The sequence below is a fragment of the Salvelinus fontinalis genome, chromosome 2 (assembly GCF_029448725.1).
Source record: "Salvelinus fontinalis isolate EN_2023a chromosome 2, ASM2944872v1, whole genome shotgun sequence".
Taxonomy (NCBI): Eukaryota; Metazoa; Chordata; class Actinopteri; order Salmoniformes; family Salmonidae; genus Salvelinus; species Salvelinus fontinalis.
Window position 1 is genome coordinate 5,008,271 of NC_074666.1, and position 144,179 is coordinate 5,152,449.

Below are 144,179 nucleotides of genomic sequence, written 5' to 3' on the forward strand. Positions count from 1 at the left end.
TAAGTTGTAGAAACATCTCAAGGTTGATCAAAATGAAACAGGATGCACCTGAGCTCAATTTCGAGTCTAATATAAAAGGATCTGAAAACGTATGAATATAAGGCATTATTTTACAGTGGCTGGCGAAACTATTCACCCCCCTTGGCATTTTTCCTATTTTGTTGCTTTACAAGCTGGAATTAAAATAGATTTTGTTGGGGGTTTGTGTCATTTGATTTACACAACATGCCTACCACTTTGAAGATGCAAAATATTTTTTTTCGTGAAACAAGCAAGAAATTAGACAAAAAACGGAAAACTTGAGCATACATAACTATTCACCCCCCCAAAGTCAATACTTTGTAGCAATTACAACTGCAAGTCTCTTGGGGTATGTCTCTATAAGCTTGGCACTGGGATTTTTGTCCATTCTTCAAGGCAAAACTGCTCCAGCTCCTTCAAGTTGGATGGGTTCCGCTGGTGTACAGCAATCTTTAAGTCATTCCACAGATTCTCAACTGGATTGAGGTCTGTGCTTTGACTAGGCCATTCCACGACATTTAAATGTTTCCCCATAAACATATCGAGTGATGCTTGAGCGGGATGCTTAGGATCATTTTCCTGCTGGAAGGTGAACCTCCATCCCAGTCTCAAATCTCTGGAAGACTGAAACAGGTTTCCCTCAATAATTTCCCTGTATTTAGCACCATCCATCATTCCTTCAATTCTGACCAGTTTCCCAGTCCCTGCCGATGAAAAACATCCCCACAGCATGATGCTGCCACCACCATGCTTCACTGTGGGGATGGTGCCCTCGGGGTGATGAGGTGTTGGGTTTGCGCCAGACATAGCGTTTTTCATAATGGCCAAAAAGCAACATTTTTGTCTCATCTGACCAGAGTACCTTCTTCCATATGTTTGGAGAGTTTCCCACGTGCCTTTTGGCGAACACTTTAAGCAATGGCTTTGTTCTGGCGACTCTTCTGTTAAGCCCAGCTCTGTGGAGTGTGGGCTTAAAGTGGTCCTATGGACAGATACTCCAATCTATGTACAGATACTCTAAGCTTTGCAACTCCTTCAGGGTTATCTTTGGTATTTTTGTTGCCTCTCTGATTAATGCCCTCCTTGCCTGGTCTGTGAGTTTTGGTGGGCGGCCCTCGCTTGGCAGGTTTGTTGTGGTGCCATATTCTTTCAATTTTTTAATAATGGATTTAATGGTGCTCCGTGGGATGTTCAAAGTTTCTGATATTTTTCTATAACCCAACCCTGATCTGTACTTCTCCACAACTTTGTCTCTGACCTGTTTGGAGAGCTCCTTGGTCTTCATGGTGCCGCTTGCTTGGTGGTGACCCTTGCTTAGTGGTGTTACAGACTCTGGGGCATTTCAGAACAGGTGTATATACAGTGGGGAGAACAAGTATTTGATACACTGCCCGATTTTGCAGATTTTCCTACTTACAAAGCATGTAGAGGTCTGTAATTTTTTTTTTTTATCATAGGTGCACTTCAACTGTGAGAGACGGAATCTACAACAAAAATCCAGAAAATCACATTGTATGATTTTTAAGTAATTCATTTGCATTTTATTGCATGACATAAGTATTTGATACATCAGAAAAGCAGAACTTAATATTTGGTACAGAAACCTTTGTTTGCAATTACAGATGTCATACGTTTCCTGTAGTTCTTGACCAGGTTTGCACACACTGCAGCAGGGATTTTGGCCCACAAACTGTTTGTGGACAACTTCTACACAATTCGTACCAACAGGGTGGGATTTCCAAAGACAAAGGTGAATGACATGCCTAAGCGTGCTGAGGGGGTCCCATGCGATGGATCCGTGAAGATGGCTGTTTGTGAAGTGGATGGATACCAGAGAGGTGGTCATGTGCTCCACTATCCACAAGTCCTTCAGTGGAGATCACGTCGTCAGGCGTTTGAAGGACGGTGCCGGGGACCACAAAAAAATGTCCCCATTCCAGCTGCTGTGAAGGTCTACAACAAGAGCATGGGAGGTGTGCACCTGTCAGATGCGCTGATAGGATACTACAATGGTCTCCACAAGACCATGAAATGGTATCAAAACATTTTTCTATCATTTCATTGACATTGCTGTGGTGAATTCCTTCATCCTCCAGAAGGAAATGGCCAAGAGCTGTGGACAGCCCCCCATCTCACAGCTAGCCTTCAGGGAGCTGCTCATCCAGGAGCTTGCTAGCTACAGCAAGTCCACTGCAGCACCTTCTGTCCCTTCAGCTCCAACCAGTGGTGTTCACCTGCCCAGATTCATCTCTGCAAGCATGAATGTGCCTCAGGGCAAAAAGGGCACAGTAGGGAGACGTCGTTGTGCCCTTTGTCACAGGAAATGCCCCATCACCTGCAACACCTGTTCAATAAGCCTCTGCTTTACAGCAGAAAGAGACTGCTATGGGCCATGGCACCAGCAGCACAATATTGTGTAGAGGACTGAGGGTCTTCACAATATTGTAAATAGAAAATGTGTAAATAGTTACCCTTGTTATTTGTTTGTTTATTATTCTTTTTTATATATATATTTCTTTCAAATATATATATATATTTATTTTTTGGGGGGGTGTTTAGAATAGCATTTATGTATTTTGTATATAATTATTTCATTCAAAATGTATCACTGTACCAATTCGGCCACTTGGGTACATTTGGGTACATTTGTGTGGGACACCTGGGTGACTTCATGCTCAATGTCATGTAGCTCGCTCATTTTTGAAGTTATCTGTCTAAAACTTTGCTCAGCTATTGTTGCCATCTTATGTCCTTTATTCCAATCATCCACAGCATCATATCTGTATGTTTGGCTGTTCCTGGTCATTTGAAAGATGATGCAGCAACAATAAAAAACAGAAAATGTATGTTTATTTCCTTCTATTTTCTTCTACCAGATCTATTGTGTTATATTCTCCTACATTCAATTCACATTTCCACAAACTTCAAAGTGTTTCCTTTCAAATGATACCAAGGAAATGCATATCCTTGCTTCTGGGCCTGAGCTACAGGCAGTTAGATTAGGGTATGTCTTTAGGCGGACATTGAGAAGAATGGGGCAAAGAAGTCAACTCGATAACGGCAGAATAAGAACAAGTCTTTGATTAGTAGTCTGCAGCTAGGAATTCGGTATCATTGAAAGCGAAGACCGACAACTGCAGAAACATCTATTCTATAACGACATGAATGAATGTCACTCTGAACTATACATTCTAACCACGACAGAGAGAGAGAGAGGGCGGACAGACTCTCCATCTGAAACAAACTTTTCAACAGAGCCCGACGACACACTGAGCGTAAATGTATATATTGATTGCAATTGTTCCCGAATGAGTGAGCGTTCATGTGCAAAGGATTAGCATTTCAATTGTTATAATTATCAACTCTGTAGTGACTTCTCAGCTGACCCCAACTCCCCTTTTGTCTAACAAGCCGCCATGCCGCTTTAGCCCACTAGGGCAAATCCGCTATCATTTCTTTGTAACCACATCTACTGTTTGTTAAGTACTGTTTGTCAGGACTTAGTTAGTAAATAAATATTTTAAGACAATTGATGTATGAATGACTCATAGTGAAGACTGGGTTCATGCAGATAACCAACAATTTACGATGTTTGGAATGAGACTGACGTGAGGTAAATAATAACTCATTAATTCGAAGACTAATTGATCAGATATTAAATATCTGAAAGTTATATTTGGAAAATTATAACTTTGTAATCTGAATATTTTCCTTGGTGCCCTGACTTCCTAGTTAATTACAGTTACATGATAAATCAGTTTAATCGCGTAATAATAATTACAGAGAGTTATTTGATAAAGATTCATCTTCAGTTTAATGATGCCAAAGACACGACATCACAGTGGAAACCACAAGCCCCAGAAGCAATAAAAACAGATTTTAAAAAATTCAGATAAAAGAACCTTGCTGCACATAGGGGACTGTGAATAGACAAAGCCATTTTAAATATCTTGTATTGTAGTTTGCAGGGCATTACACCTAGATATTATAGTGTATGTACTGATAAGTAGACTGTGTGTGACTTTGTAAATGTCATGTGGACCCCAGGCAGTGTAGCTGATGTTTTGGCTAATGGGGATCCTGATAAATACCAACTGAGCACTGAATTTACTATTTATTTTTGACTGCACACCCGGTACAACTGAAACTTGACTTCCACTTTTAACCCCTCTGAATCAGAGAAGTGCAGTGGGCTGCCACATTGGGGTCTGTTGTTGGGGGGTTAACTGCCTTGCTCAAGTGGCAGAATTACAGATTTTTTACCTTGTCGCCTCCGGGATTTGAACTGGAAACCTTTCGGTTATTGGAGCAATGCTCTATCAACTAGGCCACCTGAAACACTCTGTAATAATAGAAACCTCTAGAGACCAGTGCAGTGCCAATCATCCAGCCAGCTAATCAATAGACACTAGCCTACAGCAGCGTTCTGTTACTGTTATCACTATACAGCCAGTAGTCATTTAGCTGTGTGTTAAACTGTTCATCACTCAGGAGTCTTTACATGCACTGCTTGGTTCAACAATATTATATTGTTGCAATACATTGATATTTAATAGATTGTTGCAGTAAACAACAATCATAATTTATTTACATAGATTTTATAGATCATTTTTCTGCCCCCATCTCTCCACCCTGCCTTAAACTGCCAAAGGGCAATTTTGCGGAATCACTTATGATTGGATCAAGGTATTGGCAGTCTTCACATTAAAGCCATTGAAATGCATTGGTGTTGGACCATGGTGCATTCTTCTACTCTCAGCTCCAATCACATTGGCCTTCTAGAGTCAGGGACAGGCTCTGTCTCTCTATGTCACCAAGCCCATTCACACCCTGACCCCTGACCTGGCCTGTCGTCGGGTCAGAGGACACCGTGCAGTTAGACAGGATCAATACTCTCAATGGAGTCGCATCCCCTGTAGTGACAATTACCCTCTACCCCCTGTAAAATACACATGATATATTTATACATCCACACACTGTGATCCAGCTGCCACTACACATGAACTACCAGCGTGAAGAAACTGTCAATCTGAGGAAGAAGGAGGAACATTCTGAAGTTCCAAGTAAACGGCTGTAAAATAGAGGAGAAGTCCCCTGTCTGTCAGTCAATCATTTGGCCTGAGGCTCTGAGCTGAGGCCCCGAGCTGAGGCCCCGAGCTGAGGCCCCGAGCTGAGGCCCCGAGCTGAGGCTCCGAGCTGAGGCTCCGAGCTGAGGCCCCGAGCTGAGGCCCCGAGCTGAGGCCCCGAGCTGAGGCCCCGAGCTGAGGCTCCGAGCTGAGGCCCCGAGCTGAGGCCCCGAGCTGAGGCCCCGAGCTGAGGCCCCGAGCTGAGGCTCCGAGCTGAGGCCCCGAGCTGCTAACCACTTCAGGTAGTTAGCATAAATGCCCCTCCCTCTATTGTAATTAGCACATAGGCTCCTCCCTCCGAGTATATGTCAATCAGAAACACACACGAGGAGGTCTAACCAATCAAATGAAAATCCACGGAAATAAATTATCTGTATTCAAATAAGTATTTATATTATCTGAAAAACTGCCAAAACAAAATATCACAATACTGAAAAAAGATATATGAATTATTTTCCAACTGAGGCAAATGTAGAGCAGAACTACATGATGAAAGCAGATGGTATTATGCATTATGATGTCATCAGCATGATCAGTGGATGCAGCATCATTAAGACACAGTCATGAAACTGTCCTGTTACATATTCATACCACACTCAGACAGAGATGTACAGAGCCATACAAATATATTCTCTCTCCATCTTCCCTTCTTTCATTTTGTGTATTCCCAGAGGACTGTTGGGTTGCATCCCTCTACCTTCCATTCCACTCCCTCCTTCCCTCCCTCCCGCTCGTCTTCCCTCCCTCCCGCTCTCCTTCCCTCCCTCCCGCTCGTCTTCCCTCCCTTCCGCTCTCCTTCCCTCCCTCCCGCTCGTCTTCCCTCCCTCCCGCTCTCCTTCCCTCCCTCCCGCTCGTCTTCCCTCCCTCCCGCTCTCCTTCCCTCCCTCCCGCTCGTCTTCCCTCCCTCCCGCTCGTCTTCCCTCCCTCCCGCTCGTCTTCCCTCCCTCCCGCTCGTCTTCCCTCCCTCCCGCTCTCCTTCCCTCCCTCCCGCTCGTCTTCCCTCCCTCCCGCTCTCCTTCCCTCCCTCCCGCTCTCCTTCCCTCCCTCCCGCTCGTCTTCCCTCCCTCCCGCTCGTCTTCCCTCCCTCCCGCTCTCCTTCCCTCCCTCCCGCTCGTCTTCCCTCCCTCCCGCTCTCCTTCCCTCCCTCCCGCTCTCCTTCCCTCCCTCCCGCTCGTCTTCCCTCCCTCCCGCTCTCCTTCCCTCCCTCCCGCTCGTCTTCCCTCCCTCCCGCTCTCCTTCCCTCCCTCCCGCTCGTCTTCCCTCCCTCCCGCTCTCCTTCCCTCCCTCCCGCTCGTCTTCCCTCCCTCCCGCTCTCCTTCCCTCCCTCCCGCTCGTCTTCCCTCCCTCACGCTCGTCTTCCCTCCCTTCCGCTCTCCTTCCCTTCCTTCCCTTCCTTCCCCTCTCCCTACCTCCCTACTGCCTCCCTACCTCCCGCCTTCTCCCCTGTCCCTCCCCCCCTCCCTACCTCCCTACTGCCTCCCTACCTCCCGCCTTCTCCCCCTGTCCCCCCCCCCTACCTCCCTACTGCCTCCCTACCTCCCGCCTTCTCCCCCTCTCCCTCCCCCTCTCCTTCCCTCCCTACTGCCTCCCTACCTCCCGCCTTCTCCCCCTCTCCCTCCCCCTCTCCTTCCCTCCCTACTGCCTCCCTACCTCCCGCCTTCTACCCCTGTCCCCCCCCCCCTACCTCCCTACTGCCTCCCTACCTCCCGCCTTCTCCCCCTCTCCCTCCCTCCCCCTCTCCCTACCTACCTACTGCCTCCCTACCTCCCGCCTTCTCCCCCTGTCCCTCGCCCTCTCCTTCCCTCCCTACTGCCTCCCTACCTCCCGCCTTCTCCCCCTGTCCCTCGCCCTCTCCTTCCCTCCCTACTGCCTCCCTACCTCCCGCCTTCTCCCCCTCTCCCTCCCCCTCTCCTTCCCTCCCTACTGCCTCCCTACCTCCCGCCTTCTCCCCCTCTCCCTCCCCCTCTCCTTCCCTCCCTACTGCCTCCCTACCTCCCGCCTTCTCCCCCTGTCCCCCCCCCCCCCCCCTACCTCCCTACTGCCTCCCTACCTCCCCCTCCCCCTCTCCCTCCCCCCAGGTGGCAGCAGCAGTAAGTTGTTTGTGCTGTCAGGGCCTGTTGTCTTGGTAAATGGGGAGTTAAACAGATGTATCCAAGCGTAAAATCTAAAAGTGTCCCCAGTGAGGCCCTGAGGGGTGTTGTTTCAAATCAACTACTTATCAATTGAGCAGCGGAGAGCGGATCCTAGAAAAATTCCTAGAAATTACATATATTCTGTTCCTCTGCCCCCCGCCCGCCTCCTCCATCCATTGCACTTTATTCTTTATTCTGTTTCCTTTCTTCTCTTTAAACTCTACCTTTAATGTCATCCCCTTCGAGTCCTCTATGAACAGCAGACAGCCTGTAGGAGAAACAATGCCAGATTGTAGAATTGTAGAATTCTGTATGTGGGCAACACACTCTACCCCTCTCTCCAGTCCAGCACAGCCAGCCTCAACAGTGTAATTCTGGAGTTGATTAGAGCTGGTCAAAGTCTGGCAGAGCTGGTGCAAGTCTGCTGGGTGTGTCATGGCCAGTTCCTACTGTCAAGGCACAAGGCTGGCCCAAGTCTGCTGGGTCTGTCATGGCCAGTTCCTACTGTCAAGGCACAAGGCTGGTGCAAGTCTGCTGGGTCTGTCATGGCCAGTTCCTACTGTCAAGGCACAAGGCTGGCCCAAGTCTGCTGGGTCTGTCATGGCCAGTTCCTACTGTCAAGGCACAAGGCTGGCCCAAGTCTGCTGGGTCTGTCATGGCCAGTTCCTACTGTCAAGGCACAAGGCTGGCCCAAGTCTGCTGGGTCTGTCATGGCCAGTTCCTACTGTCAAGGCACAAGGCCTCCCGGGTGGCGCAGTGGTCTAGTAATGTATGCACTCTACTGTAAGTCGCTCTGGATAAGAGCGTCTGCTAAATGACTAAAATGTAAATGTAAATGTAAGGCTGGTCCAAGTCTGCTGGGTCTGTCATGGCCAGTTCCTACTGTCAAAGCACAAGGCGAGATCCAAATGCAGACAGAGGAGGCAGATGGTTGGAGTCTTACAATGTTTATTAATCCAAAGGGGTAGGCAAAAAGGTCAAAACCAGAATAAAGTCCAGGAGGTACAGAGTGGCAGTCTCTAGTTTTATCTTATCTTGATTATTGTCCAGTCATATGGTCAAATGCTGCAAAGAAAGACCTAGTTAAAAGCTGTAGCCCAGAACAGAGTGACACGTCTCTCTTGGTTAAATTGTATCGTTTATTTGCATATTAGGGTACCTAAGGTAGTTAATTTAAACCGTTTTATAGCAATTTATATCCGTTTAGTGCGATTTTGAGGCATTTCTTTGTGATGCACTTTGAAGCGCTGGGCACGTTTCCAGTACCGGTCGAACGTTAGTGGCCATTTCGAAAGGACAAGAGGACATCTTTCGACCAAAAGACGATTAGACCGGAGAAAGGATACATTGCCCAAGATTCTGATTGAAGATCAGCTCATAGTAAGAACTATTTTTGATGATAAATCGTTATTCTGTTGAAAAATGTCAAACGCATAAGCCGCCATTTTGTTTTGTGTAGCTTCGCTTGGCGAACCCTGTATTGCACAGTAAGGATAATTTTAGAAATGTAATTCAGCGATTGCATTAAGAACTAATTTGTCTTTCGATTGCTGTCCACCCTATATGTTTTAGTAAAGTTTATGATTAGTTATTCATTACGCTATCCAAAATGTCCAAAATGGCGCCCGACATTTTCAGCCCAGGTTGGCTACTATTCTCATTGTATAACCACGTTTTTTTGTGGCTAAATATGCAAATTTTCGAACAAACTCTTTATGTATGTTGTAATATGATGTTACAGGAGTGTCATCGGAAGAATTCTGAGAAGGTTAGTGAAAAAATTAATATATTTTGGCGATGATAACTGTCATGACGTTGGGTTGGGGGTAGGTTTATGACAGTCATAAATACCTCTTTCCCCCTTTTTCTCTCTCCCCCACTATAACTGATGTGACATAAGGAAACCCCTGGGTTAACATAGAGATTCTGGGTAACATCAGAAGTTGGGGGAAATGAACTATATTCTGGTAATCCAACCAACTGTACATATGCGGTGGTACTTAAGGTATATTATGTCAGTTCGGTTGCCCTCTGACACATTCTCATCAATGATAGATGACATAAACGCTACTGTGAAAAGTCTAAACGTCAGAGGTATCGGATTCACATGGAATTGTTGTTTAATTCAAATGTTTGAATATGACATTATTTGTGAAGAGATTAAATGTAATTTTAGCTTCGAAATGAGAGATCTGTGCTTTCATAAGTTTCTCTGCTCACAGTGGTCCGCCCCTGTGAAGAGGCATGGGTTATAAACCTTTCAGACACACCCCTGCCCCTCCACTATAAAAGCCATTTTCCCAGAAAATAACTTGCTGTTCCGGGTACTCTAGGATGACGATCCAGGGTCAGAATGGTTCAGATAATCACTATAGATGAAGCCAACATCAGCATGGACTTTGATTGTGAATGGTATGAACTTTGAACTCGTATTCACTACAGAAGTGATATCTCCTAGCCTTGGAGTTAGCAACAGCTAAACGCAGGTTCGGAAGGACAGTCCAAGTACCCCGTCTAATACCCACAACGTGTTCCCGTGACTACCAGAGACTTCTTCAAAGGACAGAGGACTCGGGTTGGCGACACAGGCCATCTACCACCAACCTACTGAAGCGCAGCTCAGAGTAAATATTCATTGCATTTTCCTCTTCAAATGGCGGTAATTTAGAATGCATAAGATAAGATTTACGATAGCACAGCTCGCCTATGCTCAAGTCTCCCGCGCTTTCACTAGGACTCCCCCCCTTTCCTTTGTGTAACAAGCTGTCATATCGATTCTGCCCGCTAGGGACGTTTTTCTGTATGACGTAATTTGTGATCAAGTTATGATTTAATTGTGTATATGTGTTTCTGTGTGATTAGTTAGGTATTTAGTAAATAAATAATTAAACCCAATTTTGTATTGCTGATTCAACTTGTTAGCCAGGATTCTTGCAGATAATCAAGGACGTACAACTTTCAGATGAGACTGAATAAAATGACGATTAATGTGACTGTTATTTAGTAAAATATTACAAAATCTTTAAGAGTTTATTCGAAAGATAACAGCTCTATAAATATTCTTTCGTGGTGTCCCTCTCTAGTTAATTAATATTTACATGGTTAGTTCAATCAGGTGATATTGATACCGGAGAAATTATTTTATAGAATAGCATGTCATAGCAATCAATCTGGCATAGTCAAAGACACGACATAACGATATCGCTCTCTTTGGCTTGAATCAATGCTGGGGTAACGTTTGCATATGTGGTATGCTAATATAACGATTTATTGTGTTTTCGCTGTAAAACACTTAGAACATCTGAAATATTGTCTGAATTAACAAGATCTGTGTCTTTCCATTGCTGTGAGCTGTGTATTTTTAAGAAATGTTTTATGATTAGTAATTAGGTAATACACGTTGCTCTCTGTATTTATTCTAGTCGAGTTGTGATGGTGGGTGCAATTGTAAACTATGATTTCTACCTGAAATATGCACATTTTTCTAACAAAACCTATCCTATACCATAAATATGTTATCAGACTGTCATCTGATGAGTTTTTTCTTGGTTAGTGGCTATCAATATCTTTATTTGACCGAATTGGTGATAGCTACTGGTGGAGAGAAAAAATGGTGGACAAAGAAAAATGGTGTCTTTTGCTAACGTGGATAGCTAATAGATTTACATATTTTGTCTTCCCTGTAAAACATTTTAAAAATCTGAAATGGTGGCTTTATTACCAAGATCTGTATCTTTCATTTGGTGTCTTGGACTTGTGATTTAATGATATTTAGATTTTCCTTTTCATTGTGACGCGATGCTAATCAGTGAAGGGGGGGTTGGGGGTGCTTGTCAGTTGGGACGCTAGCGTCCCAACTATCCCAGAGAAGTTAAACACAGTTTATTAAACACAGTTTATTAGTAATGTTTGGGATTCATTTTGTATGTATTTTGATGGAGGGAAACTGAGTGGATTATTGACTGAAGCGCGCCAGCTAAACTGAGTTTTTATGGATATAAAGAAGGACATTACCGAACAAAAGGAAAACATTTTATGTAACTGGGACCTTTTGGAGTGTCAACAGAAGAGGATCATCAAAGATAAGGCATTTATTATATCGCTATTTCTGACTTTCGTGTCGCACCTGCCTGGTTGAAATGTGTTTTTCATGTGTTTGTATGCGGGGCGCTGTCCTCAGATAATCTCATGGTTTGCTTTCGTCGTAAAGCCTTTTTAAAATCTGACACCGTGGCTGGATTAACGAGAAGTTAAGCTTTATTTTGATGTATTACACTTGTGATTTTATGAAAGATAAATATTTATAATACTGTAGTTTGAATTTTGCGCTCTGCAATTTCACCGGCTGTTTGCCAGGTGGGACGCTACCGTCCAACCTGCCCATAAGAAGTTAACTTAACTAGGGTAGGGGGCAGCATTGAGAATTTTGGATGAAAAACGTGCCCAAATTAAACTACCTGCTACTCAGCCATAAAAGCTAGAATATGCATATAATTAGTCGATTTGATTAGAAAACACTCTGAAGTTTCTAAAACAGTTTGAATGATGTCTGTGAGTATAACAGAACTCATATGGCAGGCAAAAACCTGAGAAAAAATCCAACCAGGAAGTGAGAATTCTGAGGCTGGTCGATGTTCAACTCATCGCCTATTCAAATCCCTGTAAGATATGGATCTGTTTGCACTTCCTACGCCTTCCACTAGATGTCAACAGTCTGTAGAACGCTGAATAAAGCCTCTACTGTGTTGTGGGGCCGGATGGGAGGTGTTTCAGTCAGTGGTCTGGCAGAGTGCCAGTTCTTGGTCACGCGCATTCCACATATCGTCTTGCGTCCCATTACTTCTAGAGACACAAACGAATTCTCCGGTTGGAACGTTATTGGATAGTTATGATAACAACATCCTGAAGATTGATTCTCTACTTAGTTTGACCAGTTTATTCGACCTGTAATATAACTTTTTTAAGTTTTCGTCCGAGTTCGCCTGCATCTGCGCGAGCGTTTGGACATGTGCACTAAACGTGCTAGCAAAAGTATCTACTTGGACATAAGTAATGGACATTATCGAACAAAACAACGATTTATTGTGGAACTAGGATTCCTGGGAGTGCATTCTGATGAAGATCATCAAAGGTAAGGGAATATTAATGATGTAATTTCGTATTTCTGTTGACTCCAACATGGCGGAGAAATGTTGTTTATATCTGAGCTCCGTCTCAGATTATTGCATGGTGTGCTTTTTCCGTAAAGTTTTTTTTTAAACTGACACAGCGGTTGCATTAAGAACAAGTGTACCTTTAATTCTATGTAAAACATGTATCTTTAATCAAAGTTTATGATGAGTATTCCTGTAATTAGATGTGGCTCTCTGCAATTTCTCCGGATATTTTGGAGGCATTTCTGAACATGGCACCAATGTAAACTACACCAATGTGGCTTATTTTCCAAGAAACTGGCAAGAAAATGCTGAGAGGAACTATGATGTCGGGAACCGAGAGCTCCTCGCCATTAAGCTGGCTATCGAAGAGTGGCGCCACTGGATAGAGGATAGCTGGATAGAGGATAGCTGGATAGCTGGATAGCTGGATAGCTGGATAGAGGATAGCTGGATAGCTTGATAGCTGGATAGCTGGATAGAGGATAGCTGGATAGCTGGATAGCTAGATAGAGGACAGCTGGATAGCTGGATAGCTGGATAGAGGACAGCTGGATAGCTGGATAGCTGGATAGAGGATAGCTGGATAGCTGGATAGCTGGATAGAGGATAGCTGGATAGCTGGATAGCTGGATAGAGGATAGCTGGATAGCTGGATAGAGGATAGCTGGATAGCTGGATAGAGGATAGCTGGATAGCTGGATAGAGGATAGCTGGATAGCTGGATAGAGGATAGCTGGATAGCTGGATAGAGGATAGCTGGATAGAGGATAGCTGGATAGAGGATAGCTGGATAGAGGATAGCTGGATAGAGGATAGCTGGATAGCTCATCACCCATTCCTTGTTCTTACCAACCACCGGAGTACTTAAGAAGTGCTGAGAGGCTCAACGCCAGACAATCTGACCGGCAAGAAAACTGTGAAGGCTGATTCCTTATCCCGTCTATTTGAAGCCCCTTCCTCTAACCTAGCTCCCGAGCCCACCCTGATTGCAGCTAGCTTGTCTCTCTGAGCTGGACTGGTGTCTCGGTTATCAAAGCGGATAATCCAGGAAATTTACTTAAGAAGTGCTGGTTGCTTCCTTATCACATTGGCAGCCATGCGGGGAGGCTCATTCTTTAGGCAAGAAGAGCATTACATTTCACAATTTCTTGACATCCATATTTCTCCTCCTGCAGGCTGCTGAAGAGCGGGCTGGTCCTGGGGCTGGCTGCTGACGGGCTGGTCCTGGGGCTGCTTGCTGGCGGCTGGTCCTGGGGCTGGCTGCTGGCGGGCTGGTCCTGGGGCTGGCTGCTGGCGGGCTGGTCCTGGGGCTGCTTGCTGGCGGGCTGGTCCTGGGGCGGGCTGCTGGCGGGCTGGTCCTGGGGCTTCTTGCTGGCGGGCTGGTCCTGGGGCTGCTTGCTGGCGGGCTGGTCCTGGGGCGGGCTGCTGACGGGCTGGTCCTGGGGCTGCTTGCTGGTGGGCTGGTCCTGGGGCTGGTTGCTGATGGGCTGGTCCTGGGGCTGGCTGCTGGCGGGCTGGTCCTGGGGCTGGCTGAAGGTCAATCTCATCCTCTTCTTCCAACTCACTCTCAGACTCCGAATTGGCATGATCCTCATATTATTATATTCTTCATCTTCATCTTGGTGTTGAAACATTTACATTACATTTACATTTAAGTCATTTAGCAGACGCTCTTATCCAGAGCGACTTACAAATTGGTGCATTCACCTTATGAAACAGCAGGCCCAGGGAGGACGAAGACAGAGTGAAGGCACACAGAAAACCATTTTGTTTCATTTTTACTTGTTTTCACCTACACACACACTTTTCCACACTTTTATTATCCTCAGGTCCAGGTGACCCGAACACCACATATGTAAAACAAATGTGTAGGGGGGTGCACCGTGTGCACTCAATGAAAAGGTCTCAGGTTGAAAAAATTATGAATTGGATAATTTTTCTTTTAGTAAACATTGAAAATGGGTCCCACAACTTTGGCGTGGGTTTAAAGCCTTCCGAGTGGCGCGGTGGTCAGTGCTAGCTGTGCCAATAAGGCCCTGCATTGCAGCTGTGCCACTAAGGTCCTGCATCGCAGCTGTGCCACTAGAGATCCTGGTTCCAGTACAGGCTCTGTTGCAGCCGGCCGTGACCGGGAGACCCATGGGGCAGCGTACAAATGGCCCAGCGTCGTCCGGGTAAGGGGAGGGTTTGGCCGGCCGGGATATTCTTGTCCCATCGTGCTCTAACGACTCCTGTGGCGGGCCAGGCACACGCACGCTGACCAGGTCGCCAGGTGTACAGTGTTTCCTCCGACACATTGGTGCGGCTGGCTTCTGGGTTAAGCGGGCATCGTGTCAAGAAGCAGTGCGGCTCGGTTGGATTGTGTTTCAGAATACGCACGGCTCTCGACCTTCGCTTCTCCCGAGTCCGTACGGGAGTTGCAGCGATGAGACAAGACTGTAACTCCCAATTGGATACCATGAAAAAGGGGTCAAAAATATATTTATAAAAAGTACGTTTGATGTGCGTTTTTCTTTTGTTTGCCTCTCACGGTGGGTGTCGTTTAGGTCCCAGTTGTTTCTAGTCAACTTTCATTGGACACCCCAATGTGTGTCTTTCAGAACCCCTCCTAAAACCTCCGCTGTTGCATTTTGGTTGTTGGTCAGTGACTCTTTGCTTGTTCCTCCTTCTGTTTCTCGCTGCGGAACAAAACACTGTTTTCATTTTTGTCTTTAATGAATATTGCTCCATTTAAAGTCTCTAATACTCATCTATTGTTACTCCTGGTTCCTTCCACTCCTTATGTGTGTGAATCCAAAGCCGGCTTAAATATAATACTCAAACTAAAATTGCTCTGGAGAAACAAAGCATTTTAAAGTTCAGAGCCACTTTCTCCTTTATCTGGGATAACTGGTGGAAGACTGTATCCCAGGCTGCATCGCTGTCCTAGCAGCCACTTCTCTGCTCTGTCCATTCCATTACAGTTATTGCCTGCTGGACAAACACCCTACATGTTAAATCACTTCATCAAAAGCAATAGCTTCAAAATCTTGTTTGGTTTCTTTATATTTGGTTCATTCCTCCAGATAAAGAGGTAGAGAACAGGACATTAGAGGATCCCAATAGCACATGCATTATCTACAAAGCAGCTGAACAGGCTATCAGTGGCTTTATCCCTCTGGGTACATGGTGACTGTTTTCACCGCTCATCCATTCACTCTCCTCTATTCCTCTCCGTCCCTCCTCTTCTCTTCTCCTATCCTGCCCCAGGTTCTCCTATACTGTCACTTTCGGGGCGTAAATAATTAGACCCTTTTAACTCTAACAGGGCGTGTTGTAACTCTAACCTGTCAACAATGAAGAATACCCCCTGACTTAATAATACCCCCTGCAGAGAGAGATCTCTCTTGGTTCAGTTTTTCTCCCAGCATCTCTTCTACTCCTGCGGTTCAGTTTGCAGCACTATTACTGAATTAAGATTCTTCAAATACCCCTGCCTCTGATTGGATATTCCACTAAGCTGCAGACTCTCCCATAGGTCAGATAGATTCATAAATGGTTTTAGGACCTTGGGGCTAAGACTGAAAGACTTTATCGTGGCAGTTCATTTACACTCTAATATTTCTATTTCTATGTTCCTTTCATTGCACAATGCTGCAAATGTATAATTCTGTGATTTTAAAATGTTTCATTATTTGACTGAATGAAGTAGTGATGACATATGAATGCAGAATACTACTACATATAGATAGTACCATGAAAAGATATCAGAGACAACATAACTCTGTTAGTATCTAGACTCTAGTCACTGCTAGATTATATCCTGTTACAGGGCCATACACACTACCCTCTATAGCGCAGTTGCCATACCTGCCGGTGATGCAACCGTACAGGATGCTCTCGATGGTGCAGCTGTAGAACCTTTTGAGGATCTGAGAACTGCTAAATCGTTTCAGTCTCCTGGGGGGGATAAGGTGTTGTGGTGCCCTCTTCACGACTATCTTGGAGTGTTTGGACCATGATAGTCCGTTGGTGATGTGGACACCAAGGAACTTAAAACTCTCGACCCACTCCATCACAGCCCTATCGATTTTAAAACTTCTTATGGCTGCATCCCGCTACCAGGATCGATATGACAACAGCCAGATAAAGTGCAGGGCGCCAAATTCAAACAACAGAAATCTCATAATTAAAATTCCTCAAACATACATGTGTTTTATATCATTTTAAAGGTAATCTTATTGTTAATCCCACCAAAGTGTCCGATTTCAAATAGGTTTTTCAGCGAAAGCACCACAAACGATTATGTTAGGTCACCACAAAACCACAATAAGCACAGCCATTTTTCCAGCGAAAGATAGCAGTCAGAAAAAGCAGAAATAGAGATAAAATGAATCACTAACCTTTGATTATCTTCATCAGATGACACTCATAGGACTTCATGTTACACAATACATGTATGTTTTGTTTGATAAAGTTCATATTTATATAAAAAAAATCGGAGTTTACATTGGCGCGTTACATTCAGTAGTTCCAAAAACATCAAGTGATTTTGCATAGCCACATCGTTTCAACAGAAATACTCATCATAAATGTAGATGATAATACAAGTTATACACATGGAATTATAGATATACCTCTCCTTAATGCAACCACTGTGTCAGATTTTAAAAAAACTTTACGGAAAAAGCAAATCATGCAATAATCTGAGACGGAGCTCAGAACAATAGCCAAATTAGCCTCCATGTTGGGGTCAACAGAAACCAGAAAATACATGATAAATGTTTTCTCACCTTTGATGAACTTCATCAGAATGCAGTCCTAGGAATCCCAGGTCCACAATAAATGCTTGATTTGTTCGATAATGTCCGTTATTTATGTCCAATTAGCTACTTTGGTTAGCGCCTCTGGTAAACAATTCCGAAGTCACAAAGCGCGTCCCCTATAACGTGACGAAATGTCCAAAAGTTCCGTAACAGTCAGTAGAAACATGTAAAACGATGTACTGAATCAATCTTTAGAATGTTGTTAACATACATCTTGAATAACGTTCCAACCGGAGAATTAGATTGACTTCAGAAGAGCGGTGGAACGGAGATCCTCCTCATGTGAATGCACAAGTGAAAGCATGGTCAGCTCGTGGCAGACCTGACTAATTCCTGTCTCCTTCGGCCCCCCTTCACATTAGAGTCATCAGACAAAGTTCTATTGACTGTTGACATCTAGTGGAAGCCGTAGCAAGTGAAAACTCATCAATATCTCGCTGTAATTTCAATGAGAGCTTGGTTGAAAATCTGCCACCTCAGAAATAATTTAAACAGGAAGTGGAACTTCTCAGGTTTTTGCCTGCCATATGATTTCTGTTATACTCACAGACATAATTCAAACAGTTTAAGAAACTTCAGAGTGTTTTCTATCCAATATGAATAATAATATGCATATATTAACAACTGGGACTGAGGAGCAGGCAGTTTACTATGGGCACCTCTGTGCACCTTTCATCCAAGCTACTCAATACTGCCCCTGCAGCCATAAGAAGTTATATTGGGATATTGTTTCATAAAAAATGTGTTGCAATGTATATATTTTAGTATGTTTAGTTGAATGGAAAATATAGGTTTGAATAGGTAATTGCTTAATTAATTAGTGTTAATTGTTCTGATGTGAGGGGCTTCCCCTACAAAAGGAGACTCTCTTTCAGTTCATTGAGGAAGGCATTTTGGATTGAGCTGTGGATGGGGCAGCATTGTTTTAAGCTGATTCTTCCAGAATCACTATGTAAATAAACACCATGGACAGAAGAACTTTTGCCATCTTTTTATTTTGATAGAGGATAACACCTAATAAAAACGTAGTGGATAAATTATATTTAATATCACCAGCAAAGATTCATTAACTATACAGACTCTGCATTGAAAGCCTTAGGAGAACAGATACAGGCTACTAGCAAAATGACTTGGCACAATAGAATACTTTCCGTTCCATCCTAATGTCACGTAGAATAGGCCAGAAGGCTAAACTGGAAAACCTAACCACAGAAATATTGATTCAAATCCTGATATAATCTCATCTCTTGCTTAGTATTCGTTAGGAACTCCTCTAGGCTGTCCAATTGGATCTGATTCAAAGGCTCTTTTTACTGTAGGTTTTACAGACTGATCCTGCTGTGATTTTATAATGGTCACCTGCTGTATTGCTCTAACCAAGGCACATAGTCCAGTCCAGCTTTCTGGTAAAACATTTAAGAGTTTGTTCTGCCCACACGCTCTGCATTTTCTCTGGCTTTTGGCCAAGTGAGACATTAGCTTTCTGCTTAAAACTCTGGTTTTTGGATATAAATATGAACTTTACCGAACAAAACATACATGTATTGTGTAACATGAAGTCCTATGAGTGTCATCTGATGAAGATCATCAAAGGTTAGTGATTCATTTTATCTCTAGTTCTGCTTTTTTGTTACTCCTCTTTTTGGCCGGAAAAATGACTGTGGTTTTTCTGTGGCTATGTACTGACCTAACATAATCATTTGGTGTGCTTTCGCCATAAATCCTTTTTGAAATCAGACATGTTGGCTGGATTCACAACAAGTGTAGCTTTAATTTGGTGTCTTTCATGTGTGTTTCATGAAAGTTAGATTTTTATAGTAATTTATGTGAATTTGGAGCTCTGCATTTTTACTGGCTTTTGGCCAAGTGGGACGTTAGCGTCCCACATATACCAGAGAAGTTAAACAGCCATCACTAACATTGAGTGGCTGCTGCCAACATACTCACTCATCTCTAGCCACTTTAATAATGAAAGAATTGATGTAATAAATGTATCACTAGCCATTTTAAACAATGCCACTTTATATAATGTTTACATACTCTACATTACTCATCTCATAAGTATAAACTGTACTCTATACCATCTACTGCATCTTGCCTATGCCGTTCGGCCATCGCTCATTCATATATTTTTATGTACATATTCTTATTCATTCCTTTACACTTGTGTGTATAATGTAGTTGTTGTGCAATTGTTAGATTAGATTACTTGTTAGATATTACTGCACGGTCGGAACTAGAAGCACAAGCATTTCGCTACACTCGCATTAACATCTGCTACCATGTGTATGTGACAAATAAAGTTTGATTTGATTTTGATTTGTAGTTTAGTGTTTTGTTCTTTGTTGTAGTTTACAGTGTTTTAGTGTATTGTAGTATAGCGTAATTTATTGTGTTGTAGTATATTGTATTGTTGTGTATTGTAGCATATTGTCTTGTATAGTGTATTGTAGTACATTATATTGTATTCTGTTGTTTTGTATTGTAGTACATTGTTTTATATTGTAGTATAGTGTATTGTAGTACATTATATTGTATTCTATTGTTTTGAATTGTAGTACCTTGTTTTATATTGTATTGTACTATATTGTATTGTATGTTATTGTAGTATAATGTATTTTGTTATAGTGTAGTATTTTGTTATAGTGTAGTATATTGTAATGGGATTGAGGTATGGAAACACTAGCTGTTGACTCTTGACAATACAACAGTGAATATGATCATTACTGTTTGATATCTCTTTGTGTGACTGTTACAGTAGTGAAATAACTAGTCAAATAAACGGTGTTCTTGCTTTTAAACAAAATATCCAAATAAGGTTCTCGTATTACACTGACATTGGGACAGTCATGGAAAGATTGCTATCAAAATAAAACTGTAAACGTAAGAAGAAGGAAATAATGTGCATTAAATCTGTCTGTTCTACTGACCTATGTAGGTTTCTTCTTTTAAATGTAGCTTTACCAATCTGACTGCAGTGAATCACCGGGCAGAGAGGTTTCAGAGCTGGTTACAGAGCTGGTTACAGAGCTGGTTACAGAGCTGGTTTCAGAGCTGGTTTCAGAGCTGGTTTCAGAGCTGGTTTCAGAGCTGGTTTCAGAGCTGGTTACAGAGCTGGTTACAGAGCTGGTTTGAGAGAGGTTACAGAGCTGGTTTCAGAGCTGGTTACAGAGCTGGTTACAGAGCTGGTTACAGAGCTGGTTACAGAGCTGGTTACAGAGCTGGTTTCAGAGAGGTTACAGAGCTGGTTTCAGAGCTGGTTACAGAGCTGGTTACAGAGCTGGTTACAGAGCTGGTTTCAGAGAGGTTTCAGAGCTGGTTTCAGAGCTGGTTTCAGAGCTGGTTTCAGAGCTGGTTTCAGAGCTGGTTTCAGAGCTGGTTTCAGAGCTGGTTTCAGAGCTGGTTTCAGAGCTGGTTTCAGAGAGGTTACAGAGCTGGTTACAGAGCTGGTTACAGAGCTGGTTACAGAGAGGTTTCAGAGCTGGTTACAGAGCTGGTTTCAGAGCTGGTTACAGAGCTGGTTTCAGAGCTGGTTTCAGAGCTGGTTTCAGAGCTGGTTTCAGAGCTGGTTTCAGAGCTGGTTACAGAGCTGGTTACAGAGCTGGTTTCAGAGCTGGTTTCAGAGCTGGTTTCAGAGCTGGTTACAGAGCTGGTTACAGAGCTGGTTACAGAGAGGTGACAGAACTGGTTTCAGAGCTGGTTACAGAGAGGTTTCAGAGCTGGTTTCAGAGCTGGTTTCAGAGCTGGTTACAGAGCTGGTTACAGAGCTGGTTACAGAGCTGGTTTCAGAGCTGGTTACAGAGAGGTTTCAGAGCTGGTTACAGAGCTGGTTTCAGAGCTGGTTACAGAGCTGGTTTCAGAGCTGGTTTCAGAGCTGGTTTCAGAGAGGTTACAGAGAGGTTTCAGAGCTGGTTTCAGAGCTGGTTTCAGAGCTGGTTTCAGAGCTGGTTTCAGAGCTGGTTTCAGAGCTGGTTTCAGAGCTGGTTTCAGAGAGGTTTCAGAGCTGGTTTCAGAGCTGGTTACAGAGCTGGTTACAGAGAGGTTTCAGAGCTGGTTATAGAGCTGGTTTCAGAGCTGGTTTCAGAGCTGGTTACAGAGCTGGTTTCAGAGCTGGTTTCAGAGAGGTTTCAGAGACGTTTCAGAGACGTTTCAGAGCTGGTTTCAGAGCTGGTGTCAGAGCTGGTTTCAGAGAGGTTTCAGAGCTGGTTTCAGAGCTGGTTACAGAGCTGGTTACAGAGCTGGTTACAGAGCTGGTTTCAGAGAGGTTTCAGAGCTGGTTTCAGAGCTGGTTTCAGAGCTGGTTACAGAACTGGTTACAGAGCTGGTTTCAGAGCTGGTTTCAGAGCTGGTTACAGAGCTGGTTACAGAGCTGGTTTCAGAGCTGGTTACAGAGCTGGTTTCAGAGCTGGTTTCAGAGCTGGTTTCAGAGCTGGTTTCAGAGAGGTTTCAGAGCTGGTTTCAGAGCTGGTTTCAGAGCTGGTTACAGAGCTGGTTTCAGAGCTGGTTTCAGAGAGGTTTCAGAGCTGGTTTCAGAGCTGGTTTCAGAGCTGGTTACAGAGCTGGTTTCAGAGCTGGTTTCAGAGCTGGTTACAGAGAGGTTTTAGAGCTGGTTTCAGAGCTGGTTACAGAGAGGTTTCAGAGCTGGTTACAGAGCTGGTTTCAGAGCTGGTTTCAGAGCTGGTTTCAGAGCTGATTACAGAGCTGGTTACAGAGCTGGTTTCAGAGCTGGTTTCAGAGAGGTTTCAGAGCTGATTACAGAGCTGGTTTCAGAGAGGTTACAGAGCTGGTTACAGAGCTGGTTTCAGAGCTGGTTACAGAGCTGGTTACAGAGCTGGTTTCAGAGCTGGTTACAGAGCTGGTTACAGAGCTGGTTACAGAGCTCTTTTCAGAGCTGGTTTCAGAGAGGTTACAGAGCTGGTTTCAGAGCTGGTTACAGAGCTGGTTACACAGCTGGTTACAGAGAGGTTTCAGAGCTGGTTTCAGAGCTGGTTACAGAGCTGGTTTCAGAGCTGGTTACAGAGAGGTTTCAGAGCTGGTTACAGAGCTGGTTACAGAGCTGGTTTCAGAGCTGGTTTCAGAGAGGTTTCAGAGCTGGTTTCAGAGCTGGTTACAGAGAGGTTTCAGAGCTGGTTACAGAGCTGGTTACAGAGCTGGTTTCAGAGCTGGTTTCAGAGCTGGTTTCAGAGCTGGTTACAGAGCTGGTTTCAGAGCTGGTTTCAGAGCTGGTTTCAGAGCTGGTTACAGAGCTGGTTTCAGAGCTGGTTACAGAGCTGGTTACAGAGCTGGTTTCAGAGCTGGTTACAGAGAGGTTTCAGAGCTGGTTTCAGAGCTGGTTTCAGAGAGGTTTCAGAGCTGGTTTCAGAGCTGGTTACAGAGAGGTTTCAGAGCTGGTTACAGAGCTGGTTACAGAGCTGGTTTCAGAGCTGGTTTCAGAGCTGGTTTCAGAGCTGGTTTCAGAGAGGTTTCAGAGCTGGTTTCAGAGCTGGTTACAGAGAGGTTTCAGAGCTGGTTACAGAGCTGGTTACAGAGCTGGTTTCAGAGCTGGTTTCAGAGCTGGTTTCAGAGCTGGTTACAGAGCTGGTTTCAGAGCTGGTTACAGAGCTGGTTTCAGAGCTGGTTTCAGAGCTGGTTTCAGAGCTGGTTTCAGAGCTGGTTACAGAGCTGGTTTCAGAGCTGGTTACAGAGCTGGTTACAGAGCTGGTTTCAGAGCTGGTTTCAGAGCTGGTTTCAGAGCTGGTTACAGAGCTGGTTTCAGAGCTGGTTTCAGAGCTGGTTTCAGAGCTGGTTACAGAGCTGGTTACAGAGCTGGTTACAGAGCTGGTTACAGAGAGGTTTCAGAGCTGGTTACAGAGCTGGTTACAGAGAGGTTTCAGAGCTGGTTACAGAGCTGGTTACAGAGCTGGTTTCAGAGAGGTTTCAGAGCTAGTTACAGAGCTGGTTTCAGAGCTGGTTACAGAGCTGGTTTCAGAGAGGTTTCAGAGCTGGTTTCAGAGCTAGTTACAGAGCTGGTTACAGAGCTGGTTACAGAGCTGGTTACAGAGCTGGTTACAGAGCTGGTTACAGAGCTGGTTACAGAGAGGTTACAGAGCTGGTTTCAGAGCTGGTTTCAGAGTCGAGCTTGATTAATAGAAGGTCCATTGATGAATGGAACAGTCACCTAATGTTCCATGAAACAGAGCAGGAACAAACAGCCAATAAAGGAACCAATCAATCAATCAATCAAATGTATTTATAAAGCCCTTTTTACATCATCCGATGTCACAAAGTGCTGTAGAGAAACCCAGCCTAAAACTCCATACAGCAAACAATGCAGATGTTGAAGCACGGTGGCTAGGAGAAACTGCAGATGTTAGCAGCTTTGTCTGGAGTTACTCGATTAAAGGCTGTTTCACACTGCATATATTCCTACTTAAATTCTCAGGACCCATAATGATTTATTGATGTCTGTTTCAATCTACATCTGCTATTAGGAGGTCCACTGTGCCTAAAAGAGCCTTTTCTCCATGTGCCCCCTTTCACCCTGCCTGATTAATAGACTCAGTGGGGAGGAGGTGAACAGCCCGGTTAATAGACTCAGTGGGGAGGAGGTGAACAGCCCGGTTAATAGACTCAGTGGGGAGGAGGTGAACAGCCCGGTTAATAGACTCAGTGGGGAGGAGGTGAACAGGAGAGAGGAATAGGCTGCAGAGACTGGAGGCTAGCTGAGAGGATGTGGGTAGGAGAGGCTGCATACTGGAAGATGTGAGAAGGAGAGAGGAATAGGCTGAACAGGAGAGAGGAATAGGCTGAACAGGAGAGAGGAATAGGCTGAACAGGAGAGAGGAATAGGCTGAACAGGAGAGAGGAATAGGCTGAACAGGAGAGAGGAATAGGCTGAACAGGAGAGAGGAATAGGCTGAACAGGAGAGAGGAATAGGCTGAACAGGAGAGAGGAATAGGCTGAACAGGAGAGAGGATTAGAATGAGCTCAACAATCCCCAACCCGTTCTATCTATCGCCAACACCCAATCAACACCCAATCTACTCACACGCGCAAACACTCACATTCAGACTCAGACATACACGCTGTCCCTCTCTCCCCTTACCTTCGTTGGCCTCTTATTTTTTGGTCAGAGAAAATGACAATTTACGTGGTATTGCTTTGTGCACTGACTTTACTGAACTCTGGAGAAAACGAACATTATCGCTGTGTGAGTACATCTGACAATGTGCTCTCCCGTCCATTAGACATTTTGTCTGCAGGAACTCGCTCTTTTTTACTCGGTCCACTCGTCCAAGTGCCAATGCATTTGTGGCATGATGGGAACAGTACGAACTTGTGTCACTACCAAAGTCTAATGGTTTTAAATGACTGTTTTGTATTGTCTGGAAACTCACTTGTAGAATTCGCTTGCAGTAGGTCTCTTAAAAAAGAGAAGCCGTGCAAGGTTATTAACCTGTCTAGGATGAGGGTGCCGCTAGCGGCACTCCCCCCCCCCCCCCCACTGAAAAACCAGTGCCGCGAAATTCAAAAAAAATATTTTTTTTAAATATTTAACTTTCACACATTAAAGTCCAATACAGCTAATGAAAGACACAGATCTTGTGAATCCAGCCAACATGTCCGATTTTCAAATGTTTTACAGGGAAGACACAATATGTAAAGATGTACATCTATTACCTAAAAACACATTAGCATAATCCACCATCTTTTATTTGTCCACCAACACCAGTAGCTATCACCAATTCGGCTAAACTAAGATATTTATAGCCCCTAACCAAGAAAAAAACTCATCAGATGACAGTCTGATAACATATTTATGGTATGGGATAGGTTTTGTTAGAAAAAAGTGCATATTTCAGGTAGATGGCATAGGTTACAATTGCACCCACCGTCACAAATGGACTAGAAAAACTACATTGAGCAACGTGTTTACCTACTTACTAATCATCAAACATTTCGTAAAAATACACAGCATACACTAATCGAAAGACACAGATCCTGTGAATACAGACAATATTTCAGATTTTCTAAGTGTCTTACAGCGAAAACACAATAAATCGTTATATTAGCATAGCACATAGCAGCCCAGCATTGATTCTAGCCAAAGTGAGAGCGATAACGTCAACATCGCCAAAATAAATTAATTTTTTCACTAACCTTCTCAGAATTCTTCAGATGACACTCCTGTAACATCATATTACACAATCCATATAGAGTTTGATCGAAAATGTTTATATTTAGCCACCAAAATCATGGTTAGACAATGTGAAATGTAGCCCAGCTGGTGAGAAAATGTCCGTGCGCCATATTAGACAGTGATCTACTCTTATACATAAATACTCATAAACGTGACAAAAAAATATAGGGTGGACAGGGATTGATAGACAATTTAATTCTTAATACAATCGCGGAATTACATTTTTTAAATTATCCTTACTTTTCAATACAGTTTGCGCCAAGCGAAGCTACGTCAAAAAACATGGCGTCCTAAGCACTAACATTTTTCGACAGAAACACGATTTATCATAATAAAAATGTCCTACTTTGAGCTGTTCTTCCATCAGTATCTTGGGCAAAGGATCCTTTCTTGGGTCTAATCGTCTTTTGGTGGAAAGCTGTCCTCTTGCCATGTGGAAATGCCAACTGCGTTCGGGATGAACTGGAAGCGTGCCCAGCAATTCACAGCGTTTCAGAAATAAATGTCCCAAAATCGCACTAAACGGATATAAATTGCTATAAAACGCTTTAAATTAACTATCTTATGATGTTTTTAACTCCCATAACGAGTAGAAACATGACCAGAGTAATATTACTCCCTCCACTAATGCTTGGAACAAGTGCGGGTCGATGTCCTCCAGGCGCATTACGCAGCAAGAAAAGAGTTCCTAGCTACAGGTTTTTTTAATTTGTAGTGCCTGTGAACGCGCAATCGACCCCATTCAAATCGTCATCACGTAAAGGCATCCAGGGGAAGACGTAAGCAGTGTCCGTATACTCATAGCAATAACTGTGACCTTTTAACTGACTCCAGATCAGGGGCCAAAATTTCTGAAATCTGACTCCATGTCAGGGAAATTGCTGTAGAATGGGTTCTGTTCAACTTAGAGACAAAATTTCAACTCCTATAGAAACTATAGACTGTTTTCTATCCAATAATAATAATAATATGCATATTGTACGATCAAGAATTTTGTGGGAAGCCGTTTCAAAAATTACACTATTAGCATAAATAGTGACAACAGCGCCCCCATCCTCAACAGGTTAAACAGAGGTGCCTAGTTATTCTTCTGTTGTTGATATCAGGTAACGTGCAACCTAACCCTGGCCCTGATATGCAATGTCTCCAAACCCCCTCTGATTTTAAACCAAGATCTGGTTTTGGTATTTTTCATTTAAATGTACGCAGCCTGTTGTCAAAAATGGATGGGGTTAGGATTTGGGCTAAATCAACTGATGCGGATGTAATTGTGTTTTCTGAAACCTGGCTCAGCAAGTCTGTTTTTGATAAGGATATTTGTATAAGTGGTTATAATGTTTATCGCACTGATCGGGTTAAGAAAGGTGGGGGTGTGGCTATATATGTAAAATCTAAATTCCATGTAAGTGTGGAAAAGTCTGAAACTATTTGTAAACAGTTGGAATTTCTTGATTTGAATATTGAGGTTTCAAAGGGCCTCTCTATAACTGTGATTGGCTGTTATAGACCCCCCTCTGCTCTCTATAGCTGTGATTGGCTGTTATAGACACACCCCTCTGCTCTCTATAACTGTGATTGGCTGTTTTAGACCCCCCTCTGTTCTCTATAACTGTGATTGGCTGTTATAGACACACCCCTCTGATCTCTATAGCTGTGATTGGCTGTTATAGACCCCCCTCTGCTCTCTATAGCTGTGATTGGCTGTTATAGACACACCCCTCTGCTCTCTATAACTGTGATTGGCTGTTATAGATCCCCCTCTACTCTCTATAACTGTGATTGGCTGTTATAGACACACCCCTCTGCTCTCTATAGCTGTGATTGGCTGTTATAGACACACCCCTGCTCTCTATAACTGTGATTGGCTGTTATAGACCCCCCTCTGCTCTCTATAACTGTGATTGGCTGTTATAGACCCGCCTCTGCTCTCTATAACTGTGATTGGCTGTTATAGACCCCCCTCTGCTCTCTATAACTGTGATTGGCTGTTATAGACCCCCCTCTGCTCTCTATAACTGTGATTGGCTGTTATAGACACACCCCTCTGCTCTCTATAACTGTGATTGGCTGTTATAGACCCCCCTCTGCTCTCTATAACTGTGATTGGCTGTTATAGACACACCCCTCTGCTCTCTATAACTGTGATTGGCTGTTATAGACCCCCCTCTGCTCTCTATAACTGTGATTGGCTGTTATAGACACACCCCTCTGCTCTCTATAACTGTGATTGGCTGTTATAGACACACCCCTCTGCTCTCTATAGCTGTGATTGGCTGTTATAGACCCCCCTCTGCTCTCTATAGCTGTGATTGGCTGATATAGACCCCCCCCTGCTCTCGGTGATGCATTTACTTCTTTGACTTATGTGTAAACTTCTTTACAGTGAAATGATCTTGATTGGTGATCTCAACTGGTGTTGGTTAAAGCAGGTGTCTGATGATTTAAAAATGTTTTGTAATTCTATGAATATTACCCAGTTGATTAACTCACCCACTCACCCAAATCTTAAATGCCCAGATAAATCTACTCTGATATTGACAAATGTTCCACATAAATATTCTGCGGTTGGTGTTTTTTGTAATGATTTAAGTGACCATTGTGCTGTTGTTGCTGTTAGAAATACTAAGGTTCCAAAGACAAATCCACGTTTTATTCGTAAGAGAAATTTGAAGTGTTTTAATGAGCAGGCTTTCTTTCATGATTTGTTTTATTTTGACTGGAGCAAGATTGAGCTTATCCCTGATCTGGAAACTGCCTGGATATTCTTTCATGATGGTCTTTTCCAAATAGTAAACAAACATGCCCCATTCCGCAGGTTCAGGGTTAAAGGGCGGGATAATCCATGGTTTTCTTCTGAGCTGTCTTGTATTATTCACGACCGTAATCTAGCCTGGGCTAAAGCAAGGAAATCATGTTCTGATGCTGATTGGCTTATTTTTAGGCAGTTAAGAAACAAGTGTTCTTTTCTTCTCAGGAAGTCTGAATATTTTATGTCTGTTACCACCGATAACCTGAATGATTCTAGAAAGTTTAGGAAGGCTATTAAGTCTATGTCTGGTAACAGTAATGTTAATGAATTACCATCATGTGTTTTGAAGGACTCTGTTGCTGTATATGACAAAACTGAAATGTTGAATTTTTTCAATGAGCACTTTGTATCATCTGGTAGGCTGTTTGATTCAGTGTCCTCTGTCTCTGTACAACCCTGTGTGGATGAACCAGTGAGAGCTGGTCAAACTTTTAGCTTTCTGCCATTCTCAGTGCAGGTGGTACATAAAGCCCTGAAATCCTTAGATCAGAGAAAGCCTGCAGGTCCTGATCTTTTGGATCCCTGGTTTTTAAATCTGGCAGCTGATTTCATAGCTAAACCACTTACATATCTGTTCAATCTAACTCTGGAATGGAATGAAATTCCAAAGATCTGGAAATCAGAATTTGTCCTACCACTTTTAAAAGGGGGAGATCCAACTCTTTTAAATAATTATAGGCCAATCTCAAAGCTGTCACCCCTGGTGAAAATACTTGAAACCCTTGTAAGTGAACAGCTAAAATAGTTTTTATTTACTAACTCTATTTTATCAATGTACCAATCGTGCTTCAGGAAGAAGCATAGCACAATTACAGCAGCCATGAAGGTTTTAAATGATATCACTGAAGCCCTTGACAAAAAACAGCACTGTGTCTCACTTTTTATTGATCTCTCTAAGGCTTTTGATACAGTTGATCATGCTATACTAAGGCAGAGATTGTCGAGTGTAGGTCTTTCAGAGCATGCAGTTGCATGGTTTGCTAACTATCTATCTGATAGAACTCAGTGCACTCAATTTGATGGGCTTATGTCTGTTAAATTGTCTGTCCTGAATGGTGTGCCCCAAGGCTCTGTACTTGGTCCTATCTTATTCACTATTTATATAAATCATTTAGACAAAATCGTCCAAAATGCACAACTTCATTTTTATGCTGATGATACTGTTATTTACTGTTGTGCCTCGTCTCTTACAAAAGCTTTCCAGAACTTGCAAACTGCTTTTCATACTGTTCAACATACCTTGTGTCAATTGAAGCTTATCCTCAATGCCGACAAAACTAAACTAATGGTGTTTTCTAAAGCAAGAAATAGACCTCTGAACCTTTCACCTGTTACTACCTGTCAGGGCAAGGAGATTGAGGTTGTAACCTCATATAAATATCTTGGAATTCTAATTAATGACGGCCTCTCTTTTAAATTGCATATTCAGCAACTTACAAAAAAATTGAAGCTGAAATTGGGATTCTATTTTAGGAATAAGGCGTGTTTTTCTTTTGAAGCCAGAAGGAGGCTAGTATCAGCTGCATTTATGCCTTTACTAGACAATGGGGATATTTTATATATGAACGCTTCTGCTCAGTGTTTCAGATCAATTGACACTCTTTACCATGGTACTTTGAGATTTATTTTAAACTGCAAAACCCTTACGCACCACTGCACTTTGTATACTAGCGTTGGCTGGCCTTCTCTAGTCACTCGTAGGCTCAGTCACTGGTATACTTTTATTTACAAAGCCATTTTGGCTTTACTACCTTTTTATTTGGGCATTTTTATTGTTCAGAAATGTGATGGGTACTCGCTTCGTTCGCTGGACTTTATCCTGCTAACTGTTCCAAATGTCCGAACTGAATTTGGTAAAAGGGCTTTTAAGTACTCTGCCCCATCGTCTTGGAACGCCTTACAAAATACTTTTAAACTGGAAGAACTTGTTCCGATTGGTATTTTTAAATCACTGATGAAGGATTTTGAGGCTGATTCCCTGACCTGTCAATGTTTTTAATTTGCTGTTTTTGATTTTGTTATACTCTTGTGAATTCTATGGTTTTTACTAGATTACTTGTAGTTTTTCATGTTGTCTGTCTGTAATGTGTGTAATGACTTGGTGCTGCCTATCTTGCCCAGGACGCTCTTGAAAAAGAGATTTTAAATCTCAATGAGCCCTTCCTGGTTAAATAAAGGTTAAATAAAAATATAAATAAATGAACAGGAGAAAGAAATAGGCTGAAATGGAGAGAGGAATAGGCTGAACAGGAGAGAGGAATAGCCTGAACAGGAGAGAGGAATAGCCTGAACAGGAGAGAGGAACAGGCTGAACAGGAGAGAGGAATAGCCTGAACAGGAGAGAGGAATAGGCTGAACAGGAGAGAGGAATAGCCTGAACAGGAATAGGCTGAACAGGAGAGAGGCACAGGCTGAACAGGAGAGAGGAATAGCCTGAACAGGAATAGGCTGAACAGGAGAGAGGAATAGCCTGAACAGGAATAGGCTGAACAGGAGAGAGGAACAGGCTGAACAGGAGAGAGGCGAGAGGCAGGAAAAAGAAACACTCTGAAACTGCATCAAGTCACAGACTGCTGTTGCAGAAAATCCCACAGCTCTCCAAGACAGACAAACAAGAAAACAATACACTATCAAATGAAACCTAGAGAACAAATTTAAGAGCATAGGATAATATCCAGGGCAAATAACACAGGGGAATGTCTATGATGTTAGAAACAAAACCAAAGCAGCTTACTGTGGATAGGTTGACCCCAGAGTCCATGTTGGAAGGTAGTGAAATGAAGTTTTGTCATTTAAAACAAAGCTATAACCCTATTCCCATATTAACCAAATGCAAGAATGGAAGATCCTACATCCATATTAACGCAATTCATTAATGGAAGAGAGGGAGGCTGTGAGTAATGGCCAAAGTATAATAAGAAATAAAATACAAATAATAATCATCATAATCATATTTGCCATTTAGCAGATGCCTTTTTCCAAAGCAACTTACAGTCAGTCATGTGTGCATACATCTGCTAAACATGTGACAAAAACTATTTGATTTGTGTAGTCTGACTCTGAAATTGAGATTGAAACATTCGATCAAATTGAGATTGAAACATTAGATCAAATTGAGATTAAAATATTGGATCAAGCACTGGTTAAACTTAATCTCTATACTCCTCTCTTCTCTGCTCTCCACTCCTCCTCTCTCCTCTCCACTTCTCCTCCTCCTCTCACCTCCTCTCCTCCTCTCTCTTCTCTGCTCCCCACTCCTCCTCTCTCCTCTCCACTTCTCCTCCTCCTCCACTCTCCTTCTCGTCCCCCTCCTCTCTTCCCCCCCTCCCATCTCCTACCCTCTCCCCCTCTCCTTCTCTCTCCTCTCCACTTCTCCTCCTCCTCTCACCTCCTCTCCTCCTCTCTCTTCTTCTCCCCACTCCTCCTCTCTCCTCTCCACTTCTCCTCCTCCTCCACTCTCCTTCTCGTCCCCCTCCTCTCTTCCTCCCCTCCCATCTCCTACCCTCTCCCCCTCTCCTCCTCTCCTGTTACGATGCATGAGCAGAGAGGTCCTGTCAGAACTCTGCCACTCTATTTCGTTTCCAGGACAAGAAATGCTAGTCAGTCCATCAGACATGTTGTGCAGGTGGGTTGATTGTTCCCTGGTAGCTACATGGTGGTATAACTTCCAGGCCTTTTGTCATGTTAACTGCAGCCGATCAATGGCTGGAGGTCAGAGCACTGATGTAGCACAGAGCTTAGAGACATCGAGACCAGGGGATTTTTTCTCATCTCATAACCTAGCAGTCACTTCTGTTTCTTCTCTTAGCCCTCACTGCTCTAAGTGGATATTGATCAGCTGCCTTAATGCAAACCTGTCAAATTAATTTTGTGTTGAGAAGGCTGGAAGGCTGTGACTGCAGTAGGATTGCCTCCTCTACTCGGCTTCCGATCTGCTAGAACACAATTTTTAATCATCATGGGCCCGATTAGGAAATGTACGTCTTTCCTACGCTATTCTCAGTATTTGGTATTCAGGGGCTCAGCCCTGAAGACCTGTGTCTGGGGGGGGGGATTTGATCCCTGAACGAAATGAAGCGTGCCGCACTCTTGGCCTCGCACACTAGCAGTGAACATTTCTTCCGTGCACTGTGCTCTCCTGATGTCACTTCTTAATATTAATTCAATGGATTTTGGTCACTAAACCCATGAAATATGGTGTTGATGGCGCCGGAGGAGATGGCCGCCGTTTTACGGGCTCCTCAACAGTTGTGCTGTTTTGTGTGTTTTTTCACATTGTTTGAGTTTTGAGTTTGCTATTCACAAGAAGCATTGCCTGATGTGAACCATGCCTTGAACAAAAGTGATCTCAGATGACCTGAGATTAAGAATAGTTGACTTGCATAAAGCTGGAAAGGGTTACAAAAGTATCTCTAAAAGCCTTGATGTTCATCAGTCCACAGAAAGACAAAATGTCTATAAATGTAGAAAGTTCAGCACTTTTGCTACTCTCCCTAGGAGTCTGTGTCTATTTGTCGATAACAGCTGGTCCGCAAAATCAAATATTAAGGAAGTCTCCAGGTTTTTCTCTCCTGAGGTAGAGTAGCTCATGATAAGCTGTAGATCACACCATCTACCAAGAGAGTTTTCATCCATTTTCTTTTGTAGCTGTCATTTACCACCACACACCGATGCTGGCACTAACACCGCACTCAAAGCTGTATAAAATCATATCAAACAAGAACATGCTCATCCAGAGGCGGTGCTCCTAGTGGCGGGGACTTTAATGCAGGGAAACTGAAATCCGTTTTACCAAATTCTACAAGTATATTACATGTGCAACAATATAAAAAAACTCTAGACCACCGTTAATCCACACAAAGAGACACATACAAAGTTCTCCCTCGCCCTCCATTTGGCAAATCTGACCATAACTCTATCCTCCTGATTCCTGCTTACAAGCAAAAACTAAAGCAGGAAGTACCAGTAAATCGCTCAAATAGGAAGTGGTCAGATGACGCAGGTGACTGTTTTGCTAGCACAGACTGGAATATGTTCCTGGACTCATCCAATGGCATAGAGACACCACATCAGTCACTGGCTTCATCAATAAGTAAATCGATGACGTTGTTCCCACAATGACCGTACGTACGGCAACATCCGAACAAAGCTAAAGGGTAGAGCTGCTGCTTTCACGGAGCGGGAATCTAACCGGGACGCTTATAAGTAATTACGCCATTCACAAGAACCTTCAAACAGGTGGTAGGCAACAACACATCTGTTACGCTGATCCTCGACACTGGGGTCCCTCAGGGGTGCATGTTATGTCCCTTCCTGTACTCCCTGTTTACCCATGACTGCGTGGCCAAGCACGACTCCATCGCCATCATTAATTTGCCAACGACACAACTGTGGTAGGCCTGATCACCGACAACGAGACAGCCTATAGGGAGGAGGTCAGAGACCTGGAAGTGTGGAGCCAGGACAACAACCTCTCCCTCAACGTGATCAAGACAAAGGAGATGATTGTGGACTACAGGAAAAGGAGGAACGAGCACGCCCCCATTCTCATCGACGGGGCTGTAGTGGAGCAGGTTGAGAGCTTCAAGTTCCTTGGTGTCCACATCACCAACAAGCTATCATGGTCCAAATGCACCAAGACAGTTGAGAAGAGGGCACGACAAAGCCTATTCCCCCTCAGGAGACTAAATAGATTTGGCGTGGGTCTTCAGATCCTCAAAAGGTTCAACAGCTGCACCATCGAGAGCATCCTGACTGGTTGCTCTGGTATGCAACTGCTCAGCCTCCGACCGCAAAGCACTACAGAGGGTACTGTGTACGGCCCAGTACATCATTCGGGCCTCGCTTCCTGCCATCCAGGACCTCTATACCAGGTGGTGTCAGAGAAAGGCCCCAAAAATTGCCAAGAACTTCCCGCCTCCCAAGTCATAGACTGTTCTCTCTGCTACCGCATGGCAAGCAGTACCGGAACGCCAAGTCTAGGTCAAAAAGACTTCTTAACAGTTTCTATCCCCAAGCCATAAGACTCTTGAACAGTTAATCAAATGGCTACCCAGACTATTTGCATTGTCACCACTCCAGCCCCCATTTTTACGCTGCTGCTACTCTCTGTTTATTATCTATGCATAGTCACTTTACCTCTACCTACATGTACATATTACCTCAATTACATCAACTAACCAGTGCCCCCGCACATTGACTCTGTACCGGTACCCCCTGTATATAGCCTCCACATTGACTCTGTACCGGTACCCCCTGTATATAGCCTCCACATTGACTCTGTAACGGTACCCCCTGTATATAGCCTCCACATTGACTCTGTACCGGTACCCCCTGTATATAGCCTCCACATTGACTCTGCACCGGTACCCCCTGTATATAGCCTCCACATTGACTCTGTACCGGTACCCCCTGTATATAGCCTCCACATTGACTCTGTACCGGTACCCCCTGTATATAGCCTCCACATTGACTCTGCACCGGTACCCCCTGTATATAGCCTCCACATTGACTCTGTACTGGTACCCCCTGTATATAGTCTCCACATTGACTCTGTACCGGTACCCCCTGTATATAGTCTCCACATTGACTCTGTACCATAACACCCTGTATATAGCCTCCACATGGACTCTTTACCGTAACACCCTGTATATAGCCTCCACATGGACTCTTTACCGTAACACCCTGTATATAGCCTCCACATGGACTCTTTACCGTAACACCCGGTATATAGCCTCCACATTGACTCTGTACCGTAACACCCTGTATATAGCCTCCACATGGACTCTTTACCGTAACACACTGTATATAGCCTCCACATGGACTCTTTACCGTAACACCCTGTATATAGCCTCCACACTGACTCTTTACCGTAACAGCCTGTATATAGCCTCCACATGGACTCTTTACCGTAACACCCTGTATATAGCCTCCACACTGACTCTTTACCGTAACAGCCTGTATATAGCCTCCACATGGACTCTTTACCGTAACACCCTGTATATAGCCTAGCTACTGTAAATGTATTGTTGCGCATTAATTATTTGTTTTATTTCTAATCTTTTTTTCTTTTTTTCTTATTATTCTTAAAACAGCATTGCTAGTTAAGGGCTTGTATTCAGCATTTCACTGTGAGGTCTACTACACCTGTTGTATTCAGCATTTCTCTGTAAGGTCTACTACACCTGTTGTATTCTGCATTTCACTGTAAGGTCTACTACACCTGTTGTATTCAGCATTTCACTGTGGGGTCTACTACAACTGTTGTATTCAGCATTTCACTGTGAGGTCTACTACACCTGTTGTATTCAGCATTTCACTGTGAGGTCTACTACACCTGTTGTATTCAGCATTTCACTGTGAGGTCTACTACACCTGTTGTATTCAGCATTTCACTGTGAGGTCTACTACACCTGTTGTATTCAGCATTTCACTGTGAGGTCTACTACACCTGTTGTATTCAGCATTTCACTGTAAGGTCTACTACACCTGTTGCATTCAGCATTTCACTGTGAGGTCTACTACACCTGTTGTATTCAGCATTTCACTGTAAGGTCTACTACACCTGTTGTATTCAGCATTTCACTGTGAGGTCTACTACACCTGTTGTATTCAGCATTTCACTGTAAGGTCTACTACACCTGTTGTATTCAGCATTTCACTGTAAGGTCTACTACACCTGTTGTATTCAGCATTTCACTGTAAGGTCTACTACACCTGTTGTATTCAGCATTTCACTGTAAGGTCTACTACACCTGTTGTATTCAGCATTTCACTGTGAGGTCTACTACACCTGTTGCATTCAGCATTTCACTGTAAGGTCTACTACACCTGTTGTATTCAGCATTTCACTGTGAGGTCTACTACACCTGTTGTATTCAGCATTTCACTGTAAGGTCTACTACACCTGTTGTATTCAGCATTTCACTGTAAGGTCTACTACACCTGTTGTATTCAGCATTTCACTGTAAGGTCTACTACACCTGTTGTATTCAGCATTTCACTGTGAGGTCTACTCTACCGGTTGTATTCAGCATTTCACTGTGAGGTCTACACCTGTTGTATTCAGCATTTCACTGTAAGGTCTACTACACCTGTTGTATTCAGCATTTCACTGTAAGGTCTACTACACCTGTTGTATTCAGCATTTCACTGTAAGGTCTACTACACCTGTTGTATTCAGCATTTCACTGTGAGGTCTACTCTACCGGTTGTATTCAGCATTTCACTGTGAGGTCTACTACACCTGTTGTATTCAGCATTTCACTGTAAGGTCTACTACACCTGTTGTATTCAGCATTTCACTGTGAGGTCTACTACACCTGTTGTATTCAGCATTTCACTGTGAGGTCTACTACACCTGTTGTATTCAGCATTTCACTGTGAGGTCTACTACACCTGTTGTATTCAGCATTTCACTGTAAGGTATACTACACCTGTTGTATTCAGCATTTCACGGTAAGGTCTACTACACCTGTTGTATTCAGCATTTCACTGTGAGGTCTACTACACCTGTTGTATTCAGCATTTCACTGTAAGGTCTACTACACCTGTTGTATTCGGCATTTCACTGTGAGGTCTACTACACCTGTTGTATTCAGTATTTCACTGTAAGGTCTACTACACCTGTTGTATTCAGCATTTCACTGTAAGGTCTACTACACCTGTTGTATTCAGCATTTCACTGTAAGGTCTACTACACCTGTTGTATTCAGCATTTCACTGTAAGGTCTACTACACCTGTTGTATTCAGCATTTAACTGTAAGGTCTACTACACCTGTTGTATTCAGCATTTCACTGTAAGGTCTACACCAGTTGTATTCAGCATTTCACTGTGAGGTCTACACCTGTTGTATTCAGCATTTCACTGTGAGGTCTACACCTGTTGTATTCAGCATTTCACTGTGAGGTCTACTACACCTGTTGTATTCAGCATTTCACTGTGATGTCTACTACACCTGTTGTATTCAGCATTTCACTGTGAGGTCTACTACACCTGTTGTATTCAGCATTTCACTGTAAGGTCTACAACACCTGTTGTATTCAGCATTTCACTGCAAGGTCTACTACACCTGTTGTATTCAGCATATCACTGCAAGGTCTACTACACCTGTTGTATTCAGCATTTCACTGTAAGGTCTACTACACCTGTTGTATTCAGCATTTCACTGTAAGGTCTACACCAGTTGTATTCAGCATTTCACTGTGAGGTCTACTACACCTGTTGTATTCAGCATTTCACTGTAAGGTCTACTACACCTGTTGTATTCAGCATTTCACTGTGAGGTCTAATACACCTGTTGTATTCAGCATTTCACTGTAAGGTCTACTACACCTGTTGGATCCAGCATTTCACTGTAAGGTCTACTACACCTGTTGTATTCAGCATTTCACTGTAAGGTCTACTACACCTGTTGTATTCAGCATTTCACTGCAAGGTCTACTACACCTGTTGTATTCAGCATTTCACTGTGAGGTCTACTACACCTGTTGTATTCAGCATTTCACTGCAAGGTCTACTACACCTGTTGTATTCAGCATTTCACTGTAAGGTCTACTACACCTGTTGTATTCAGCATTTCACTGTAAGGTCTACTACACCTGTTGTATTCAGCATTTCACTGTGAGGTCTACTACACCTGTTGTATTCAGCATTTCACTGTGATGTCTACTACACCTGTTGTATTCAGCATTTCACTGTGAGGTCTACTACACCTGTTGTATTCAGCATTTCACTGTAAGGTCTACAACACCTGTTGTTTTCAGCATTTCACTGCAAGGTCTACTACACCTGTTGTATTCAGCATTTCACTGCAAGGTCTACTACACCTGTTGTATTCAGCATTTCACTGTAAGGTCTACTACACCTGTTGTATTCAGCATTTCACTGTAAGGTCTACACCAGTTGTATTCAGCATTTCACTGTGAGGTCTACTACACCTGTTGTATTCAGCATTTCACTGTAAGGTCTACTACACCTGTTGTATTCAGCATTTCACTGTGAGGTCTACTACACCTGTTGTATTCAGCATTTCACTGTAAGGTCTACTACACCTGTTGTATTCAGCATTTCACTGCGAGGTCTACTACACCTGTTGTATTCAGCATTTCACTGTGAGGTCTACTACACCTGTTGTATTCAGCATTTCACTGTGAGGTCTACTACACCTGTTGGATTCAGCATTTCACTGTGAGGTCTACTACACCTGTTGTATTCAGCATTTCACTGTGAGGTCTACTACACCTGTTGTATTCAGCATTTCACTGCAAGGTCTACTACACCTGTTGTATTCAGCATTTCACTGTGAGGTCTACTACACCTGTTGGATTCAGCATTTCACTGTGAGGTCTACTACACCTGTTGTATTCAGCATTTCACTGTAAGGTCTACACCTGTTGTATTCAGCATTTCACTGTGAGGTCTACTACACCTGTAGTATTCAGCATTTCACTGTGAGGTCTACTACACCTGTTGTATTCAGCATTTCACTGTAAGGTCTACTACACCTGTTGTATTCAGCATTTCACTGTAAGGTCTACACCAGTTGTATTCAGCATTTCACTGTGAGGTCTACTACACCTGTTGTATTCAGCATTTCACTGTAAGGTCTACTACACCTGTTGTATTCGGCATTTCACTGTAAGGTCTACACCTGTTGTATTCAGCATTTCATTGTAAGGTCTACTACACCTGTTGTATTCAGCATTTCACTGTAAGGTCTACTACACCTGTTGTATTCTGCATTTCACTGTAAGGTCTACTACACCTGTTGTATTCAGCATTTCACTGTAAGGTCTACACCTGTTGTATTCAGCATTTCACTGTAAGGTCTACTACACCTGTTGTATTCAGCATTTCACTGTAAGGTCTACTACACCTGTTGTATTCAGCATTTCACTGTGAGATCTACTACACCTGTTGTATTCAGCATTTCACTGTGAGGTCTAGTACACCTGTTGTATTCGGCATTTCACTGTAAGGTCTACACCTGTTGTATTCAGCATTTCATTGTAAGGTCTACTACACCTGTTGTATTCTGCATTTCACTGTAAGGTCTACTACACCTGTTGTATTCAGCATTTCACTGTAAGGTCTACACCTGTTGTATTCAGCATTTCACTGTAAGGTCTACTACACCTGTTGTATTCAGCATTCACTGTAAGGTCTACTACACCTGTTGTATTCAGCATTTCACTGTGAGGTCTACTACACCTGTTGTATTCAGCATTTCACTGTGAGGTCTAGTACACCTGTTGTATTCGGCATTTCACTGTAAGGTCTACACCTGTTGTATTCAGCATTTCATTGTAAGGTCTACTACACCTGTTGTATTCAGCATTTCACTGTAAGGTCTACTACACCTGTTGTATTCTGCATTTCACTGTAAGGTCTACTACACCTGTTGTATTCAGCATTTCACTGTAAGGTCTACACCTGTTGTATTCAGCATTTCACTGTAAGGTCTACTACACCTGTTGTATTCAGCATTTCACTGTAAGGTCCACTACACCTGTTGTATTCAGCATTTCACTGTAAGGTCTACTACACCTGTTGTATTCAGCATTTCACTGTAAGGTCTACACCTGTTGTATTCAGCATTTCACTGTAAGGTCTACTACACCTGTTGTATTCAGCATTTCACTGTAAGGTCTACACCTGTTGTATTCAGCATTTCACTGTAAGGTCTACTACACCTGTTGTATTCAGCATTTCACTGTAAGGTCTACACCTGTTGTATTCAGCATTTCACTGTAAGGTCTACTACACCTGTTGTATTCAGCATTTCACTGTAAGGTCTACCTACACCTGTTGTATTCAGCATTTCACTGTGAGGTCTACTACACCTGTTGTATTCAGCATTTCACTGTAAGGTCTACTACACCTGTTGTATTCAGCATTTCACTGTGAGGTCTACTACACCTGTTGTATTCAGCATTTCACTGTGAGGTCTAGTACACCTGTTGTATTCAGCATTTCACTGTGAGGTCTACACATGTTGTATTCAGCATTTCACTGTGAGGTCTACTACACCTGTTGTATTCAGCATTTCACTGTAAGGTCTACTACACCTGTTGTATTCAGCATTTCACTGTGAGGTCTACTACACCTGTTGTATTCAGCATTTCACTGTAAGGTCTACACCTGTTGTATTCAGCATTTCACTGTGAGGTCTACTACACCTGTTGTATTCAGCATTTCACTGTAAGGTCCACTACACATGTTGTATTCAGCATTTCACTGTAAGGTCTACTACACCTGTTGTTTTCGGCGCACGTGACAAATACAATTTGATTATGATTTGAAATGAGATGTTTGTAATGAGTTGGACCGCAGAGTGAAGGAAAAGCAGCCAACAAGTGCTCAGCATATGTGGGAGCTCCTTCAAGACTGTTGGAAAAGTATTCCAGGGTAAGCTGGTTGAGAGAATGCCAAGAGTGTTCAAAGCTGACATCAAGACAAAGGGTGACTACTTTGAAGAATCGAAAATTTGTTTAACACTTTTTTGGTTACTACATGATTCCATATGTGTTATATCACAGTTTTGATGTCTTCACTATTATTCTACAATATAGAAAATAGTCAATAAAGAAAACCCTTGAATGAGTAGGTGTGTCCAAACTTTTGACTGGTAATGTATACTGTTCATCAGCTGTAGTCTCCATCCAGACTGATATATAATGTTCATCAGCTGTAGTCTACCATCGAGACTGATGTATAATGCCTTTGGGAAGTATTCAGACCGCTTGACTTTTTCCCCATTTTGTCAAGTTACAGCCTTATTCTATAATGTATTAAAAAAAAATCCTCATCAATCTACACACAATACCCCACAACGACATCATAATACCCAACAACGACATCACAATACCCCACAACGACATCACAATACCCCACAACGACATCACAATACCCAACAACGACATCACAATACCCCACAACGACATCATAATACCCAACAACGACATCACAATACCCCACAACGACATCACAATACCCCACAACGACATCATAATACCCAACAACGACATCACAATACCCCACAACGACGTCATAATACCCCACAACGACGTCATAATACCCCACAACGACGTCATAATACCCCACAACGACATCATAATACCCCACAACGACATCACAATACCCCACAACGACATCATAATACCCCACAACGACATCATAATACCCCACAACGACATCACAATACCCCACAACGACGTCATAATACCCCACAACGACATCATAATACCCCACAACGACATCACAATACCCCACAACGACGTCATAATACCCCACAACGACATCATAATACCCCACAACGACATCACAATACCCCACAACGACATCACAATACCCCACAACGACATCACAATACCCCACAACGACATCACAATACCCCACAACGACATCACAATACCCCACAACGACATCACAATACCCCACAACGACATCACAATACCCCACAACGACATCACAATACCCCACAACGACATCACAATACCCCACAACGACATCATAATACCCCACAACGACATCACAATACCCCACAACGACATCATAATACCCCACAACGACATCACAATACCCCACAACGACATCATAATACCCCACAACGACATCACAATACCCCACAACGACATCACAATACCCCACAACGACATCACAATACCCCACAACGACATCATAATACCCAACAACGACATCATAATACCCAACAACGACATCACAATACCCAACAACGACATCACAATACCCCACAACGACATCATAATACCCAACAACGACATCACAATACCCCACAACGACATCACAATACCCCACAACGACATCACAATACCCCACAACGACATCACAACACCCCACAACGACATCACAATACCCCACAACGACATCACAATACCCCACAACGACATCACAATACCCCACAACGACATCACAACACCCCACAACGACATCACAATACCCCACAACGACATCATAATACCCAACAACGACATCACAATACCCCACAACGACATCATAATACCCAACAACGACATCACAATACCCCACAACGACATCATAATACCCAACAACGACATCACAATACCCCACAACGACATCACAATACCCCACAACGACAAAGCAAAAACAGTTTTTTTGAAATTGTTGCAAATGTATAAAAAATGTAGTACTGAAATATCACATTTACATAATAATTCAGAACCATTACTCAGTACTTTGTTGAAGCACCTTTGGAAGCAATTACAGCCTCGAGTGTTCTTGGGTATGACGCCACAAGCTTGGCACACCTGTATTTGGGGAGTTTCTCCCATTCTTTTCTGCAGATCCTCTCAAGCTCTGTCAGGTTGGATGGGGAGCGTCGCTGCACAGCTATTGTCAGGTCTCTCCAGAGATGTTTGATCGGATTCAAGTCTGAGCTCTGGCTAGGCCACTCAAGGACATTCAGAGACCATCCCGATAACTCCTGCGTTATCTTGGGTGTGTACTTAGGGTCATTGTCCTGTTGGAAGGTGAACCTTCACCCCAGTCGGAGGTCCTGAGCGCTCTGGAAAAGGACCTCAAGGATCTCTCTGTACTTTGCTCTGTTAATCTTTGCCTCGATCCTGACTAGTCTCCCAGTACCTGCCGCTGAAAAACTTACCCACAGGATGATGCTGACACCACCATGCTTCAACGTATGGATGGGGCAAGGTTTCCACCAGACGTGACGCTTGGCATTAAAGCCAAAGAGCACAATCTTTGTGTCATCAGACCAGAGAATCTGGCTTTCATGGTCTTACATGGTCTTAGAGTCACCAAGCAGGCTGTCATGCCTTTTACTGAGGCGTGGCTTCCGTCTGGCCACTCTACCATAAGGGCCTGATTGGTGGATTGTTGTAGAGATGGTTATCCTTATAGATGGTTCTCCTATCTCCAAGGATGAACTCTGGAGCTTTTCAAAGTATCCATTGGGTTCTTGGTCACCTTCCTGACCAAGGCCCTTCACCTCCCATTTCTCAGTTTGGCCTGACGGCCAGCTCTAAGAAGAGTCTTGGTTGTTCCAAACTTCTTCCATGTAAGAATGATGGAGGCTACTGTGTTCTTGGGGACCTTCAATGCTGCAGAATTTTTTGGTTCCCTTCCCCAGATCTGTGCCTCGACACAATCCTGTCTCGGAGCTCTACGGACAATTCCTTCGACCTCATGACTTGGTTTTTGCTCTGACATGTACTGTCAACTGTGGGACCTTATATAGACAGGTGTGTGCCTTTCCAAATCATGTCCAATCAAATGAATTTACCACAGGTGGACTCCAATCAAGTTGTAGAAACATCTCAAGGATGATCAATGGAAACAGGATGCACCTGAGCTCAATTTCGAGTCTCACTGCAAAGGATCTGAATACTTATGCAAATAAGATATGTCATTATGGGGTATTGTGTGTATATTGATGAGGAAAAAATGAATTTAATACATTTTAGAATAAGGCTGTAACGAAATAAAATGTGAAAAAAGTGAAGTGGTTTGAGAACTTTCTGAACGAGCTGTAGGTGACACAGTACAATTTCAATGGAGCCTCCTAAAGAAGGGTATTTCTATACGCACTGGAATGAAGGGCAGAGCCAAATTAGTGTCACAAACTATATTACAACACACTAATGCTTTCTACAGCCCAACCACGTTGGATCTTGTTTTGAAAAGATGGAGTTACTATCTAGCCAGCCATTAGTATCAGAGGGGTCATTGCATACTACAGGAGTCACTATCTAGCCAGTCATTAGTTTGAGGGGTTGTTGGATTCTACAGGAGTCACTATCTAGCCAGTCATTAGTATCAGAGGGGTCATTGGATACTACAGGAGTCACTATCTAGCCAGTCATTAGTTTGAGGGGTTGTTGGATACTACAGGAGTTACTATCTAGCCAGCCATTAGTATCAGAGGGGTCGTTGGATACTACAGGAGTTACTATCTAGCCAGCCATTAGTTTCAGAGGGGTTGTTGCATACTACAGGAGTTATTATCTAGCCAGTCATTAGTTTCAGAGGGGTCATTGGATACTACAGGAGTTACTATCTAGCCAGTCATTAGTTTCAGAGGGGTCGTTGGATACTACAGGAGTTACTATCTAGCCAGTCATTCGTTTCAGAGGGGTCGTAGGATACTAAAGGCGCTCCACGCAACATGACAGAGAATCAGGGCTGGGAGGGGTCTGAGGGACAGAGAGGGACTAGAATGAGTTGCTGGTGGTGGTGAAGCGTAGACCCATATGGTCTGGTTGAAGTTGCTGGGTGTATAGTCGAACAGCTCATTAAGTTTTGCTTTTCCAAAGTGATTCTTGATTTAAGCTCTCCAAATGGAGCGTTCATTCCAGGATAGATTTCCCATGCAGCAGTCCGTATTTGCATCCGCAGATACGCAGTCCCTGTCTGTCTGTCTCTGCATGGCCGGGGGGGGGGGGGGGGGGGGACTGAGGGGGCCAGGCCGCTGAGGCCTCCTGTTTAAATGGTAACTCTGGATTGCTCAGCAAATTGAAATGTATTTTGGTGAGCTGAAGATTGCCTCCTCCTCAGATGAACATTTTACATTACATTTCTCCTTTTCATGTCTGCAACTTTGTCACCGTGGGGGGATAGCGGCACTCTGTAACTTGGCTGTACTAGTTAATACAAAGAACGAACAGATCGGAGGATCTGAGGGCGGAGATGGATTACAATTAATTTGGCAACAAGCACAATGCTGCTGTGAGCACCTCGGGACAGCTTGGAAAAACATGCTAGACCCTGTGTGTGTGTGTGTGTGTGTGTGTGTGTGTGTGTGTGTGTGTGTGTGTGTGTGTGTGTGTGTGTGTGTGTGTGTGTGTGTGTGTGTGTGACTACCTCGCCTCTCCTGTAGTATTGTGTCTCATACGAGACAGATGGTCTTTAGGGACAAGGCAGATGTATGTCAGAAGCAGGAAACACACCAGAGACAAATGGTTGTGTTTAGCTACTCTACAAAATCACATGGCGTTTTCTGCCATCGAAGCACTGGGACTCAATTGCCACGTATTGGTTTTAAAAATCCATTCTTTCAATTTATTGATGGAAACATAGTCAGGATATTTAATGAAAACCATCTGTAGTTCCCCTTCTATTCTTGCATGATTATTGAGCATCAATCTCAAAGTAGGAAACGTATCAATGTGAAACTTTTCTCTGGTTGAGGTTTCAACACCTCGCAAACTATTTCACTGTTTTGGTCTCGTTTCAGTTGTTTTGTCTCAGTGACATTTCAGTGGTTGTCTGTGTACTGGAAGGACGGGTGAATGTTCAGCTGTTTGACGGTTACAGTTTGACAGAGACTGGGGAAGTTGTGGGAGGGGACAGGGGAGGATATGGGTCCGTCAGGGTCCATTCAGGAGGATATGTCAGAGATGTAAAGCAATCTGGCTGACGACCCACCAAATTAACCTGAAGAAGCTGTCCAATGAACCAAATGCAAATGAACAGGAACACGCTGTTTTACCTGCTTATTGTGAGTTGTCCTCGGGTCGCCAGGGATTTGTTTCTTCCCTTTTTTAGGAATTCAATACTTGGGATGAGCTTTGCCACCCCAACTTAACATATGCAAAAATTACTTAATTTATTCATGGACACAGACACAATACAGAATGCCAATTACCTTGTTAGTAGCCTGCCAATAGTCCCTCTGATGGCAACAGACAGGGTAACAGTTTGATGTCAACTGAAGAGAGATCATGTTAAATGAAATGCTCCTGTGTGGCTCAGTTGGTAGAACATGGCACTTGCAATGCCAAGGATTGTGGCTGTAAATCCCATTGGGGCCAAGTATGTGCAGCAGAGCCCAGAGCTATTGTTGCTATTATGATGCTAATATCTTCAGAGAGCCTTCATCTGTCTCATAGACTCAGTTCACAGCCAGCCCCCCCCCCTCTCATCCCGTCTGCACTGTTCACTACCTCACTCTCCTCCTGACTGTAGTCCTCACAACCCCATCCCCTGTACCTGACTGTAAAGTTCACGTCTCAGACGCCTCTGAGCCTGGTTGAGAAGTAGAGGGTCTTTATGCATCTCTCCACCACTCTGCATTGAAAGGGAGCGCCCGCACTCAGAGAACAATAGCAGCATAGCTCCAATCAGATTGAAAGGAGAACCAGATGTGGCCCTGATGTTGGTGGGAACACAGGTCTATTCAAAGGCCCCCAGGCCAGTGTGGAGAGAAAGCCTTTTAGGCTGTCTGGCTATATACTTCGCAGACACTTCTGATGCCTTTCAATATTCATTATCATTTTCTATCCCGGTATCTTTATTTGGCGAAACATGACTCTACGGATGATATATCTGGATCCCACAGACACACAGACAGTATCAGACAGACATACAATATCAGACTGTATCAGTCAGACAGAGAGTGTTAGATAGTATGAGACAGACAGACAGTATCAGACGGACATACAATATCAGACAGACAGACAGTATCAGACAGACAGTATCAGAAATACTAACCAGAAACACAGGGTCAGAAACACAGGGTCAGAAACACTAACCAGATACACAGGGTCAGAAACACAGGGTCAGAAACACAGGGTCAGAAACACAGGGTCAGAAACACTAACCAGATACACAGGGTCAGAAACACAGGGTCAGAAACACTAACCAGATACACAGGGTCAGAAACACAGGGTCAGAAACACAGGGTCAGAAACACAGGGTCAGAAACACTAACCAGATACACAGGGTCAGAAACACAGGGTCAGAAACACTAACCTGAAACACAGGGTCAGAAACAAAGGGTCAGAAACACTAACCAGAAACACAGGGTCAGAAACACAGGGTCAGAAACACAGGGTCAGAAACACTAACCAGGAACACAGGGTCAGATACACAGGGTCAGAAACACTAACCAGATACACAGGGTCAGAAACACTAACCAGAAACACAGGGTCAGATACACAGGGTCAGAAACACAGGGTCAGAAACACAGGGTCAGAAACACAGGGTCAGAAACACAGGGTAAGATACACAGGGTCAGAAACACAGGGTCAGAAACACAGGGTCAGAGACACAGGGTCAGAAACACTAACCAGAAACACAGGGTCAGAAACACAGGGACAGAAACACAGGGACAGAAACACTAACCGGAAACACAGGGTCAGAAACACAGGGTCAGAAACACAGGGTCAGAAACACAGGGTCAGAAACACAGGGTCAGAACCACAGGACAGAAACACTAACCAGATACACAGGGTCAGAAACACAGGGTCAGAAACACAGGGTCAGAAACACAGGGTCAGAAACCGAGGTCAGAAACACAGGGTCAGATACACAGGGTCAGAAACACAGGGTCAGAAACACAGGGTCAGAAACACAGGGTCAGAAACACTAACCAGATACACAGGGTCAGAAACACTAACCAGAAACACAGGGTCAGAAACACAGGGTCAGAAACACAGGGTCAGAGACACAGGGTCAGACACACAGGGTCAGACACACAGGGTCAGAAACACAGGGTCAGAAACACTAACCAGATACAAAGGGTCAGAAACACAGGGTCAGAAACACAGGGTCAGAAACACAGGGACAGAAACACAGGGTCAGAAACACAGGGTCAGAGACACAGGGTCAGAGACACAGGGTCAGACACACAGGGTCAGACACACAGGGTCAGACACACAGGGTCAGAAACACAGGGTCAGACACACAGGGTCAGAAACACAGAGTCAGAAACACAGGGTCAGAAACACAGGGTCAGACACAGAGGGTCAGATACACAGGGTCAGAAACACAGGGTCAGACACACTAACCAGAAACACAGGGTCAGAATCACTAACCAGAAACACAGGGTCAGAAACACAGGGTCAGAAACACAGGGTCAGAAACACAGGGTCAGAAACACAGGGTCAGAAACACAGGGTCAGAAACACTAACCAGATACACAGGGTCAGAAACACAGGGTCAGAAACACAGGGTCAGAAACACAGGGTCAGAAACACTAACCAGATACACAGGGTCAGAAACACTAACCAGAAACACAGGGTCAGAAACACAGGGTCAGAAACACAGGGTCAGAAACACAGGGTCAGAAACACAGGGTCAGAAACACTAACCAGATACACAGGGTCAGAAACACAGGGTCAGATACACAGGGTCAGAAACACAGGGTCAGAAACACAGGGTCAGAAACACAGGGTCAGAAACACAGGGTCAGAACCACAGGGTTAGAAACACTAACCAGAAACACTAACCAGAAACACAGGGTCAGAAACACAGGGTCAGAAACACAGGGTCAGAAACACAGGGTCAGAAACACTAACCAGAAACACAGGGTCAGAAACACAGGGTCAGAAACACTAACCAGAAACACAGGGTCAGAAACACTAACCAGATACACAGGGTCAGAAACACAGGGTCAGAAACACAGGGTCAGAAACACTAAACCAGACACACAGGGTCAGAAACACAGGGTCAGAAACACTAACCAGATACACAGGGTCAGAAACACAGGGTCAGAAACACAGGGTCAGAAACACTAACCAGATACACAGGGTCAGAAACACAGGGTCAGAAACACTAGCCAGATACACAGGGTCAGAAACACAGGGTCAGAAACACTAACCAGATACACAGGGTCAGAAACACAGGGTCAGAAACACAGGGTCAGAAACACAGGGTTAGAAACACTAACCAGATACACAGGGTCAGAAACACAGGGTCAGAAACACCGGGTCAGAAACACAGGGTCAGAAACACTAACCAGATACACAGGGTCAGAAACACAGGGTCAGAAACACTAACCTGAAACACAGGGTCAGAAACACAGGGTCAGAAACACTAACCAGAAACACAGGGTCAGAAACACTAACCAGAAACACAGGGTCAGAAACACAGGGTCAGAAACACAGGGTCAAAAACACAGGGTCAGAAACACTAGCCAGATACACAGGGTCAGAAACACTAACCAGAAACACAGGGTCAGAAACACAGGGTCAGAAACACAGGGTCAGAAACACAGGGCCAGAAACACAGGGTCAGATACACAGTATCAGAAACACAGGGTCAGATACACAGGGTCAGAAACACAGGGTCAAAAACACTAACCAGATACACAGGGTCAGAAACACAGGGTCAGAAACACTAACCAGATACACAGGGTCAGAAACACTAACCAGATACACAGGGTCAGAAACACAGGGTCAGAAACACTAACCAGATACACAGGGTCAGAAACACTAACCAGAAACACATGGTCAGAAACACAGGGTCAGAAACACAGGGTCAGACACACAGGGTCAGAAACACAGGGTCAGAAACACTAACCAGATACACAGGGTCAGAAACACTAACCAGAAACACAGGGTCAGAAACACAGGGTCAGAAACACTAACCAGATACACAGGGTCAGAAACACTAACCAGAAACACAGGGTCAGACACACAGGGTCAGAAATACTAACCATAAACACAGGGTCAGAAACACAGGGTCAGAAACACTAACCAGAAACACAGGGCCAGAAACAAACACTAACCAGAAACACAGGGTCAGAAACACAGGGTCAGAAACACAGGGTCAGAAACACAGGGTCAGAAACACTAACCAGAAACACAGGGTCAGAAACACAGGGTCAGAAACACAGGGTCAGAAACACTAACCAGAAACACAGGGTCAGAAACACAGGGTCAGAAACACTAAACAGATACACAGGGTCAGAAACACTAACCAGATACACAGGGTCAGATACACAGGGTCAGAAACACAGGGTCAGAAACACAGGGTCAGAAACACTAACCAGATACACAGGGTCAGAAACACAGGGACAGAAACACAGGGTCAGAAACACAGGGTCAGAAACACAGGGTCAGAAACACTAACCTGATACACAGGGTCAGAAACACTAACCAGAAACACAGGGTCAGAAACACAGGGACAGAAACACTAACCAGATACACAGGGTCAGAAACACAGGGTCAGAAACACAGGGTCAGAAACACTAACCAGATACACAGGGTCAGAAACACAGGGTCAGAAACACAGGGTCAGAAACACTAACCAGATACACAGGATCAGAAACACAGGGTCAGAAACACAGGGTCAGAAACACAGGGTCAGAAACACTAACCAGAAACACAGGGTCAGAAACACTAACCAGATACACAGGGTCAGAAACACAGGGTCAGAAACACAGGGTCAGATACACAGGGTCAGAAACACTAACCAGAAACACAGGGTCAGATACACAGGGTCAGAAACACAGGGTCAGAAACACAGGGTCAGAAACACTAACCAGATACACAGGGTCAGAAACACTAACCAGAAACACAGGGTCAGAAACACAGGGCCAGAAACACAGGGTCAGAAAAACAGGGCCAGAAACACTAACCAGATACACAGGGTCAGAAACACTAACCAGATACACAGGGTCAGAAACACAGGGACAGAAACACAGGGTCAGAAACACAGCGTCAGATACACAGGGTCAGAAACACTAACTAGAAACACAGGGACAGAAACACAGGGTCAGACACACAGGGCCAGAAACACTAACCAGATACACAGGGTCAGAAACACTAACCAGAAACACAGGGTCAGATACACAGGGTCAGAAACACTAACCAGAAACACAGGGTCAGAAACACAGGGTCAGAAACACAGGGTCAGAAACACTAACCAGAAACACAGGGTCAGAAACACAGGGTCAGAAACACAGGGTCAGAAACACAGGGTCAGAAACACTAACCAGAAACACAGGGTCAGAAACACAGGGTCAGAAACACAGGGTCAGAAACACTAACCAGAAACACAGGGTCAGAAACACAGGGACAGAAACACAGGGTCAGAAACACTAACCAGATACACAGGGACAGAAACACAGGGTCTGAAACACTAACCAGATACACAGGGTCAGAAACACAGGGTCAGAAACACAGGGTCAGATACACAGGGTCAGAAAAACTAACCAGAAACACAGGGACAGAAACACAGCGTCAGATACACAGGGTCAGAAACACTAACCAGAAACACAGGGACAGAAACACAGGGTCAGACACACAGGGCCAGAAACACTAACCAGATACACAGGGTCAGAAACACTAACCAGAAACACAGGGTCAGATACACAGGGTCAGAAACACTAACCAGAAACACAGGGTCAGAAACACAGGGTCAGAAACACAGGGTCAGAAACACTAACCAGAAACACAGGGTCAGAAACACAGGGTCAGAAACACAGGGTCAGAAACACAGGGTCAGAAACACTAACCAGAAACACAGGGTCAGAAACACAGGGTCAGAAACACAGGGTCAGAAACACTAACCAGAAACACAGGGTCAGAAACACAGGGTCAGAAACACAGGGTCAGAAACACTAAACAGATACACAGGGTCAGAAACACTAACCAGATACACAGGGTCAGATACACAGGGTCAGAAACACAGGGTCAGAAACACAGGGTCAGAAACACTAACCAGATACACAGGGTCAGAAACACAGGGACAGAAACACAGGGTCAGAAACACAGGGTCAGAAACACAGGGTCAGAAACACTAACCTGATACACAGGGTCAGAAACACTAACCAGAAACACAGGGTCAGAAACACAGGGACAGAAACACTAACCAGATACACAGGGTCAGAAACACAGGGTCAGAAACACAGGGTCAGAAACACTAACCAGATACACAGGGTCAGAAACACAGGGTCAGAAACACTAACCAGATACACAGGATCAGAAACACAGGGTCAGAAACACAGGGTCAGAAACACAGGGTCAGAAACACTAACCAGAAACACAGGGTCAGAAACACTAACCAGATACACAGGGTCAGAAACACAGGGTCAGAAACACAGGGTCAGATACACAGGGTCAGAAACACTAACCAGAAACACAGGGTCAGATACACAGGGTCAGAAACACAGGGTCAGAAACACAGGGTCAGAAACACTAACCAGATACACAGGGTCAGAAACACTAACCAGAAACACAGGGTCAGAAACACAGGGCCAGAAACACAGGGTCAGAAACACAGGGCCAGAAACACTAACCAGATACACAGGGTCAGAAACACTAACCAGATACACAGGGTCAGAAACACAGGGACAGAAACACAGGGTCAGAAACACAGCGTCAGATACACAGGGTCAGAAACACTAACCAGAAACACAGGGACAGAAACACAGGGTCAGACACACAGGGCCAGAAACACTAACCAGATACACAGGGTCAGAAACACTAACCAGAAACACAGGGTCAGATACACAGGGTCAGAAACACTAACCAGAAACACAGGGTCAGAAACACAGGGTCAGAAACACAGGGTCAGAAACACTAACCAGAAACACAGGGTCAGAAACACAGGGTCAGAAACACAGGGTCAGAAACACAGGGTCAGAAACACTAACCAGAAACACAGGGTCAGAAACACAGGGTCAGAAACACAGGGTCAGAAACACTAACCAGAAACACAGGGTCAGAAACACAGGGTCAGAAACACAGGGTCAGAAACACTAAACAGATACACAGGGTCAGAAACACTAACCAGATACACAGGGTCAGATACACAGGGTCAGAAACACAGGGTCAGAAACACAGGGTCAGAAACACTAACCAGATACACAGGGTCAGAAACACAGGGACAGAAACACAGGGTCAGAAACACAGGGTCAGAAACACTAACCTGATACACAGGGTCAGAAACACTAACCAGAAACACAGGGTCAGAAACACAGGGACAGAAACACTAACCAGATACACAGGGTCAGAAACACAGGGTCAGAAACACAGGGTCAGAAACACTAACCAGATACACAGGGTCAGAAACACAGGGTCAGAAACACAGGGTCAGAAACAATAACCAGATACACAGGATCAGAAACACAGGGTCAGAAACACAGGGTCAGAAACACAGGGTCAGAAACACTAACCAGAAACACAGGGTCAGAAACACTAACCAGATACACAGGGTCAGAAACACAGGGTCAGAAACACAGGGTCAGATACACAGGGTCAGAAACACTAACCAGAAACACAGGGTCAGATACACAGGGTCAGAAACACAGGGTCAGAAACACAGGGTCAGAAACACTAACCAGATACACAGGGTCAGAAACACTAACCAGAAACACAGGGTCAGAAACACAGGGCCAGAAACACAGGGTCAGAAACACAGGGCCAGAAACACTAACCAGATACACAGGGTCAGAAACACTAACCAGATACACAGGGTCAGAAACACAGGGACAGAAACACAGGGTCGGAAACACAGGGTCAGAAACACTAACCAGATACACAGGGTCAGAAACACAGGGTCAGAAACACAGGGTCAGAAACACAGGGTCAGAAACAATAACCAGATACACAGGGTCAGAAACACTAACCAGAAACACAGGGTCAGAAACACAGGGCCAGAAACACAGAGTCAGAAACACTAACCTGAAACACAGGGTCAGAAACACAGGGTCAGAAACACTAACCAGAAACACAGGGTCAGAAACACTAACCAGAAACACAGGGTCAGAAACACAGGGTCAGACACACAGGATCAGAAACACTAACCAGATACACAGGGTCAGAAACACAGGGTCAGAAACACTAACCAGATACACAGGGTCAGAAACACAGGGTCAGAAACACAGGGTCAGAAACACAGGGTCAGAAACACAGGGTCAGATACACAGGGTCAGAAACACAGGGTCAGAAACACAGGGTCAGAGACACAGGGTCAGAAACACTAACCAGAAACACAGGGTCAGAAACACAGGGTCAGAAACACTAACCAGAAACACAGGGTCAGAAACACAGGGTCAGATACACAGGGTCAGAAACACAGGGTCAGAAACACAGGGTCAGAAACACTAACCAGATACACAGGGTCAGAAACACAGGGTCAGAGACACAGGGTCAGACACAAAGGGTCAGACACACAGGGTCAAAAACACAGGGTCAGAAACACTAACCAGATACACAGGGTCAGAAACACAGGGTCAGAAACACAGGGTCAGAAACACTAACCAGAAACACAGGGTCAGAAACACTAACCAGAAACACAGGGTCAGAAACACAGGGTCAGAAACACAGGGTCAGAAACACAGGGTCAGAAACACAGGGTCAGAGACACAGGGTCAGACACACAGGGTCAGACACACAGGGTCAGAAACACAGGGTCAGAAACACAGGGTCAGACACACAGGGTCAGAAACACAGGGTCAGAAACACAGGGTCAGAAACACAGGGTCAGAAACACAGGGTCAGACACACAGGGTCAGATACACAGGGTCAGAAACACAGGGTCAGACACACTAACCAGAAACACAGGGTCAGAAACACTAACCAGAAACACAGGGTCAGAAACACTAACCAGATACACAGGGTCAGAAACACAGGGTCAGAAACACAGGGTCAAAAACACTAAACATGAACAACAAGGTCAGAAACACAGGGTCAGAAACACTAACCAGATACACAGGGTCAGAAACACAGGTTCAGAAACACTAACCAGATACACAGGGTCAGAAACACAGGGTCAGAAACACAGGGTCAGAAACACTAACCAGAAACACAGGGTCAGAAACACTAACCAGATAAACAGGGTCAGAAACACAGGGACAGAAACACAGGGTCAGAAACACTAACCAGATACACAGGGTCAGAAACACAGGGTCAGAAACACTAACCAGATACACAGGGTCAGGAACACAGGGTCAGAAACACTAACCAGAAACACAGGGTCAGAAACACTAACCAGATACACAGGGTCAGAAACACAGGGTCAGAAACACAGGGTCAGAGACACAGGGTCAGAAACACTAACCAGAAACACAGGGTCAGAAACACAGGGTCAGAAACACAGGGTCAGAGACACAGGGTCAGACACACAGGGTCAGACACACAGGGTCAGAAACATAGGGTCAGAAACACTAACCAGATACAGAGGGTCAGAAAAACAGGGTCAGAAACACAGGGTCAGAAACACTAACCAGAAACACAGGGTCAGTAACACAGGGTCAGAAACACAGGGTCAGAAACACAGGGTCAGAAACACAGGGTCAGAAACACAGGGTCAGAAACACTAACCAGATACACAGGGTCAGAAACACAGGGTCAGACACACAGGGTCAGACACACAGGTTCAGAGACACAGGGTCAGACACACAGGGTCAGACACACAGGGTCAGAAACACAGGGTCAGAAACACAGGGTCAGACACACAGGGTCAGAAACACAGGGTCAGAAACACAGGGTCAGAAACACAGGGTCAGACACACAGGGTCAGATACATAGGGTCAGAAACACAGGGTCAGACACACTAACCAGAAACACAGGGTCAGAAACACTAACCAGATACACAGGGTCAGAAACACAGGGTCAGAAACACAGGGTCAGAAACACAGGGTCAAAAACACTAAACATGAACAACAAGGTCAGAAACACAGGGTCAGAAACACAAACCAGAAACACAGGGTCAGAAACACTAACCAGAAACACAGGGTCAGAAACACAGGGACAGAAACACAGGGAAAGAAACACAGGGTCAGAAACACAGGGTCAGACACACAGGGTCAGACACACAGGGTCAGATACACAGGGTCAGAAACACTAACCAGAAACACAGTGTCAGAAACACAGGGACAGAAACACAGGGTCAGAAACACAGGGTCAGAAACACAGGGTCAGAAACACAGGGTCAGAAACACAGGGTCAGAAACACAGGGTCAGAAACACTAACCAGACACACAGGGTCAGAAACACAGGGTCAGAAACACAGGGTCAGAAACACTAACCAGAAACACAGGGTCAGAAACACAGGGTCAGAAACACTAACCAGAAACACAGGGTCAGAAACACAGGGTCAGAAACACAGGGACAGAAACACAGGGTCAGAAACACAGGGTCAGAAACACAGGGTCAGAAACACTAACCAGAAACACAGGGTCAGAAACACAGGGTCAGACACACAGGGTCAGACACACAGGGCCAGAAACACTAACCAGAAACACAGGGTCAGAAACACTAACCAGATACACAGGGTCAGATACACAGGGTCAGAAACACAGGGTCAGAAACACAGGATCAGAAACACAGGGTCAGAAACACTAACCAGAAACACAGGGTCAGAAACACAGGGTCAGAAACACAGGGTCAGACACACAGGGTCAGAAACACAGGGTCAGAAACACTAACCAGAAACACAGGGACAGAAACACAGGGTCAGAAACACAGGGTCAGAAACACAGGGTCAGAAACACAGGGTCAGAAACACTGACCAGATACACAGGGTCAGATACACAGGGTCAGATACACTAACCAGAAACACAGGGTCAGAAACACAGGGTCAGAAACACAGGGTCAGAAACACAGGGTCAGAAACACTAACCAGAAACACAGGGTCAGATACACAGGGTCAGAAACACAGGGTCAGAAACACAGGGTCAGAAACACAGGGTCAGAAACACAGGGTCAGAAACACTAACCAGAAACACAGGGTCAGAAACACAGGGTCAGAAACACAGGGTCAGAAACACAGGGTCAGAAACACAGGGTCAGAAACACTAACCAGAAACACAGGGTCAGAAACACTAACCAGAAACACAGGGTCAGAAACACAGGGTCAGAAACACAGGGTCAGAAACACAGGGTCAGAAACACAGGGTCAGAAACACTAACCAGAAACACAGGTTCAGAAACACAGGGTCAGAAACACAGGGTCAGAAACACAGGGTCAGAAACACAGGGTCAGAAACACAGGGTCAGACACACTCATCAAATTAAATCAAAGTTTATTGGTCACGTGCGCTGAATACAAAAGTTGTAGACCTTACATTGAAATGGTTACTTACAGGCTCTAACCAACAGTGCAAAAAAGGTATTAGGTGAACAATAGGTAAGTAAAGAAATAAAACAACAGTAAAAAGACAGGTTATATGCAGTAGAGAGGCTATATACAGTAGAGAGGCTATATACAGTAGAGGCTATATACAGTAGAGAGGCTATATACAGTAGAGGGGCTATATACAGTAGAGGGGCTATATACAGTAGAGAGGCTATATACAGTAGAGAGGCTATATACAGTAGTGAGGCTATATACAGTAGAGAGGCTCTATACAGTAGAGAGGCTCTATACAGTAGAGAGGCTATATACAGTAGAGAGGCTATATACAGTAGAGAGGCTATATACAGTAGAGAGGCTATATACAGTAGAGAGGCTATATACAGTAGAGAGGCTATATACAGTAGTGAGGCTATATACAGTAGAGAGGCTATATGCAGTAGAGAGGTTATATACAGTAGAGAGGCTATATACAGTAGTGAGGCTATATACAGTAGAGAGGCTATATACAGTAGAGAGGCTATATACAGTAGAGAGGCTATATACAGTAGAGAGGCTATATACAGTAGAGAGGCTATATACAGTAGCGAGGCTATATACAGTAGAGAGGCTATATACAGTAGACAGGCTATATACAGTAGAGAGGCTATATACAGTAGAGAGGCTATATACAGTAGAGAGGCTATATACAGTAGCGAGGCTATAACAGTAGAAAGGCTATATACAGTAGTGAGGCTATATACAGTAGTGAGGCTATATACAGTAGAGAGGCTATATACGGTAGAGAGGCTATATACAGTAGAGAGGCTATATACAGTAGAGGCTATATACAGTAGAGAGGCTATATACAGTAGAGAGGCTATATACAGTAGTGAGGCTATATACAGTAGTGAGGCTATATACAGTAGAGAGGCTATATACAGTAGAGAGGCTATATACAGTAGAGATGCTATATACAGTAGTGAGGCTATATACAGTAGAGAGGCTATATGCAGTAGAGAGGTTATATACAGTAGAGAGGCTAAATACAGTAGTGAGGCTATATACAGTAGATAGGCTATATACAGTAGAGAGGCTATATACAGTAGAGAGGATATATACAGTAGAGAGGCTATATACAGTAGATAGGCTATATACAGTAGAGAGGCTATATACAGTAGGGAGGCTATAACAGTAGAGAGGCTATATACAGTAGAGAGGCTATATACAGTAGAGAGGCTATATACAGTAGAGAGGCTATATACAGTAGAGGCTATATACAGTAGCGAGGCTATATACAGTAGACAGGCTATATACAGTAGAGAGGCTATATACAGTAGAGGCTACATACAGTAGAGAGGCTATATACAGTAGCGAGGCTATATACAGTAGAGAGGCTATATACAGTAGAGGCTACATACAGTAGAGGCTATATACAGTAGAGAGGCTATATACAGTAGAGAGGCTATATACAGTAGAGGCTACATACAGTAGAGAGGCTATATACAGTAGCGAGGCTATATACAGTAGACAGGCTATAACAGTAGCGAGGCTATATACAGTAGCGAGGCTATATACAGTAGAGAGGCTCTATACAGTAGAGAGGCTCTATACAGTAGAGAGGCTATATACAGTAGAGAGGCTATATACAGTAGTGAGGCTATAAAAGTAGCGAGGCTACATACAGACACCGGTTAGTCAGGCTGATTGAAGTAGTATGTACATGTAAATATGGTAAAGTGACTATGCATATATGATGAACAGAGAGTAGCAGTAGCGTAAAAGAGGGGCTGGCGGGTGGTGAGTGGGACACAATGCAGATAGTGAAAGCTTATCTGAGATATCCTATGGATCACAACTCAATACAGGCAGAAAATCACTGTGCACACCCTAATAAGCTTCCTACCCCTAATAAGCTTCCAAACCCTAATAAGCTTCCTAACCCTAATAAGCTTCCTAACCCTAAAAAGCTTCCTAACCCTAATAAGCTTCCTAACCCTAAAAAGCGTCCTAACCCTAATAAGCTTCCTAACCCTAATAAGCTTCCTAACCCTAAAAAGCGTCCTAACCCTAAACATCACTAAAAACCTTCAATATACACTTACTGTGGCTGCTTTCACACGTTAATACTAGCCTGTGCTAACAGTTTAAAGCATTAATACTAGGCTGTGGGAACAGTTTAAAGCATTAATACTAGGCTGTGCTAACAGTTTAAAGCATTAATACTAGGCTGAGGGAACAGTTTAAAGCATTAATACTAGGCTGAGGGAACAGTTTAAAGCATTAATACTAGGCTGAGGGAACAGTTTAAAGCATTAATACTAGGCTGTGTTAACAGTTTAAAGCATTAATACTAGGCCGTGGGAACAGTTTAAAGCATTAATACTAGGCTGAGGGAACAGTTTAAAGCATTAATACTAGGCTGTGCTAACAGTTTAAAGCATTAATACCAGGCTGTGGGAACAATTTAAAGCATTAATACTAGGCTGTGGGAACAGTTTAAAGCATTAATACTAGGCTGTGTTAACAGTTGTCGCATTATATATTTTGACCACAGGACTGCTTTAGACCACACTTCAAAAACACCACCTATTTGCCACAGAAACAGAGCAGAAGAGAGGAGAGCTGAGATGAGAGGATAGGAGAAGAGTGGAGGAGAAGTGAAGAGTAGATGGTTCTGTCTACATCAGGATCTCAGAGGCCACAGTCACCCGACACCACCGAGAGAAAAAAGGCAAAGGACAGCAAAGGACATGTGAGACATAAGGATAGATGGAGAGAGAGAATGAGGGATGGAGAGAGAGGAGGGATGGAGAAAGAGAAGGAGGAATGGAGAGGGAGAGGGAAGGAAGGATAGATAGAGAGAGAGAGAAGGATCGATGAGGGATGAGAGAGGACATATGGAGAGATAAGGAGGGATGGAGAGAGAGGAGAGATGAGAGAGGAGAAGGGATGGAGAGAGAGAAGTAGGGATGGGATGGAGAGAAGAAGGGATGGGAGAGAGAGAAGGAGGGATGGAGAAAGAGAAGGAGGGATGAGAGAGAGAGGGATGAAAGAGAGTAAGAGGGATGGAGACATAGAAGGAGGGATGAAAGAGAGAAGAAAGAATGGATAGAGAGAAGAAGGGATGGGAGAGAGAGAAGGAGGGATGGAGAAAGAGAAGGAGGGATGGAGAAAGAGAAGGAGGGATGGAGAGAGAGAGGGATGAAAGAGAGTAAGAGGGATGGAGACATAGAAGGAGGGATGAAAGAGAGAAGAAAGAATGGATAGAGAGAAGAAGGGATGGGAGAGAGAGAAGGAGGGATGGAGAAAGAGAAGGAGGGATGGAGAGAAGGAGGGATGGAGAGAGAGAGGGATGAAAGAGAGTAAGAGGGATGGAGATATAGAAGGAGGGATGAAAGAGAGAAGGGATGAGCGAGAGAAGGAGGGATGGAGAGATAGAGGGATGAAAGAGAGTAAGAGGGATGGAGACATAGAAGGAGGGATGGAGAGATAGAGGGATGAAAGAGAGTAAGAGGGATGGAGATATAGAAGGAGGAATGAAAGAGAGAAGGGATGAGCGAGAGAAGGAGGGATGGAGAGATAGAGGTGTATTAGATCTTGATCAACAGATGAGTGATCATATCGTGGCTACCCATCGTTCAACCTCCCTGTTTGATGACAGAACACTGCCGCCTCCCACATCAATTTCCCCAGTCGCCCCCCAGGCAGGAGCATCAACAACACCGGCCAGCCGAGAGGAGAGGGATGAGGAGAGGAGGATACCACATCGTACCACACAGCACACAGCACACTGCCCTGGGGCCCTTGCCCCCTCCTCCCCCCTTCAACCCCCCCATATAACCCCTGCACCATTAAAGCTCCCCATTCCTCATCCCCCCGACACAAGACCACTTTCAGCCACGAACCCACACTCCATCCCAGGCTAATCAAAATCAAATCACATTCTTTGTAAACAACAGATAACAATGAAATGCTAACTTACTGGTCCTTTTCCAATAATGTAGAGTTAAAAATAAATATATTATTTTAGGTAAATACAAATAGTAACATGAGGAATAAATACACAGTGAATGACAAATAACAATAACTAGTAAAAAATAACATGTCTATATACAGGGAGTACCAGTAGCAAGTCAGGAGTACCAGGTAGCCTAGTGGTTAGAGTGTTGGGCCACTAAACGGGAGGTAGCTGGATCGAATCCCCTGACAATGTAAAAATCTCTCGTTCTGCCCCTAAGCAAGGTAGTTAACTGACTGTTCCCCGGGTGTTGAAGACATGGATGTTGATTAAGGCAGCCCCCCGCACCTCTCTGCTTCAGAGGGGTTGAGTTAATTGAGGAAGACACATTTCAGTTGAATACCTTCAGTTGAACTGACTAGGTATCCCCCTTTCCTAATAACATGGCAATATACAGGGACTACCAGTACTGAGTCAGGGGTACCAGGTAATAACATGGCTATATACAGGGAGTACCAGGTAATAACATGGCTATATATACAGGGACTACCAGTACTGAGTCAGGGGTACCAGGTAATAACATGGCTATACACAGGGAGTACCAGGTAATAACATGGCTATATATACAGGGACTACCAGTACTGAGTCAGGGGTACCAGGTAATAACATGGCTATACACAGGGAGTACCAGGTAATAACATGGCTATATACAGGGAGTACCAGGTAATAACATGGCTATATACAGGGAGTACCAGGTAATAACATGGCTATATATACAGGGACTACCAGTACTGAGTCAGGGGTACCAGGTAATAACATGGCTATATACAGGGAGTACCAGGTAATAACATGGCTATACACAGGGAGTACCAGGTAATAACATGGCTATATACAGGGAGTACCAGGTAATAACATGGCTATATACAGGGAGTACCAGGTAATAACATGGCTATATACAGGGAGTACCAGGTAATAACATGGCTATATACAGGAAGTACCAGGTAATAACATGGCTATATACAGGGAGTACCAGGTAATAACATGGCTATATACAGGAAGTACCAGGTAATACCATGGCTATATACAGGGAGTACCAGGTAATAACATGGCTATACACAGGGAGTACCAGGTAATAACATGGCTATATACAGGGAGTACCAGGTAATAACATGGCTATATACAGGGAGTAGTAATAACATGGCTATATACAGGGAGTACCAGGTAATAACATGGCTATATACAGGGAGTACCAGGTAATAACATGGCTATATACATGGGGTACCAGGTAATAACATGGCTATATACAGGGAGTACCAGGTAATAACATGGCTATATACAGGGAGTACCAGGTAATAACATGGCTATATACAGGGAGTACCAGGTAATAACATGGCTATATACAGGAAGTACCAGGTAATAACATGGCTATATACAGGGAGTACCAGGTAATAACATGGCTATACACAGGGAGTACCAGGTAATAACATGGCTATATACAGGGAGTACCAGGTAATAACATGGCTATATACAGGGAGTACCAGGTAATAACATGGTTATATACAGGGAGTACCAGGTAATAACATGGCTATATACAGGGAGTACCAGGTAATAACATGGCTATATACAGGGAGTACCAGTACTGAGTCAAGGTGCAGGGGTATCAGGTAATAACATGGCTATATACAGGTAGGACCAGTACTGAGTCAAGGTGCAGGGTATCAGGTAATAACATGAATATATACAGGTAGGACCAGTACTGAGTCAAGGTGCAGGGTATCAGGTAATAACATGGCTATATATAGGTAGGACCAGTACTGAGTCAAGGTGCAGGGGTATCAGGTAATAACATGGCTATATACAGGTAGGACCAGTACTGAGTCAAGGTGCAGGGGTATCAGGTAATAACATGGCTATATACAGGTAGGACCAGTACTGAGTCAAGGTGCAGGGTACCAGGTAATAACATGGCTATATACAGGTAGGACCAGTACTGAGTCAAGGTGCAGGGGTATCAGGTAATAACATGGCTATATACAGGTAGGACCAGTACTGAGTCAAGGTGCAGGGGTACCAGGTAATAACATGGCTATATACAGGTATGACCAGTACTGAGTCAAGGTGCAGAGTATGAGGTAATAACATGGCTATATACAGGTAGGACCAGTACTGAGTCAAGGTGCAGGGTATCAGGTAATAACATGGCTATATACAGGTAGGACCAGTACTGAGTCAAGGTGCAGGGTATCAGGTAATAACATGGCTATATACAGGTAGGACCAGTACTGAGTTAAGGTGCAGAGGTATCAGGTAATAACATGGCTATATACAGGTAGGACCAGTACTGAGTCAAGGTGCAGGGTACCAGGTAATAACATGGCTATATACAGGTAGGACCAGTACTGAGTCAAGGTGCAGAGTATCAGGTAATAACATGGCTATATACAGGTAGGACCAGTACTGAGTCAAGGTGCAGGGTATCAGGTAATAACATGGCTATATACAGTTAGGACCAGTACTGAGTCAAGGTGCAGGGGTACCAGGTAATAACATTGCTATATACAGGTAGGACCAGTACTGAGTCAAGGTGCAGGGGTATGAGGAAATAATCATGAATTCCTTACAATCAAATGCTGACTGCATTATCTACCAAGAGAATTCTCTTCGATAATAATCACAGCCGTGTATATCCCCCCCAAGCAGACTTCTCGACTGCCTTGAAAGAACTTCATTGGACTCTATGTCAACTGGAAACCTCATATCCTGAGGCTGCATTTATTGTAGCTGGGGATTTTAACAAAGCTAATCTGTAAATAAGGGAGCTTAAATTTTATCAGCATTTCGAATTCGCGACCTGGGCTGGCAGCATTCTGTATCATTGCTATTATAACTTCCGTGACGCATACAAAGCCCTCCCTCGGCCTCCTTTCTGAAAATCTGACCACGACTCCATTTTGATGCTCCCAGCCTATAGACAGAAACTAAAACAGGAAACGCCCGCGCTCAGGTCTGTTTAATGCTGGTCCTACCAATCTGATTCCACGCTTCAAGATTGCTTCGATCACGTGGACTGGGATATGTTCCTAATAGCCTCAGACAACAACACTGATGTATACGCTAATTCAGTGAATGAGTTTATTAGCAAGTGCATCAGTGATGTTGTACCCACGGTGACTATTAAAACCTTCCCCAACCAGAAACCGTGGATTGATGGCAGCATTCGCACAAACATGAAAGCGCGAACCACTGCTTTTAATCATTGATAGGTGCCGGAAATATGACCAAATACAAACAGTGTAGCTATTTAGTGTAGCTAAACAGTGTAGCTATGTAGCTACACAAATAGTGTAGCTATACTTTGTCTCTATACTGACGCTTAGCGTCAGTATAGAGACAAAGTAGAGTCGCAATTCAACAGCTCAGACACAAGACGTATGTGGAAGGGTCTACAGTCAATCACGGATTACAAAAAGCAAACCAGTCCCGTCGCAGACCAGGATGTCTTGCTCCCTGACCAACTAAACAACTTCTTTGCTCGCTTTGAGGACAATAGAGTGCCACTGACACAGCCTGCTACCAAAACCTGCGGGCTCTCCTTCACTGCAGCCAAGGTGAGTAAAACATTTAAACGTGTTAACCCTCGCAAGGCTGCCGGCCCAGACGGCATCCCCAGCCGCGTCCTCAGAGCATGCGCAGGCAAGCTGGCTGGTGTGTTTACGGACGTATTCAATCAATCCCTATCCCAGTCTGCTGTTCCCACATGCTTCAAGAGGGCCACCATTGTTCCTGTCCCCAAGAAAGCTAAGGTAACTGAGCTAAACGACTACCGCCCCATAACACTCACTTCCGTCATTATGAAGTGCTTTGAGAGACGAGTCAAGGACCATATCATCTCCACCCTACCTGACACCCTAGACACATTCCAATTTGCTTACCGCCCCAATAGGTCCACAGACAACACAATCGCAACCGCACTGCACACTGCCCTAAACCATCTGGACAAGAGGAATACCCATGTAAGAATGCTGTTCATCGATTACAGCTCAGCATTTAAAACCATAGTACCCTCCAAACTCGTGATTAAGCTCGAGACACTGGGTCTCGACCCCGCCCTGTGCAACTGGGTCCTGGACTTTCTGACGGGCCGCCCCCAGGTGGTGAGGGTAGGAAACAACATCTCCACCCCGCTGATCCTCAACACTGGGGCCCCACAAGGGTGCATTCTCAGTTCTCTCCTGTACTCCCTGTTCACCCATGGCTGCGTGGCCATGCACGTCTCCAACTCAATCATCAAGTTTGCAGACGACACTACAGTGGTAGGCTTGATTACCAACAACGACGAGACGGCCTACAGGTAGGAGGTGAGGACCCTCGGATTGTGGTGTCACACTCAAAATCAACGAAACAAAGGAGATGATCGTGGACTTCAGGAAACAGCAGAGGGAGCACCCCCCTATCCACTTCGACGGGACGGTAGTGAAGGTGGAAAGCTTCAAGTTCCCACAGACAAACTGAAATGGTCCACCCACACAGACAGCGTGTTGAAGAAGGCGCAACAGCACCTCTTCAACCTCAGAGGGATGAAAATATTTGGCGTGTCACCGAAAACACTCACAAACTTTTACAGATGCACAATCGAGAGCATCCTGTCGGGCTGTATCACCGCCTGGTACGGCAACTGCTCCGCCCACAACCGTAAGGCTCTCCAGAGGGTGGTGAGGTCTGCACAACGCATCACCGGGGGCAAACTACCTGCCCTCCAGGACACCTACACCACCCGATGTCACAGGAAAGCCATAAAGATCATCAAGGACAACAACTACATGAGCCACTGCCTGTTCACCCCACTATCATCCAGTAGGCGAGGTCAGTACAGGTGCATCAAAGCAGGGACCGAGAGACTGAAAAACAGCTTCTATCTCAAGGCCATCAGACTGTTAAGTGGCTGCTGCCAACATACTGACTCAAATCTCTAGCCACTTTTATAATAAAACATTTGATGTAATAAATGTTTCACTAGTCACTTTCAACAATGCAACTTTATGTAATGTTTTCATACCCTATATTACTCATCTCATATGTATATACTGTACTCTATACCATCTACTGCATCTTGCCTATGGCACAGGGCCATCGCTCATCCATATATTTATATGTACATATTCTTATTCATTCCTTTACACTTGTGTATATAAGGTATTGTTGTGAAATTTTTAGAATACTAGATCTAGAAGCACAAGCATTCCACTACACTCACATTAACATCTGCTAACCATGTGTATGTGACCAATAACATTTGATTTGATTTGATTTATGTAGACACCTGCTCCTCTAACATTTACATTTTAGTCATTCAGCCATTTAGCAGACTCTCTGATCCAGAGACACTACAGTAGTGAGTCATTTAGCAGACTCTCTGATCCAGAGCCACTACAGTAGTGAGTCATTTAGCAGACTCTCTGATCCAGAGCCACTACAGTAGTGAGTCATTTAGCAGACTCTCTGATCCAGAGCCACTACAGTAGTGAGTCATTTAGCAGACTCTCTGATCCAGAGCCACTACAGTAGTGAGTCATTTAGCAGACTCTCTGATTCAGAGCCACTACAGTAGTGAGTCATTTAGCAGACTCTCTGATCCAGAGCCACTACAGTAGTGAGTCATTTAGCAGACTCTCTGATCCAGAGCCACTACAGTAGTGAGTCATTTAGCAGACTCTCTGATTCAGAGCCACTACAGTAGTGAGTCATTTAGCAGACTCTCTGATCCAGAGCCACTACAGTAGTGAGTCATTTAGCAGACTCTCTTATCCAGAGCCACTTACAGTAGCGAGTGCATACATTTTCATTGGTTCCCTGTGGGAATCAAACCCTACAACCCTGGCATTGCAAGTGTCATGCACTAACAACTGAGCCTCATGGGACCACAGGACGAAATCTCATTCCAAAATCATGTGCATCAACATGGAGTTTTTTGCTGCTTTTGCTGCTATAACAGCCTCCACTCTTCTGGGAAGCCTTCCCACTAGATGTTGGAACATTGCTGCTATAACAGCCTCCACTCTTCTGGGAAGGCTTTCCACTAGATGTTGGAACATTGCTGCTATAACAGCCTCCACTCTTCTGGGAAGGCTTTCCACTAGATGTTGGAACATTGCTGCTATAACAGCCTCCACTCTTCTGGGAAGGCCTCCCACTAGATGTTGGAACATTGCTGCTATAACAGCCTCCACTCTTCTGGGAAGGCTTTCCACTAGATGTTGGAACATTGCTGCTATAACAGCCTCCACTCTTCTGGGAAGGCTTTCCACTAGATGTTGGAACATTGCTGCTATAACAGCCTCCACTCTTCTGGGAAGGCTTTCCACTAGATGTTGGAACATTGCTGCTATAACAGCCTCCACTCTTCTGGGAAGGCTTTACACTAGATGTTGGAACATTGCTGCTATAACAGCCTCCACTCTTCTGGGAAGGCTTCCCACTAGATGTTAGCTTCTCTAGAATATGTGGGGCGCTAACGTCCCACTTGGCCAAAAGCCAGTAAAAATGCAGAGCGCCAAATTCAAATATATTACTATAAAAATCAAACATTCATGAAATCACACATGAAAGACACCAAATTAAAGCTACACCTGTTGTGAATCCAGCCAACATGTCTGATTTCAAAAAGGCTTACAGCGAAAGCACACCAAATGATTATGTTAGGTCAGTACATAGCCACAGAAAAACACAGACATTTTTCCAGCCGAAGAGAGGAGTAACAAAAAAGCAGAAATAGAGATTTACATTTACATTTTAGTCATTTAGCAGACGCTCTTATCCAGAGCGACTTACAGTAGAGTGCATACATTTTATTACATTTTTTTTTTTTACATTTCATTACATTTTACATACTGAGACAAGGATATCCCTACCGGCCAAACCCTCCCTAACGACGCTATGCCAATTGTGAGTCGCCCCACGGACCTCCCGGTTGCGGCCGGCTGCGACAGAGCCTGGGCGCGAACCCAGCCCAGCCTGGGCTCGAACCCAGAGACTCTGGTGGCGCAGCTAGCACTGCGATGCAGTGCCCTAGACCACTGCGCCACCCGGGAGACCGATAAAAAGATAAAATGAATCACTAACTTTTGATGATCTTCATCAGATGACACTCATAGGACTTAATGTTACACAATACATGTATGTTTTGTTCGGTAAACTTCATATTTATATCCAAAAAATCTAAGTTTAGGCGGGACGCTACTGTCTCACTTGGCAAAAAGCCAGAGAAAATGCAGCGCGCCAAATTCAAATTAATTACTATAAAAATCAAACTTTCATTAAATCACACATAAAGCTACACGGTTGTGAATCCAGCCAACATGTCAGAATTCAAATAGGCTTTTTGGCGAAAGCAAACGATGCTATTATCTGAGTTAGTACGATTGTAAACAAAGAGAGATAAGCATATTTCAACCCTGCAGGCGCGACACAAAACGCAGAAATAAAAATATAATTCATGCCTTACCTTTGACGAGCTTCTGTTGTTGGCACTCTAATATGTCCCATAAACATCACAAATGGTCCTTTTGTTCGATTAATTCCATCGATATATCCAAAATGTCCATTTATTTGGCGCGTTTGATCCAGTAAAACACCCGTTCCAACTCGTGAAATATGACTACAAAATATCTCAAAAGTTACCTGTAAACTTTGCCGAAACATTTCAAACTACTTTTGTAATACAACTTTAGGTATTTTTTTAACGTAAATAATCGATAAATTGAAGACGGGATGATCTGTGTTCAATAAAGGATTAACCTGTTGGGGATGGGGGCGCTGTTTAGACTACTTATGCTAATGTGGCTAATTTTTTAAACGGCTTCCCACAAAATCCTTGATCGTACAATATGCATATTATTATTATTATTGGATAGAAAACAGTCTATAGTTTCTATAGGAGTTGAAATTTTGTCTCTAAGTGGAACAGAGCCCATTCTACAGCAATTTCCCTGACATGGAGTCAGATTTGAGACATGTTGGCCACTTTTCTGAAGTCAGTTAAAAGGGCACTGTCGTTGCTATGACTATACGGACACTTCTTACGTCTTCCCCTGGATGCCTTTACGTGATGACGATTCCAACGGGCTCGATTGCGCGTTCACAGGCCCTACAAATGAAAAAACTCTGAAGCTAGTCATTCTTTGGGAGCTGCGTAACGCGCGTGGAAGACACCGACCCTCTCCTGTTCCAAGCGTTAGTTTAGCCTGTTATATTTCTCCGGTCATCTTTTCACTCGTTATAGGAGTTAAAAACATCATAAGGTAGTTAATTTAAAGCGTTTTATAGCAATTTATATCCGTTTAGTGCGATTTTGGGACATTTATTTTTGCAACGATGTGAAAAGTTGGGCACGCTTTTCAGTTCATCCCGAACGCAGTTGACTTTTCCACATGGCAAGAGGACAGCTTTCCACCAAAAGACGATTTCTCCCAAGAAAGGATCCTTTGCCCAAGATACTGATGGAAGAACAGCTCAAGGTAGGACATTTTTATTATGATAAATCGTGTTTCTGTCGAAACATTTTAGTGGCTTAGGACGCCATGTTTTTTGACGTAGCTTCGCTTGGCGCAAACTGTATTGAAAAGTAAGGATAAATTAAAAAATGTAATAACGCAATTGTATTAAGAATTAAATTGTCTATCAATCCCTGTCCACCCTATATTTTTTAGTCACGTTTATGAGTATTTATGTATAAGAGTAGATCACTGTCTAAGTGGCGCAAGGACATTTTCTTTACCAGCTTGTCTACATTTCACATTGTCTAACCATGATTTTGGTGGCTAAATATAAACATTTTCGATCAAACTCTATATGGATTGTGTAATATGATGTTACAGGAGTGTCATCTGAAGAATTCTGAGAAGGTTAGTGAAAAAATTAATATATTTTTGGCGATGTTGACGTTATCGCCCACTTTGGCTAGAATCAATGCTGGGCTGCTATGTGCTATGTGCTATGCTAATATAACGATTTATTGTGTTTTCGCTGTAAGACACTTAGAAAATCTGAAATATTGTCTGTATTCACAGGATCTGTGTCTTTCGATTCGTGTATGCTGTGTATTTTTACGAAATGTTTGATGATTAGTAGTTAGGTAAACACGTTGCTCATTGTAATTATTCTAGTCCATTTGTGATGGTGGGTGCAATTGTAAACTATGCCATATACCTGAAATATGCACTTTTTTCTAACAAAACCTATCCCATACCATAAATATGTTATCAGACTGTCATCTAATGAGTTTTTTTGTTGGTTAGGGGCTATAAATATCTTAGTTTAGCCGAATTGGTGATGGCTACTGGTGTTGGTGGACAAATAAAAGATGGTGGATTATGCTAATGTGTTTTTAGGTAATAGATGTACATCTTTACATATTGTGTCTTCCCTGTAAAACATTTTAAAAATCGGAAATGTTGACTGGATTCATAAGATCTGTGTCTTTCATTAGCTGTATTGGACTTTAATGTGTGAAAGTTAAATATTTAAAAAAAATATTTTTTTTGAATTTCGCGGCACTGGTTTTTCAGTGGGGGGGGGGGGGGGGTGCCGCTAGCGCCACGCTGATCCTAGACAGGTTAAAACAATCTGTAGCATGCTTTCTGGTCATGCACCTCTATCTAACAGAACACTTCAAGTGAAGTCCAAAATCCAAAAAACACACAGCCATTTTTCCCAGCCAAAGATAGTCACACAAAAGCAGAAATAGAGATAAAATGAATCACTAACCTTTGATAATTGTAACGGCTTTCTTCCATAGGTGAAGGTGAGGACCAAAATGCAGCGCGGCTAGTGTTCAACATGTTTAATACAAGAACAAGTGAAACACTACAAACAACATACAAAATAACAAATGTGCAAAACCGATACAGACCTATCTGGTGCAGAACACAAACACAGAGACAGGTAACAAACACCCACAAAATCCCAACACAAAACAATCCTCCTACATATGAGTATATGACCCACACTAGGCTGACATAGAAACAGACAAACTAGACACACAACATAGAATTCCCACCCAGCTCACGTCCTGACCAACTAAACACATACAAAACAACAGAAAACAGGTCAGGAACGTGACAGAACCCCCCCCCCCTCAAGGTGCGAACTCCGGGCGCACCCCTAAAACTCAAGGGGAGGGTCTGGGTGGGCATCTGTCCGCGGTGGCGGCTCCGGCGGTGGACGAGGACACCACTCCACCATTGTCTTTGTCCACCTCCTTAGCGTCCCTTGAGTGGCGACCCTCGCCCCCGACCATGGTCCAGGAACCTTCACCAACTCCCCTCTACAATAGAGGAGACAACTCAGGACAGAGAGGTAGTTCAGGACAAAGAGGTAGCTCAGGACAGAGAGGTAGCCCAGGACAGAGAGGTAGCTCAGGACAGAGGGACAACTCCGGACTAGTGGCAGCTCCGGACTGAGTGGCAGCTCCGGACTGAGTGGCAGCTGATGACTGGAGGGCAGCTCATGACTGGAGGGCAGCTCATGACTGGAGGGCAGCTCATGACTGGAGGGCAGCTCATGACTGGAGGGCAGCTCATGACTGAAGGGCAGCTCATGACTGGAGGGCAGCTCATGACTGGAGGGCAGCTCATGACTGTAGGGCAGCTCATGACTGGAGGGCAGCTCATGACTGGAGGGCAGCTCATGACTGGAGGGCAGCTCATGACTGGAGGGCAGCTCATGACTGTAGGGCAGCTCATGACTGGAGGGCAGCTCATGACTGTAGGGCAGCTCATGACTGTATGGCAGCTCCTGACTGTAGGGCAGCTCTGGCAGCTCCTGACTGGCTGGCGTCTCTGGCAGCTCCTGACTGGCTGGCGTCTCTGGCAGCTCCTGACTGGCTGGCGGCTCTGGCAGCTCCTGACTGGCTGGCGGCTCTGGCAGCTCCTGACTGGCTGGCCGCTCTGGCAGCTCCTGACTGGCTGGCGGCTCTGGCAGCTCCTGACTGACGGACGGCTCTAGCGGCTCCTGACTGACGGACGGCTCTAATGGCTCGGGACAAACGGGTGGCTCTAATGGCTCGTGGCAGACGGGCGGCTCTAATGGCTCGTGGCAGACGGATGACTCAGATGGCGCTGGGTAGACAGATGGCTCAGACGGCGCTGGGCAGACGGATGGCTCAGATGGCGCTGGGCAGACGGATGGCTCAGACGGCGCTGGGCAGACGGATGGCTCAGACGGCGCTGGGCAGACGGACGGCTCAGACGGCGCTGGGCAGACGGACAGTTCAGACGGCGTTGGGCAGACGGGCAGTTCAGGCGCCGCTGGGTAGACGGGCAGTTCAGGCACCGCTGGGCAGACGGCAGACTCTGGCCGGCTGAGACGCACTATAGGCCTGATGCGTGGTGCCGGAACTGGAGGTACCGGGCTGAGAGCACGCACCTCAGGGCGAGTGCGGGGAGGAGGAACAGGGCTCTGGAGATGCACTGGAAGCCTGGTGCGTGGTGTAGGCACTGGTGGTACTGGTCTGGGGCGGGAAGGTGGCGCCGGATATACCGGACCGTGAAGGAGGACACGCGCTCTTGAGCACCGAGCCTCTCCAACCTTACCAGGTTGAATGGTCCCCATAGCCCTGCCAGTGCGGCGAGGTGGAATAGCCCGCACTGGACTATGCAGGCGAACCGGGGACACCACCTGTAAGGTTGGTGCCATGTACGCCGGCCCGAGGAGACGTACTGGAGGCCAGATACGTTGGGCCGGCTTCATGACATCCGGCTCGATGCCCAACCTAGCCCTCCCAGTGCGACAAGGTGGAATAGCCCGCACTGGGCTAAGCACGCGTACTGGGGACACCGTGCGCTTTACCGCATAACACGGTGTCTGACCAGTACCACACCCTCTCACTCCACGGTAAGCCCGGGGAGTTGGCTCAGGTATCCAACCCGGCTTCGCCACACTCCCCTTAATCCCCCCCCAAGAAATTTTTGGGAGAGCCTCTCGGGTTTCCAGCCACTCTGCCTTGCAAGCGCCTCATAATGCCGCCTCTCCGCTTTTGATGCCTCCAGCTCCGCTTGGGACGGCGACACTCCTCTGGCTCTGCCCAGGGTCCTTCTCCGTCCAGAATCTCCTCCCATGACCATTCCTCCTTGTACTGCTGCTGCTGTTGCTGCTGCCCGTTGCCACGCTGCTTGGTCCGGGTTTGGTGGGTGTTTCTGTATTAAACATGTTGAACACTAGCCGCGCTGCATTTTGGTCCTCACCTTCACCTATGGAAGAAAGCCGTTACAATAATCTTCATCAGATGACACTCATAGGACATCATGTTACACAATACATTTATGTTTTGTTCGATAATGTTCATATGTATATCCACAAATCTCGGTTTACATTGGCGCCATGTTCAGAAATGCCTCCAAAATATCCGGAGCCACGTCAAACAACAGAAATACTCATCATAAACTTTGATGAAAGATACATGTTTTACACATAATTAAAGTTACACTTGTTCTTAACTTTTACTTGGTACTCATCCCGGATCCGGGAGCACCCTCATCAGTAAAAAAGCTGATAGGCATAGCCTAGCATAGCGCCACAAGTAAATACTAGCATCTAAATATCATGAAATCACAAGTCCAAGACACCAGATGAAAGATACACATCTTGTGAATCCAGCCATCATTTCTGATTTTTAAAATGTTTTACAGGGAAGACACAATATGTATTTCTATTAGCTAACCACGATAGCAAAAGACACAACTTTTTTTTCCCACCATTTTTTTCCTGCATAGGTAGCTATCACAAATTCGACCAAATAAAGATATAAATAGTCACTAACCAAGAAACAACTTCATCAGATGACAGTCTGATAACATATTTATTGTATAGCATATGTTTTGTTCGAAAAAGTGCATATTTCAGGTATAAATCATAGTTTTACATTGCAGCCACCATCACAAACTCTCACCAAAGAAGCTAGAATAACTACAGAGACCAACGTGAAATACCTAAATACTCATCATAAAACATTTATGAAAAATACACGGTGTACAGCAAATGAAAGACAAACATCTTGTGAATCCAGCCAATATTTCAGATTTTTTAAGTGTTTTACAGCGAAAACACAATATAGCATTATATTAGCTTACTACAATAGCCTACCACACAGCCCCATTCATTCAACATAATATGACAGATAAGGGATATGACAGTAGATCTTCAGTAGGGGATATGACAGTGGAACTTCAGTAGGGGATTTGACAATAGATCTTCAGTAGGGGATATGACAATAGATCTTCAGTAGGGGATATGACAGTAGATCTTCAGTAGGGGATATGACAATAATTCTTCAGTAGGGGATATGACAGTGGATCTTCAGTAGGGGATATGACAGTGGATCTTCAGTAGGAGATATGACAGTAGATCTTCAGTAGGGGATATGACAATAATTCTTCAGTAGGGGATATGACAGTGGATCTTCAGTAGGGGATATGACAGTGGATCTTCAGTAGGGGATATGACAGTAGATCTTCAGTAGGGGATATGACAGTGGATCTTCAGTAGGGGATATGACAGTGGATCTTCAGTAGGGGATATGACAGTAGATCTTCAGTAGGGGATATGACAGTAGATCTTCAGTAGGAGATATGACAGTAGATCTTCAGTAGGGGATATGACAATAATTCTTCAGTAGGGGATATGACAGTGGATCTTCAGTAGGGGATATGACAGTGGATCTTCAGTAGGGGATATGACAGTGGATCTTCAGTAGGTGATATGACAGTAGATCTTCAGTAGGGGATATGACAGTGGATCTTCAGTAGGGGATATGACAGTAGATCTTCAGTAGGGGATATGACAGTAGATCTTCAGTAGGGGATATGACAGTAGATCTTCAGTAGGAGATATGACAGTAGATCTTCAGTAGGGGATATGACAATAATTCTTCAGTAGGGGATATGACAGTGGATCTTCAGTAGGGGATATGACAGTGGATCTTCAGTAGGGGATATGACAGTAGATCTGCAGTAGGGGATATGACAGTAGATCTTCAGTAGGGGATATGACAGTAGATCTTCAGTAGGGGATATGACAGTAGATCTTCAGTAGAGGATATGACAGTGGAACTTCAGTAGGGGATATGACAGTAGATCTTCAGTAGGGGATATGACAATAGATCTTCAGTAGGGGATATGACAGTAGATCTTCAGTAGGGGATATGACAATAGATCTTCAGTACGGGATATGACAGTAGATCTTCAGTAGGGGATATGACAATAGTGTCACGACTTCTGCCGAAGTCGTTGCCTCTCCTTGTCCGGGCGGTGTTCGGCGGTCGACTTCACCGGTCTTCTAGCCATCATCGATCCATTTTTCATTTTCCATTGGTTTTGTCTTGTCTTCCCACACACCTGTTGTCAATCCCATTCATTACCTGTTGTGTATTTAACCCTCTGTTTCCCTTCATGTGTTTGTCAGAGATTGTTGTATGTCAAGTGTTGTTTTATTAGTGTATAGGTGTGCGACGGGTCCTCGTACCCATTTTATTTGATGTATGTATATTTTCTCGTGTTTGGAGCATGTCATGGACATTTATTAAAAGTCTCCATATACACTTCGTTTACTCTCCTGCGCCTGACTTCCCTGCCACCTATACACACGACGTTGACAGAATCTCTGACCCTAAAAAATGAAGTCAGCAGGAGGAGGCACTTCGCTAATGGAGGTTGAGGAACGCGTCATGGAACAAGCGGAGGAGATTGACAGTCTGTGCGCTGCCATGGATCGCATTGTCCAGAGTATGGACCGCTGGGAGAGACAGGGAGCTTTTCCAGTACCTCCACCACCACCTGGAATTCCTTTGAACGCTTTTTCTCCTCCGGAACAGAACAGGATCCAGTTATCCCTACCCACGGGATACAATGGAGATACTGCCAGCTGCCAGGGTTTTCTCCTAAAACTGAACTTGTATCTGGCCACGGTCTCTCCAGTACCATCAGACCGTGAGAAAAGCTCCGCCCTCGTCTCATGCCTTACCGGGAAAGCCCTGGAGTGGGCCAACGCTGTGTGTGGAGAGGATAAGGCGTTGGACCATTTTGAGGAGCTCATCTGCCATTTCCGGAAAGTATTCGACCACCCATCCGAAGGCAGAGCAGCAGGTGAGCTCCTCTATCATCTGAGGCAGGGGACGAGGAGTGCTCAGGAGTTCGCTTTGGAGTTTAGGACTTTGGCTGCCGGCGCTGGATGGAGCGACAGGGCCCTGATCGACCACTACCGTTGTAGTCTACGCGAGGACGTCCGTCGGGAGCTGGCCTGTAGAGACACCACCTTCAACTTCGACCAGCTGGTGGATATGTCCATCAGGCTGGACAACATACTGGCTACTCGGGGACGTCTAGATCGGGGTCTGGTTGTTCCATCCTCCCGCACTCTCTCTCCCGAGCCTATGGAATTGGGAGGGATGGTGCGCAGGGAGACCGGAGGGGGTACCCGCTCGAGCACCATCTATGATCGCAGAGATCACACTGCTGATCGGTGCCGGGTTGGTTCCTCTGGGAATAGAGAAGGCAGGCAGGGCACTCTGGCATCACCCCAGGTGAGTAGGCACCATACTCATCCAGAGCCCTCTGCTGCACTTATGTTTGTCTCTGTCACTTTTCCGGATTTCTCCCTGCATTCCCAGTATAAGGCGCTAGTAGATTCAGGCGCGGCTGGGAATTTCATTAATAAAAATTTTGCTCATAGTTTAGGGATTCCTGTTGTTTCTGTGGATATGCCTTTCCCTATTCATGCCTTAGATAGTCGACCAATAGGGTCAGGGTTTATCAGGGAGGTCACCGCACCCTTGTCTATGATAACGCAGGGGGGTCACAAGGAGAAGATTAGTCTTTTCCTTATTGATTCCCCTGCGTATTCTGTGGTGTTAGGCCTACCCTGGTTAACTACTCATAACCCCACTGTTTCTTGGCCACAGAGGGCTCTCACGGGGTGGTCGCGAGAGTGCTCAGGTAGGTGTGTAGGGGTTTCCGTTGGTGCTACTACGGTGGAAAGTCCAGACCAGGTCGTGCGCATTCCCCCAGAATATGCCGATTTGGCAATCGCCTTCTGTAAAAAGAAGGCGACTCAATTACCACCCCATCGACAGGGGGATTGTGCGATAGATCTCCTGGTAGACGCTGCATATCCCAGGAGTCACGTGTATCCTCTGTCGCAAGCGGAGGCAGTGGCTATGGATAATTATATCTCTGAATCCCTGCGTCAGGGGTTCATTCAGCCATCCATTTCACCCGCCTCTTCGAGTTTCTTTTTTGTGAAGAAGAAGGATGGCGGCTTACGCCCGTGCATTGATTATCGAGACCTTAATAAAATCACGGTAAAATATAGTTACCCGCTACCTTTGATCAATACAGTAATGGAGTCAATGCGCGGGGCCCGCTTCTTCACAAAATTGGATCTCAGGAGTGCGTACAATCTGGTGCGTATTAGGAGGGGTGATGAGTGGAAGACGGCATTTAGCACCACCTCAGGTCATTATGAGTACCTGGTCATGCCATATGGGTTGATGAATGCTCCATCAGTCTTCCAATAGTTTGTAGATGAGATCTTCAGGGACCTGAACGGGCAGGGTGTAGTGGTGTATATTGATGATATTTTGATATACTCTGCTACACGCGCTGAGCATGTGTCCTTGGGGCGCAGGGTGCTTGGTCGCCTGTTGGAGCATGATTTATATGTCAAGGCTGAGAAATGCTTGTTATTCCAACAATCCATCTCCTTCCTAGGGCATCGGATTTCCACTTCAGGAGTGGAAATGGAGAGCGACCGCATTACAGCCGTGCGTAATTGGCCGACTCCAACCACGGTAAAGGAGGTGCAGCGTTTTTTAGGGTTTGCCAATTACTACCGGAGATTTATCCGGGGTTTTGGTCAGGTTGCAGCTCCCATTACCTCACTGCTAAAGGGGGGACCGGTGCGCTTGCAGTGGTCGGCCGAGGCGAATAGGGCTTTTGGAAAACTGAAGGCTCTGTTTACCTCGGCGCCTGTGTTGGCTCATCCGGATCCCTCTTTGCCATTCATAGTAGAGGTGGACGCATCCGAAGCTGGGATAGGAGCAGTGCTCTCTCAGCGTTCGGGTGTGCCACCGAAGCTTCGCCCCTGTACTTTCTTTTCTAAGAAGCTCAGCCCGGCGGAGCGTAACTATGATGTGGGGGACCGAGAGCTGTTAGCTGTCGTAAAAGCCTTGAAGGTGTGGAGGCATTGGCTTGAGGGGGCTAATCACCCTTTTCTCATCTGGACTGACCACCGCAATCTGGAGTACATCCGGCAGGCGAAGAGACTAAATCCTCGCCAGGCAAGGTGGGCCATGTTTTTCACTCGTTTTGTGTTTACGCTTACTTACAGACCAGGCTCCCAGAACGTCAAGGCAGACGCATTGTCTCGGCTGTATGACACAGAGGAGCGACCCATGGATCCCACTCCCATACTCCCAGAGTCGTGTTTGGTGGCGCCAGTAGTGTGGGAGCTGGACGCGGACATAGAGCGGGCGTCACGTGCAGAGCCCTCTCCTCCTGAGTGTCCAGCTGGTCGTCTGTACGTTCCGTCTGCTGTCCGCGACCGATTGATTTATTGGGCTCACACATCACCCTCCTCTGGTCATCCTGGGATAGGTCGGACGATGCGCTGTCTTGATGGGAGGTACTGGTGGCCCACTTTACCTAAGGACGTGAGGATTTATGTTTCCTCCTGTTCGGTGTGCGCCCAGTGCAAGGCTCCTAGACACCTGCCTAGAGGTAAGCTTCTACCTTTACCCGTTCCTCAACGGCCGTGGTCGCACCTGTCAGTGGATTTTTTGACTGATCTTCCACCTTCACAGGGTTACACCACGATCCTGGTCGTTGTGGATCGGTTCTCTAAGTCCTGTCGTCTTCTCCCTTTGCCCGGTCTCCCTACGGCCTTACAAACTGCGGAGGCTCTGTTTACACATGTTTTCCGGCATTATGGGGTGCCTGAGGATATAGTGTCTGATCGGGGTCCCCAGTTCACGTCAAGGGTCTGGAAGGCGTTCATGGAACGTCTGGGGATCTCGGTTAGTCTTACCTCAGGTTTTCACCCCGAGAGTAATGGGCAGGTGGAGAGAGTTAACCAGGATGTGGGCAGGTTTCTGCGGTCCTATTGCCAGGACCGGCCGGGGGAGTGGGCGAAGTTCGTGCCCTGGGCAGAGATGGCCCAGAACTCGCTACGTCACTCCTCCACTAACCTTACCCCTTTTCAATGTGTATTAGGTTATCAGCCGGTTCTGGCTCCTTGGCATCAGAGTCAGACCGAAGCTCCTGCGGTGGACAATTGGTTTCGGCACGCTGAGGAAACTTGGGAGGCAGCCCACGTCCACCTTCAGCGTGCCATAAGGCGCCAGAAAATTGGCGCAGACCGTCGCCGCAGTGAGGCCCCGGTGTTCGTACCAGGGGACAGGGTCTGGCTCTCGACCCGAAACCTGCCCCTCCGCCTGCTCTGCCGGAAGCTGTGTCCGCGGTTTGTGGGGCCGTTTAAAGTCCTGAGGAGAGTGAACGAGGTATGTTATAGATTACAACTGCCCACTAATTACCGTATTAACCCCTCGTTCCATGTGTCTCTCCTCAGGCCGGTGGTGGCTGGCCCGCTCCAGGAGGCTGAAGTGCGTGAAGTTCCTCCGCCTCCTCTAGACATCGAGGGGGTCCCGGCGTACGCTATTCGATCCATTTTGGATTCGAGACGTCGGGCGAGGGGCCTTCAGTACCTCGTGGACTGGGAGGGGTACGGGCTGGAGGAGAGATGCTGGGTTCCGGTGGAGGACGTTTTAGATCCTTCCATGTTAAAAGAATTCCACCGCCTCCATCCGGATCGCCCTGCACCTCGCCCTCCGGGTCGTCCCCGAGGCCGGTGTCGACGCGCTGCTGGAGCCGCGCGTCAGGGGGGGGGTAATGTCACGACTTCTGCCGAAGTCGTTGCCTCTCCTTGTCCGGGCGGTGTTCGGCGGTCGACATCACCGGTCTTCTAGCCATCATCGATCCATTTTTCATTTTCCATTGGTTTTGTCTTGTCTTCCCACACACCTGTTGTCAATCCCATTCATTACCTGTTGTGTATTTAACCCTCTGTTTCCCTTCATGTGTTTGTCAGAGATTGTTGTATGTCAAGTGTTGTTTTATTAGTGTATAGGTGTGCGACGGGTCCTCGTACCCATTTTATTTGATGTATGTATATTTTCTCGTGTTTGGAGCATGTCATGGACATTTATTAAAAGTCTCCATATACACTTCGTTTACTCTCCTGCGCCTGACTTCCCTGCCACCTATACACACGACGTTGACAAATAGATCTTCAGTACGGGATATGACAGTAGATCTTCAGTAGGGGATATGACAGTGGAACTTCAGTAGGGGATATGACAGTGGAACTTCAGTAGGGGATGTGACAGTGGATCTTCAGTAGGGGATATGACAGTGGAACTTCAGTAGGGGATATGACAGTGGCACTTCAGTAGGGGATATGACAGTGGCACTTCAGTAGGGGATATGACAGTGGCACTTCAGTAGGGGATATGACAGTGGCACTTCAGTAGGGGATATGACAGTAGAATTTCAGTAGAACTTCAGTGAAGGATGACTATCTCTGAAAGTAGGGGATATGACAGTAGAACTTCAGTAGGGGTTATGACAGTAGAACTTCAGTAGGGGTTATGACAGTATATGACAGTAGATCTTCAGTAGGGGATATGACAGTGGAACTTCAGTTGAAGATATGACAGTAGTATTTCACTAGAACTTCAGTGAAGAATATAACAGTAGAACTTCAGTAGGGGTTATGGCAGTATATGACAGTAGATCTTCAGTTAGGGATCTGACATTAGATCATCAGTAGAACTTCAGTAGTCCTGAGGGGATATGACAGTAGTAGTCCTGTAGATACAGTAAGACATTTGAATATTATCAAATGATGTCAACACAACATGCTTTGCCTCACTCAGACCAGCTCCTATTAGGAAAACAGATCTGTGTCATTGGTTTTATCTTTTGATTTGAATCCTTTTTTTTGTTACATTTTGTTTAACCTGTCTAGGATCAGCGTGGCGCCAGCGGCACACCCCCCCCCCCCCCACTGAAAAACCAGTGCCGCGAAATTCAAAAAAAATGTTTTTTTCACACATTAAAGTCCAATACAGCCAATGAAAGACACAGATCTTGTGAATCCAGTCAACTTGTCCGATTTTTAAAATGTTTTACAGGGAAGACACAATATGTAAAGATGTACATCTATTACCTAAAAATACATTAGCATAATCCACCATCTTTTATTTGTCCACCAACACCAGTAGCCATCACCAATTCGACTAAACTAAGATATTTATAGCCCCTAACCAACAAAAAAACTCATCAGATGACAGTCTGATAACATATTTATGGTATGGGATAGGTTTTGTTAGAAAAAAGTGCATATTTCAGGTAAATGGCATAGGTTACAATTGCACCCACCGTCACAAATGGAATAGAAAAACTACTTAGAGCAACGTGTTTACCTACTTACTAATCATCAAACATTTCGTAAAAATACACAGCATACACGAATCGAAAGACACAGATCCTGTGAATACAGACAATATTTCAGATTTTCTAAGTGTCTTACAGCGAAAACACAATAAATCGTTATATTAGCGTAGCACATAGCACATAGCAGCCCAGCATTGATTCTAGCCAAAGTGAGCGATAAAAGTCAACATCGCCAAAAGATATTAATTTTTTCACTAACCTTCTCAGAATTCTTCCGATGACACTCCTGTAACATCATATTACACAATCCATATAGAGTTTGATCGCAAATGTTTATATTTAGCCACCAAAATCATGGTTAGACAATGTGAAATGTAGACAAGCTGGTCAGAAAAAGTCCTTGCGCCACTTAGACAGTGATCTACTCTTATACATAAATACTCATAAACGTGACTAAAAAATATAGGGTGGACAGGGATTGATAGACAATTTAATTCTTAATACAATTGCGGAATAACATTTTTTAATTTATCCTTACTTTTCAATACAGTTTGCGCCAAGCGAAGCTACGTCAAAAAACATGGCGTCCTAAGCCACTAAAATGTTTAGACAGAAACACGATTTATCATAATAAAAATGTCCTACCTTGAGCTGTTCTTCCATCAGTATCTTGGGCAAAGGATCCTTTCTTGGGAGCAATCGTCTTTTGGTGGAAAGCTGTCCTCTTGCCATGTGGAAATGCCAACTGCGTTCGGGATGAACTGAAAAGCGTGCCCAACTATTCACATCGTTGCAAAAATAAATGTCCCAAAATCGCACTAAACGGATATAAATTGCTATAAAACGCTTTAAATTAACTACCTTATGATGTTTTTAACTCCCATAACGAGTAGAAACATGACCCGAGTAATATTACCCCCTTCACTAATGCTTGGAACAGGTGCGGGCCGGTGTCCTCTAGGCGCATGACGCAGCTCCAAAAGAATGACTAGCCTCAGGGTTTTTTCATTTGTAGGGCCTGTGAACGCGCAATCGACCCCATTGGAATCGTCATCACGTAAAGGCATCCAGGGGAAGACGTAAGAAGTGTCCGTATAGTCATAGCAATATCAGTGCCCTTTTAACCGACTTCAGAACAGTGGCCAACATTTCTGAAATCTGAATCCATGTCAGGGAAATTGCTGTAGAATGGGCTCTGTTCCACTTAGAGACAAAATTTCAACTCCTATAGAAACTATAGACTGTTTTCTATCCAATAATAATAATAATATGCATATTGTACGATCAAGGATTTTGTGGGAAGCCGTTTCAAAAATTACCCAATTAGCATAAATAGTCTAAACAGCGCCCCCATCCCCAACAGGTTAACCTTTTTTAATTAGACAAGTTTACTAGGTAAATCAGTTCAGAACAAGATATTTTGGTGCGCAAATTATGCACCGCCCTATGGGACTCCCAATCACGGCCGGAATCGAGCCAGGAATCAAACCAGGGTATTTAGTGATGCCTCATCATGTGAATTAAGAGATCCATTACAATAGCTTCTTATGGCTGCAGGGGGCAGTATTGAGTAGCTTGGATGAATAAGGTGCCCAGAGTAAACGGCCTGCTACTCAGTCCCAGTTGCTAATATATGCATATTGTTAGTATATTTGGATAGAAAACACTCTGAAGTTTCTAAAACTGTTTGAATGATGTCTGTGAGTATAACAGAACTCATATGGCAGGCCGAAACCTGAGAAAAAATCCAACCAGGAAGTGGGAAATCTGAGGTTTGTAGTTTTTCAACTCTTTGCTTATCCAAGATACAGTGGAAATGGGGTCATGTTGCACTTCCTACCGCTTCCACTAGATGTCAACAGTATTTAGAACCTTGTTTGAGGCTTCTACTGTGAAGTGGGGACGAATGAGAGGGGAATGAGTCAGAGGTCTGGCAGAATACTTTGAGCTCGTGACGCTCATTCACGTGAGAGCGAGCTCTGTTCCATTGGCTTTCCTGAAGACAAAGAAATTCTTTGGTTGGAACATTATTGAAGATTTATGTTAAAAACATCCTAAAGATGGATTCTATACATCGTTTGACACGTTTCTACGGACTGTAACGGAACTTTTTGACATTTCGTTTGCTCCTAGTGAACGCGCTTAGTGACTTTGGATTTGTTTACAAAACCTGCTAACAAAAGTAGCTATTTGGACATAAATGATGGACATTATCGAACAAAACAAACATTTATTGTGGAAATGGGATTCCTGGGAGTGCATTCTGATGAAGATCATCAAAGTTAAGTGAATGTTTATAATGTTATTTCTGACTTCTGTTGACTGCACAATATGGCAGATATATTTTTGCCTTGATTTGGCTCTGAGCGCCATACTCAGATTATTGCATGATTTGCTTTTTCCGTAAAGCTTTTTTGAAAATCTGACACAGCGATTGCATTAAGAGAAGTGGATCTAAAATTCCATGTATAACACTTGTATCTTTGATCAACGTTTATTATGAGTATTTCTGGAAATTGATGTGGCTCTCTGCAAAATCACCGGATGTTTTGGAACTACTGAACAAAACGCGCCAATGTAAACTGAGATTTTTTAAATATAAATATGAACTTTACCGAACAAAACATACATTTATTGTGTAACATGAAGTCCTATGAGTGTTAGCTGATGAAGATCAAAGGTTAGTGATTCATTTTATCTCTATTTCTGCTTTTTGTGACTCCTGTCTTTGGCTGGAAAAATGGCTGTGTTTTTCTGTGACTTTGCGGTGACCTAACATAATCGTTTGTGGTGCTTTCGCTGTAAAGCTTTTTTGAAATCGGACACTGTCTTGGGATTAACAACATTACCTTTAAAATGATCTAAGATACTTGTATGTTTGAGGAATTTTAATTATGAGATTTCTGTTGTTTGAATTTGGCCCCCTGCACTTTCACTGGCTGTTGTCATATCATATCATATATATTGTCATATATATAACAGCTCTCTGAACAGCTGCTACCTTGCTTACCTGTGCTTAGCTGCTGCCACTTGCTGGATTTATCAAGAAGAACAAGCAGCCATTGTTCATTACAATTTACAGTAGGTCCTTTACAAGATCTGCCTGTGTATTTTACAGCATTTCAGACTGTATATATCAGTGGTGAGTTATTCAGCTCTATATAGAAATATCGTATCACTGACCACTGTCCAATTCTCATGGCAGTAGCCCTCTTCCCTGTTTCAGAAGAGAAAAGAGCAAACTGACTCTAGACCTGCTGTCTGATGTTTGTCTATCCATGGCTGAGGCTAGCTGTGTTTCTGGGGGTTTCTCTGGGGGTTAGGGTTGAGGTTCAGGCTGGCTGGGTGATGATTGTCTCATGGCTGAGGCTAGCTGTCTTTCTGTGGGGGTTTCTCTGGGGGTTAGGGTTGAGGTTCAGGCTGGCTGGGTGATGATTGTCTCATGGCTGGGCCTGGCTGTGTAAGGTGGGGTTTAGGGTTGAGGTTCAGGCTGGCTGGGTGATGATTGTCTCATGGCTGGGCCTGGCTGTGTAAGGTGGGGGTTAGGGTTGAGGTTCAGGCTGGCTGGGTGATGATTGTCTCATGGCTGGGCCTGGCTGTGTAAGGTGGGGTTTAGGGTTGAGGTTCAGGCTGGCTGGGTGATGATTGTCTCATGGCTGGGCCTGGCTGTGTAAGGTGGGGGTTAGGGTTGAGGTTCAGGCTGGCTGGGTGATGATTGTCTCATGGCTGGGCCTGGCTGTGTAAGGTGGGGGTTAGGGCTGAGGTTCAGGCTGGCTGGGTGATGATTGTCTCATGGCTGGGCCTGGCTGTGTAAGGTGGGGGTTAGGGCTGAGGTTCAGGCTGGCCGGGTGATGATTGTCTCATGGCTGAGGCTGGCTGTGTAAGGTGGGGTCACCTCAAGGCTGGCTGTATGGCCCTAACTCCATGTTCCCTTGGTCTTTGTCGCTGCTTACTGTGAGGGGAAAACTCATCTGAGGCTAATTCATTTGACTCCAGTTACTTTCTGTCCTCCATGCCAGACCAGGCCGGTACAGCACGGTGCTTCGCGGAGGAGAGATTCTCCCAGGACATCCAACACGCCAATCTGGACATGTCAAGAGGGCAAACACAAAGGATTCCTCAGGCCTATTGTGATGCTCTCAGGGTCAGGTATAGTTTATGACAGCATCTTAATTAGCCGCTATAACTTATACATGATTAACCCTTACAAAACACACAAAGAAACGTATTGGTTTAGTGTAGGGTCAGGACGGTAAGATGTAAAGGACTCTTAACGAAACCCTACCCAGGAGCAGTAGACATGTTCTATCAATACCACATTCGACACCTAGTGAACCTAGCACAAGGTCAAGCTCACATCTTATGGAAACAGAAATACTGTGCGATATCGGAGGGGATTCTGTTATGACAAAGGTTGGACTAGACATGTATACATTTAGCTAGGTCTCTAGACATCTTTACAGAAAGTAAAATGTGTGACTATTTCTGGAAACCTTTCTCAAATGGAGAAATATCCTACATGCTTTTAGTGCATCTGAATTTAACTTCCAGAAACATGAATTGGTTTGGGAAATGCTTACTGGTCTGAGTTAATGTGTCACAAGGGGAACGATGGGAAACACTGCCAAACCATAAGGAGCAGCCAGCCTAATTGGTGAATAAATTATGAACCGTAATGATATAACTCACAGAAACGACTTACTCAACCTCAGAGAGGCTTTTAATGTGCCAGGATGTTAAACAGTACATTCAGAGGAACAGGCTCAGGATATAGATGGCTGAGAAATACTAAGTAGCTTTAGGAAACCACTATCCTGGCCTCAGAGATAGGTCTACATTATACAGTAGGCCTTAGCTTTAGGAAACCACTATCCTGGCCTCAGAGATAGGCCTACATTATACAGTAGGCCTTAGCTTTAGGAAACCACTATCCTGGCCTCAGAGATAATCTACATTATACAGTAGGCCTTAGCTTTAGGAAACCACTATCCTGGCCTCAGAGATAGGCCTACATTATACAGTAGGCCTTAGCTTTAGGAAACCACTATCCTGGCCTCAGAGATAGGTCTACATTATACAGTAGGCCTTAGCTTTAGGAAACCACTATCCTGGCCTCAGAGATAGACCTACATTATACAGTAGGCCTTAGCTTTAGGAAACCACTATCCTGGCCTCAGAAATAGGTCTACATTATACAGTAGGCCTTAGCTTTAGGGAACCACTATCCTGGCCTCAGAAATAGGCCTACATTATACAGTAGGCCCTAGCTTTAGAAAACCACTATCCTGGCCTCAGAGATAGGTCTACATTATACAGTAGGCCTTAGCTTTAGAAAACCACTATCCTGGCCTCAGAGATAGGTCTACATTATACAGTAGGCCTTAGCTTTAGGAAACCACTATCCTGGCCTCAGAGATAGGCCTACATTATACAGTAGGCCTTAGCTTTAGGAAACCACTATCCTGGCCTCAGAAATAGGTCTACATTATACAGTAGGCCTTAGCTTTAGGAAACCACTATCCTGGCCTCAGAGATAGGTCTACATTATACAGTAGGCCTTAGCTTTAGGAAACCACTATCCTGGCCTCAGAGATAGGCCTACATTATACAGTAGGCCTTAGCTTTAGGAAACCACTATCCTGGCCTCAGAAATAGGTCTACATTATACAGTAGGCCTTAGCTTTAGGGAACCACTATCCTGGCCTCAGAAATAGGCCTACATTATACAGTAGGCCTTAGCTTTAGGAAACCACTATCCTGGCCTCAGAGATAGGTCTACATTATACAGTAGGCCTTAGCTTTAGGAAACCACTATCCTGGCCTGAGAAATAGGTCTACAATATACAGTAGGCCTTAGCTTTAGGGAACCACTATCCTGGCCTCAGAAATAGGCCTACATTATACAGTAGGCCTTAGCTTTAGGAAACCACTATCCTGGCCTCAGAGATAGGTCTACATTATACAGTAGGCCTTAGCTTTAGGAAACCACTATCCTGGCCTCAGAGATAGACCTACATTATACAGTAGGCCTTAGCTTTAGGAAACCACTATCCTGGCCTCAGAAATAGGTCTACATTATACAGTAGGCCTTAGCTTTAGGGAACCACTATCCTGGCCTCAGAAATAGGCCTACATTATACAGTAGGCCCTAGCTTTAGAAAACCACTATCCTGGCCTCAGAGATAGGTCTACATTATACAGTAGGCCTTAGCTTTAGAAAACCACTATCCTGGCCTCAGAGATAGGTCTACATTATACAGTAGGCCTTAGCTTTAGGAAACCACTATCCTGGCCTCAGAGATAGGCCTACATTATACAGTAGGCCTTAGCTTTAGGAAACCACTATCCTGGCCTCAGAAATAGGTCTACATTATACAGTAGGCCTTAGCTTTAGGGAACCACTATCCTGGCCTCAGAAATAGGCCTACATTATACAGTAGGCCTTAGCTTTAGGAAACCACTATCCTGGCCTCAGAGATAGGTCTACATTATACAGTAGGCCTTAGCTTTAGGAAACCACTATCCTGGCCTGAGAAATAGGTCTACAATATACAGTAGGCCTTAGCTTTAGGAAACCACCATCCTGGCCTCAGAGATAGGCCTACATTATACAGTAGGCCTTAGCTTTAGGAAACCACTATCCTGGCCTCAGAGATAGGTCTACATTATACAGTAGGCCTTAGCTTTAGGAAACCACTATCCTGGCCTCAGAGATAGGCCTACATTATACAGTAGGCCTTAGCTTTAGGAAACCACTATCCTGGCCTCAGAAATAGGCCTACAATATACAGTAGGCCTTAGCTTTAGGAAACCACTATCCTGGCCTGAGAAATAGGTCTACAATATACAGTAGGCCTTAGCTTTAGGAAACCACCATCCTGGCCTCAGAGATAGGCCTACATTATACAGTAGGCCTTAGCTTTAGGAAACCACTATCCTGGCCTCAGAGATAGGTCTACATTATACAGTAGGCCTTAGCTTTAGGAAACCACTATCCTGGCCTCAGAGATAGGCCTACATTATACAGTAGGCCTTAGCTTTAGGAAACCACTATCCTGGCCTCAGAAATAGGCCTACAATATACAGTAGGCCTTAGCTTTAGGAAACCACTATCCTGGCCTCAGAGATAGGCCTACATTATACAGTAGGCCTTAGCTTTAGGAAACCACCATCCTGGCCTCAGAGATAGGCCTACATTATACAGTAGGCCTTAAAGGGTAACATGAGGAAGAAAGGCAGCAGGCCATTCTATCAGTGACCTTGCATTCACTAAGAAAGCATAAACCTTATTCCTGATAAATCCTGGTGTAAAAAATACACATGGTCTAATGGGCTGGTCCACTAGAGGACAGTATACTGAGACACATGGTCTAATGAGCTGGTCCACTAGAGGACAGTATACTGGGACACATGGTCTAATGGGCTGGTCCACTAGAGGACAGTATACTGAGACACATGGTCTAATGGGCTGGTCCACTAGAGGACAGTATACTGAGACACATGGTCTAATGGGCTGGTCAACCAGAGGACAGTATACTGAGACACATGGTCTAATGGGCTTGTCCACTAGAGGACAGTATACTGAGACACATGGTCTAATGGGCTGGTCCACTAGAGGACAGTATACTGAGACACATGGTCTAATGGGCTGGTCCACTAGAGGACAGTATACTGAGACACATGGTCTAATGGGCTGGTCCACTAGAGGACAGTATACTGAGACACATGGTCTAATGGGCTGGTCCACTAGAGGACAGTATACTGAGACACATGGTCTAATGGGCTGGTCCACTAGAGGACAGTATACTGAGACACATGGTCTAATGGGCTGGTCCACTAGAGGACAGTGTACTGAGACACATGGTCTAATGGGCTGGTCCACTAGAGGACAGTATACTGAGACACATGGTCTAATGGGCTGGTCCACTAGAGGACAGTATACTGAGACACATGGTCTAATGGGCTGGTCCACTAGAGGACAGTATACTGAGACACATGGTCTAATGGGCTGGTCCACTAGAGGACAGTATACTGAGACACATGGTCTAATGGGCTGGTCAACTAGAGGACAGTATACTGAGACACATGGTCTAATGGGCTGGTCCACTAGAGGACAGTATACTGAGACACATGGTCTAATGGGCTGGTCAACCAGAGGACAGTATACTGAGACACATGGTCTAATGGGCTGGTCAACCAGAGGACAGTATACTGAGACACATGGTCTAATGGGCTGGTCCACTAGAGGACAGTATACTGAGACACATGGTCTAATGGGCTGGTCCACTAGAGGACAGTATACTGAGACACATGGTCTAATGGGCTGGTCAACTAGAGGACAGTATACTGAGACACATCGTCTAATGGGCTGGTCCACTAGAGGACAGTATACTGAGACACATGGTCTAATGGGCTGGTCCACTAGAGGACAGCATACTGAGACACATGGTCTAATGGGCTGGTCCACTAGAGGACAGCATACTGAGACACATGGTCTAATGGGCTGGTCCACTAGAGGACAGTATACTGAGACACATGGTCTAATGGGCTGGTCAACCAGAGGACAGTAAGGCAGCAGGTAAGTGGATCTGTGGCTCCCTTTAGTGGCCAGACAGGAGTAATGTTAAAACATCTATCAAGACAGTCTTCAGCAGTAGTATAATATTATTACAACAATAAGTCACAATAGTACTGTAGCAGTATTTATTTTGTAACCTCTATAAACATCACAGAAGAATAGTCAGACAAGCATGGTCATGAGACTTACAACACACCTAAAAAGCTTGTTTTCTGAATTGCATGGCCTACCAGTACAGCTGTAATGTAATACAGGCTCACCCACTATTAAATGCTTGGCCAAAAATGAAAAATAAAAATGTAATTATATTTACACACCACCTTGATCTGACAACTTGAATGGAAAATTCCTGAGGATAATAATAGTGGACGATATTGCCACTCCTATTTGCCAAATCTTTAATTTAAGCCTACTAGAAAGTGAGTGCACTCAGGCCTGGAGGGAAGCAAAAGTAATTCCCCTACCTAAGAATAGTAAAGCCCCCTTTACTGGCTCAAATAGCAGACCAATCAGCCTCAAATCAAATTACATTTTATTTGTCACATGCGCCGAATAGAACAGGTTAGGGTTAGAGGGTTAGGGTTACGGTTAGAGTGTTAGGGTTAGTGGGTTAGGGTTTAGAGGGTTAGGTTTCTAGTTTTGAGCCGGTTGATCCACTTCCATCTCTGTCAAGTAGAAGCCGAAGGGGGGGAGGGGAATGGGTGCACTCCACAGCATTGACGCGCGGGCCAGGGGGGTCCGGGCGCACCCGGCCAAAGTTGTAGACCGCATGGTTGCCCACTTGTAGAAATGCCCTAGGTTGGGCTTAAAACCATCTGTCCATAGGGTTAAGGGATGGTTAAGGTTAGGGTTAGAATGGTTAGGGTTAGGGTTGGAGATGGTTAAGGTTAGGGTTAGTGTTAGAATGGTTAAGGTTAGGGTTAAGGTTAGGGTTAAGGTTAGGGTTAGAGTGGTTAAGGTTAGGGTTAGAGTTAGGTTTAAGTAGGTCTTTCAAGGTCTGTTTGTCAACGGAAGTGGAAACAATAGTTCAACCTAGGAGTTACTCCCCATCGGATTCTTCTTTTATCTCCATGTTGTCTATGTATTTACTTCCGTGTCCGTCTTTCTTTTTGTCCTGGATATTTTCAATCATGTGTATAATTAGGAGTTATTCCCTTCCAGGATCCTAACTCTGAATCAACCATGTATAGTCCAATCCAGCTGGTCTGTATGGGTTTACTCGACGTAGGATCAGGCAAAACCCTCGAGTTGCGTACCTTATGCAGGTCCGGACCTCAGTTGGTTGCCATGTGTCCCTGTCGAGTGGTTAGTCATTGAACTTCCAATGGTTTGAGCAGACAAAAACCCAGAAGGCGAGTCCTCTCTACGGTTGTCATGCATCCGCCCTTGGGGTTCCGCCCTGCGTCCTTGTAGATACATGGTGGGTTTAGGATCAGGCAAACTCCTCGAGTCTCGTACCGGATGAGGGTCCGGTGTCTCAGTTGATTGCCGTGTGTCCAGCCATGTCAGTCTGTCACACTTGCGTGTTTCGGCAGACACAAAAAACCCAAGGGGGAGACCTCCTGTACGGCTGTCATGCATCCGCCCCAAGTGTAGTCCTAGGTAATCCAGTGGTTCGGGTGGCAGTGACCCATGGGCCTACTCCCTTCCAGGATTGTAGCGTTCCAGTGGTGTGTCATCCATAGACAGTGAATTTTTTCATAGTCAAAAGGTCAAAAAGTGGTTCGGTTGTCCAGGCTGAGTACGGCGGGGCGAGGGGTCCCCCAGTGAAAAGTTGCTCTGTGGAATCCAATGCTCCGCCAGACGTCATCTGAGCACCCCAGGGATCTCCCGGCCCGCGGATAATTCCAGCGGCACCGCCTGCCTCCCAAAGCATCTTTTTACTTTATTTAAAAAAACTCCCACCACACTCGAAGAAAACACGAGCTACTGCACATATTACCAATCCAATTCTAAACTGGGGTAGGTAGTCGTCCAGCGAGTCTTCATTGGACGGGGCGGAGATGTTGGCCGATTGGTCTACACAACGGGACACGGAGAGGTCCCGAAGGAGACCGGTCTTTCCACCTTAACCTCTGTTGGTTATGTGGGACGTTAGCATCCCACCTCTTCAACAGCCAGTGAAACTGCTGGGCGCCAAATTCAAATACAGAAATACTTATTATAAAAATTCAGAAAACAAAACATATTTTACATAGGTTTAAAGATGAACGTCTTGTGAATACAACCACGGTGTCAGATTTTTAAAAATGCTTTACGGCGAAAGCATACCTTACGATTATTTGAGAACATAGCCCACTAGACAATTCATTACAAACATTAACCAGCCAAGTAGAACAGAGTCAGAGTCAGATATAGAGATAAAATGAATCCCTTACTTTTGATGATCTTCATATGGTTGCACTCAGCAGACATTCATTTACTCAATAATTTTTTATTTTGTTCGATAAAGTCTCTTTATATACAAAAACCTCCATTTTGTTCACGCGTTTTCTTCAGTAATCCACAGGCTCAAGCGCAGTCAAAACAGGAAGACAAAAAAATCCAAATTGTATCCGTAAATTTCATAGAAACATGTGAAACGATTTTTATATTCAATCCTCAGGTTGTTTTTAGCCTAAATAATCGATCATATTTCAACCGGACAATAACGTCATCAATTTAAAAGGTAAACAAGAATTGCTCTCTCTCTGTCAAGAGCATGAAAAAGCTCTGCGACACTTTAGCGTCGAGTTATTCCGAATGCTCTCATTCCCTAATTTTTCAGAATACAAGCCTGAAACTGCAGTTTGAGTCCTAAGTCAATGGATACTGTAATGGCATTGAATAGAAAACTACAAAACAAAAACAAAAAAATACTTCCTGAATGTTTTTTTCTCAGGTTTTCGCCTGCCAAATCAGTTCTGTTATACTCACAGACACTATTTTAACAGTTTTGGAAACTTTATAGTGTTTTCTATCCAAATCGACCAGTTATATGCATATCATATCTTCTGGGCCCGAGAAGCAGGCAGTTTAAATTGGGCATGCATTTCATCCAAAATTCCGAATGCTGCCCCCTACCTTAGTGAAGTTAACCGGCCGTCTTATTCAGGGCATGGAAGGGCCTACTTTGCTTAGGACGCAATCTCTGCGGGGGAGTCCCCTGGGTTGGGGTCCCCAGAGTAGTCTCCACCACAGCGCCCCCCCTTGGTTTGTGCTGTGGTGGAGATCTTTGTGGGCTATACTTGGCCTTGTCTCAGGATGGTAAGTTGGTGGTTGAAGATATCCCTCTAGTGGTGTGGGGGCTGTACTTTGGCAAAGTGGTGGGGTTATATCCTTCCTGTTTGGCCCTGTCCGGGGGTATCATCGGATGGGGCCACAGTGTCTCCTGACCCTCCTGTCTCAGCCTCCAGTATTTATGCTGCAGTAGTTTATGTGTCGGGGGGCTAGGGTCAGTTAGTTATATCTGGAGTACTTCTCGTGTCTTATCCGGTGTCCTGTGTGAATTTAAGTATGCTCTCTCTAATTCTCTCCTTCTCTTTTTCTTTCTCTCTCTCGGAGGACCTGAGCCCTAGGATCATGCGTCAGGACTACCGGGCATGATGACTCATTGCTGTCCCCAGTCCACCTGGCCTTGCTGCTGTTCCAGTTTCAACTGTTCTGCATGCGGCTATGGAACCCTGACCTATCCACCGGACGTGCTACCTGTCCTAGACCTGCTGTTTCAATTCTCTAGAGACAGCAGGAGCGGTAGAGATACTCTTAATGATCGGCTATGAAAAGCCAACTGACATTTACTCCTGAGGTGCTGACTTGCTGCACCCTCGACAACTACTGTGATTATTATTATTTGACCATGCTGGTCATTTATGAACATTTGAACATCTTGCCCATGTTCTGTTATATTCTCCACCCGGCACAGCCAGAAGAGGACTGGCCACCCCTCATAGCCTGGTTCCTCTCTAGGTTTCTTCCTAGGTTTTGGCCTTTCTGGGGAGTTTTTCCTAGCCACCGTGCTTCTACACCTGCATTGCTTGCTGTTTGGGGTTTTAGGCTGGGTTTCTGTATAGCACTTCGAGATATTAGCTGATGTACGAAGGGCTATATAAAATAAACTTGATTTGAACTTGATTTGATTTAAGATATTTTCACATTTGTCTCTGTTATTTTCACCTCATTCTGTCAGAAGGGGATGCCTGGTTATTCTTTAAAAGTGCCTTCCTCACCATTTTAAATAAGCATGCCCCATTCAAAACATTTTGAACCAGGAACAGATATAGCCCTTGGTTCACTCTAGACCTGACTGTCCTTGACCAGCACAAAAACATCCTGTGGCGTACTGCATTAGCATCAAATAGCCCCCGTGATATGCAACTTTTCAGGGAAGTTAGGAACCAATATACACAGGCAGTTAGGAAAGCTAAGGCTAGCTTTTTCAAACAGAAATTTGCATCCTGTAGCACAAAGTCAAAAAAGTTCTGGGACACTGTAAAGAGCACCTCCTCCCAGCTGCCCACTGCACTAAGGCTAGGAAACATTGTCACCACTGATAAATCCACTATATTTGAGAATTTCCATAAGCATTTTTCTACGGCTGGCCATGCTTTCCACCTGGCTACCCCTACCCCGGTCAACTGCCCTGCACCCTCCACAGCAACTCGCCCAAGCCTCCCCCATTTCTCCTTCACCCAAATCCAGATAGCTGATGTTCTGCAAGACCTGCAAAATCTGGACCCCTACAAATCAGCCGGGCTAGACAATCTGGACCCTCTCTAAAATGATCTGCCGAAATTGTTGCAACCCCTATTACTATCCTGTTCAACCCCTATTACTATCCTGTTCAACCCCTATTACTATCCTGTTCAACCCCTATTACTATCCTGTTCAACCCCTATTACTAGGCTGTTCAACCCCTATTACTATCCTGTTCAACCCCTATTACTATCCTGTTCAACCCCTATTACTATCCTGTTCAACCCCTATTACTAGCCTGTTCAACCCCTATTACTAGGCTGTTCAACCCATATTACTATCCTGTTCAACCCCTATTACTATCCTGTTCAACCCCTATTACTATCCTGTTCAACCCCTATTACTATCCTGTTCAACCCCTATTACCAGGCTGTACAACCCCTATTACTATCCTGTTCAACCCCTATTACTATGCTGTTCAAGCCATATTACTATCCTGTTCAACCCCTATTACTAGCCTGTTCAACCCCTATTACTATCCTGTTCAACCCCTATTACTAGGCTGTTCAACCCCTATTACTATCCTGTTCAACCCCTATTACTATCCTGTTCAACCCCTATTACTATCCTGTTCAACCCCTATTACTATCCTGTTCAACCCCTATTACTAGCCTGTTCAACCCCTATTACTATCCTGTTCAACCCCTATTACTATCCTGTTCAACCCCCTGTTCAACCCCTATTACTATCCTGTTCAACCCCTATTACTATCCTGTTCAACCCCTATTACTATCCTGTTCAACCCCTATTACTATCCTGTTCAACCCCTATTACTATCCTGTTCAACCCCTATTACTATCCTGTTCAACCCCTATTACTATCCTGTTCAACCCCTATTACTAGGCTGTTCAACCCCTATTACTAGGCTGTTCAACCCCTATTACTATCCTGTTCAACCCCTATTACCATCCTGTTCAACCCCTATTACTATCCTGTTCAACCCCTATTACTAGGCTGTTCAACCCCTATTACTAGGCTGTTCAACCCCTATTACTAGCCTGTTCAACCCCTATTACTATCCTGTTCAACCCCTATTACTATCCTGTTCAACCCCTATTACTATCCTGTTCAACCCCTATTGCTAGGCTGTTCAACCCCTATTACTATCCTGTTCAACCCCTATTACTATCCTGTTCAACCCCTATTACTATCCTGTTCAACCCCTATTACTATCCTGTTCAACCCCTATTACTATCCTGTTCAACCCCTATTGCTAGGCTGTTCAACCCCTATTACTATCCTGTTCAACCCCTATTACTATCCTGTTCAACCCCTATTACTATCCTGTTCAACCCCTATTACTATCCTGTTCAACCCCTATTACTAGGCTGTTCAACCCCTATTACTATCCTGCTCAACCCCTATTACTATCCTGTTCAACCCCTATTACTATCCTGTTCAACCCCTATTACTTGGCTGTTCAACCCCTATTACTAGGCTGTTCAACCCCTATTACTATCCTGTTCAACCCCTATTACTATCCTGTTCAACCCCTATTACTATCCTGTTCAACCCCTATTACTAGGCTGTTCAACCCCTATTACTATCCTGTTCAACCCCTATTACTAGGCTGTTCAACCCCTATTACTATCCTGTTCAACCCCTATTACTAGCCTGTTCAACCTCTCTTTTGTATAATCTGAGATTCCCAAAGATTGGAATGCTGCTGCGATCATCCCCCTCTTCAAAGGGGGAGACTTTCTAGACCCAAACTGCTACAGACCTATATCTATCCTACCCTGCCTTTCTAAGGTCTTCGAAATACAAGTTAACAAACACATTACCGACCATTTCGAATCCCACCGTACCTTCTCAACTATGCAATCTGGTTTCAGAGCTGGTCATGGGTGCACCTCAACCACTCTCAAGGTCCTAAACGATATCATAACCGCCATCGATAAGAGACATTACTGTGCAGCCGTATTCATCGACCTGGCCAAGGCTTTCGACTCTGTCAATCACCACGTCCTCATCGGCAGACTCGATAGCCTTGGTTTTTCCAAATGACTGTCTCTCCTGGTTCACCAACTACTTCTCTGATAGAGTTCACTGTGTCAAATCGGAGGGCCTGTTGTCCGGACCTCTGGCCGTCTCTATGGGGATGCCACAGGGTTCAATTCTCGGGCCGACTCTCTTCTCTGTATACATCAATGATGTCGCTCTTGCTGCTGGTGATTCTCTGATCCACCTCTACGCAGACGATACCATTCTGTATACTTCTGGCCCTTCTTTGGACACTGTGTTAACTAACCTCCAGACGAGCTTCAATGCCATACAACTCTTTTTCCGTGGCCTCCAACTACTCTTAAATGCATGTAAAACTAAATGCATGCTCTTCAACCGATCGCTTCCCGCACCTGCCCGCCCATCCAACATCACTACTCTGGACGGTTCTGACTTAGAATATGTGGACAACTGCAAATACCTAGGTGTCTTGCTAGACTGTAAACTGTCCTTTCCAGACTCATATTAAGCATCTCCAATCCAAAATTAAATATAGAATAAGCTTCCTATTTTCCAAAGCATCCTTCACTCATGCTGCCAAACATACCCCCGTAAACTGACTATCCTACCGATCCTTGACTTTGGCGATGTCATCTACAAAGTAGCCTCCAACACTCTACTCAACAAATTGGATGCAGTCTATCACAGTGCCATCCGTTTTGTCACCAAAGCCCCATATACTACCCACCGCTGCGACCTGTACGCTCTCGTTGGCTGGCCCTCGCTTCACACTCGTCGCGAAACTCACTGGCTCCCGGTCGTCTACAAGTCTTTGCTAGGTAAAGCCCCGCCTTATCTCAGCTCACTTGTCACCATAGCAGCACCCCCCTGTAGCAAGCGCTCCAGCAGGTATATCTCACTGGTCAGCCCCAAAACCAATTCCTCCTTTGGCCGCCTTTCCTTCCAGTTCTCTGCTGCCAATGATTGGAACGAACTGCAAAATCACTGAAGCTGGATTATATTATATCTCCCTCACTAGCTTTAAGCACCAGCTGTCAGAGTAGCTCACAGATCACTGCACCTGTACATAGCCCATCTGTAAATAGCCCATCCAACTACCTCATCCCAATACTGTATTTATTTATCTTGCTCCTTTGCACCCCAGTATCTCTACTTGCACATTCATCTTCTGCACATCTATTCACGCCAGTGTTTAATGGGTTTATTGTAATTACTTCGCTGGGATGAAGTAACCAAGGTATTTATTGAAACACAGGTGGAAGATGGAGTGCAGGCCAAGCTGATATCCATTAATATCAGCTTGTGTTTGTCTTCACTCAATGGCATCAGTTGGATTTCATTTAGCTGTTATCCCTTGTCCTAACAGTTGACACAATTTCTGTTGACAAATGTTACACGGCTCGGACTGGGACGTGGTCAGCAGATCATAAACCTGAATTAACAGGGTAAAATGATGAGACGGAGAACGTTACTAGTGTTCAGTAGTAGGCATTCTCCAAGATGTATTAAAATACTGTTCTCTTTTGTTAATCTTTTTGGTTGTCAAAACCAAGTATCCATTGCAACTCTATTGTTGCATTACATTTCAACATTTCATATTCCAGTATCAAAAAAATAAAAGGTCTTAAGTTAAAAAACTATCACCACACATGTACACATTCACATTATATACACTGCTCAAAAAAATAAAGGGAACACTTAAACAACACAATGTAACTCCAAGTCAATCACACTTCTGTGAAATCAAACTGTCCACTTAGGAAGCAACACTGATTGACAATAAATTTCACATGCTGTTGTGCAAATGGAATAGACAAAAGGTGGAAATTATAGGCAATTAGCAAGACACCCCCCAAAACAGGAGTGATTCTGCAGGTGGTGACCTCAGACCACTTCTCAGTTCCTATGCTTCCTGGCTGATGTTTTGGTCACTTTTGAATGCTGGCGGTGCTCTCACTCTAGTGGTAGCATGAGACGGAGTCTACAACCCACACAAGTGGCTCAGGTAGTGCAGTTCATCCAGGATGGCACATCAATGCGAACTGTGGCAAAAAGGTTTGCTGTGTCTGTCAGCGTAGTGTCCAGAGCATGCAGGCGCTACCAGGAGACAGGCCAGTACATCAGGAGACGTGGAGGAGGCCGTAGGAGGGCAACAACCCAGCAGCAGGACCGCTACCTCCGACTTTGTGCAAGGAGGTGCACTGCCAGCGCCCTGCAAAATGACCTCCAGCAGGCCACTACCCCTTCCTGTGACATTGTCCAGTAAGTTACATGTATTATTCTCTACATAGGATTGAGGGTCGGGAACGGGGGTAACATCACCCTTTGCGCTGCCATTTCACAGCATGGGGTTGTCCTCCGTCATGCCAAAATGGGCCCTTACAACACACCTCATATTCTCACATTTTTGGACCGATTGCACCACATCGCCACAGCAGGAAATGAAATGCACCAGATGCAATACACAGTCTTCTGGGACAATGTGTCATTCCACCGCTCTGCTTTGGTCCAGAACTGGTTTCAACACCATCCACAGTTGACAGTACTATACCTTCCACCATACTCTCCGTTTCTAAACCCTATCGAAGAGTTTTTCTCTGCATGGCGGTGGAAGGTTTACGATCTCCAGCCCCAGGCTCAGGGACCCCTCATTCAGGCCATGGAGGACGCCTGTGACCAAGTCGACGCCGCAGCTGTGCAAGGATGGATTCGACATTCAAGACGGTTCTTCCCGCGTTGTCTGGCTAATGACGATGTTGCTTGTGATGTTGATGAAATTCTCTGGCCAGATCCAACTAGGCGAAGAGATAATGTATAGAATGTTTACTGTAGTAATTTCTGTACAATATTGTCTGTTTTTTTGTTATTTACTGTAATTGTAACCTGTACTGGATACAGTATTTTACGTTTGTCTTTTTGCTGAGCTAACAGTGTTATGCACACTACTGTAGTAGCATGAAAACTGGGACATGTTTTGTTGTGATTCTCCATGTTGACATGTTGACTGATTTGGGTATATGGAGAGAAATAAATGATATTTTCCTCAGTCTGCAGCATTGGTCTTGTGTAGTGTTTGTATAGTTGCACTTCCTCTGTGTACTTCATTTACAGTACTCTAATCACTGACAATTGGACTTGCTAAAAGTGTTTTAGGTTAGCAACAGCAGTGTGTAACTGGTTCAAAAAGATTGAAGTCATATGAAATGTGTGTGTTTCGCATGGTAACAAAATATTATTTTTATGAAGTCGTGTATAGTTTTGACAAAAGTGTTCCATTTTGCAAATGATCTGAAGTGTTGTGCTACTTTGGTGTAGGGTTGTGCTAATTGTGTGTAGTGTTTTGACAAACCTGGCCCTGTTTTCAAAATTGTGCTTAAACAATTGAAAAAAACTGTAAGACAGAGAATGATTTATTTCAGCTTTTTTTTCTTTCATCACATTCCCAGTGGGTCAGAAGTTTACATACATTCAATTAGTATTTGGGATTATTGCTTAATTTGTTTAACTTGGGTCAAACGTTTCGGGTAGCCTTCCACAAGCTTCCCACAATAAGTTGGGTGAATTTTGTCCCATTCCTCCTGACAGAGCTGGTGTAACTGAGTCAGGTTTGTAGGCCTCCTTGCTCGCACACGCTTTTTCAGTTCTGCCCACAAATGTTCTAAAGGATTGAGATCAGGGCTTTGTGATGGCCACTCCAATACCTTGACTTTGATGTCCTTAAGCCACTTAGCCACGACTTTGGAAGTATGCTTGGGGTCATTGTCCATTTGGAAGACCCATTTGTGGCCAAATGGTATTTTTCAAATGGTGAAGTAATTATGGTATGGTATTTGTGGTGATGGTAGGTATGGTAGGTGTATTGATGGCAGGTGTGGTGATCTAAGTGTGGTGGTGGTAGGTATCGTAGGTGGTGTGATAGGTTGGTGATGGTAGGTGTGGTGATGGTAGGTGAGATGGTAGGTGTGGTTATGTTAGGTGTGATGGTAGGTGTGGTTATGTTAGGTGTGATGGTAGGTGTGGTTATGTTAGGTGTGGTGGTAGGTGTGGTAGTTGTGGTTTGTAGGTTTGGTGATGGTAGGTCTTGTAGGTGTGGTAGTTTTGGTAGGTAGGTGTTGTAGTTGTGCTACATAGGTGTCGTAGTTGTGGTAGGTAGCTGTGGTAGTTGTGGTAGGTATTTGTAGTAGGTAGGTGTGGTAGTTGTAGTAGGTAGGTGTGGTAGTTGTGGTAGGTAGTTGTGGTAGGTAGCTGTGGTAGTTGTGGTAGGTAGGTGTGGTAGTTGTGGTAGGTATTTGTAGTAGGTAGGTGTGGTAGGTATTTGTAGTAGGTAGGTGTGGTAGTTGTAGTAGGTAGGTGTGGTAGTTGTGGTAGGTAGTTGTAGTAGGTAGGTGTGGTAGTTGTAGTAGGTAGGTGTGGTATTTGTAGTAGGTAGGTGTGGTAGTTGTGGTAGGTAGTTGTAGTAGGTAGGTGTGGTAGTTGTAGTAGGTAGGTGTGGTATTTGTAGTAGGTAGGTGTGGTAGGTGTGGTAGGTAGGTGTGGTAGGTGTGGTAGGTAGGTGTGGTAGTTGTGATAGGTATTTGTAGTAGGTAGGTGTGGTAGGTGTGGTAGTTGTGGTAGGTATTTGTAGTAGGTAGGTGTAGTAGGTAGGTGTGGTATTTGTAGTAGGTAGGTGTGGTAGTTGTAGAAGGTATTTGTAGTAGGTAGGTGTGGTAGGTGTGGTAGGTATTTGTAGTAGGTAGGTGTGGTAGGTAGGTGTGGTAGTTGTAGTAGGTATTTGTAGTAGGTAGGTGTGGTAGGTGTGGTGATTAGGCTTGGGCGGTATCCAGATTTTCATATTGTCATACCGGATGCTAAAAACACAAGAGAAGCCTATGGGCATCTATTACCAGAATGCTAACAAATTGCACAAACTGATAGCAAATTCACATAGACGCTGTTAGCTAAATGCTAACAACTTAAAACGAACAGACTAATTGCAAATCAGTGGAGGCTGCGGAGGGGAGGACAGCTCATGATAATGTCTGGAATGAAGTCAATTGAGTGGTCTCAAACACATGGAAACCCCATCTTTGATGTGGTTGATACCACTCCATTGACTCCATTCCAACCATTATTATGAGTCACCGCCTCCTCAGCAGCTTCCACTGTTGCAAAGAAAGGCAAATCCATCTCATAAAGTTATGTAAGGGATAATCAAGAGGGACTATGAAGTTCTCTGGCAAATAATGAACACTGTGGAACTGACCTTCCATGGACTTGCATCACTTTCCAGAGAACCCATAAAGCCCTGAGTTGATTATCCCTTTAATACCATGGCTATAATTTGACACATTTGCCGGTAGAAATGTGTTCATTTGCCGGTAGAAATGTGTTCATTTGCCGGTAGAAATACGTTCATTTGCCGGTAGAAATGTGTTCATTTGCCGGTAGAAATGTGTTCATTTGCCGGTAGAAATGTGTTCATTTGCCGGTAGAAATGTGTTCATTTGCCGGTAGAAATGTGTTAATTTGCCGGTAGAAATACGTTCATTTGCCGGTAGAAATGTGTTAATTTGCCGGTAGAAATGTGTTAATTTGCCGGTAGAAATGTGTTAATTTGCCGGTAGAAATGTGTTCATTTGCCGGTAGAAATACGTTCATTTGCCGGTAGAAATGTGTTCATTTGCCGGTAGAAATGTGTTCATTTGCCGGTAGAAATGTGTTCATTTGCCAGTAGAAATGTGTTAATTTGCCGGTAGAAATGTGTTCAACATCCACTGAAGTAGCTAGCAAGTTTTCTAGATAGCTACAGTAGTTGCCTTGGTAACCAAACAAACATACTTGCTAGTTTAGATAACCAAACCATCAGTCCTAGCTTGCTATTATGAAAACCTAATTCAACAACACCAATACTGTTTTCAATTTGACTTAATTTGTAATGTCCAAAAGTCCAAACGTAATTGCCGTGGATTGGAGGGAAGAGGTCTGTGAACCAATATCAGTTTGTTTTATTCATAAAAGTAATATGGGGTGGAAGCGACTGAAGTTTTAGGGAAGCATTTTTCAGGTAAAGTCAATTCAAATTCATTTAAAAAAAATTATAGTAAATAAAATACCAAAGTAATTGACATTTATTAGTGGGATGTGGTTCCTGAACCAATGATAGTTGTTTGTATTCTTTAAAGTAATATTGGGTGGAAGCTATTGACGTTTTAAGAAAGTATCTTTAATTTAAAGTAAATTTAAGTTGGTAGAATATCAACTATAAAAATACAAAAGTAATTGCTATTGATTGGAGGGATGAGGTCCCTGAACCAATCACAGTTAGTTTTACTCATGAATGTCACATGGGGTGGAATCTATTGACATTTGACAGTATTATTCATGCAAATATAATTAACGTTTGTAAAAAAGTATCCAAAGTCAACAAATACAACACAAATTGCTGTTGATAGGAGGCATGACGTCCCTGAACCAATAACAGTTGGTTGTATTCATGAAAGTCATATGGGGTGGAAGATATTGATGTTTTTTTTAAGAACTTTTATGTAAAGGGATTTATTTTACATTTTGTAGATTTTATAGAAGTAAAAAAAAATTAACTAATTGAATTCAAGAGATGAGGTCTCTTTACAGTGTCAAATTTGTTTGAGATCTCTATGTCACGTAGTTGAGAAGGTATTGATATTTTTCATTTACAGGCGTATGCGTTGCAGTTTTAAGACGGTTCCTTAACCCTCTGAGCAGAGGATAGCACATTTTACAGGCGTATGCGTTGCAGTTTTAAGACGGTTCCTTAACCCTCTGAGCAGGGGATAGCACATTTTACAGGCGTATGCGTTGCAGTTTTAAGACGGTTCCTTAACCCTCTGAGCAGGGGATAGCACATTTTTAGCTACATTTCACCTCCAAAAAGTGAATATGACACCGAATTGGAAAAACAAAGGGTTTAACTTATTCACTATCATCAGCCGATTTAGAATATTACATTTATAGATATATTTTTTTATTTAACTAGGCAAGTCAGATTTGAGCCCCACGTGTTTAGCAAAAAAACATTTTGCAATTATGTTGCTTGTTTTGCCTCATATTCTGGCATTAATATGTGTCACATATCAGTTTGCAACCAATGATAAAGAAAAGTCATTGAGTTAATAAAGCGTCATACAGACATGGTCTCTTCTTGCTTTCTTAAGTAAGGCAGCTCCAACATGCAGGTGTTTCAGCCTTTCTCAGTGCTTTCTGTGGTGGGGCAGCCAGGGGAAAATACGGAGAGTAGGGGTTGGTAATGTTCTCTAGTTGCACCGTGATTGGTTCAGTGTTCTGTCACTCAATGGGACACTACGTCACTGCAAAATCTATGAGGAGAGCTTGAAAATTCAAGCCCCTTGGGTGCTGCCATAGAGTTACATTAGAAGTGCCCATCCAATAGTTCTCAAGGTCATTGGCCACAAATAAAATGACATCAAATCAGGTTATATTTACCGTAGCTTTGATTGGACTGATCATGTCAACATCATATCTTCTAAATCTTAGCTACCAAGCTAACAGTCATCATCATGAATCCAGTCAACAAGCTACTGGCAAATCCTTTCCAATCCTTGTCATACGAAGAGAAATTATGAAGAGAAATTATAGATAAAATGTATCGGTGCTCATCAACCATTGGGCATAAGCATTACACAATAAGTTGGAAATGGCAAATTCAATAATGAGTGGTTTGGAAGGAATCAGTGGCTAACTACAAGCTTAGCAAAGCAATCACTAGCCTGCTATTCAGCATGACTTCTGCCGCATTCAAAACAACTGGAAACTCAGAACTGGGAAATCTTAGACTTCAGTGAGTTCAAGACAACTGGGAACTCCGACTGGGAAAACAAGTTTTGAACGGTCATCCAACTCGGAATTCCAAGTTGGGAACTCGGGCATCTTTCTTGTGCTCTGACCTGAAGATCACTGACGTCATGATTCAACCTTGTTTTTTCAGAGTTCCCAGTTGTCTTGAAAGCAGCATAAATCCAGAGAATGCCAGACTTTGATGACAAATTGTGATGACAAACCGCCGCGCCACCTTCCTGTTCAAGAGAGCACAGCACAACAAGGTGAGTCCAAAAAGTTATTGAATGCTGCTCTACAAATGATGTAATATGCCAGGGAGATGTGTATACTGTAGCTAAGAAAGTAATACTAAGTGTATGTTGTGTTGTAAGCTGTTAGGAGCCCATGTGTCTCACCCTAATAATTTTGTGCCTTTCCCCTCTCATAACTTAGCCTGCTGCTCTGACTTGGTGGTGCACATGTAGACTATATATATTGACTACGTCCATCCTAGCTCTCTCATTAATGTCTTAATCAAAATGACGGATTGCCTGTTATCCACTCGTTGTCCCCTCAAGTATCAGTAGAAACCACATTTGTTAAAGCAAGTCAGCCATATCAGCTATGTTTTTTAAAAAGGACTCACTCCATGGTGCTGAAAAGAAAGCTCTGCTGTTGGGACTGCTTTATGTCGACCCTAACAGTTTGTGGGCACCGTTTGTCAAAGTTATAGTGCAATTAATGTATTGTTTAGTGTTGTGTTGTGTAGTGGCTTTGCTGGCATTCATCTAAAACATTTTGGGGGAGTTTTCCCCACCAAGATGTACATGCTGCAATCACCACTGGGTGAATTATAACACATCAACACTGTTACCTATAGTTAGACAGTCTAGAAATGTTGAAACAATTTACATTTGTTTGGTAAGCTTGCATTCCATTCCCCCTGTCACATGGGGATCTACGGTTGATTCCAAATGAAATAGTCAACTCTGTTACAGTCAACCCTGTCACTTTATTTGGCACTTAATAGGCCCTTTGCTATAGTATGTATGTTTTACTTTTGAGATGGGAAAACATGTGTTTTATTAAGTTGAACATGTGCTCTTTATGACAGAATGTTAGAATTAGGTGGAATAAAAGTTACACTCCCCAAAAGGTCCTCAACTGGTGGAACGACCCAAGTACTGAACTGGAGGTGGGAGAGCAAACGATGCGTCTACTGTTGCTCTCTCCTCAGATTCTTAGAGAAGCTATTTCAATCTGATATTTCTCCTATGGTCTAAAATAGATGTGTATAGAGGACTCCTCTCTAATATAACATGTCACACATTGTAGCAAACTGATGGAATGTTAGGTGTCTCATTGAAAGTCTAACATCTACCATGACTACTGGATGTTTCAATTCTAATAAATAACAAAACAATCCACACTGTAACAACAATATTGCTTTTTTAATAAATGCTTTTATTAAAACGTAAAACTTTGCTAACAAAAATGACCTCGTCAAACATCACTGGCCTGACTTGAGCAGCTTTGTCCGGGGATGGAGCCAGTAACTTAGCTGCTACCGGTCCGGTCCAGGATACCTGCAGACCTCCTCCCAGACCTCCTTTTCAGCCCCTCCCCTTAACAGGTGAGGTGGTGGAAATGATCAGAGTTGCGTTCAACTTGAATAAAGATGAGAAACTCTGGTTTGTGGAGCCACTGGTCTGAGGGGAGGACTTCTGTTTAAACCATGTCCATTTGGGGATATTTTCTAGGACAGTAGAGGTGGTGATCAGAGATGAATTTAATTAGGATTAAGATGAGAACCTCTGCTCTGGGGAGGAGGGTCACTGACCTTCGATGGTTTGTTGCCTGATAAAGAGGATAAAGATGAGAACCTCTGCTCTGGGGAGGAGGGTCACTGACCTTCGATGGTTTGTTGCCTGATAAAGAGGATAAAGATGAGAACCTCTGCTCTGGGGAGGAGGGTCACTGACCTTCGATGGTTTGTTGCCTGATAAAGAGGATACTTGCTGGCTTGAGGAGACGATGATGTTTTGTGGAGGAAATGTGGCTTGATGACTTAAAGAGGAGGAGGAATTATTGGGCGACACTTTTAATGACCAACGTAACCTCAGTGGAACTGTGGCTTCGTCGAGTTCCAGCTCTAGGCAGACAGCACGTCAGGAATGCTGTAAGACATCAGAGACAGGTAAGTATCTATATATTTACATGTGTGTTGCATCTACACTAAACCCTCACATTTGGATAATAGAAGTGACAACATATATATTAACAGTGTAAAACATGAATAGATGTTTAAACATTCTTAACCCCATCTTAATTCTCTTCCAGATGCCTGGCCTTTTCTTTTTCTTTGAGGTTGGTTCTAATGTTTCAGCCTCTTCTGGAGCTTCTAGCTGCTGGCTGTCTGGCCCCCCCTGTTGGTTCTCTGGCCACTCCTGCTGGTTCTCTGAACTCCCCTCTTGGTTCTCTGCCTGTGGCCTCCTTGGCCCCCCCTGCTGGTTCTCTGAACTCCCCTCCTGGTTCTCTGCCCATGCCTGTGGCCTCCTTGGCCCCTCCTGCTGGCCATCTCCAGATCAAACAAAACGTTTCTTAGGGCCCCAAAAGGCTATGATGCACTACTTTAGACCAGGATCATTGAGATCCAGTTGGGTTTTCCATTCTAAATTCCCTGTGTACATTACATTTAAGTTGATAATAGATCAGCGTGACCATTTTGGACAGTAGTTTTATATTGAAACAATGATGCAACATGATGACTGGTGTGGAACTTATGTGTGTAGAGGAGACTAAAGAGGATGATGTTATAAGCAGAGGGAAAACAGGTCTTACCTATGTGGACGATCTTATAGCCCTCCTCAGCTTCTCTCTGATATGCTCTCTCTATCTTCTTGATGTTCCTCTTCTCCCACTTCTTATTCACCCAGCCCATAGCTCCCCTTCGGCTATTTTTATAGGGTGGGACAAGGTCCTCCTTGTCATCTTCCTTTTCCTCCTCCTCTTCCGCCATCTCCTCTCTTTTTTTTGCCTCCGTTATCTTCTCTCTCTCTCTGATTAAAGATAAATAGCCTTCAATGGCTCTCTTTCTCTGATCCTCTCTCTCTTCCTCTCTCTGTCTCTCCTCCTCTCTTAGTCTGAACATTTCTTTCTGTCTAGCAATTTCAATCTCTTGTTTTTTATCCTGCTCCTCTTGTCGTCTTGCCCTCTCCTGTTTTCTTTCCATCTCCAGCCGTCTTTCCTCCTTCTCCCTCCTGATTTGTTGTCCTCTTTCTATGTGTTCTCGTTCCCCCTTCAACACTTCTAACCTCCTCTCTTTACGTCTATTGAAGACGTCCCGTGCTTTTGCTTTAACATTAACTACTACATGTTTCTTCATGCTTACTTCCTTTCCTCTCTCTTCTCTTTCCCTGTACTCTTTCTCTGCTTCCTTAATCACTTCATGCTTTTCTTCCATCTCTCTCTCCTGTTCATTCTGTCCTTCAATTTCCCCCAAAATATTTTTCTGCCCCTCCTTTCTTCTTCCTGCTTCCTCCCTCTCTCTCATAATCATATTTTCTTTCTCCATCTCTTTCTGTTGCTGATCTTTTAATTCCATCTCTCTCTGATTCTCATTGTCTTTCTCCCTTTCTTTCTCTATCTCCATTTGTTTTTGTCTCTCCTCTTGTTGTTGTCCCCTGTGTATCTCTTCTATCTCTCTCTGTCTCTTGTTCTCCCTCTCTCTTCCCTCCTTCTCCATGTCAATTTGCTTCTGTTTCCATATATCTTCTTCTTCTTGATCTCTCTCAAACTTTCTCGTTCTCTCCTCTTGTTGTTGTCGTATCTCTTTCTCTCCCATCTCTCTCTGTGTCTCTTTCTCTTCGATCGCTCTCTGTCTCTCTTCTTCTTCTCTTTCTTCCTCTTCCATCTCTATTTGCATCTGTTTACATCTTTCTTCTTCATTCTCCCTTTCAATCTCTCTCTGTCTCTCTTGTTCTCTTTCCATATTTTTCTGTCTCTTCTCCATTCTCTTCCTTTTGATCTGTCTCTGTCTCTCTTTCCCCCTCTCTCTTTCTTCCTCTTCCATCTCTATGATCTTTTGTTTGTGTCTCTCCTCTTCTTCTCTCTCCATCTCCTTCTTCTTCTCATCTTCTTGTTGTCTCTGTTTTGGTATTTTCTCCATTCTCTTTCTTTCTACCTCTTTCTGTTTGTTGTTCTCACCCTCCATCTTCTCCTCCATGTCCATTTGGTTCTGTTTCCATTTATATTTGTCTGTTTCCATATTTTCTAATTCTTTCAGCTGTTCCTTGATTTTATTGAAGACTTCCTCCAATTCAGACTTCTTTTTGTCATTGATGAGGGCTGTCTCCATCTCCATCTCTCTCTCCACTCTATTTTTCATCTCCTCTTCACTTCGTCTCCAATCATTTTCTCTCTCTCTGTCTCTATCAAATGTTCTCTCTGGTTCAGTCTCGTCTTTCAATCTAATCTCTTCTTTCATTCTCGCAACCTCTCTGTCTAACACTAGTACATTTTGGTTAACCTGTTTCACTCTCTCATTCTGTCTTCTATACGCTTCTTTCGCTTTTTCAAATTTGATTTTGTATTGAATCTCTTTTGTTGTCATATCTTCTTTCAGTCTCTCAACCTCTCTCTCTAACTCTTTTACCTTTTCGTTAACCAGTTTGACTTTCTCATTCTCTGCAATACGCATGTCTCTTTCTCTTTCAAATATGATTTCCTTTTCAGTCTCTTTCAATCTCTCAATCTCTCGTTCTAACACTTTTATCGTTTCTTCTGCCTGTTTCACTTTCTTCTTCATTTCTTGTCTTTCCAATTCTGCTTTTCTCTCCCTTTCCATCTCTCTTTCCCTCTCTCTTTCCCTCTCTCTTTCTGTCTCAATAGGTTTGTTGTTCCAGGCCAGTCTTGGTCGCTGATCCTCCATGACTTTCTGCCTGATCCTCAATCTCTCTATCTCTTGCTTAATTTGAAAAGGTTAAATTAGTGATAATCTTTGACCAAGACATACTTTCAAAGCATTTGCAGAGAATGATACATAGAAATACAACTTAGACCTAGGTAATTGAATCAAACACTGGACAACATCAATAGCAGAGTCATTTTGATCAATTCATCTGGACAATTCATTGTCAATTAATGTATTGACATGGTTTGAAAAAATTATGAGACATTTTATGGAATCAATTATGTCCAAAATGTGTACAAATACAAACACACAACTAGCTTACCCATTCAGTTAGGGGTTTGAGAAATTCCCATTGCAATTTGTGTGATGTTACAACAACGTTGCCTCTGATGTTTATGCTTGTAGAAATTACTCCTACAAATGATGTTTCACTAATGCAATTATTTACAACCTGCACAGATACAGTTGTCAACAACAACAACAGTAATGACGTTAATAAGGAAGTGGATATTCAACCGGCAGAAGAAAGGCGTAGGGGTTGAGATAAATGAAGGTTAGGTTTAGCACCTAGGGTTGGGTTATGGTAAAGGTTAGGTATTGTTTCAGTGAGGTTAAGGTAAAGGTTAACGTTTAGGAAAGGCATAAAAGTTAACATTGGGTTAGCATACTGCCACCATTCATTTTCAGCCGGGTGAATATACACTGCCTTTTAATAATAACAATGACATGTCTTACGTGGGCCAGTTGAAGGTCCACCATCAGCAGCTCCAGCAGTTGTTTTAGTCTGTTGATCTCCTGCATGTTTCCCTGGTTCTCCACCCATTCTGTGGCTCTCTCTGCCTCCCTCTTTCTCTCTGCTTCCCTCTGTCTCTCTGCCTCCCTCTGTATCTCTGCCTCCCTGTGGCTCTCTGCCTCCCTCTGGCTCTCTGCCTCCCTCAGTCTCAGGATCTCAGCCTTCCAATCTTTCATTATACCCCTTTCTACTCTTCTTCTCCTCCTTTCATCTTTCAAAAGGGCTCTGAGATGGTCTGTCTCAGACTGTAGTTGTTCAATCATCTCGTCCTTCTCCGTTCCACCATTCCTCTTCTTCTTTGCCTCCTCCCAGAGGCACACTTGAAGTCTGTCCATCTCCTTCTTCTGATTTTGGATCGTTCGATCCTTCCCCCTCAACTCAAGCATGTGGGCTTCCTTCTCTGTACAGGTCTTCTTCTCTTCCCTCAGGAACTGAACCTCCATCTCTGCCTGCTTGTAGCTGGGAGCGAAGGAATGTCAACACATTATTTAGGAAGTGAACTCAGACAATTTACTACAATATTACAATAATAATTAAACTTCTGCTCAATTAAACTGCCTTTAATCACACAACTCACTCAACTGGGACTTACAGTACGTGAATGTGATGAGTTGACTGTCCATGATGGCCAGAGGTGGGTAATGTGTAGCTCTGGTCCAGGGCGTTACGTACAGCTTGCAGACACTGAGCCTTCCTTCAGCAAGCCGCACATAATGCCCTGGACCAGAGCTAGGTTATGTGATGAATGACTTACAGACTGTTCCACATGATAGGAGGGGGTAAGAAGACAGTCCCAGTAGGAGACGGAGATCGTCCAGAAGAAGAAGAGGTGTCCATCTCCTCAGAGACTGCAGGAAAGGTCTACAAGTTTGATTTCTGGAAAATATAAGAGATGCCTTCGTTCAGCAACAATGTGTGTTTCTATGTTTTTGTCACTAGATGGTGCCATTGTACACAACATTTACTCACCAGGTCAGTGAATTCAGAAACAGCCTTCAGACTACAGTACTCAAGCTCTAGCCTACATCACGGGACTAATATAATAATAGCTCATCACAACTTCATAATCACACCTGGATTGTGTTCACAAAGTGTTTCAGGGTAGGAGTGCTGATCTAGGATCAGGTCCCCTCCTGTCAATCAAAACGGATTCAGTTTGATTTAAAAGACAAAACGGATTATTGATCAGCACTCCTTCTATGAGACTTTGTAAATATGAGCCTATGTGAAAGAACCTTTCTGGCATATGCTGGCTAGACAGTGCACAGACAGACAGATAGTCTGACAGACAGACAGATAGGTCAGCAAGACAAACAGACTGAAGAGTAAATACAGATGGATTGATTGATTGATAGCAACAGAAAAAAACGAATCCATAATTAATAATTGTGTTTTATAAGGCTAGCTAGATAATGTCAGAAATACAAAATATTCCAAATACATTAACGTTCACATGTGTTATCTTACCATGACTGAATTATAGGCTAAGTAGGCTAGCGGATGGTTAATGTATTGTAAAGGTTTGTAAATATTTGACTCACCTGAAATCCCACTTGTCAAAGCGCAGTTTTAGTGTGGAACCGAATAACATCTTCGGAACTTTCTCTGTTCTGGAACTGTATTGTTGCGTCATTTGGAACGCTGAGCGTCATAATCCGTTCACCGCTGCCGGCTTGATTGACAGCTAGGGGTTCTCCTGCGCATCACCGTCCAAAAGTCGATATGGTTTAGCTACTCATAATTAATCAAGACATTTATAACTATTTTCACTTGACTTTTATTTTGTGTATTTTTGCCTAATGTTATTTGGTAGTCTATGTTGTGTGATTTGTCTTTGTATGGGCCTAAAGTTCAATGAAATACAAACAGCAACCATAGCCTACAAACATTTCCCACACAAATACAAATGTGGGTGTTTAGTGAGAACACAAAATAATACCAGGACAGCCATAACTGTACAAACAAACATACAATCACAACTGTGGTGCACCTGTCCAGGTCGAACTGTTCAGTATGTCACCATCACCAACTGCTGGACTACACCTGTTCCCCGGGGTTCAAGAATCCAGTTGATCCGTTTTCAATTGACCACCGTTACCTCAAGAACCGCCTATTCCAATGAATTATAACCTCTTATTAGTTTGTCCGGCTGCAACAAAGTCTCACAATCAATTCGTGCATATATGTACATAATGCATTTCAACACATTTCCTGCGTGCGTTTTTGTCTGGCTTAATTCGTGAGAAAAGACACACATTTAACCAGTAGGCTACACACAAGCCTTTGCAACAACCATATAGACGCGATAGTTTATATTTCATCATTTTTGTTCTTCTCAATGGCTAATTCAACGTTATGAATATACAGAAATGTTGTCTTTGTTTAAGCATGTTTTTAAATGTGTCGTTGTATGCCTATATGTACTCTTTTAGACTTGCTGAACAGAAGGTTTGAGAAAGACGCACATTTACGTGCGACTTAATTCGTGGGAAAAATTGTTTTATTAATGCCAATGCTGTTTTCTGTGCTTGATTTCGCTTAATACTTTGGATACTGGTGCACTTGTAATCAGAAGGCCTTTTTGTCATGTAGGCAACAGTACACGATTTTATTCATAACCCATTTCATATTTCGTGGAGCCTAAATTACACCATTTTCTTCATAATGTATGTATTACATATTAAACAGGTTCATGTAAAATAATGAATTATGTTGGCTTACACTTATGGCCTTTCCATTATGATTATTACGGTCATGTCACTCTTGTTATATACTTAGGCTACTGTAACGCGTTCAACCAGTTAGCAAGTCAGAAATGTCAGTTTCCTAGTACCGACTAGCACTTGAATGTAGTATTATGCTGGCTTCACATTCTCGTGGGAAATGGGAAAACGGGAAGTTGTAACTCCGACATGATTGCCTTCAAGTGCTTTTGAAGTCTGAACAATTCTTAAACCAATAAGATTGGCCACATAATTTACTAATTTCCCACTTGTAATTCCTATTTGGAGGGTCATTCAAGTGAAACTTCCTAGTCGGAACTAGGAATTCCCGAGAACTCCGATAGTACCTGAACGAGGCATTAGTATGTGTAATAGCAGCCTACATACATAGCCTACATCTGTCTTCAGATTTATTTCATGGGTGATTTTTTCATTGAAAGAAATGTATTTAATGTTCCACTCCACTCTTTCAATGCATGTATTTGCTGCAGACAAGATGCTATTCAACAGGTAGGCATTTTGAAACCGTTCAGAGATTACTCCAAGTAATGGCACTCTTTGGGATCTTTGCCAGGGAACATTTAAATACATTATCAAGGGCAAATACTGTTTTCTATGCTTGATTTCACTTAATATTTTTGGGTGTTGCGCTCATTGCAGTCAGAAAACATATGTTGGCCGATCAAAACCCTTGCAGGTGATGTTGCTTTCTCTCCCCAAGTCGTACAAGAATATAACGGAAAACTGACCCAAGATCAGTACTGTACATATGCAACTTCAACCCAACGTAATGCGGAGCGCGTTCCAGCTCGTCAACACAATCGGCTGCAGGGGAGGTTACTTTCTGTGTTGTTCAATTTATATAAGAATATCAAATTAAATTAATCTAAGAAACGCTTTTCCAGGCAGTTTGAATGTATATTCATATTCTGTGCAGAATCTGTGTAATTTCACCTACAACACAAATGCGCATCATGACTTCAACAAAGAAGGCAACTTGGAACATACCCGATCCTCCCATGCGATCATTCTCTTTCCCGATAAGTGAAGTATGCAAATAAACCATGTGGTTGTAATCGCTAGTATGTAATGTTATGGAGATTGATTTATTGCTTTTTACGACATTTCTCAAACCACTATGCATTTTCACTGATCTGTCAAGGTTTTCAATCAAATTCTTAGCTATAGGCCTGATCAACAGTTTCAGCTAGCTAGCTTTAGCTTTCTTCCCATTTCTTGTGTTTTAACAAACAAACCAAGTTGTAGTTTTAAAATGCAAACCAACTGGAGGAGATTATTCAAACATTGTATCTTAAAATAAGTAACCAAATCCCACTGTCCCAGGTATTGTTCCATCTGTCAACTAGCGGCACTCATTGCACTGTGCACCTGAGGCTTTGGAAGGTAGCCTACATCTAGGTTACAATAGTAGTCAACAGTTAGTATGACACATTACGTTACAGTGTGGCATGTTAAAGCCTCAGGCTTAGTTTTATTACTAGGCGAGGTCCATTATCAGATCTGACCCATATGATTGAGTCATTGAAACCCATGTCACCTTCAAACACACACACAGCACTTCTTTAGTGGGTTTGAGAAGGGTCAGGGCTTGATGTTTAATGCGAACTCAACGTCAGCTCCTTAGTTGGCCAAACTCTTTATTAATTGCTATTGTTAGTATAGTTTTTATCTCACAATCTCTAGTTCTCCTTGTTAATTCAAGCCCATTGCCAGAGTGGACCTCCCTGGTGCATTCCATCAGCCAAAGTGATGTGTATGGGGCTATTCTTTCTGACACTTTCATATCCACCTTTCATGCAGAATGGCTCCTGGCTCCAGCCGTAAGCGGTGTCCTAGTTGTAACACATCAATAGGAGGAGCATCAAAGAAGTGCAAGTTCTGTGGTGCAACAATACAGCTAAAGGTGAAGTTAGAGGCCCAAAAAATGAAGGCTACAGATGAACGGGCAAATAAGACAATGAAACATGAAGATATGCAACCTTGGTTAATGCAGCGAACAAGCTGGTAAGCTTTATAAATGTTTTCCTCTAAAAATATTGATGCATTTCTTGCTTAGGGATATGATAGGCCCTATGCAATTATTTGTTGTTGTCTCATTGTGTCATTTAAGACTGAAAATCAAAATTTCATTATTTGACTGATATTTGTTGTGTTTCTGGAAGTTATTTAGTCATTAATGATTCCAGGTACATATGTTCCACAAGGTAGGAGTGTACCCCCTGCGTACATAGGTTCCACAAGGTAGGAGTGTACCCCCTGCGTACCACAAGGTAGGAGTGTACCCCCTGCGTACATAGGTTCCACAAGGTAGGAGTGTACCCCCTGCGTACATAGGTTCCACAAGGTAGGAGTGTACCCCCTGCGTACATAGGTTCCACACGGTAGGAGTGTACCCCCGTGCGTACATAGGTTCCACAAGGTAGGAGTGTACCCCCTGCGTACATAGGTTCCACAAGGTAGGAGTGTACCCCCTGCGTACATAGGTTCCACAAGGTAGGAGTGTACCCCCTGCGTACATAGGTTCCACAAGGTAGGAGTGTACCCCCTGCGTACATAGGTTCCACAAGGTAGGAGTGTACCCCCTGCGTACATAGGTTCCACAAGGTAGGAGTGTACCCCCTGCGTACCACAAGGTAGGAGTGTACCCCCTGCTACATAGGTTCCACACGGTAGGAGTGTACCCCCTGCTACATAGGTTCCACAAGGTAGAAGTGTACCCCCTGCGTACCACAAGGTAGGAGTGTACCCCCTGCGTACCACAAGGTAGGAGTGTACCCCCTGCGTACATAGGTTCCACAAGGTAGGAGTGTACCCCCTGCGTACATATGTTCCACAAGGTAGGAGTGTACCCCCTGCGTACATAGGTTCCACAAGGTAGGAGTGTACCCCCTGCGTACCACAAGGTAGGAGTGTACCCCCTGCGTACATAGGTTCCACAAGGTAGGAGTGTACCCCCTGCGTACATATGTTCCACACTGTAGGAGTGTACCCCCGTGGGTACATAGGTACCACAAGGTAGGAGTGTACCCCCGTGCGTACATAGGTTCCACAAGGTAGGAGTGTACCCCCTGCGTACATAGGTTCCACAAGGTAGGAGTGTACCCCCTGCTACATAGGTTCCACAAGGTAGGAGTGTACCCCCGTGCGTACATAGGTTCCACAAGGTAGGAGTGTACCCCCTGCGTACCACAAGGTAGGAGTGTACCCCCTGCGTACATAGGTTCCACACGGTAGGAGTGTACCCCCTGCGTACCACAAGGTAGGAGTGTACCCCCTGCGTACCACAAGGTAGGAGTGTACCCCCTGCGTACATAGGTTCCACAAGGTAGGAGTGTACCCCCTGCGTACATAGGTTCCACACGGTAGGAGTGTACCCCCTGCGTACATAGGTTCCACACGGTAGGAGTGTACCCCCTGCGTACATAGGTTCCACAAGGTAGGAGTGTACCCCCTGCGTACATAGGTTCCACACGGTAGGAGTGTACCCCCTGCGTACATAGGTTCCACACGGTAGGAGTGTACCCCCTGCGTACATAGGTACCACAAGGTAGGAGTGTACCCCCTGCGTACCACAAGGTAGGAGTGTACTCCCTGCGTACATAGGTTCCACAAGGTAGGAGTGTACTCCCTGCGTACATAGGTTCCACAAGGTAGGAGTGTACCCCCTGCTACATATGTTCCACACGGTAGGAGTGTACCCCCTGCGTACATAGGTTCCACAAGGTAGGAGTGTACTCCCTGCGTACATAGGTTCCACAAGGTAGGAGTGTACCCCCTGCGTACATAGGTTCCACACGGTAGGAGTGTACCCCCTGCTACATAGGTTCCACACGGTAGGAATGTACCCCCTGCGTACATAGGTTCCACACGGTAGGAGTGTACCCCCTGCGTACATAGGTTCCACAAGGTAGGAGTGTACCCCCTGCTACAGAGGTTCCACAAGGTAGGAGTGTACCCCCTGCGTACATAGGTTCCACACAGTAGGAGTGTACCCCCTGCGTACATAGGTTCCACACGGTAGGAGTGTACCCCCTGCGTACATAGGTTCCACAAGGTAGGAGTGTACCCCCTGCTATATAGGTTCCACAAGGTAGGAGTGTACCCCCTGCGTACATATGTTCCACAAGGTAGGAGTGTACCCCCTGCGTACATAGGTTCCACACGGTAGGAGTGTACCCCCTGCTACATAGGTTCCACGCGGTAGGAGTGTACCCCCTGCTACATAGGTTCCACAAGGTAGGAGTGTACCCCCTGCGTACATAGGTTCCACACGGTAGGAGTGTACCCCCTGCGTACATAGGTTCCACACGGTAGGAGTGTACCCCCTGCGTACATAGGTTCCACGCGGTAGGAATGTACCCCCTGCTACATAGGTTCCACAAGGTAGGAGTGTACCCCCTGCGTACATAGGTTCCACAAGGTAGGAGTGTACCCCCTGCGTACATAGGTTCCACAAGGTAGGAGTGTACTCCCTGCGTACATAGGTTCCACACGGTAGGAGTGTACCCCCTGCGTACATAGGTTCCACAAGGTAGGAGTGTACCCCCTGCGTACATAGGTTCCACACGGTAGGAGTGTACCCCCTGCATACATAGGTTCCACAAGGTAGGAGTGTACCCCCTGCGTACATAGGTTCCACGCGGTAGGAATGTACCCCCTGCTACATAGGTTCCACAAGGTAGGAGTGTACCCCCTGCGTACATAGGTTCCACAAGGTAGGAGTGTACCCCCTGCGTACATAGGTTCCACAAGGTAGGAGTGTACCCCCTGCGTACATAGGTTCCACAAGGTAGGAGTGTACCCCCTGCGTACACAGGTTCTACAAGGTAGGAGTGTACCCCCTGCTACATATGTTCCACAAGGTAGGAGTGTACCCCCTGCGTACATAGGTTCCACAAGGTAGGAGTGTACCCCCTGCGTACACAGGTTCTACAAGGTAGGAGTGTACCCCCTGCTACATATGTTCCACAAGGTAGGAGTGTACCCCCTGCGTACATAGGTTCCACAAGGTAGGAGTGTACCCCCTGCGTACATAGGTTCTACAAGGTAGGAGTGTACCCCCTGCTACATAGGTTCCACGCGGTAGGAATGTACCCCCTGCTACATAGGTTCCACAAGGTAGGAGTGTACCCCCTGCGTACATAGGTTCCACACGGTAGGAGTGTACCCCCTGCTACATAGGTTCCACAAGGTAGGAGTGTACCCCCTGCGTACATAGGTTCCACAAGGTAGGAGTGTACCCCCTGCGTACATAGGTTCCACAAGGTAGGAGTGTACCCCCTGCGTACATATGTTCCACACTGTAGGAGTGTACCCCCTGCGTACATAGGTTCCACGCGGTAGGAATGTACCCCCTGCTACATAGGTTCCACAAGGTAGGAGTGTACCCCCTGCGTACATAGGTTCCACAAGGTAGGAGTGTACCCCCTGCGTACATATGTTCCACACTGTAGGAGTGTACCCCCTGCGTACATAGGTTCCACGCGGTAGGAATGTACCCCCTGCTACATAGGTTCCACAAGGTAGGAGTGTACCCCCTGCGTACATAGGTTCCACAAGGTAGGAGTGTACCCCCTGCGTACATAGGTTCCACAAGGTAGGAGTGTACCCCCTGCGTACATAGGTTCCACAAGGTAGGAGTGTACCCCCTGCTACATAGGTTCCACAAGGTAGGAGTGTACCCCCTGCGTACATAGGTTCCACACGGTAGGAGTGTACCCCCTGCGTACATAGGTTCCACAAGGTAGGAGTGTACTCCCTGCGTACATAGGTTCCACACGGTAGGAGTGTACCCCCTGGGTACATAGGTTCCACAAGGTAGGAGTGTACTCCCTGCGTACATAGGTTCCACAAGGTAGGAGTGTACCCCATGCGTACATAGGTTCCACAAGGTAGGAGTGTACCCCCTGCGTACATAGGTTCCACAAGGTAGGAGTGTACCCCCTGCGTACATAGGTTCCACAAGGTAGGAGTGTACCCCCTGCGTACATATGTTCCACACGGTAGGAGTGTACCCCCTGCGTACATAGGTTCCACAAGGTAGGAGTGTACCCCCTGCGTACATAGGTTCCACAAGGTAGGAGTGTACCCCCTGCGTACATAGGTTCCACAAGGTAGGAGTGTACCCCCTGCGTACATAGGTTCCACACGGTAGGAATGTACCCCCTGCTACATAGGTTCCACAAGGTAGGAGTGTACCCCCTGCGTACCACAAGGTAGGAGTGTACCCCCTGCTACATAGGTACCACAAGGTAGGAGTGTACCCCCTGCGTACATAGGTTCCACAAGGTAGGAGTGTACCCCCTGCGTACATAGGTTCCACAAGGTAGGAGTGTACCCCCTGCGTACATAGGTTCCACAAGGTAGGAGTGTACTCCCTGCGTACATAGGTTCCACAAGGTAGGAGTGTACCCCCTGCGTACATAGGTTCCACAAGGTAGGAGTGTACCCCCTGCGTACATAGGTTCCACACGGTAGGAGTGTACCCCCTGCGTACATAGGTTCCACACGGTAGGAGTGTACCCCCTGCGTACATAGGTTCCACACGGTAGGAGTGTACCCCCTGCGTACCACAAGGTAGGAGTGTACCCCCTGCTACATAGGTACCACAAGGTAGGAGTGTACCCCCTGCGTACATAGGTTCCACAAGGTAGGAGTGTACCCCCTGCGTACATAGGTTCCACAAGGTAGGAGTGTACCCCCTGCGTACATAGGTTCCACAAGGTAGGAGTGTACTCCCTGCGTACATAGGTTCCACAAGGTAGGAGTGTACCCCCTGCGTACATAGGTTCCACAAGGTAGGAGTGTACCCCCTGCGTACATAGGTTCCACACGGTAGGAGTGTACCCCCTGCGTACATAGGTTCCACACGGTAGGAGTGTACTCCCTGCTACATAGGTTCCACAAGGTAGGAGTGTACCCCCTGCTACATAGGTTCCACGCGGTAGGAATGTACCCCCTGCTACATAGGTTCCACAAGGTAGGAGTGTACCCCCTGCGTACATAGGTTCCACAAGGTAGGAGTGTACCCCCTGCGTACATAGGTTCCACAAGGTAGGAGTGTACCCCCTGCGTACACAGGTTCTACAAGGTAGGAGTGTACCCCCTGCTACATATGTTCCACAAGGTAGGAGTGTACCCCCTGCGTACACAGGTTCCACGCGGTAGGAATGTACCCCCTGCTACATAGGTTCCACAAGGTAGGAGTGTACCCCCTGCGTACATAGGTTCCACACGGTAGGAGTGTACCCCCTGCGTACATAGGTTCCACGCGGTAGGAATGTACCCCCTGCTACATAGGTTCCACAAGGTAGGAGTGTACCCCCTGCGTACATAGGTTCCACAAGGTAGGAGTGTACCCCCTGCGTACATAGGTTCCACAAGGTAGGAGTGTACCCCCTGCGTACATAGGTTCCACAAGGTAGGAGTGTACCCCCTGCTACATAGGTTCCACAAGGTAGGAGTGTACCCCCTGCGTACATAGGTTCCACACGGTAGGAGTGTACCCCCTGCGTACATAGGTTCCACAAGGTAGGAGTGTACTCCCTGCGTACATAGGTTCCACACGGTAGGAGTGTACCCCCTGGGTACATAGGTTCCACAAGGTAGGAGTGTACTCCCTGCGTACATAGGTTCCACAAGGTAGGAGTGTACCCCCTGCGTACATAGGTTCCACAAGGTAGGAGTGTACCCCCTGCGTACATAGGTTCCACAAGGTAGGAGTGTACCCCCTGCGTACATAGGTTCCACAAGGTAGGAGTGTACCCCCTGCGTACATATGTTCCACACGGTAGGAGTGTACCCCCTGCGTACATAGGTTCCACAAGGTAGGAGTGTACTCCCTGCGTACATAGGTTCCACAAGGTAGGAGTGTACCCCCTGCGTACATAGGTTCCACAAGGTAGGAGTGTACCCCCTGCGTACATAGGTTCCACAAGGTAGGAGTGTACCCCCTGCGTATATAGGTTCCACAAGGTAGGAGTGTACCCCCTGCGTACATAGGTTCCACGCGGTAGGAGTGTACCCCCTGCTACATAGGTTCCACAAGGTAGGAGTGTACCCCCTGCTACATAGGTTCCACGCGGTAGGAGTGTACCCCCTGCGTACATATGTTCCACAAGGTAGGAGGGTACCCCCTGCGTACATATGTTCCACAAGGTAGGAGTGTACCCCCTGCGTACATAGGTTCCACGCGGTAGGAGGGTACCCCCTGCGTACATATGTTCAACAAGGTAGGAGTGTACCCCCTGCTACATAGGTTCCACAAGGTAGGAGTGTACCCCCTGCGTACATAGGTTCCACAAGGTAGGACTGTACCCCCTGCGTACATAGGTTCCACGCGGTAGGAGTGTACCCCCTGCGTACATAGGTTCCACAAGGTAGGAGTGTACCCCCTGCGTACATATGTTCCACACGGTAGGAGTGTACCCCCGTGCGTACATAGGTTCCACAAGGTAGGAGTGTACCCCCTGCGTACATATGTTCCACACGGTAGGAGTGTACCCCCTGCGTACCAAAAGGTAGGAGTGTACCCCCTGCGTACATAGGTTCCACAAGGTAGGAGTGTACCCCCTGCGTACCACAAGGTAGGAGTGTACCCCCTGCGTACATATGTTCCACACGGTAGGAGTGTACCCCCTGCGTACCACAAGGTAGGAGTGTACCCCCTGCGTACATATGTTCCACACGGTAGGAGTGTACCCCCTGCGTACATATGTTCCACAAGGTAGGAGTGTACCCCCTGCGTACATATGTTCCACAAGGTAGGAGGGTACCCCCTGCGTACCACGCGGTAGGAGTGTACCCCCTGCGTACATAGGTTCCACAAGGTAGGAGTGTACCCCCTGCGTACCACGCGGTAGGAGTGTACCCCCTGCGTACATAGGTTCCACAAGGTAGGAGTGTACCCCCTGCGTACATAGGTTCCACAAGGTAGGAGTGTACCCCCTGCGTACATATGTTCCACAAGGTAGGAGTGTACCCCCTGCGTACATAGGTTCCACAAGGTAGGAGTGTACCCCCTGCGTACATAGGTTCCACAAGGTAGGAGTGTACCCCCTGCGTACATAGGTTCCACAAGGTAGGAGTGTACCCCCTGCGTACATAGGTTCCACAAGGTAGGAGTGTACCCCCTGCGTACCACAAGGTAGGAGATAACCCCCTGCTACATAGGTTCCACACAGTAGGAGTGTACCCCCTGCGTACATAGGTTCCACAAGGTAGGAGTGTACCCCCTGCGTACATATGTTCCACAAGGTAGGAGTGTACCCCCTGCGTACATATGTTCCACAAGGTAGGAGTGTACCCCCTGCGTACATATGTTCCACAAGGTAGGAGTGTACCCCCTGCGTACATAGGTTCCACACGGTAGGTGTACCCCCCTGCGTACATAGGTTCCACAAGGTAGGAGTGTACTCCCTGCGTACATATGTTCCACAAGGTAGGAGTGTACCCCCTGCGTACATATGTTCCACAAGGTAGGAGTGTACCCCCTGCGTACATATGTTCCACAAGGTAGGAGTGTACCCCCTGCGTACATAGGTTCCACAAGGTAGGAGTGTACCCCCTGCGTACCACAAGGTAGGAGTGTACCCCCTGCGTACATAGGTTCCACAAGGTAGGAGTGTACCCCCTGCGTACATATGTTCCACAAGGTAGGAGTGTACCCCCTGCTATATAGGTTCCACAAGGTAGGAGTGTACCCCCTGCGTACATAGGTTCCACACAGTAGGAGTGTACCCCCTGCGTACATAGGTTCCACAAGGTAGGAGTGTACTCCCTGCGTACATAGGTTCCACAAGGTAGGAGTGTACCCCCTGCGTACATAGGTTCCACAAGGTAGGAGTGTACCCCCTGCGTACATAGGTTCCACAAGGTAGGAGTGTACCCCCTGCGTACATAGGTTCCACAAGGTAGGAGTGTACCCCCTGCGTACATATGTTCCACACTGTAGGAGTGTACCCCCGTGGGTACATAGGTTCCACAAGGTAGGAGTGTACCCCCTGCGTACATATGTTCCACAAGGTAGGAGTGTACCCCCTGCTACATAGGTTCCACAAGGTAGGAGTGTACCCCCTGCGTACATAGGTTCCACACGGTAGGAGTGTACCCCCTGCGTACATAGGTTCCACAAGGTAGGAGTGTACCCCCTGCTACATAGGTTCCACAAGGTAGGAGTGTACCCCCTGCTACATAGGTTCCACAAGGTAGGAGTGTACCCCCTGCGTACATATGTTCCACAAGGTAGGAGTGTACCCCCTGCGTACCACAAGGTAGGAGTGTACCCCCTGCGTACCACAAGGTAGGAGTGTACCCCCTGCGTACCACAAGGTAGGAGTGTACCCCCTGCGTACCACAAGGTAGGAGTGTACCCCCTGCGTACCACAAGGTAGGAGTGTACCCCCTGCGTACCACAAGGTAGGAGTGTACCCCCTGCGTACCACAAGGTAGGAGTGTACCCCCTGCGTACATAGGTTCCACACGGTAGGAGTGTACCCCCTGCGTACATAGGTTCCACAAGGGAGGAGTGTACCCCCTGCGTACATAGGTTCCACACGGTAGGAGTGTACCCCCTGCGTACCACAAGGTAGGAGTGTACCCCCTGCGTACCACAAGGTAGGAGTGTACCCCCTGCGTACATAGGTTCCACAAGGTAGGAGTGTACCCCCTGCGTACATAGGTTCCACACGGTAGGAGTGTACCCCCTGCGTACATAGGTTCCACAAGGGAGGAGTGTACCCCCTGCGTACATAGGTTCCACAAGGGAGGAGTGTACCCCCTGCGTACCACGCGGTAGGAGTGTACCCCCTGCGTACATAGGTTCCACAAGGTAGGAGTGTACCCCCTGCGTACATAGGTTCCACAAGGTAGGAGTGTACCCCCTGCGTACATATGTTCCACACGGTAGGAGTGTACCCCCTGCGTACATAGGTTCCACAAGGTAGGAGTGTACCCCCTGCGTACATAGGTTCCACAAGGTAGGAGTGTACCCCCTGCGTACATAGGTTCCACAAGGTAGGAGTGTACCCCCTGCGTACATAGGTTCCACAAGGTAGGAGTGTACCCCCTGCGTACATAGGTTCCACAAGGTAGGAGTGTACCCCCTGCGTACATATGTTCCACAAGGTAGGAGTGTACCCCCTGCGTACATATGTTCCACACGGTAGGAGTGTACCCCCTGCGTACATATGTTCCACACGGTAGGAGTGTACCCCCTGCGTACATAGGTTCCACAAGGTAGGAGTGTACCCCCTGCGTACATAGGTTCCACAAGGTAGGAGTGTACCCCCTGCGTACATAGGTTCCACAAGGTAGGAGTGTACCCCCTGCGTACATAGGTTCCACAAGGTAGGAGTGTACCCCCTGCGTACATAGGTTCCACACAGTAGGAGTGTACCCCCTGCGTACATATGTTCCACACGGTAGGAGTGTACCCCCTGCGTACATAGGTTCCACAAGGTAGGAGTGTACTCCCTGCGTACATAGGTTCCACAAGGTAGGAGTGTACCCCCTGCGTACATAGGTTCCACAAGGTAGGAGTGTACCCCCTGCGTACATAGGTTCCACAAGGTAGGAGTGTACCCCCTGCGTACATATGTTCCACACTGTAGGAGTGTACCCCCGTGGGTACATAGGTTCCACAAGGTAGGAGTGTACCCCCTGCGTACATATGTTCCACAAGGTAGGAGTGTACCCCCTGCGTACATAGGTTCCACAAGGTAGGAGTGTACCCCCTGCGTACATAGGTTCCACAAGGTAGGAATGTACCCCCTGCTACATAGGTTCCACGCGGTAGGAGTGTACCCCCGTGGGTACATAGGTTCCACAAGGTAGGAGTGTACCCCCTGCGTACATAGGTTCCACAAGGTAGGAGTGTACCCCCTGCGTACATAGGTTCCACAAGGTAGGAGTGTACCCCCTGCTACATAGGTTCCACGCGGTAGGAGTGTACCCCCGTGGGTACATAGGTTCCACAAGGTAGGAGTGTACCCCCTGCGTACATAGGTTCCACAAGGTAGGAGTGTACCCCCTGCTACATAGGTTCCACAAGGTAGGAGTGTACCCCCTGCTACATAGGTTCCACAAGGTAGGAGTGTACCCCCTGCGTACATAGGTTCCACAAGGTAGGAGTGTACCCCCTGCGTACATAGGTTCCACAAGGTAGGAGTGTACCCCCTGCGTACATAGGTTCCACAAGGTAGGAGTGTACCCCCTGCGTACATATGTTCCACACTGTAGGAGTGTACCCCCGTGGGTACATAGGTTCCACAAGGTAGGAGTGTACCCCCTGCGTACATATGTTCCACAAGGTAGGAGTGTACCCCCTGCGTACATAGGTTCCACAAGGTAGGAGTGTACCCCCTGCGTACATAGGTTCCACAAGGTAGGAGTGTACCCCCTGCGTACCACAAGGTAGGAGTGTACCCCCTGCGTACCACAAGGTAGGAGTGTACCCCCTGCGTACATAGGTTCCACAAGGTAGGAGTGTACCCCCTGCGTACATAGGTTCCACACGGTAGGAGTGTACCCCCTGCGTACATAGGTTCCACAAGGTAGGAGTGTACCCCCTGCGTACATAGGTTCCACACGGTAGGAGTGTACCCCCTGCGTACCACAAGGTAGGAGTGTACCCCCTGCGTACATATGTTCCACAAGGTAGGAGTGTACCCCCTGCGTACATATGTTCCACACGGTAGGAGTGTACCCCCTGCGTACATATGTTCCACAAGGTAGGAGTGTACCCCCTGCGTACATATGTTCCACAAGGTAGGAGGGTACCCCCTGCGTACATAGGTTCCACAAGGTAGGAGTGTACCCCCTGCGTACCACGCGGTAGGAGTGTACCCCCTGCGTACATATGTTCCACAAGGTAGGAGTGTACCCCCTGCGTACATATGTTCCACACGGTAGGAGTGTACCCCCTGCGTACATAGGTTCCACAAGGTAGGAGTGTACTCCCTGCGTACATAGGTTCCACAAGGTAGGAGTGTACCCCCTGCGTACATAGGTTCCACAAGGTAGGAGTGTACCCCCTGCGTACATAGGTTCCACAAGGTAGGAGTGTACCCCCTGCGTACATATGTTCCACACTGTAGGAGTGTACCCCCGTGGGTACATAGGTTCCACAAGGTAGGAGTGTACCCCCTGCGTACATAGGTTCCACAAGGTAGGAGTGTACCCCCTGCGTACCACAAGGTAGGAGTGTACCCCCTGCGTACATAGGTTCCACAAGGTAGGAGTGTACCCCCTGCGTACATAGGTTCCACAAGGTAGGAGTGTACCCCCTGCGTACATAGGTTCCACAAGGTAGGAGTGTACCCCCTGCGTACATAGGTTCCACAAGGTAGGAGTGTACCCCCTGCGTACATATGTTCCACACTGTAGGAGTGTACCCCCGTGGGTACATAGGTTCCACAAGGTAGGAGTGTACCCCCTGCGTACATATGTTCCACAAGGTAGGAGTGTACCCCCTGCGTACATAGGTTCCACAAGGTAGGAGTGTACCCCCTGCGTACATAGGTTCCACAAGGTAGGAGTGTACCCCCTGCTACATAGGTTCCACAAGGTAGGAGTGTACCCCCTGCGTACCACAAGGTAGGAGTGTACCCCCTGCGTACATAGGTTCCACAAGGTAGGAGTGTACCCCCTGCGTACCACAAGGTAGGAGTGTACCCCCTGCGTACATAGGTTCCACAAGGTAGGAGTGTACCCCCTGCGTACATAGGTTCCACAAGGTAGGAGTGTACCCCCTGCTACATAGGTTCCACAAGGTAGGAGTGTACCCCCTGCGTACCACAAGGTAGGAGTGTACCCCCTGCGTACATAGGTTCCACAAGGTAGGAGTGTACCCCCTGCGTACCACAAGGTAGGAGTGTACCCCCTGCGTACATAGGTTCCACAAGGTAGGAGTGTACCCCCTGCGTACATATGTTCCACACGGTAGGAGTGTACCCCCTGCGTACATAGGTTCCACAAGGTAGGAGTGTACCCCCTGCGTACATAGGTTCCACAAGGTAGGAGTGTACCCCCTGCGTACATAGGTTCCACAAGGTAGGAGTGTACCCCCTGCGTACATAGGTTCCACAAGGTAGGAGTGTACCCCCTGCGTACATAGGTTCCACAAGGTAGGAGTGTACCCCCTGCGTACCACAAGGTAGGAGTGTACCCCCTGCTACATAGGTTCCACAAGGTAGGAGTGTACCCCCTGCTACATATGTTCCACAAGGTAGGAGTGTACCCCCCTGCGTACATAGGTTCCACAAGGTAGGAGTGTACCCCCTGCGTACCACAAGGTAGGAGTGTACCCCCTGCGTACATAGGTTCCACAAGGTAGGAGTGTACCCCCTGCGTACCACAAGGTAGGAGTGTACCCCCTGCTACATAGGTTCCACAAGGTAGGAGTGTACCCCCTGCGTACATAGGTTCCACAAGGTAGGAGTGTACCCCCTGCGTACATAGGTTCCACAAGGTAGGAGTGTACCCCCTGCGTACATAGGTTCCACAAGGTAGGAGTGTACCCCCTGCGTACATAGGTTCCACAAGGTAGGAGTGTACCCCCTGCTACATAGGTTCCACAAGGTAGGAGTGTACCCCCTGCTACAACTCAGCAAGAGGATGAAGGATAACATTTTGTCTCAACTGCACTGTGTCCTCACAGTGGTATGATGAATCAGACCTCAATGGCAGCAATCCAAAGGTTGTATGTGGCAATTATGAAAGGTATTTGGACAGAAATATGTATGTTTGTCTACCTTAAGACACTATCCCTCAACCACCACATCCGTCAGACTGTAAAAAATGAATTATTCCACTTAGGCAAATTTGCCAAAGTCAGCCCCTCCCTCTCCTGTCCCTCATCCATGCTTTCTTCTTCTCCTGAATAGACAACGATACTCCCCGGCACGAACACAGACTCCCTCCATAAGCTCCAAATGGTTCAAAACTCAGCAGCCCGTCTTCTAACCCACTAAATCATCCTGAAAGCCCATCTTCTAACCCACTAAATCATCCTGGCAGCCCATCTTCTAACCCACTAAATCATCCTGGCAGCACATCTTCTTACCCACTAAATCATCCTGATATGTTTAGATACTAAATGATATGTTTAGATACTACGTGACATGTTTAGATACTACGTGACATGTTTAGATACTACGTGACAGGTTTAGATACTACATGACAGGTTTAGATACTACATGACAGGTTTAGATACTACATGACAGGTTTAGATACTACATGACAGGTTTAGATACTACATGACAGGTTTAGATACTATATGACAGGTTTAGATACTACATGACAGGTTTAGATACTACATGACAGGTTTAGATACTACATGACAGGTTTAGATACTACATGATAGGTTTAGATACTACATGATAGGTTTAGATACTACATGATAGGTTTAGATACCACATGATAGGTTTAGATACCACATGATAGGTTTAGATACCACATGATAGGTTTAGATACTACATGATAGGTTTAGATACTACATGATAGGTTTAGATACTACATGACAGGTTTAGATACTACATGACAGGTTTAGATACTACATGACAGGTTTAGATACTACATGACAGGTTTAGATACTACATGATAGGTTTAGATACTACATGATAGGTTTAGATACCACGTGATAGGTTTAGATATTACGTGACAGGTTTAGATATTACGTGACAGGTTTAGATACTACGTGATAGGTTTAGATACTACGTGACAGGTTTAGATACTACTTGATAGGTTTAGATACTACATGATAGGTTTAGATACTACATGATAGGTTTAGATACTACATGACAGGTTTAGATACTACATGACAGGTTTAGATACTACATGACAGGTTTAGATACTACATGACAGGTTTAGATACTACATGACAGGTTTAGATACTACACGACAGGTTTAGATACTACACGACAGGTTTAGATACTACACGACAGGTTTAGATACTACACGACAGGTTTAGATACTACACGACAGGTTTAGATACTACACGACAGGTTTAGATACTACACGATAGGTTTAGATACTACACGATAGGTTTAGATATTACATGACAGGTTTAGATACTACATGACAGGTTTAGATACCACATGACAGGTTTAGATACCACATGACAGGTTTAGATACCACATGATAGGTTTAGATACCACATGATACGTTTAGATACCACATGATAGGTTTAGATACCACATGATTGGTTTAGATACCACATGATAGGTTTAGATACCACATGATAGGTTTAGATACCACATGATAGGTTTAGATACCACATGATAGGTTTAGATACTACATGATAGGTTTAGATACTACATGACAGGTTTAGATACTACATGACAGGTTTAGATACTACATGATAGGTTTGGATACTACATGATAGGTTTAGATACTACATGATAGGTTTAGATACTACATGATAGGTTTAGATACTACATGATAGGTTTTAGATACTACATGATAGGTTTAGATACTACATGATAGGTTTAGATACTACATGATAGGTTTAGATAAACCATGATAGGTTTAGATACTACATGACAGGTTTAGATACTATATGACAGGTTTAGATACTACATGACAGGTTTAGATACTACATGACAGGTTAAGATACTACATGACAGGTTTAGATACTACATGACAGGTTTAGATACTACATGACAGGTTTAGATACTACATGATAGGTTTAGATGCTACATGATAGGTTTAGATGCTACATGATAGGTTTAGATACTACATGATAGGTTTAGATACCACATGATAGGTTTAGATACTACATGATAGGTTTAGATACTACATGACAGGTTTAGATACTACATGACAGGTTTAGATACTACATGATAGGTTTGGATAACACATGATAGGTTTAGATACTACATGATAGGTTTAGATACTACATGATAGGTTTAGATAAACCATGATAGGTTTAGATACTACATGACAGGTTTAGATACTACATGACAGGTTTAGATACTACATGACAGGTTTAGATACTACATGACAGGTTTAGATACCACATGATACGTTTAGATACCACATGATTGGTTTAGATACAACATGATAGGTTTAGATACTACATGATAGGTTTAGATACTACATGATAGGTTTAGATACTACATGACAGGTTTAGATACTACATGACAGGTTTCGATACTACATGACAGGTTTCGATACTACATGATAGGTTTGGATAATACATGATAGGTTTAGATACTACATGACAGGTTTAGATACTACATGATAGGTTTAGATACTACATGATAGGTTTAGACACTACATGATAGGTTTAGATACTACATGCCAGGTTTAGATACTACATGATAGGTTTAGATACTATATGACAGGTTTAGAAACTACATGACAGGTTTAGATACTACATGACAGGTTAAGATACTACATGACAGGTTTAGATACTACATGACAGGTTTAGATACTACATGACAGGTTTAGATACTACATGATAGGTTTAGATGCTACATGATAGGTTTAGATGCTACATGATAGGTTTAGATGCTACATTATAGGTTTAGATACTACATGATAGGTTTAGATACTACATGACAGGTTTAGATACTACATGACAGGTTTAGATACTACATGACAGGTTTAGATACTACATGACAGGTTTAGATACTACAGGACAGGTTTAGATACTACATGATAGGTTTGGATAATACATGATAGGTTTAGATACTACATGATAGTTTTAGATACTACATGATAGGTTTAGATACTACATGACAGGTTTAGATACTACATGATAGGTTTAGATAAACCATGATAGGTTTAGATACTACATGACAGGTTTAGATACTACATGACAGATTTAGATACTACATGACAGGTTTAGATACTACATGACAGGTTTAGATACTACATGATACGTTTAGATACTACATGATACGTTTAGATACTACATGATAGGTTTAGATACTACATGATAGGTTTAGATACTACATGATAGGTTTAGATACTACATGATAGGTTTAGATACTACATGACAGGTTTAGATACTACATGACAGGTTTAGATACTACATGACAGGTTTAGATACTACATGACAGGTTTGATATTACATGATAGGTTTAGATACTACATGATAGGTTTAGATACTACATGACAGGTTTAGATACTACATGACAGGTTTAGATACTACATGATAGGTTTAGATACTACATGATAGGTTTAGATACTACATGATAGATTTAGATAAACCATGATAGGTTTAGATACTACATGACAGGTTTAGATACTACATGACAGGTTTAGATACTACATGACAGGTTTAGATACTACATGACAGGTTTAGATACCACATGATACGTTTAGATACCACATGATTGGTTTAGATACAACATGATAGGTTTAGATACTACATGATAGGTTTAGATACTACATGATAGGTTTAGATACTACATGACAGGTTTAGATACTACATGACAGGTTTCGATACTACATGACAGGTTTCGATACTACATGATAGGTTTGGATAATACATGATAGGTTTAGATACTACATGATAGGTTTAGATACTACATGATAGGTTTAGATACTACATGATAGGTTTAGACACTACATGATAGGTTTAGACACTACATGATAGGTTTAGATACTACATGCCAGGTTTAGATACTACATGACAGGTTTAGATACTACAGGACAGGTTTAGATACTACATGATAGGTTTGGATAATACATGATAGGTTTAGATACTACATGATAGGTTTAGATACTACCTGATAGGTTTAGATAAACCATGATAGGTTTAGATACTACATGACAGGTTTAGATACTACATGACAGGTTTAGATACTACATGACAGGTTTAGATACTACATGACAGGTTTAGATACTACATGACAGGTTTAGATACTACATGATACGTTTAGATACTACATGATAGGTTTAGATACTACATGATAGGTTTAGATACTACATGATAGGTTTAGATACTACATGATAGGTTTAGATACTACATGATAGGTTTAGATACTACATGACAGGTTTAGATACTACATGACAGGTTTAGATACTACATGACAGGTTTAGATACTACATGACAGGTTTAGATACCACATGATACGTTTAGATACCACATGATTGGTTTAGATACAACATGATAGGTTTAGATACTACATGATAGGTTTAGATACTACATGATAGGTTTAGATACTACATGACAGGTTTAGATACTACATGACAGGTTTCGATACTACATGACAGGTTTCGATACTACATGATAGGTTTGGATAATACATGATAGGTTTAGATACTACATGATAGGTTTAGATACTACATGATAGGTTTAGATACTACATGATAGGTTTAGACACTACATGATAGGTTTAGACACTACATGATAGGTTTAGATACTACATGCCAGGTTTAGATACTACATGATAGGTTTAGATACTATATGACAGGTTTAGAAACTACATGACAGGTTTAGATACTACATGACAGGTTAAGATACTACATGACAGGTTTAGATACTACATGACAGGTTTAGATACTACATGACAGGTTTAGATACTACATGACAGGTTTAGATACTACATGATAGGTTTAGATGCTACATGATAGGTTTAGATGCTACATGATAGGTTTAGATACTACATGATAGGTTTAGATACTACATGACAGGTTTAGATACTACATAACAGGTTTAGATACTACATGACAGGTTTAGATACTACATGACAGGTTTAGATACTACAGGACAGGTTTAGATACTACATGATAGGTTTGGATAATACATGATAGGTTTAGATACTACATGATAGGTTTAGATACTACCTGATAGGTTTAGATAAACCATGATAGGTTTAGATACTACATGACAGGTTTAGATACTACATGACAGGTTTAGATACTACATGACAGGTTTAGATACTACATGACAGGTTTAGATACTACATGACAGGTTTAGATACTACATGATACGTTTAGATACTACATGATAGGTTTAGATACTACATGATAGGTTTAGATACTACATGATAGGTTTAGATACTACATGATAGGTTTAGATACTACATGATAGGTTTAGATACTACATGACAGGTTTAGATACTACATGACAGGTTTAGATACTACATGACAGGTTTAGATACTACATGACAGGTTTAGATATTACATGATAGGTTTAGATACTACATGATAGGTTTAGATACTACATGACAGGTTTAGATACTACATGACAGGTTTAGATACTACATGATTGGTTTGGATAATACATGATAGGCTTGGATAATACATGATAGGTTTAGATACTACATGACAGGTTTAGATACTACATGACAGGTTTCGATACTACATGACAGGTTTCGATACTACATGATAGGTTTGGATAATACATGATAGGTTTAGATCCTACATGATAGGTTTAGATACTACATGATAGGTTTAGATACTACATGATAGGTTTATACACTACATGATAGGTTTAGATACTACATGCCAGGTTTAGATACTACATGATAGGTTTAGATACTATATGACAGGTTTAGAAACTACATGACAGGTTTAGATACTACATGACAGGTTAAGATACTACATGACAGGTTTAGATACTACATGACAGGTTTAGATACTACATGACAGGTTTAGATACTACATGATAGGTTTAGATGCTACATGATAGGTTTAGATGCTACATGATAGGTTTAGATGCTACATGATAGGTTTAGATACTACATGATAGGTTTAGATACTACATGACAGGTTTAGATACTACATGACAGGTTTAGATACTACATGACAGGTTTAGATACTACATGACAGGTTTAGATACTACAGGACAGGTTTAGATACTACATGATAGGTTTGGATAATACATGATAGGTTTAGATACTACATGATAGTTTTAGATACTACATGATAGGTTTAGATACTACATGACAGGTTTAGATACTACATGATAGGTTTAGATAAACCATGATAGGTTTAGATACTACATGACAGGTTTAGATACTACATGACAGGTTTAGATACTACATGACAGGTTTAGATACTACATGACAGGTTTAGATACTACATGATACGTTTAGATACTACATGATACGTTTAGATACTACATGATACGTTTAGATACTACATGATAGGTTTAGATACTACATGATAGGTTTAGATACTACATGATAGGTTTAGATACTACATGACAGGTTTAGATACTACATGACAGGTTTAGATACTACATGACAGGTTTAGATACTACATGACAGGTTTAGATATTACATGATAGGTTTAGATACTACATGATAGGTTTAGATACTACATGACAGGTTTAGATACTACATGACAGGTTTAGATACTACATGATAGGTTTAGATACTACATGATAGGTTTAGATACTACATGATAGGTTTAGATAAACCATGATAGGTTTAGATACTACATGACAGGTTTAGATACTACATGACAGGTTTAGATACTACATGACAGGTTTAGATACTACATGACAGGTTTAGATACCACATGATACGTTTAGATACCACATGATTGGTTTAGATACAACATGATAGGTTTAGATACTACATGATAGGTTTAGATACTACATGATAGGTTTAGATACTACATGACAGGTTTAGATACTACATGACAGGTTTCGATACTACATGACAGGTTTCGATACTACATGATAGGTTTGGATAATACATGATAGGTTTAGATACTACATGATAGGTTTAGATACTACATGATAGGTTTAGATACTACATGATAGGTTTAGACACTACATGATAGGTTTAGACACTACATGATAGGTTTAGATACTACATGCCAGGTTTAGATACTACATGATAGGTTTAGATACTATATGACAGGTTTAGAAACTACATGACAGGTTTAGATACTACATGACAGGTTAAGATACTACATGACAGGTTTAGATACTACATGACAGGTTTAGATACTACATGACAGGTTTAGATACTACATGACAGGTTTAGATACTACATGATAGGTTTAGATGCTACATGATAGGTTTAGATGCTACATGATAGGTTTAGATACTACATGATAGGTTTAGATACTACATGACAGGTTTAGATACTACATAACAGGTTTAGATACTACATGACAGGTTTAGATACTACATGACAGGTTTAGATACTACAGGACAGGTTTAGATACTACATGATAGGTTTGGATAATACATGATAGGTTTAGATACTACATGATAGGTTTAGATACTACCTGATAGGTTTAGATAAACCATGATAGGTTTAGATACTACGTGACAGGTTTAGATACTACATGACAGGTTTAGATACTACATGACAGGTTTAGATACTACATGACAGGTTTAGATACTACATGACAGGTTTAGATACTACATGATACGTTTAGATACTACATGATAGGTTTAGATACTACATGATAGGTTTAGATACTACATGATAGGTTTAGATACTACATGATAGGTTTAGATACTACATGATAGGTTTAGATAATACATGACAGGTTTAGATACTACATGACAGGTTTAGATACTACATGACAGGTTTAGATACTACATGACAGGTTTAGATATTACATGATAGGTTTAGATACTACATGATAGGTTTAGATACTACATGACAGGTTTAGATACTACATGACAGGTTTAGATACTACATGATTGGTTTGGATAATACATGATAGGCTTGGATAATACATGATAGGTTTAGATACAACATGATAGGTTTAGATACTACATGACAGGTTTAGATACTACATGACAGGTTTAGATACTACATGACAGGTTTAGATACTACATGATACGTTTAGATACTACATGATACGTTTAGATACTACATGATTGGTTTAGATACTACATGATAGGTTTAGATACTACATGATAGGTTTAGATACTACATGATAGGTTGAGATACTACATGATAGGTTTAGATACTACATGATAGGTTTAGATACTACATGACAGGTTTAGATACTACATGACAGGTTTAGATACTACATGACAGGTTTAGATACTACATGATAGGTTTAGATACTACATGATAGGTTTAGATACTACATGATAGGTTTAGATACCACATGATAGGTTTAGATACCACATGATAGGTTTAGATACTACATGATAGGTTTAGATACTACATGATAGGTTTAGATACTACATGATAGGTTTAGATACTACATGACAGGTTTAGATACTACATGACAAGTTTAGATACTACATGACAGGTTTAGATACTACATGACAGGTTTAGATACTACTTGATAGGTTTAGATACTACATGATAGGTTTAGATACTACATGACAGGTTTAGATACTACATGACAGGTTTAGATACTACATGACAGGTTTAGATACTACATGACAGGTTTAGATACTACATGATAGGTTTAGATACTACATGATAGGTTTAGATACTACATGATAGGTTTAGATACTACATGATAGGTTTAGACACTACATGATAGGTTTAGACACTACATGATAGGTTTAGATACTACATGCCAGGTTTAGATACTACATGATAGGTTTAGATACTATATGACAGGTTTAGAAACTACATGACAGGTTTAGATACTACATGACAGGTTAAGATACTACATGACAGGTTTAGATACTACATGACAGGTTTAGATACTACATGACAGGTTTAGATACTACATGACAGGTTTAGATACTACATGATAGGTTTAGATGCTACATGATAGGTTTAGATGCTACATGATAGGTTTAGATACTACATGATAGGTTTAGATACTACATGACAGGTTTAGATACTACATAACAGGTTTAGATACTACATGACAGGTTTAGATACTACATGACAGGTTTAGATACTACAGGACAGGTTTAGATACTACATGATAGGTTTGGATAATACATGATAGGTTTAGATACTACATGATAGGTTTAGATACTACCTGATAGGTTTAGATAAACCATGATAGGTTTAGATACTACATGACAGGTTTAGATACTACATGACAGGTTTAGATACTACATGACAGGTTTAGATACTACATGACAGGTTTAGATACTACATGACAGGTTTAGATACTACATGATACGTTTAGATACTACATGATAGGTTTAGATACTACATGATAGGTTTAGATACTACATGATAGGTTTAGATACTACATGATAGGTTTAGATACTACATGATAGGTTTAGATACTACATGACAGGTTTAGATACTACATGACAGGTTTAGATACTACATGACAGGTTTAGATACTACATGACAGGTTTAGATATTACATGATAGGTTTAGATACTACATGATAGGTTTAGATACTACATGACAGGTTTAGATACTACATGACAGGTTTAGATACTACATGATTGGTTTGGATAATACATGATAGGCTTGGATAATACATGATAGGTTTAGATACTACATGATAGGTTTAGATACTACATGACAGGTTTAGATACTACATGACAGGTTTAGATACTACATGACAGGTTTAGATACTACATGATACGTTTAGATACTACATGATACGTTTAGATACTACATGATTGGTTTAGATACTACATGATAGGTTTAGATACTACATGATAGGTTTAGATACTACATGATAGGTTGAGATACTACATGATAGGTTTAGATACTACATGATAGGTTTAGATACTACATGACAGGTTTAGATACTACATGACAGGTTTAGATACTACATGACAGGTTTAGATACTACATGATAGGTTTAGATACTACATGATAGGTTTAGATACTACATGATAGGTTTAGATACCACATGATAGGTTTAGATACCACATGATAGGTTTAGATACTACATGATAGGTTTAGATACTACATGATAGGTTTAGATACTACATGATAGGTTTAGATACTACATGACAGGTTTAGATACTACATGACAGGTTTAGATACTACTTGATAGGTTTAGATACTACATGATAGGTTTAGATACTACATGACAGGTTTAGATACTACATGACAGGTTTAGATACTACATGACAGGTTTAGATACTACATGACAGGTTTAGATACTACATGATAGGTTTAGATACTACATGATAGGTTTAGATACTACATGATAGGTTTAGAGACCACATGATAGGTTTAGATACTACATGATAGGTTTAGATACTACATGATAGGTTTAGATACTACATGACAGGTTTAGATACTACATGACAGGTTTATATACTACATGACAGGTTTAGATACTACATGACAGGTTTAGATACTACATGACAGGTTTAGATGCTACATGATAGGTTTAGATGCTACATGATAGGTTTAGATACTACATGATAGGTTTAGATACTACATGACAGGTTTAGATACTACATGCCAGGTTTAGATACTACATGATAGGTTTAGATACTATATGACAGGTTTAGAAACTACATGACAGGTTTAGATACTACATGACAGGTTAAGATACTACATGACAGGTTTAGATACTACATGACAGGTTTAGATACTACATGACAGGTTTAGATACTACATGACAGGTTTAGATACTACATGATAGGTTTAGATGCTACATGATAGGTTTAGATGCTACATGATAGGTTTAGATACTACATGATAGGTTTAGATACTACATGACAGGTTTAGATACTACATAACAGGTTTAGATACTACATGACAGGTTTAGATACTACATGACAGGTTTAGATACTACAGGACAGGTTTAGATACTACATGATAGGTTTGGATAATACATGATAGGTTTAGATACTACATGATAGGTTTAGATACTACCTGATAGGTTTAGATAAACCATGATAGGTTTAGATACTACATGACAGGTTTAGATACTACATGACAGGTTTAGATACTACATGACAGGTTTAGATACTACATGACAGGTTTAGATACTACATGACAGGTTTAGATACTACATGATACGTTTAGATACTACATGATAGGTTTAGATACTACATGATAGGTTTAGATACTACATGATAGGTTTAGATACTACATGATAGGTTTAGATACTACATGATAGGTTTAGATACTACATGACAGGTTTAGATACTACATGACAGGTTTAGATACTACATGACAGGTTTAGATACTACATGACAGGTTTAGATATTACATGATAGGTTTAGATACTACATGATAGGTTTAGATACTACATGACAGGTTTAGATACTACATGACAGGTTTAGATACTACATGATACGTTTAGATACTACATGATAGGTTTAGATACTACATGATAGGTTTAGATACTACATGATAGGTTTAGATACTACATGATAGGTTTAGATACTACATGATAGGTTTAGATACTACATGACAGGTTTAGATACTACATGACAGGTTTAGATACTACATGACAGGTTTAGATACTACATGACAGGTTTAGATATTACATGATAGGTTTAGATACTACATGATAGGTTTAGATACTACATGACAGGTTTAGATACTACATGACAGGTTTAGATACTACATGATTGGTTTGGATAATACATGATAGGCTTGGATAATACATGATAGGTTTAGATACAACATGATAGGTTTAGATACTACATGACAGGTTTAGATACTACATGACAGGTTTAGATACTACATGACAGGTTTAGATACTACATGATACGTTTAGATACTACATGATACGTTTAGATACTACATGACTGGTTTAGATACTACATGATAGGTTTAGATACTACATGATAGGTTTAGATACTACATGATAGGTTGAGATACTACATGATAGGTTTAGATACTACATGATAGGTTTAGATACTACATGACAGGTTTAGATACTACATGACAGGTTTAGATACTACATGACAGGTTTAGATACTACATGATAGGTTTAGATACTACATGATAGGTTTAGATACTACATGATAGGTTTAGATACCACATGATAGGTTTAGATACCACATGATAGGTTTAGATACTACATGATAGGTTTAGATACTACATGATAGGTTTAGATACTACATGATAGGTTTAGATACTACATGACAGGTTTAGATACTACATGACAAGTTTAGATACTACATGACAGGTTTAGATACTACATGACAGGTTTAGATACTACTTGATAGGTTTAGATACTACATGATAGGTTTAGATACTACATGACAGGTTTAGATACTACATGACAGGTTTAGATACTACATGACAGGTTTAGATACTACATGACAGGTTTAGATACTACATGATAGGTTTAGATACTACATGATAGGTTTAGATACTACATGATAGGTTTAGATACTACATGATAGGTTTAGACACTACATGATAGGTTTAGACACTACATGATAGGTTTAGATACTACATGCCAGGTTTAGATACTACATGATAGGTTTAGATACTACATGACAGGTTTAGAAACTACATGACAGGTTTAGATACTACATGACAGGTTAAGATACTACATGACAGGTTTAGATACTACATGACAGGTTTAGATACTACATGACAGGTTTAGATACTACATGACAGGTTTAGATACTACATGATAGGTTTAGATGCTACATGATAGGTTTAGATGCTACATGATAGGTTTAGATACTACATGATAGGTTTAGATACTACATGACAGGTTTAGATACTACATAACAGGTTTAGATACTACATGACAGGTTTAGATACTACATGACAGGTTTAGATACTACAGGACAGGTTTAGATACTACATGATAGGTTTGGATAATACATGATAGGTTTAGATACTACATGATAGGTTTAGATACTACCTGATAGGTTTAGATAAACCATGATAGGTTTAGATACTACATGACAGGTTTAGATACTACATGACAGGTTTAGATACTACATGACAGGTTTAGATACTACATGACAGGTTTAGATACTACATGACAGGTTTAGATACTACATGATACGTTTAGATACTACATGATAGGTTTAGATACTACATGATAGGTTTAGATACTACATGATAGGTTTAGATACTACATGATAGGTTTAGATACTACATGACAGGTTTAGATACTACATGACAGGTTTAGATATTACATGATAGGTTTAGATACTACATGATAGGTTTAGATACTACATGACAGGTTTAGATACTACATGACAGGTTTAGATACTACATGATTGGTTTGGATAATACATGATAGGCTTGGATAATACATGATAGGTTTAGATACTACATGATAGGTTTAGATACTACATGACAGGTTTAGATACTACATGACAGGTTTAGATACTACATGACAGGTTTAGATACTACATGATACGTTTAGATACTACATGATACGTTTAGATACTACATGATTGGTTTAGATACTACATGATAGGTTTAGATACTACATGATAGGTTTAGATACTACATGATAGGTTGAGATACTACATGATAGGTTTAGATACTACATGATAGGTTTAGATACTACATGACAGGTTTAGATACTACATGACAGGTTTAGATACTACATGACAGGTTTAGATACTACATGATAGGTTTAGATACTACATGATAGGTTTAGATACTACATGATAGGTTTAGATACCACATGATAGGTTTAGATACCACATGATAGGTTTAGATACTACATGATAGGTTTAGATACTACATGATAGGTTTAGATACTACATGATAGGTTTAGATACTACATGACAGGTTTAGATACTACATGACAAGTTTAGATACTACATGACAGGTTTAGATACTACATGACAGGTTTAGATACTACTTGATAGGTTTAGATACTACATGATAGGTTTAGATACTACATGACAGGTTTAGATACTACATGACAGGTTTAGATACTACATGACAGGTTTAGATACTACATGATAGGTTTAGTTACTACATGATAGGTTTAGATACTACATGATAGGTTTAGAGACCACATGATAGGTTTAGATACTACATGATAGGTTTAGATACTACATGATAGGTTTAGATACTACATGACAGGTTTAGATACTACATGACAGGTTTATATACTACATGACAGGTTTAGATACTACATGACAGGTTTAGATACTACATGACAGGTTTAGATGCTACATGATAGGTTTAGATGCTACATGATAGGTTTAGATACTACATGATAGGTTTAGATACTACATGACAGGTTTAGATACTACATGCCAGGTTTAGATACTACATGATAGGTTTAGATACTATATGACAGGTTTAGAAACTACATGACAGGTTTAGATACTACATGACAGGTTAAGATACTACATGACAGGTTTAGATACTACATGACAGGTTTAGATACTACATGACAGGTTTAGATACTACATGACAGGTTTAGATACTACATGATAGGTTTAGATGCTACATGATAGGTTTAGATGCTACATGATAGGTTTAGATACTACATGATAGGTTTAGATACTACATGACAGGTTTAGATACTACAGGACAGGTTTAGATACTACATGACAGGTTTAGATACTACATGACAGGTTTAGATACTACAGGACAGGTTTAGATACTACATGATAGGTTTGGATAATACATGATAGGTTTAGATACTACATGATAGGTTTAGATACTACCTGATAGGTTTAGATAAACCATGATAGGTTTAGATACTACATGACAGGTTTAGATACTACATGACAGGTTTAGATACTACATGACAGGTTTAGATACTACATGACAGGTTTAGATACTACATGACAGGTTTAGATACTACATGATACGTTTAGATACTACATGATAGGTTTAGATACTACATGATAGGTTTAGATACTACATGATAGGTTTAGATACTACATGATAGGTTTAGATACTACATGATTGGTTTAGATACTACATGACAGGTTTAGATACTACATGACAGGTTTAGATACTACATGACAGGTTTAGATACTACATGACAGGTTTAGATATTACATGATAGGTTTAGATACTACATGATAGGTTTAGATACTACATGACAGGTTTAGATACTACATGACAGGTTTAGATACTACATGATTGGTTTGGATAATACATGATAGGCTTGGATAATACATGATAGGTTTAGATACTACATGATAGGTTTAGATACTACATGACAGGTTTAGATACTACATGACAGGTTTAGATACTACATGACAGGTTTAGATACTACATGATACGTTTAGATACTACATGATACGTTTAGATACTACATGATTGGTTTAGATACTACATGATAGGTTTAGATACTACATGATAGGTTTAGATACTACATGATAGGTTGAGATACTACATGATAGGTTTAGATACTACATGACAGGTTTAGATACTACATGACAGGTTTAGATACTACATGACAGGTTTAGATACTACATGATAGGTTTAGATACTACATGATAGGTTTAGATACTACATGATAGGTTTAGATACCACATGATAGGTTTAGATACCACATGATAGGTTTAGATACTACATGATAGGTTTAGATACTACATGATAGGTTTAGATACTACATGATAGGTTTAGATACTACATGACAGGCTTAGATACTACATGACAAGTTTAGATACTACATGACAGGTTTAGATACTACATGACAGGTTTAGATACTACTTGATAGGTTTAGATACTACATGATAGGTTTAGATACTACATGACAGGTTTAGATACTACATGACAGGTTTAGATACTACATGACAGGTTTAGATACTACATGACAGGTTTAGATACTACATGATAGGTTTAGATACTACATGATAGGTTTAGATACTACATGATAGGTTTAGATACCACATGATAGGTTTAGATACTACATGATAGGTTTAGATACTACATGATAGGTTTAGATACTACATGACAGGTTTAGATACTACATGACAGGTTTATATACTACATGACAGGTTTAGATACTACATGACAGGTTTAGATACTACATGACAGGTTTAGATGCTACATGATAGGTTTAGATGCTACATGATAGGTTTAGATACTACATGATAGGTTTAGATACTACATGACAGGTTTAGATACTACAGGACAGGTTTAGATACTAAATGATAGGTTTAGATACTACAGGACAGGTTTAGATACTACATGACAGGTTTAGATACTACATGATAGGTTTAGATACTACATGATAGGTTTAGATACTACATGATAGGTTTAGATACTACATGATAGGTTTAGATACTACATAACAGGTTTAGATACTACAGGACAGGTTTAGATACTACATGATAGGTTTAGATACTACATGATAGGTTTAGATACTACATGACAGGTTTAGATACTACATGACAGGTTTAGATACTACATGACAGGTTTAGATACTACATGATAGGTTTAGATACTACATGATAGGTTTAGATA

The 144,179-nt window shown here is 43.7% G+C and overlaps 1 protein-coding gene across 1 annotated transcript; it reads right to left on the bottom strand.

Annotated features, from left to right (window-relative positions):
* Window positions 1-5,130: 5,130 nt before the first annotated feature.
* LOC129833524 (golgin subfamily A member 6-like protein 22) lies at window positions 5,131-109,764 on the bottom strand. The gene is made up of 4 exons (XM_055898183.1): window positions 107,262-109,764; window positions 106,860-107,118; window positions 13,727-13,914; window positions 5,131-5,360 (listed from the first exon to the last, which is right to left on the bottom strand). Exons 1-4 carry the CDS (start codon window positions 109,468-109,470, stop codon window positions 5,131-5,133), a joined length of 2,886 nt encoding a protein of 961 aa, XP_055754158.1. The 5' UTR covers window positions 109,471-109,764.
* Window positions 109,765-144,179: the final 34,415 nt, after the last annotated feature.

Excerpts from the sequence above, each read along its gene's own strand:
- LOC129833524 (XM_055898183.1), bottom strand. The coding sequence starts at position 109,470 with ATGGAGGATCAGCGACCAAGACTGGCCTGGAACAACAAACCTATTGAG. Across the intron at positions 107,119-107,261 it reads TAAAACTACTGTCCAAAATG|ATGGCCAGCAGGAGGGGCCA; the intron begins GTCACGCTGATC and ends TTTGATCTGGAG. Across the intron at positions 13,915-106,859 it reads TGGAAGAGAATTAAGATGGG|CAACCAGCCCCAGGACCAGC; the intron begins GTTAAGAATGTT and ends CCAGCCCATCAG.